The sequence below is a fragment of the Hordeum vulgare genome, chromosome 2H (assembly GCF_904849725.1).
Source record: "Hordeum vulgare subsp. vulgare chromosome 2H, MorexV3_pseudomolecules_assembly, whole genome shotgun sequence".
Classification (NCBI taxonomy): Eukaryota; Viridiplantae; Streptophyta; class Magnoliopsida; order Poales; family Poaceae; genus Hordeum; species Hordeum vulgare.
Window position 1 is genome coordinate 628369695 of NC_058519.1, and position 144179 is coordinate 628513873.

The 144179-nt window shown below is 46.0% G+C and overlaps 4 protein-coding genes and 1 pseudogene across 5 annotated transcripts; 2 read left to right on the forward strand and 3 right to left on the reverse strand.

The window, feature by feature from the left end:
* Nucleotides 1–14338: 14338 nt before the first annotated feature.
* On the forward strand, nucleotides 14339–41096 carry LOC123430974 (annotated as a pseudogene).
* Nucleotides 41097–42459: 1363 nt separating this feature from the next.
* Nucleotides 42460–43747, forward strand: LOC123430975 (probable xyloglucan endotransglucosylase/hydrolase protein 12). The gene is made up of 2 exons (XM_045114798.1): nucleotides 42460–42785; nucleotides 42897–43747. The coding sequence occupies exons 1-2, from the start codon at nucleotides 42516–42518 to the stop codon at nucleotides 43494–43496; spliced, it is 870 nt and encodes a 289-aa protein (XP_044970733.1). The 5' UTR covers nucleotides 42460–42515; the 3' UTR covers nucleotides 43497–43747.
* A 31317-nt stretch (nucleotides 43748–75064) lies between these two features.
* Nucleotides 75065–76352, reverse strand: LOC123430976 (probable xyloglucan endotransglucosylase/hydrolase protein 12). The gene is made up of 2 exons (XM_045114799.1): nucleotides 76027–76352; nucleotides 75065–75915 (listed from the first exon to the last, which is right to left on the reverse strand). Exons 1-2 carry the CDS (start codon nucleotides 76294–76296, stop codon nucleotides 75316–75318), a joined length of 870 nt encoding a protein of 289 aa, XP_044970734.1. The 5' UTR covers nucleotides 76297–76352; the 3' UTR covers nucleotides 75065–75315.
* Nucleotides 76353–95392: 19040 nt separating this feature from the next.
* On the reverse strand, nucleotides 95393–96626 carry LOC123430977 (probable xyloglucan endotransglucosylase/hydrolase protein 12). The gene is made up of 2 exons (XM_045114800.1): nucleotides 96313–96626; nucleotides 95393–96201 (listed from the first exon to the last, which is right to left on the reverse strand). Exons 1-2 carry the CDS (start codon nucleotides 96580–96582, stop codon nucleotides 95602–95604), a joined length of 870 nt encoding a protein of 289 aa, XP_044970735.1. The 5' UTR covers nucleotides 96583–96626; the 3' UTR covers nucleotides 95393–95601.
* A 13112-nt stretch (nucleotides 96627–109738) lies between these two features.
* LOC123428052 (probable inactive UDP-arabinopyranose mutase 2) lies at nucleotides 109739–112417 on the reverse strand. 2 transcript variants are annotated; one of them, XM_045112216.1, is made up of 3 exons: nucleotides 112112–112417; nucleotides 111163–111307; nucleotides 109739–110988 (listed from the first exon to the last, which is right to left on the reverse strand). In XM_045112216.1, exons 1-3 carry the CDS (start codon nucleotides 112223–112225, stop codon nucleotides 109955–109957), a joined length of 1293 nt encoding a protein of 430 aa, XP_044968151.1. In that variant the 5' UTR covers nucleotides 112226–112417; the 3' UTR covers nucleotides 109739–109954. The 2 variants fall into 2 exon arrangements, with proteins under 2 accessions (XP_044968151.1, XP_044968150.1); XM_045112215.1 differs by lacking the exon at nucleotides 112112–112417 and having other exon boundaries at nucleotides 109739–111059; nucleotides 111178–111272.
* Between the last annotated feature and the right edge of the window lie 31762 nt (nucleotides 112418–144179).

A 144179-nucleotide genomic window follows, 5' to 3' on the forward strand; every position in this document is an offset into this window, starting at 1 on the left:
CTACATTTGGCATAAACATGGGGCTTGACAATACACATCAAAGCACAATTTTGAAATCTAGCTCAGATTTGAAATATGACTCAAATTTGAAATATGGCATATAGTTTTTAAAGTACAATACAGATCCAAATACAAATAGCATTACACCACAGAACTTGCGACTAGTAGAGTAATCATGACTAAACGACACTAGTCGACACTAAATTTTTCACTTCTGTTTGTTCTTACAACTCGGTTTCGGCTTCTTACCACTGCTTGTTTTTTATTCTACAACACACAACCACACGATCTAATCCTAGTGGATTCCTATAAACACAAGCAATCCTTGCAACACCATTACAACCAGGTTATGGATCTGCATCAACCCCCTCAGCTAATGATAAATTAGGAATACAATGAGTTTTGTAAAAAAGTTCTCAAAAAAGATTTTAAAGTTTTGAGTTTTTTCTATATTCAATTGATTATATGAATTTATGAACATTTAAACTAAGCAATTCAAAATTGAACTATAAGTGTGTTATAGTTGGGTCCAAACAATTGGCAAAATCATTTTCAGTTACTCAAGTAGGATTGTATATATTATCCACATAGAAATGATTGAAATTTTATTTTTATTTTGAAATATCCAATCTTTTTTTAGCTCACAAGAAAACAAATTAGGGGAGATAAAATGACTTCTTCAATATAAAATTAGTTCAAAATATGTTTCAAAGTTATTTGGAGTTGATAAAAATATTTTAGAAAACTGAATTGAGCCGGCCTTAATGTTCACTAAGATCTACATGAGCATATTTAGTTTTGTGATTTTTTCTAAATTTGTGAATTGGCTTGGACCAATTTTGGAGACAAAATCATTTTATGGAGTTTTTTTTTTTTTAAAGAGACAACTTTCCTAAGTTGCTGGGCTGTTATAGGACTTTGACTCAACAACCAACCACGCAGCTCCCTCCAGCTTTAAGCCCAAGGTATTTTTAGTCAGTGAAGTGGTACGACGCATCAGTACCGGGTGAAAAAAATGGTTAATGGCTTTGACCTGATGCCAAGCCACTGTTTGGCCTCTTGTGAGGCGGGGGTGAGCAGAGAAGCGCAAAAGTGAATAAAGTTAGATGGACGGGACAAAACTGAGTATAATTAAGGAAGAAGGAGCACAAAATATAAATCCCATTGATGAATTAATAAGCTCATTCAGCACCCGTGTAATTATAAGCTCGCAAATATCTACTCCCTTCATTCCTAAATATACAACCTTTTAGATATTTCAATACGAAGCTAAATAAATAAATCTACACTTTAAATATGTCTATATATATTCATATGTAGTCTGTATTAATTTTTTTAAGAAGTTCTATATTTAGAAACAGAGAGAGTAGACAAGTCAAAACTTAAGCTTCCCTGCTAATCCGAGCCCAATCAAATAGGCGAATCCTATTCCGGCATAGGACATGGCAACAAAAACTCTTTTGACGTCAGGCCTTGTGTAAACCTCGGATTCCAAGGCAACTAGTTGAAGATCTGCTGACATGTCAGAATACACGACACACGGATTCGTCGTCCCGTTTCTCATCTAGAGCCGTGCAGAGGAACTTCCTATGAGCAATATTGCAGTCAGACTTCTTGAGGATGCCTTGATTGGTGGCTGGTACGAGGGTACGTCGTTGGTATCGGATCCTAGAGTTGATATGGGCACACGAACCATGGAGAATGTGAGGTTTGTGACATTTGCTATATGAGCTTGGTCCGGATGTTGTTTTCTGTGTGAGAGCGTTATCGATAAATATAAAGAAAGGGTTTTGCTTGTGAGTTGTTTATACTCCCTCTGTTCTTAAATACTACTATAAGTCTTTTTATATATTCCAATACGAACTACACACAAAATAAAATAAATGAATCTATATTTTAAAATAGATGTATATACATTTTTATGTAGTTTACATTAATTTTTTAAAAAAAATTATATTTAAAAATAGAGGGAGTAGATTATACTTCCTCTGTCACAGTTTAGAAGACACGCTTAAATTTACGTGCATTTTCATAATAGACAAGGTTTACAACACATTTTATTTATTCCTAGCAGCTAATTAATACTTTGTTGAACTAATTCTACTCCCACCATAGTCTTCAATTTACATTAATGGCTTGTAGAAACGGCGATCAACTCGTCCGACAGCTGTTACCTCACCCAGCGGTAACCCTTCGGTAAGCCACATCAAGGAGGCGAAGATCTAAAGAGCCGAAATCACTGGATAAGAAAGCACTTTTCGCAAAGGTCACTCCCAACATTCCAGCTTGCGACACGTGTCATACTGCATATGTATTATTTATCGTAACCTAAGGGTTTTCCTTTATTTCGTAGTTTCATTTATTCAAAATGTTTTATCTCTCTAATTGGGGGTCCAAATCTCAAACCATTTTTATCATTGGATTCTTCGCATCAAGATTTTAAAACTAGAGCCTATGTTGATGAGTTCCGACGATTTTTTTTTCACGAAAAAAATCGGACGAAAAACCCTGAACCAGAAGCACATTTTCTCCCTTTCAAGAGGCACGCCGATGCCTCTTGCGGAAGAAATCCGTGCCTCCTGGAGCAAATCTGTGCCTCTCGTGAAAAAAATCGCGTTTTTTCCTTTCCGTTTTGCACGACGGTGCCTCTTGTAGAAGGAAAAAACACCTTTTTCCTTTTTCGAGAGACATGACCGTGCCTCCACGAGAAGAAAATCCATGCCTCTGACAAAAAAAATGTTTTTTTAGAGCCACGACCATGCCTCTCGTGAAAAAGAAGAAAACACGTTTTTGTGTGATTTTTTTTTTTCAATTTTTGTTTGTTCGAAATCCTAGGAAAAACTGGGGGAAAACCAAAAAAACAAAACAAAAACGAAAAAATCATCCAAAAGCTGAAAACACGTACAAAAAAATAAATAAAAAATTCAACGGAAACGTGCAGAACGCGACATGTGACGGAGAGCGCGCTTTCAGCCCACCCTATGTGACCCTTGGGAAGGCTGTCGAACAGGTGTTCCTCCATTAGTTGCTCCTCCAAAGAGCTAAACGAGCTAATCACAAAGACTTACACCGGCTTCGTTGCTCATAGATGGTAAGGCCTATGGGCTCAACTAATCGAAGGGCTCTAATTTTGTTATGAAAGTAGCGGCCAGCTCTTTGTTCGCCCGTAAAGCCCAGAAGGGAATGATAGCACATCCAACGGCCTAAAACGCCCAAAAGTGTAAATCCTACACCCCCCGGGCATGTCTTCATTCATGGCTCATTTTTTCCGAGTGCCAAGACATATGCTTTGGAACTTAAAGTGATGGAACAATGTTGTATATATCCTATCCTACTGTCATTGGATGATCATGCTAACCTACTGATACCTATTGTAGTATAATGAAGTGTGGTTGGTCAAGTGATTGAGAGCTTTTGCAACTGAAAGGTGTCCTACAAATTGGTTGTTTAGTTTATTTGTTAAGGTTACCTGTATGTTAAACGTATTTTTAGTGTTTATAGATAGATCAATTAATTGATAAGCCCATTTTGCACCAAGTATTAAGCTCACAAATATTTAAACATATAGTTAACAAAAGCAATATAAGGACGAGTTGTTGACCATGGGCAAAAAAGGAAGATGAAGCCAGAAACACATGCCCTATAGGAGAACATGGTAAAGACAACATATGGTTACCTTTGTCTTGAAAACATATTTCCCCTTTGTTCTTGCAGGCAGTAGTTGGGAAGACAACAACATTGAGAGGAATGCAGGTGGTAGTTAATTTGTGCGCGAGGAGACACATAACACATGCAGTTTGTTGGGTGACGACTAGGGTTACCGTTCTCTCTATATCCGGTCAGGTAGGAGATGCATTAGTTAATAACTCATAGTTAATTAGCACTGTGTTTTGTATTACACACTTGGTTTCAGAAGCATCTTTTGGTGACAATGTGCACCTTTGATACCTTTGAGAGCTAGATGGTTTCGATGTCCAGCCGGGTTTTCGTGGGCTACTTGCTGGCTACTCGTACGCGCCATAGTATCACGAGAAAAAAAAAGAGGCATCTACCTGAAGTGTTGGATCAGACAAGAGAATCAAAGCGCATCACCCGAATTTTGTTTCTAGCAGGTTCTCGGTGCCTTCTGTTTCCAAACAAGGGAGTTTGTTTTCTCGCGATCATACATAATTCGCCTCCAAACAAACATATGTATGTTTGAGAGCATTAGCTACATGGAAAGGCCAACGTGGACTAACAAACAAGAGGCGCAATGGTGAGGAGAAGGAAACGTGAGAGGGAGTATATCTACCCTAATAATAAAGCAAATAGTGTTTCTGTCGTCCGTCATAATATTTACCCCCGAAGTTGTAAACAATTACCCGCCATGCCACCGGTAAGTGAGGAAAAACGATTCGTTTTTTGTCACGAGAGAGGTTTCCGGTTTATTTAAAATCGATATCCTAATGTAACGCTTCCACTAAGCCGCTGCAGTGGCTCGACCTTCTTTCTTCTATCTTAGAGACCTGGGTTCGAGCGCCGGTACTCACCTTTTTTGCTTTTTCCTATTTTTTCATTTTTTTCCTATTTATATCAATTTTTTTCATAATAATTAAAGAGAAATTGATTCTTCCTTCAGATTTTATAGGTACATAAATTTTCATCCATCCCGCACGCACGGTAAAATTTATACGCTAGCCTATCCTTTGCTAATCGAGTATTTTTTTTCATCTATTTCTTTCCTATTTATACCAAAAAAAAAATTTAAAGAGGGATTGATTCTTCCCCCAGATTTTATAGGTACATAAATTTTCGTCCGTCCCGCACGCACGATAAAATTTGTACGTTAGCCTAACCTTTGCTAATCGAGCCATCTGTTGACATGCATGGGATTCATGGACGTTTGATTTGGCCGATGCCGACAATGTTCGATCTACTTGACATGCTCCGGCAGTCCGACGCTGTCAATGTCATTGACGTTTGACGGCTCGACGCGCTCCAGATTGTCTTCTCCGACCACAACCCACGGGGGCTAGACTTTAGAGGCATGCACCTTTGCAATCTCCAGCCACGAACATGCATGGCTACCTGCCCCGCGCACTCAACAGAGGACGATTGCGTCGGCTGGGCGGCGTCTTTTCGTGCAGCAGACAAGGGCTCTCGTGTGGGCTTAGGATGATATTGGTGCAAATCCGTTATCTTTTCCAGCTTGATTATGAGACATCCAAGTTGCCAAGTCTCAACAAGTATGTGGTTATGATATTCCTTAAAAAATTGGTTGTGTATATAGGCACGACTTGACTCTCTTTCCATTACCTAGAATCGCCACCTTTCTGCACTAAGGACACATAGGTTGATCCAGATCCTGTTGCTGCTGCCTTCGTCCTTGATTATTTTCACTGTGCATCTTACTCAAGAGGCTATCGTCTCCTCTCTTTTTCCCAGCCATCACTATGATTCTTGATACAGACCTCGCATGCATGTTTGTTTGATCCATCGTCAGTTTGCCACATAGTCAGGTTGTGCCACCGTCCTCCAAACTTGGATATTTGCTATGAGAATCTGTCACGAAAAGTACTACCAATGACTACTCGGCTGCTATGGATAGGCACTCCTAGCTTTGGTCATCATGGCGACAATCACTCGACCAAAAATACGGTGGCAATGGTATTGAGTTATTTTCTTAAATCATGACTTACAAACAAAAATATACTATAATATTCTTACTATGTTTACATAAAAAATCTGAAAGACGACTTTACATTTTTCTATTGTTATGTTTTTTATGTTCTCCAAATTGCACAATTATGCTTTGTTATTAATGTCCACCGGTAGTTTCATAAAACATAAGCACTTATCATATTGATATTTTACTATATTTCTATATGTGGTGTATTCCATATGTCTCAAACAATGTTACATTTTTAAGGTATTAACTTTATTGTTGCGTTTTTTTTAAGAAGAAAAATCCGTTCATCCATGTTATTGTTTTTAATATTTTACTATCCGAGGTGGTACTAATTGTTTGCGGCCGTCCAAAATAATTATGAGATCGCATGGGAACGCATGGTAAACGACGTTTTCAACATAGGGAAGCACATGCATTGTGATCGAGACATGGTGCATCTACCTCAAAAGTCAAAACGCACATAGCCTTACCAATAACGAGTCATTTCATTAAGAAAAAAGAGCTTCAATCTTGTGGATACTTTTAATACCGTTGCAACGCACGGGCATTTGTGCTAGTATACATAATATGGGCAGAAGGTGAGCAAAGGTGATAGCCGCACAACGTCAGTTGGTCCGAAACTAACAAAGAAAGCTAAATTAGTGTAGTTAGTGTAACGGGTCAAGGACAACACAAGCACATGTGTGTACTTTAGATATTTTTTGTGACATTTGCTATACCAGCTAAGGTTCACATGTTGTTTTCTAGAGATAGTTATAGCTACCTGTACCCATAAAAAATGTTTTTTTTTTTGGCTTGTGTGTTGTTTCAACCTGTGTGACAACTCCAGGCAGGTGGCTCATTTTTTGTCTAGTGAAATAATGTTGTACACCAAGGTCTGAATGCTCTCGCTTATTGTTCCACCAGATAGTCAATGAGGATTTTTGTCAAAATACGTTCAGGAAATGTTGCATTTCTTTGCTGCGATGAGTGGTGTGGATGGGTGGGAGGTGGCTCCGTTAGGACTCGGAGGGTGATGGCTCCTTCTCTGTGTGTGTATTTTCTTTATTGTACCGATGATACAGAAGGCGTGCCAGGATACAAACATAACTTGTGCTTTATTAGACTGGACCGACAAATTTCGAGTAGTTAGCTATGTTGATTGTAAAACAATGTGCTCTAGTGTAGTGGTGCCGGTCCGAGGAGGAAGAAAGCAAATATGTGAGTTACGAGCATGTGCAAACTGAACCCTCCACACCCACCCCGAACGCCCGAACGAACACCGTCCAAATTGAAAATGGGCACACAATCAGACCTTCAAAGCCAGCCCAAATATTTGGGTTATTCAACACTTCTCAAATCCAGTTCATACGTAGAGCAAATATGGAACGTCCAGATATGTCCGTCACCCCGGATCCGTCAGACTAGACCCATCTCAAGTCTCTCCAAATCGTTCCTAACAGTAGCCCAAACTACCCTCTTCCCCTCTTCTCTTCTGCCTTATCCGCGCCACCCCTTTCTTAGCTCCGCCACCATCTCTCCAACACATAACACATCCACCACTGCCCCCAAACCCCTCCCGGGCGTCCTTACCTGGACATACATCTGGACCTTGTGTTTGACGAATGGTTTTTAGATTCTTTTGCTTTACCGTTCATTTGTAGGCAAATAATGAAGTTGCGGGAACGATGACTCTGAGAGCAAGAAGCTTCATAAATTCATATGTAAACACGTGTTTGCCAAAAATGGATTCACGCAAAGCATTTTGAATACACGGCAGCAACCCTTGCTTAGCCGCTTTAATTGTTTTATTTATTACATCTCTACTCCTAAAGGGACAGTCTCGGCCGTGATGGTAGGTTCGTCTTGTATGCGGGTTTTATTTCGTCCCACCTCCCACCATCCCCTCCCGTTGGTTTTCCTATCCATCGATTTATTTTTCTCTCTACTCTTTTCTTTCAAATCAACACTTTCCTAACATACAAAAAATCACGGATATAACTCTCCTAATTTATCCAAATCAACTGATCTCTCTAACTAATGCAATTTATTTTAGGAAAAAATTATAGTTTTTTAGGAAACAAATAATGGAATTTAAGAAAATTAACCTTTCTAAACAAATCGTAGATTGTCTCATATCCCACCACCACCCCTTCATGTTGGTTTTCACCCTCTCAAAAAAGAAACTTTCCTACTTTCCCAACTTGTCCAAATCAAGTGATCTCTCTAATTAATGCAACTTATTTTAGGAAGAAAATTACAGTTTTTTATGAAACAAATAACAAAATTAAGAAAATTAACCTTTCTAAACAATTGTAAAATGTTTCATATCCCACCATCACCCCTTGATGTTGGTTTTCTCACCCTCTCAAAAAACAAACTTTCCTAACCTTACTAAACTTTCCTAACCAGCCGTGTTACAAATGAAAACGTTATCAAACAATGAAATCCAGTTTCGTAGCAATTAATTTCAAATCATAACTTTTGTATTAATTCTTCACTTAGGTGTTGTCTCATCAGAGATTGATTACCATATAGTAAAAAATAAATCATAATCAATCAAGCATTGATGATATATTACCTTTCTTATTACCATTCACTGCCTTATACAATATCAATCATACATGTTAGCCAACCGCAAATACATCACGCAACGATCATGCGTACATGCCTTATAAATCGTGTGTACATTGTTCACACGCTCGTCATGCGAACTCGGCCCTCGGCCACCATCAGGTCATGCTGGTGGGTAGGTGCGCCTTAGACATGGAGGTCTGATGGTGGAATGGACAATGGATGCCTCGCCACGGGCAGTAGTATGCTCCTCTACACCCTCTCATCTCCCTCCACCCGGATTCTACTTCCTTAATTTCTTATTATCTCCCTCCTTTCTCTCTCTTCATCTCTCTGTGTGTGTTGCAGGAGATCGACAACCGACGCCGCAGGCCCTGGCCGATCGCCACCGATCACCTCACCTCGCCGTTCGGTCCCACCATCAGATCTGCACGACTCTGCCGCCCCGTGTCGTCCTTGCTGGGTACACATCATGACAACACATACACTGAATGCAGTGACTACAATCGATGGTTGATTTGGCAGCGTGGTGGGCACTGGCGACCCGACAGTCGTGTTGGCCGCTGTCCGCTGTGACGTCTACCAGGCGATGAACATCTATCTATGAAGGCGCAACGGCTCGTGCCTGTACCCAGAGCTCGTCGTGGCGCTCCACGTAGCTTCCTACGTGTCAGCTGACTCATGCATGTATCCACATTGTAGCGACTCATGCATGCATCCACAATCTAGCTAGCTAATCCGTCCTTTGACTACCATTTTTTCTCGTTGTACCGTTCCACAACTTAATTAGGGACCCTCTTCACAATTCATCGTCTCATGCATGCACAGTCTAACTAATTTTTCTACTGACTGCATTTTATGAATTGCCCCATAGATCAATTGTGCAGATGATTTTCGGACTTAGAAGTTTTGATGAATAGTTTCGTCCCACCCCCACCATCCCCTTCCGCTGGTTTTCTTATCCATTGATTTATTTGTTGAAAATATGCCCTAGAGGCAATAATAAAATGATTATTATCATATTTCCTTGTTCATGATAATCGTCTATTGTTCATGCTATAATTGTATTAACAGGAAACAGTAATACATGTGTGAATAAATAGATCACAGTGTGTCCCTAGCAAGCCTCTAGTTGGCTAGCTCGTTAGTCAATAGATGATCATGGTTTCCTGATCATGGGCATTAGATGTCATTGATAACGGGATCACATCATTGGAAGAAGGATGTGATGGACAAGACCCAATCCTAAGCATAGCACTAGATCGTATTGTTCGTATGCTAAAGATTTTCTAATGTCAAGTGTCTTTTCCTTCGACCATGAGATTGTGCAACTCCCGGATACCGTAGGAGTGCTTTGCGTGTATCAAACATCATAACGTAACTGGGTGACTATAAAGGTGCACTCCAAAACTCAAAGAAAGGGTTCTTGCCAGTTTTGCAAGGTATGAGATTGAGTAAGACTCAGTCGCCGACCACGGCAACAGATAGAGAGAAGATGAGTTCTGTCCCCTACGCATCAGCCGTGGGCTCTCTAATGTATGCCATGCTGTGTACCAGACCTGATATAAACCTTGCCATAAGTTTGGTAGGGAGGTACCAAAGTGATTCCGGTATGGAACACTGGACAACGGTCAAGAATATCCTTAAGTACCTGAAAAGGACTAAGGAAATGTTTCTCGTTTATGGAGGTGACGAAGAGCTCGTCGTAAAGGGTTACGTCGACGCTAGCTTAGACACAGATCCGGATGACTCTAAGTCACATACCGGATACATATATGTGTTGAATGGTGGGGCAGTGAGCTGGTGCAACAGCAAGCAAGAAGTCGTGGCAGCATCTACATGTGAAGCGGAGTACATAGCTGCTTCAGAAGCGGCTCATGAAGGAATTTGGATGAAGGAGCTCATCACCGATCTTGGAGTGGTTCCAAGCGCGTCGGGTCCAATGACACTCTTCTGTGATAACACTGGGCCATTGCCATAGCCAAGGAGCCCAGGTTTCACCGGAAGACAAAGCACATCGAACGCCGCTACAACTCCATCCAGGACCATGTCCAGAGTGTAGTAATAGATATTTGTAAAGTACACACGGGATCTGAATATTACAGACCCGTTGACTAAACCTCTTCCATGAGCAAAACATGATCACCACCATAATGCTATGGGTGTTCGATACATCACAATGTAACTAGATTATTGACTCTAGTGCAAGTGGGATACTGTTGGAAATATGCCCTAGAGGCAATAAGAAAATGGTTATTATCATATTTCCTTGTTCATGATAATCGTCTATTGTTCATGCTATAATTGTATTAACAGGAAACAATAATACACGTGTGAATAAATAGATCACAATGTGTCCCTAGCAAGCCTCTAGTTGGCTAGCTCGTTAGTCAATAGATGATCATGGTTTCCTGATCATTGGCACTAGATGTCATTGATAACGGGATCACATCATTGGGATAATGATGTGATGGACAAGACCCAATCCTAAGCATAGCACTAGATCGTATTGTTCGTATGCTAAAGCTTTTCTAATGTCAAGTGTCTTTTCCTTCGACCGTGAGATTGTGCAACTCCCGGATACTGTAGGAGTGCTTTGGGTGTATCAAACGTCACAACGTAACTGGGTGACTATAAAGGTGCACTACGGGTACCTCTGAAAGTGTCTGTTGGGTTGGTACAAATCGAGATCGAGATTTGTCACTCCGTGTGACGGAGAGGTATCTCTGGGCCCACTCGGTAGAACATCATCATGAGCTCAATGTGACTAAGGAGTTAGTCACACGATGACGTGCTACGGAACGAGTAAAGAGACTTACCGGTAACGAGATTGAACAAGGTATAGGTATACCGACGATCGAATCTCGGGCAAGTTCTATACCGACAAACAAAGGGAATCGTATACGGGATTGATTGAATCCTTGACATCGTGGTTCATCCGATGAGATCATCGTGGAGCAAGTGGGAGCCACCATGGGTATCCAGACCCCGCTGATGGTTATTGGCCAGAGAGGTGTCTAGGTCATGTCTGCCTGTCTCCCGAACCCGTAGGGTCTACACACTTAAGGTTCGATGACGCTAGGGTTATAGGGAATTGTTATACAAGGTTACCTAAAGTTGTTCGGAGTCCCGGATGAGATCCCAGAAGTTACGAGGAGCTCCGGAATGGTCCGGAGGTAAAGATTGATATATAGGATGGATGGGTTCGGACGCCGGAAGTGTTTCGGGCGTCACCGGTAACGTACCGGGACCACCGGGACCACCGGATCCTAAGTGGGTCAAGTGCGGGAGGGAACCAGCCCCTAGGTGGGATGGTGCGCCTCCCACACACAGCCCAATGCGCAAGTGGTGGGGAGAGGGGGCAACCCTAGGCGTAGGTGGGCCTTAGGCCCACCAGGTGGTGCGCCACCCCCTCCCACCCTAGCCGCCGCCCCCCTCTCCCATCTGGTGGCCGCCGGCCCCTAGGGAGGGAACCCTAGGGGTGGTGCAGCCCTCTCCCCTCCTCCTATAAATAGAGAGGGGTTTTGGCCATTGGGAGACAGACTTTGCCATCTCTCTCGGCGCAGCCCTGCCCTTCTTCCTCCTCTTCTCTGCCGGTGCTTGGCGAAGCCCTGCCGGGAGACCTCGTCTCTCCATCGACACCACGCCGTCGTGCTGCTGGAGTTCTTCCCCGACCTCTCCCTCCTCCTTGCTGGATGAAGGTGCGGGAGACGTCACCGGGCTGCACGTGTGTTGAACGCGGAGGTGCCGTAGTTCGGCACTAGATCGGAATCACACCGCGATCTGAATCGCCGCGAGTACGGCTCCATCAACCGCGTTCTAGTAACGCTTCCGCTTAACGATATTCAAAGGTATGAAGATGCTCTTACCCCTCTCTCGTTGCTGGTCTCTCCATAGGAAGATCTGAATATGCGTAGGAATTTTTTTGAATTTATGCTACGTTACCCAACATTATTTTTATCTCTATTTATTTCTTTCAAATCGACACTTCCCTAATGTACAAAAGATCATATATCAAACTTTCCTAACTTATCTAAATCAACCGATCTCTTTAGTTAATGAAATTTATTTGAGAAAATAAATGGTAGATTTTCAGGAAAAAAATAACGGAATTTAAGAAAATTAACAAGTAAACAATGACAAAGAAATCTTATTGTATATACCTGTATCTCTAGTCCTACAGGGGGACTTGGTAGGCTCCCCTGCTTGGTTTTATTTCATCTCATATCCCACCATCACCCTTTCATGTTGGTTTTTTCACCCACTCAAAAAAACTTCTCTAACCTTTCTAAACTTTCCTAACCAGCCATGTTACAAACGGGAACGTTACCGAACAATGAAATCCAGTTTCGTAGCAATTGATATCAAATCCCAACTTTCCTATTAATTCTTCACTCAGGTAAAAAAATAAATCACAATCAATCAAGCATTGATGAGATATTTTTGTTCTTATTACCATTCAATGCCATATACAATCATCAATCATACAACTGAAAACAACAAACATCATATTTTTTTTGTTTCATGGTAATGCGTGGCATTTTTGTACATTTTCTGGTTAGGATAGAAGGGCAAATTCATTGTTGGTTGTTTCAAGAGTTAATAACGGTGACAATGGCGTCTTAGTTGCACGCCCAACAACGGGCATCACATTTTGTTTCATGGTAATGAGCGACATTCAACAGTATTTTACAACATGTCAATGGCTTAGGAGATATCGGATATGCAATATTTGCTTGAGGGGCACCATGGGTGGCTGACGCCTCCCATCCCTTGGTGGTGGTGGCGGATCGGCACAAACACAGGCGATTGGCATGGGATTCCTCATTGACGGTTCATGGATAAGTATGATGTAAAAAAGATATGATGCCATGGCAAATGTGAGATGGGTGTTATCCAGTTTTAAAAGAAAGAGCTCGAGCGAGAAATGTCTTGCTACGATGGGAAACCGGATGGGAAGGGGAGGGTCCCGTAAAAAAAAGGTAATGTTGCATCGTGGGGTGGCAAGTTTTCTGGGCACCCATTTAATATCCAAGCACGCCCGAACGTATGAGGAAGAAGTAAGTTTCAAAAATTATTTGTTTGATTCATTTATGAGACAGAACTTTTGACACTTGGGTGCCCCTGCATCCTCTATGAAGAGTAAATTCAAATAAATAAAATTTAAAACTTTAAAACATCAAACAAACATGATTAAACATTCGACGTTCTTGTAAATTTTCAGCCTCAAATAACATCCGAAGAAACCTCACCTAAAAATATCAATGATCAAAGTTTATGTGCACAAGTAGTATTGTTTTTTGGCGAAGACTCCTGAATGTTATTTGTGGCTAAAAATTTGCAAGAACATCAAAAGTTTGTCCTTCTTTGATCCCTTAAAGTTTTTAGTTTGATTTATTTTATTTTAAATTTACTGTTTATGAGGATGTAGAAACATGTGAAAGCTGTCACATCTTTTTCTACATTTATTTTTATTTTAGCCCAACTCACGGGTGTTCTACTACTACCCGTTTGATTTGGGTGTTCTTGTAAATTTTATATGTCCCACACCAAAGCATTCCAAAACCAAACCCATGGGTTGGGCCCCACATGTGAAAGCTTTCGCGAGTAGTGCTATTCGTTTTTAGACTACCCACAACGCGAGTACGTAGTAACATAGATGTCAGCTAACCAAGAAATATGATGTGACAACTAACTAATGGAAAGAGAGAGAAATTGAGTAACTTAGCATTGATACCAAGGCGGGATGAGTCTATATGCTAATAAATGAAAAACTCAATATTACTACCTCTATGTTATTCACTGTGAAGATAATAACTTATAGACTAGTACTCCCTCCGTCTTAAAATAAGTGTCTCAATTTTGTACTAGCTCTAATACAAAGTTATACTATGTTTGAGACACTTATTTTGGAACGGATAGAGTAACATATACGTATACGTTACTACTCTATGTTACTCCCCATTGTGACTGGTCCCCACCGCCCGCTATCTCCGGGCAGAGATTCCGAACCCGTCTGCGGGCCACCCATGTCATCCACCGTGCGTACAGATGAACCAGTCCCACCGTCCCAGCGACTCCAACACCCAAGTCCCCCGCTCCATTTCCTCTCCCCAGCGGAAGCTCCCGTGAACCGGGTCCGCGTGCGCCCAGCAGCGCGCGGCCTCCGCCACAGCCGTGCACCGAGCCCAGCGTGCACCAAACCAAACCACTCCAAAACCCCGCTTTGCAGCTGGCAAAGCCTTCTTCCGGAAGCCTCCCTGCCACCGCGAGACGGACCATGGCTCCGCCGGCGCCGTTCCTCTACGCCCGCAGCTCCGGCGACGGCACGAGTGCGGCGAGCCACCCTGCCCCCTCTCCCTCTCCTTCTCTCTCTCTCCCCCTCTCTAAGTACGGGCGATTTTTGTCCCGCGCGCTCTGTGTTTGCAGGCCAGGACGCGGCCCTGCGGGCGGCCTTCGAAGGCGACCTACAGCGTCTCAGAGGTCAGCTTCTCCTCTCCTCTCCTCTCCTTCCGCCCCATGTTCCCGAGCTTTTCCCCGCCTCGCGAGGCCATAATTTGTTGGATTCGGCTAGGGTTTTGCTTCTGGCCGCCGCGGTAATCGAATCGCCGGCGGCTAAGACTATATATGATTTTACAGGATGAGATGACGCGAAATTCAACCATTGTTCCGATTAGCCGCACCAATCTGGGGTCCTATCTAATTTTCACGACACCAGGAACGATCCCTTTCTTAGCATAATTTCCCCCATTCACTAGCGTGGAGTAGTACTATGATGGTGGGTTTCTTCTTCTCCGAAATTTGGTGTACACAGTAATTATTCTCGAAATTATGTAATCTGCTTGTGCGATTGTTGTCTTGTGGGCTGTTCAAAGGGATAGGCGAGTTGTTGAGAATTTGGTTAAAAACAAGTCCTTGCACGGGGTACTATTATTTTAATTTTGTCGGGTCTATGCACCGATTGACCGTGTGTCCAAGACATGAGCAAGTCCCTTTACTTTAGGAGCACCAATGGGTAACCTCCAACCCTCTTTAGTTCAACAACTGGATTAAATTTCTAAAATTACACATTTTGTTCAACAAAGGGGGAGTGGAGGGCACCCTAAAGATCACCACCTTACATCCCCACTTGACTCAGTGAGGTTCTTGTCCATTTAACACATGCGGGGTCCTTTTCTTTTGGTTCTCTAGCTAGTTATAATTTGGCAATTTGCTTCATTAATATATTGATGCTTGGGTGTTTACTTTGGGAGAAAGGTACTGTAAAGAGTCTTGTCGATCCAAGGGTGGTCTTCTCTTTCCAAATGGGTGGCCTTGGTGTGCTGCACCACGCAGCCTGCGGAGGGCATCTTGAAGTTTGCAAGTACTGTGAATGCTCCTGCTCCTGGAGTTGGAGGTCTTTCTATAACTCTTTTCTCTTCTCTCGAAATTGGCATCTGTCATGTCTATGTTTTGGCACTATGAGATGTCTGAGTTGCGTTGTTGTGCTTTTTGGTTGTAGACTTTGGGCAAAATTGATAAAAATGACCCTTGGGACGAAAGAACTCACGGATTGACCCCTCGGGAGAAATAATTCACCGGCCTGACCCTTTTGTGTGGCGCCCGACACCTAGGCGCCACACTGTACTGTGTGACGCCTAGAGGTTAGGCGCCACACCCCCGACCACGTGGCAGGGAGGGCCCCACCCCCAGGCAGTGTGACGCCTAAGCCTCAGGCGTCACACATTGTAATGTGTGGCGCCTGACCCTTAGGCGCCACACACTGACTTACAGAGCCACGGGCCAGCCCCCTCCCCACCCCCTCCCTCATTCAAACAGAAACTTCCATTGCGGCGGCTGGCTCTCATCCCCCCCTAATCCCCTCCCCCATCTCCTTCAGATCTGAGGATTTCTTCCTTGGATTGATCCCCCAAGGTAATGTCCTCCCCCATCCCTTCCCTTTCCCATCCTTCTATCCAATTTTATTATGTTTTGGTTGAGTAGATTGATTTTAGTAGATTGATTTGAGTAGGTTCTTAGGATTTGACTAGTTAGGATTTGGTTGAGTATATGAGTAGTTAGTAGTTAGTAGTAGTAGTAGGTATAGGAATTGCATTAGGTTTTGGTTTTGGTTGAGTATATGAATAGTGAGTAGTAGTAGTATTTAGTAGTAGTAGTAGTTAGTAGTAGAGGTAGGTATAGGAATTGTATTAGGTTTTGACTAGTTAGGATATGAGTTAGGATTTGACTAGTTAGTATATGAGTTAGGATTTGCATTAGGTTTTAACTAGTTAGGATATGAGTTAGGTTTTGACTAGTTAGGATATGAGTTAGGATTTGACTAGTTAGTTGAGTATATGACTAGTTAGTAGTTAGTAGTAGTAGTAGTTAGTAGTAGTAGGTATAGGAATTGCATTAGGTTTTGGTTTGTAGTTAGTGGTAGTAGTTAGTATTAGTAGTAGTTCATATGAGTATATGAGTCTTATTTGAATATTAGTAAATGAGTAATTTTTTGTGATTTGTAGGATGGTGTGGCTTCTGAATGATGTTTATGACGCTGAACACCGGGCCTATTTCATGTCGGAGAAGAAGATGGTAAGTAGAAAATGATTAGTAGCTTAGTAATATTTTGAAAATGTAATAAGCACTTGATATCTTCTTCTCCTATATGTTTGCAGGAGCTTACGCCCCTGAAGATCCGGTCTCATGGGGCATCCTCTGTAATGCATTACGATGAGCGGTACACCCCGTACATCGAGATGACGGGACTCCTTCCATTCGTGCAGCTTGTGAGTCGGTCAACTCCAAATCTGAACGCTGCGGCAGTCATAGCACTCATTGATCGTTGGAGGCCGGAGACACATAGTTTTCACCTCCGGACCGGAGAGATGACGGTTACTCTTCAAGATGTTTCCATGATCACCGCTCTTCCCATCGAGGGGAAGCCACTATGTATGAGCACTGATTCTGAGGGATGGCGGCATCAAATGGAGGCTCTTATTGGTATGTCGCCGCAGGAGCCGGAGGTGGAAGATGGAGGGAAGAAAGATAGAGTCCCTGCCGGCGCCACTTTCACTTGGATTGCCGCCAACTTTGCTCATTGTCCTGAGGACGCAGATGACGAGGTCATCCAGAGGTATGCTCGCGTCTACATGTGGTACGTCATCTCTAGGACTATCTTTGCGGACGGCACAGGCAAGAATGCTCCTTGGATGTGGCTGAAGGCGTTGACTGTTTTGGACAACAAGTTCAGCTGGGGCTCGGCCGCACTGGCTTACTTGTATCGGCAGGTAATAAATTGTTAATATTAAGTACTCTCTGTTATCTTTTTCTGCTAAACTGATGCATGTTTGTTGTTACTTGTAGTTGGACGATGCTTGTCGCAGGACGACAAAGGACGGTGAAGTTGGTGGTTGTATGCTCCTACTTTCAGTATGGAGTTGGGAACGCCTACCTGTTGGACGCCCTAAAAGCTCAAAGTGGAATACCTGGGATGACCACGACAACCCTGTACGGCAACCTACATGGGCTTACAAGTGGGACTTGGTATCGGAGGTGGCAAGCGAAGTGAACCTATTGTACAAGAAATACACCAACGAGATGGATTCGCTTACCCCCGAGCAGGTAAGATGGTTTCAAAGTAGACTTCCAGCTTCTATGTTGTGAGTGAAATGAATTGTGGTATTCATCTTGTGTTGTAGGTTGAATGGGAGCCATATGGTGTCGGGACAAACTTTGGTGATGCACACACGTTCGAGCTGAATCCACTATGCGTGCAGGAAAGACATCTTTGGCTAATGCGTTGTCCCCTAATATGCAATTGGGCGGTTGAGTGGCATCTCCCGCATCATGTGCTGCGTCAATTTGGTTACTTTCAGCCACACCCGCCGGAGTGGGTGGACACGGACACATAGCTTCACAGGTAACAAAAAATAATTAGTGATTAGTTTTGTTCTTAGTGTTGAGCGAGCTACTGATGTGTTTTGTTCAAAGCAGGTTGGATAGGAGGAGGCAGCGAAAAATCAAGGAATGGCAGAAGCATCATAAGAGCTACGTCCTTATGTTCGAGCAAAGTGTGCAGGCAACTTCGAGCATACAGCGAACCCAGTACCGCCAGCATTGTGCTCTTGCGTTCAGCAACTACCTAAGATGGTTTCAAGAGAGTACTCGTGTCGAGATTTGTCCGCCGGCTTACGAGGAGGACATATTGGAAGAACCCACTGAGTACGATGAACTTGCCCAAGGCGGTTACAGCAAGTTGATTCGCGAAGGGTACCAAACTTCCTTCGCCCCTGTCCTGAACTTTGTGGTAAGTGTGCTCCCCTATGTAAATTATGAATTCTAGCAGACCTATTCACTTGCACTTATTTGTTGTCATTGTCTTGTGATCATAGCGCAAAGAGGTCAAGAAACAAGCTGACGAGTCCGAAGATATTCTAGATAACACACCTGGAGGAAAAAAGGGAGAATCTGCACTTCGTCTATTCATAAAGGTGTTGTGTCATTATTATTATTTTGCCCACGAATGCAACATTATAGGTTACCTAATATATGTCATTTATATTTGAATCTAACAGGAACAGGGCAAGAAGTTACGGCGCCTATCCAACATTTTAGGTTGCCGTGACCCTGAATATGTTTCACCTTCGAGATCCGGTTCATCCGAAAGAAATACTCTTGACGATTCAGCTTCTTCGGGCGCTCGTATGGATGATGGTGACATTACCCAAAGAAATACTCAGGAGGATGATGTTGACACTCCTCAGGTATGACATAGCCATACAGTTTGCACTTTCAACCTTCAGCCTTGAACCTTCAAATTTGAACTTTCAACCTTCATATGTATTAGGCTGCGGACGACATGACGTTGAAGGCTTTCCAACGCTCCGCTTACATGTTGAAGCCCAGGAAGGAATTTAAGCGCTACTCACCGGATGATTATGCGAAAGGGAAGAATCCGGTGGCCGGGAGCTCTCGTTTGTCAAGGATGAGAAGCAGGGAGGATGAGGTTGAGGATGACGACGACGATGAGTCCGATGACCCGGATCAATTTGTGGTTGCGAGAAGGAAGAAGCTAGTATCCAAGAGGGGACGAGGCCCCAAGTGATTGGAGTTGGTGTTGCACTTGTCGAGCTGAACTATTTACTGTAGTCTTGAACTATTTCGAGTTGTGAACCATTTAGTTGTTGTTGCAGTTGTTGTGAACCATTTAGTGCTGTCAAAAGATCCTTATTGCTGGAAATATATTGCTTTATTGCTGTCAAAAGATCCTTATTGCTCTCAATATATTGATTTATTGCTGTTATAAGATCTTTATTGCTGTCAAAAATTGCTTTATTGCTGGTCAAATTCAGTTCTAGCAGGTTTTCACATGTGTGGCGCCTAAGCCTTAGGCGCCACACATGGACTTATACTGGGGGAGGGGGGTGGGGAGGAGCTGCGCTGAGGCTGTATAAGTCCATGTGTGGCGCCTAAGCCTTAGGCGCCACACTACACATGTGTGGCGCCTAAGCCTTAGGCGCCACACACTCTGTCATGCCTAAAACTGCATCTTAATGGAGGAGGAGTTCAAAAATAGTGGTGGAGGAGTTCAGATACATACGTTAAAACATACAACACAAAGCACATAGTAGTGGTGGTGGAGTTCAAACATACATACGGTTCTTGAAGTAACTTACGTCCAAAAGTGCATACATAGTGGAGTTTCATTGTCATAAAGCGCGGAACCAAACAAGGTTCAACAACACATAGATTACAAGCATCCGGCTCTATTGGGTCGAGCAAGGCCCCTTACCCTTCTTCTTCTTCCTCTCTTCTTCCTCTTCCTCTTCCCTTTTGCGCAGTTTTGAAGCCTCTTCCTTAACCCTCTCCGTGAAGCGCTGATGCTCCCGCTCTCTCTTTGCTGCGGCCTCTGCCAACATCTTCTTAAAGTTAGCTTCATATTCTTTTTTTATGTTTCTCTAGCGTCTTCCTGTCATTCTCCTTTATCCTAGCCTCATATCGCTTATGCTCAAGGAACATTTGCCAGTCCTCATCCCTCTTTGCCTTATCCTCCTCATCCTTCTTCTTTCGCGCTTCCGCTGCATCCTCCTCTCTCAACTTCTTTGCAGCCCTCTCCATCAACAGCTGCTCCTCACTGGCTGCATCCTTCTCCTCCCCCCACTCCGCTTTTGCCTTGTTCGGCTGAGAAGCGGCCATACCTACAAAACAGGCATCATAGCTCATAGTTAGTAAAATAACACACAAAGGAGCATCAAAAACAACATGATAAAGATAAGTGAAATATGTGACATACGGAAATGGTCCTTGTAGGTATCCACGCATACCAATCCTAGTAAGTCCACCACCTATCCCACCACTGCCTCTAGCACCACCATGACCTATCCCACCCCTGCCTCTAGCACCACCACGACCTATCCCACCACTGCCTCTACCACCACCACTTCCTCTAGTACCACGTCCTCTAGTAAGCCCAAGTCGGCTAGGAACATGTTGAGTAGGAACTTGTTGGCTCGTGCTTCCTTGACCCGTCCCTTGTTGGCTCGTGCTTCCTTGACCCGTCCCTTGTTGGCTTGAACTTGGTTGGCTAGGACTTGGTTGGCTAGGACTTGGTTGGCTTGACCTGGAATCATTGTTTTTGGACTTCTTCTTTCGCGCCGTACACCTTCTTCTGTTGTGCCCTGTTACACCGCAATCTCCACATTGTGATCTCTCAGTAGGCTCTTGGAATTGGTTGTTCCCCATTTCTCTGCCACCACCATGGCCCCATCCATCCATGTCTCCTCTAAAACGCTTTGTCTTTCGTCTTCCCAGTTTCACAACCTTCCACTCTGGGTCGGGCCATAGTTGTACTCCATGATACTCCGGCCATTGTGATTGGTCAAAGTATGGTTCAAATCTAGGAGCCCATGTATGCTTCGTGGTCATGATCGAGAACTCGGACTCCCTCACGGTTAGTGGATGGTTGACGTCCACATTCCTACTACGAGCTGCCGTGTACAAATGCGAGCATGCGAGATGAAGCAACCTTGGTCTCCCACAAGAGCAATCACACAAGGATAAAGAAACTTTGAACGCCCTGTTTCCGTGTTGCTGGCCATCGTTTGTCGTTCCTCCGGGCTCATCCAAGGACAACCTCTATCCTCACATGCAACCGTGTAACGCAGCTTCATGTTTGAATGAACAACTTTGTGTGGCCTGTAATGCGTAACAGTATATTCATCCAACCACATCTTCAGTTCAAAGAATGTTTCGAACTTTGACCCCGGCAAAATAATATTCTTCCTATGTGTGTCCCGATGAGAAGGTGGCCTAAATCCAAACAATATGCCTTCGCCTCCGTCAACCACGGCTTCATCCGCAAGGCTAAGATCCTCGAACAATGGTGTCCGGTGATCACGCTTTAATACCTTCGTGAAAGCTTCAGCCTCCTTTGCCGTGAACCCTTCCTCATCAACTTCTTCATCGGGACCCTCATCGTCAGACTCAGAGGCATACCCACGTGAGTACATAATGGAATGGTCCATTGTCTCTTGCAAATTATATTTGTCCAAATCACCAAGATTGTTGTCATGAAGAACATTACCATCATCATAGTGCTCATAATTAGCCTCTACCAATGGTTCATGTTCAATGTTGACCTCTTCGTTAGCCTCATACACACAAGAAAGAGATTCAATGCTGGCCTCTTCGTTGATGGTTGCAGGAATAGCTTCAACAATCGAAGAGGAAACCCGGTTCAAATCCAACAAGTTAGGAACATTTGTTTTCATGGCAAATAACTCTAGAGCCTTGTCTAGTGATTCGGCCACCGTATCCTTGTATGCAAGCCAACGTTGCTCGGAGTTGACACGCATGGTCTTCCAACGAATGTGCATTCCGAATCCCACATTATGCCTACCAGCAAACTCAACTACATCACTAGGGTCCATCCAATTCAAATCCTTTCGGACTTGTTCCAACAATTCAGCATAGCTAGGACACAAATCGAACACCATGTCAAGCTCATCCGGGTCCGGATCAATATTGCCTTTTAAAAAGGCATCGTTGTCCACGTGATGAACATAAACACATGTCCTTCCCATACCTAAACAACAAAACATAGAACCTTTTTATGAGCAATCATACAATTACAATAACCATAGCCTAACTTCCAAATAACCCTAACCCCCTCATAACCCTAACACAACCAAACATCCCTAACCCTAGCCTAACCATGGCCTAACCCTAAAACAACCATAATGCACACATCCAAACAACCCTAATCCTAACCCCATCATACCCCTTATCCTAACTTACAAACAAATAAAACAATATGATATACATCCCACATTTCATGAAAAACTAGGGTTTCCTCAAATTTGCAAAAAAAAGAACACAAAAGATTTTCCTTTGGATGAGAATGAGGGGAGAGGTGGGGATTACCTTAGGGGAGTGATTGGACAACAAATGCCCGCTCCAAACCCTCAGATTTGGTGATGTAGAGAAGGATTTGAGGGAGGGGACAGTGGCTGGGAGAGGGGCTGGGGGAGGGGAATGAGGGAGGGGGTGGGGAAGGGGGTGGGGAGGGGGCTGGCCCGTGGCTCTGTAAGTCAGTGTGTGGCGCCTAAGGGTCAGGCGCCACACATTACAATGTGTGACGCCTGAGGCTTAGGCGTCACACTGCCTGGGGGTGGGGCCCTCCCTGCCACGTGGTCGGGGGTGTGGCGCCTAACCTCTAGGCGTCACACAGTACAGTGTGGCGCCTAGGTGTCGGGCGCCACACAAAAGGGTCAGGCCGGTGAATTATTTCTCCCGAGGGGTCAATCCGTGAGTTCTTTCGTCTTAGGGGTCATTTTTGTCAATTTTGCCTAGACTTTGCAGGTGTGACACCTTTTATGACAGCTGCTCAGTCTGGCGATGTTTCGACTGTGAAGTATTTACTTGATTGTGGCGGTGATGTGACTAAAGCAGATGGTAAAGGACGCACAGTTCTCCACCATGCGGCATGCAATGGTACCTCCCTGGCGCCTCACCCATGCAATTTGTTTTATATTACCAAGCGTATCGCTTCACTGTGTAGGTCAATCCAATAATATTGTGATTATATGAAAATATAGATTTTTTTTTTCTGAAATATAACCAGTCAAAATTGGATAAATTTGTCCCATCTATGATTTGCACCATTGTGGTCACTATACTAGCTGTTACTAGCTGTCGTATACTCAGATGTGTTGCCGCATGACTTGTGGGATTATTTTATTCATGACAGGAAGCTGTAAGGTTACTGAGTTTCTACTTTCAAAAGGAGTCCCTGTTGACATAGACTGCGGCCGTGGTACACCACTCCATCAAGCTGCTACCAATGAAAAGGATAAAACAGTGAAGATTTTGTTGGAACACCATGCAGATGTATATAACCCTTACCTTTGTGATAAAAAAAACTTATTTTCAGTTTTCACTTTCCAGAGTTGATTTGCATTAGATGTAGACATACACATATGCTTCTGGCTGTTGGGGCTGACAACTTACATATGACATCTCATAATCCATTTCTTGGATTATAATGTGTCATAGATGATCTTAAAGGGTGCTTGGTTTGAGGGCCACCTCAACCTAGGATGTGTTTATGTCCTAATCATCTGATATCATGTGATCATCACATGATTTTTGCTCCCTAATTTTGTAAATAGTTTTATGCTTATGAGGGATGAGGTGTCATAAACCAGCAACTTACATCCCTCGAACCAAATTAGTTACAATTGGAGCTTCCTTTAAAATTTGCCTCTGAGTCTTGATGCGAGAATTTCAGTTCGTGTCATTGTCAAGTTTGAGTAAAGTATGGTGCTCATCTGTCTCTGGAGATAATTATGGTTTCAAGTGTCATTTGTGTTTTCTCTATTGGAGTCACAAACATATATTGCAGCGTTAGCTCTTTAAGTACTAGAAGCTGGCATGCTAACTTGTTCTTTTTAGTACAGCCGCAACTAAACATATTGAAGCATTATATATGTCTATTTGTTCCTTTGAATTTTAAAAGAATTATTACTCTTGGACTAAGGAGAAATGTCATGTTCTTCTTTCAGCCTAACACCACTGTAACCGGTTTGGGTACTGCCCTGATGGGTGCTCTTTTGTACCGTTCATTGAAATGCATGAAGCTGCTGATTAAGGCCAATATTCTATTGTCTATATCTTATCATTGCTATGTACTGATTTTACATGGAGATGGAACCGTGAAACGTTTTATTCCACAATCCTTTTTGTAGGCTGGTGCTGATGTCAATCGAATGAACTCCCTTCTGGTTACTCCGTTGGTGTTCGCTACAGTGCACAAAGGCTATACCAACTTTGTGGAGTTTCTGTTGAAGGCAGGAGCGGATCCAAATATTCTCGATGCGGTATGTTTTCTACATTTTCTAGTTCTATTATACTAAAACGTCTACTGACATAGTGATATTATTATTCAACTCTTAAGGAGGTAGTTTAGTTTTACCGATGAATTCAAGGTGTTTTCAGTCTTTGACTATGCAATGAGAAATTGCACTTGGGCAAAAGGTTGGTGTGTGTGTGAGCTTTCGATTTAACGGTTCATATCAACAAATGCATATTGCTGTTGCTGACTATACACCCTCCACTTGAAAATATTTGATGTTCTTGTTTTGTCCTAAGTATTATTTTTTAAGTTTAATCAAATTGTAGATAAATTTACCAACATCGAAACCAAATTGCACTTAAAGAAGTTTGATTTAGGAGAAAATTATAACATAAAATATTTTGGATTGAAGAAGCAAATTTTGAGTTCTGAAACAACATGCTCTGTTCTGTGCGACCCTGTATATGTGTATATCATTAGTCTGAAATGTTTTTGAATACGGTGGATGTCCTTGTATTGAGCCCACAAGTACCAAATATACCTGTGTTTCTCTATTTAATATGTGGTCGGTGTTTAACTTAACAGTTGATGAGATACTAAGATCTCATAATGCAGCATTCAGGGTAGCCGCATTTGCTGAATGCACTCATCCAGCAATCACTAAAATGACTTGACTTCTCTTAGCTTACTTAATGTGGTTTTCTTCATCCCAATCATATTGGTATTCGTTCAATTACTCTGAAGTGTCAAATTATACTCATCCTATCAATAATTGCAGACCAATTTTAAAATTCATGTATAGCTACTTTTCCTTATTGTTTTTATCTATATATTTCACGGTGACTCATAAAGGGTATGCCACTAAAAATCACTGTTGCTTCTCAATCTCAACTGTTGCTGAAATACCTGTTCTTAATCCCTTGCTGAAGAGCAACTTTTTGGCGTGCTGTCGGAGTATGTTCACTGTTTAAATTGCTACTAGGATTTAGAAATGCTTGCTGGGATAAATCCTGGTTGAAACATTTGGTACCAATATTATGTGGACCCTGGTTCTCTCCCATGGTATTATAGTTTCCTATATGGGTTATATCTTTTCATAATGTTCATATTCTTTTACTGCATTCTAAAGGGTCCTTTAATTATGTAGTACTCCTTCCGTCTTAAAATAAGTGTCTCAACTTTGTACTAACTTTAGTACAAAGTTGTACTCCCTTTGTCCCAAAATAAGTGACTCAAAAATGACTCAACTTTGCACTAACTTTAGTACAAAGTTGAGTCACTTATTTTAGGACGGAGGGAGTACTAAAGTTGAGTCACTTATTTTGGGACGGAGGGAGTATTTCACAAGAGTTGACATCTTTCCTTTTGTTGCGCAGTATGGTACTCCCTCCGTCCCAAAATTCTTGTCTTAGTTTTGTTTTAAAATGGATGTATCCAAATACTAAAACTTGACTAGATACATTCATATCTAAACAAATGTAAGACAAGAATTTTGGGACGAAGGGAGTATGTTACCAGTAGAGCATGCTGCGAGGCGTGACTGCAGGGAGGAAGTTGAAATGCTGTTTCCTTTGACTTCCCCAATTCCAACTATCCCAAACTGGAGTATAGATGGAATCATCTCGCATGCAAAATTTGAAAGTGCAAAGCCACTGGTATACTATTTATTGCTGTTGCATCCTGTAGATGATTTTACTTGAATGCCTGGTTATATTTTTTGTTCACCAGTCCTGAATTTGTCCATCAACTGTTATGACTTGGAGTTACTATATATGCATGAGACCACATTTGAAATGAGTATCATGACTTCTTTATGTTTTTTCTTTTCTTCAGAGCATCACCTCGTCAAAACCATAAAATTTACGTAGTTAAAGCTCTGAGAACAAACTACCAATTCTAATTTGGAAGGACCAGACTTGGACCCCTTATTAGTTCTTGGCTGTTCAATGGTTAAAAAAAACTTCGTTTTTCAGTATCAATTCAATGAACTGCTGTAAGCTGTTCGTGATGCGTAGCCTTCAAGATACATGCTTTACAAGCATAATGCTTGTACCTAGTTCAAAGCATGGCTCCTTTATTTTGGATGTGAAGTTGTCAACTGTGAAATACACCGGTTGATGGGGTTATAGTCTCAGTGTAGGGTCATAGGCCTGCTCTGAAGGTCCTACCCAAGGGCTACCCCTCATAAGGGACAAGGCCCTTAGTCAGTTCCGACTGAACTAAGGAGTTCCCATCATCCAGTCGGTACCGATCCTCGATCATCCAGTCGGAGACTAGCATTCGGAGTATATCAAACTAACCGACTAAATTCCACTCTATGCATCGTAACCCCCCTGGAGGGAAACGGTCATACGTTTCCATGTGCCTTTATTAGCATTTAAGACGTACGTTACCTGTAACATAGGCATTTAATCGCCACTACTCCACCCCTGTACACCGGACCGTTGTGGAGGGCAGCGCACTCTATATAAGCCACCCTCCCCCCATTGGTGCAGGGGTTAGCAATTCACTGTATTCTATATTCCACTCGACAACAAGCTCCCAGAGCACTGAGACGTAGGGCTATTACCTCCACCGCAGAGGGGCTTGAACTCATACAACCTCGCCGTAGCCAAGGCTCTGCCCATCCTTTCGTACCCTACACATCTACTGTCAGACTTATACCCACGACAGTTGGCGCCCACCGTGGGGCAGGCGTCTAAGCGACTTCCGGGGAGTTTGCGACTACATCGTTTCGTCATGTCTTTCGGTGGAGATTCGAGCACGAGTCACGAGATCCTCTTCGGCGCTCTCTCCTTCATCGTTGACGATTCGGCATGGCTTCGGGACGCTCCTCTCGACATCGAGGCGCTTCCCCGCCGCTGGGCTACTCACTTCCATGCCGGCGCCCGCGGCATTCTGCTTCTCCAGCAGTCGGCTCCGGTGCGGACCTACACCGCCGTTACGCGCCGCAACAAGTGGTCCTGCCGTCCGCGGCTCCAGCGTTGGGTGCAACACGCCCAGGCGCGCCAGAACGCATCTTCGCAAGTGGCGGTCCTAGAGTCGGTTGTGGTTGCCCCGCCGTCCCAGCGCTCGGACTCGGTTCCGACTGAGTTTCCTTTCGAGTACGCGGGTCGCGGGCGTGCAGCAGAAGTACACATGGCCAACTCCCATGAAGGTCCCCGTCAAGCTGGCCGGAACGAGCACGAGATCGGCGAAACGTCCGACGCGTGTCGTCCGCCTCGCCGTTCCGCCGGTCGGCACACTCGGCGGAGCAACGTTAAGTTGTTCCGCACACCCATTCTCAACTTAGCTGCGGCTGCCAAGATAGCCGATTTCCTTCAGCCGACTGATTCAGAGGCTGGCAGGGGGATCGAGCAAATCCGCGCCCTGTTGCACACGGCACAACAGCAAAATTCGGCGGTCTCCCAGTCGCACAACAGGATCCACAATAGTTCTGTTCATGTGAATACGCATCGGTCAGTTCATAGCCCTGGTTCTCATCAGCGACACAGGGGAGGCATCCGTTCCATGAATCAAGAAGATCGTCGCCGTTCACGCACCCCTCCGCGGGGTGGGCCCTACGGGCCCCGACATCATGATGATCGGCGTTCAGCCGATGACACTTACGACCCAAGGCCCGACGTGAGAGGGCATATCGCCCAGCGAAGGGTCGACAGGGGCCGAGCCCACCGCGATGGTTACGATATTGACCATCCTAGTGGAAGCAGGACCATCGTCTCCGGTCCCGAGTGTTTCAGTCGAGCCATCCGTTCAGCTGGCATCCCTCCCAACTTCCGATTGGCGACGGGAATCAGCAAATTTACAGGAGAGTCCAAGCCAGAAAAGTGGCTGGATGATTACCGAGTGGCAGTCTAGATCGGAGGAGGAGACGACCATGTCGCCATGAAACACCTCCCTCTGATGCTTGACGGTTCGGCGCGAGCATGGCTGAATCAGTTGGCCCCCTCAAGCATCTACAACTGGGCAGACCTGGCCCGAGTGTTCATCAGGACCTTCGAAGGGACGTGCAAGCGCCCTGCTGGCCTCGTGGAGCTTCAGCATTGCGTCCAGAAGCAGAATGAACCCTGCGTGATTTCATTCAGCGTTGGACAACCCTCTACCACACGGTGGAGAACGTCACAGAGCATCAAGCAGTTTGCGCTTTCAAGGCAGGCGTGCGGTACAGGGATCTGTACCTGAAGTTCGGCCGAACAGGCGACATCTCCATGAGCAAAATGATGGAGATAGCGGCACGCTATGCAAATGGCGAAGAAGAGGACCGCATCCGAAGCGGCAAGCACAAAACAGTCGCCGATGGAGATGGGAGTAACACTCGGAAGCAGAAGCAGAAAGCTCCGACCACTCCGCAGGCAGAAGCTGCATCTGTAACCAATGCCAAGTTCAAGGGCAAAGGAAAGGCTCAGTTCACCCCCAAGAAGAAGCAGTTCAATAACCCCATCCTGGACCAGCCATGTCCGATTCATACGAAGATGTATGAAGAGGGCAACCCCATATATCCGAAGCATACCACTCGACAGTGTCGCCTCCTGATCCAGGGGTTCGGCGAAGGGCAACCGAGTGAAAAGGACAATGAACAGGATGAGGAGGATAAGGAGGATCCGTTCCCCCAAGTCCATGCAACACTGATGATTTTTGCTGACGTTGAGAGCAAGAGTCGACTGAAGCTGGTGAACAGGGAGGTGAACATGGCCACCCCTACCAACTCCAAGTTCCTCAAATGGTCTCAGACTGCGATCACCCTTGACTAGTCGGATCATTCGGCACACGTACCTACCCCAGGGAGACAGGCTCTGGTCGTCGACCCGGTGGTGGAAGGAGTCCGACTGCGCAAAGTCCTCATGGACGGTGGCAGTGGCTTGAACATCATGTACGCCGACACTCTCAAGGGGATGGGCATTCCGATGTCCAAACTCAGCGAGAGCAGCATGCAGTTCCATGGAGTCGTCCATAGACGGAAGGCCAAGTCACTCAGCCAGATCGCGTTGTACGTCGTTTTCGGCTCCGACAAGAACTTCCGCAAGGAAAAGCTGACGTTCGAAGTGGTGGACTTCCAGAGCGCTTACCACGCAATTCTGGGCCGCCCGGCGTATGCGCGTTTCATGGCCCGTCCATGTTACGTATACCTGAAGCTGAAGATGCCAGGGCCGAAAGGTGTGATCACCATCACAGGCTATCGACAGCGGGCCGAAGAGTGTTTGCAGCAGGGATCAAGAATCGCCGACCAGCAGATGGCCGTCCTCGAGCTTGACGAGTACAAGAAAATAGTCGACCCCGCTGATTTGATGCGTGCGAAGAAGCCAGCTTCGGAGTCTGCATTCTAGTCGGCGGGTGAGACGAAGAAGGTCAGCATCCACCCGACGGACGACACTGCTGCCCCGACGAACATCTCCACCACCCTCGATCCTAAATAGGAAGCCGAGCTCACCCAATTCCTCCGTGAGAACTGGGACAACTTCGCATGGAAGCCCTCTGACATGCCAGGTGTACCCAGGGAGTTGGATGAGCACCGACTGCATGTGGATCCCACCGCTCGGCCCGTCCGAGAACGCCTGCGTCGGTCCGCCGCGCACAAAAGGAAGGCAATCGGAGAAGAAGTGGCCAATCTTTTGGCAGCCAACTTCATTCGCGAGGTACACCACTCCGAGTGGCTCGCCAATGTTGTCATGGTGCCCAAGAAAGACAAGTCGCTCCGGATGTGCATCGACTTCAAGCATCTCAATAAGGTCTGCCCGAAAGACCATTTTCTGCTCCCCCGCATCGATCAAATTGTCGATTCGACTGCGGGTTGCGAGCGTTTGTCATTTCTTGATGCCTACTCGGGCTATCATCAGATCCGTCTGTGTGGCCCCGATGAATTAAAAACAGCCTTCATCACCCCATTCGGGTGCTTCTGCTACATCACTATGCCATTCGGTTTGAAGAATGCAGGAGCTACCTTCATGCGCATGATCCAAAAATGCCTCCTCGACCAGATCGGTCGGAATGTGGAGGCGTATATGGATGATATCGTAGTCAAGTCACGCAAAGGTTCCGACCTGCTGACTGACTTGGCAGAAACATTCGCCAACCTTCGTAGGTACGATATCAAGCTCAACCCCGCCAAGTGTTCATTCGGCGTTCCCAGCGGAAAGTTACTCGGTTTCTTCGTTTCCGAACGAGGGATCGACGTCAACCCCGAAAAGATCGGACCATCGTCTGAATGGAGAGGCCGGTCAAAATACACGATGTTCAACGGCTCATAGGTTGCCTAGCGGCTTTGAGCAGGTTTATCAGTCGACTCGGCGAGAAGGCACTTCCTCTGTACCGACTCATGAAGAAATCAGATACTTTCGAGTGGACAGATGAAGCCCAAGTCGCATTCGACGACCTCAAAGCCCTACTTTCCACCCAGCCGGTTCTTACTGCTCCGCTCAGTAAAGAGCCCCTTCTTCTGTATATCGCGGCTACAAATCAAGTCGTTAGCATTGTTCTTACAGTCGAACGAGAAGAAGGCAAAGCATACAAAGTTCAGCGGCCAGTGTATTACGTCTCCGAAGTCCTGACTCCTTCCAAGCAGAGGTATCCCCACTATCGAAAACTTATCTACGGGATTTACATGACTGCGAAGAAGGTGGCCCATTATTTCCAAGACCACTCGGTGTCTGTCGTTTCTAATGCTCCGTTGTCGGAAATCCTCCACAATCGGGATGCATCAGGCCGAGTGGCGAAGTGGGCAATGGAGATGTTGTACTGCGATATCAAGTTCGAGGCCAAGAAAGCTATTAAGTCTCAAGCTCTGGCTGACTTCATAGCAGAATGGGTAAAACAACAGCAACCGACCCACATCTACTCGGCTCATTGGACAATGTTCTTTGATGGGTCCAAGATGTTGAATGGCTCCGGCGCTGGCGTTGTGATCATATCGCCAAAGGGCGGCAAACTCAAGTATGTGCTGCAGATACACTTTGATTCCTCCAACAACGAGGCAGAGTATGAAGCTCTCCTCTACGGATTGCGCATGGCCATCTCACTCGGCGTCCGTCGCCTGATGGTCTACGGCGATTAGGATTTGGTGGTCAATCAAGTGATGAAGGAGTGGGACGTCAGGAACCCCACCATGACTACATACTGCAATGCGGTGAGGAAGCTCGAGAAAAAGTTTGAAGGGTTGGAACTCCATCACGTTCCGCGACTGAAAAACCAAGCAGCTGATGAGTTGGCAAAACTCGGATCCACTAGGAGACCAGTCCCGAGTGACGTCTGCCTCGAGCACCTCCACCTTCCCTCAGTTAAAGAAGATCCCTTCACAGAGGAACCAGTACAACCAAAGAGCTCCACAGATCCGACTGAAGTCGAAGTCCCTGCTGTGATTGATTTGATCATGGAAGTTCTTGCTATCATCCTCGAGTGGACTGTGCCATTCATTGCATACATCCTGAGGCAAGAATTACCAGAAGACGAAGTCCAAGCCAGACAGATCGTCCGCGGGTCAAAGTCCTTCACTGTCATTGATGGCCAGTTGTACAAGGAAAGCATTTCAGGCGTCCTTCAACGATGCATCTCCCCTGAGGAGGGACAGTTGATCCTCGAAGAAATTCACTCGGGAACCTGTGGTCATCACGCCTCTTCAAGAGCAATTGTCGCCAAAGCATTCAGAGCTGGCTTCTTCTGGCTGCAGGCGAACGAAATGGCTAAAGATATGGTCGATCAATGTGAAGGCTGTCAGTTCTACTCCAACAAGTCCCACAAGCCAACATCTGCGTTGAAGACAATCCCTGTTGTGTGGCCGTTTGCAGTATGGGGATTAGATACAGTCGGTCCATTCAGTACAGGCCAAGGAGGATACACACATCTGTTGGTGGCAGTCGACAAGTTCACAAAATAGATTGAAGCCAAGCCCATCAAGAAGCTCGACGCTCTAACGGCTATCAAGTTTGTCAGAGACATCATCTCCAGATTCGGAGTGCCTCACAGTATAATCACTGACAACGGAACAAACTTTGACTCGGACAGATTCAAAGGTTTCTGTACAGGCCAGCGTATCCGAGTGGATTTTGCATCTGTGGCGCGTCCCCAAACAAACGGGCAAGCAGAGCGGGCGAATGGACTTATTCTGCAAGGTTTGAAGCCTCGACTCCTGCGAGAGGTGGGACATGCTGCTGGTGCATGGGTCACCGAGCTACCTTCGGTGCTTTGGGGTCTCCGCACAACCCCAAATAGATCTACAGGGCGATCACCGTTCTTCCTTGTTTACGGAGTAGAAGCAGTCCTTCCGAGTGAGTTGCTCCACAATGCTCCACGAGTCGAACTCTTCTCCGAAGCTGAAGCAGAACAAGCAAGGCAAGACGGAGTGGACCTTCTAGAGGAGGAGCGCGAGATGGCACTGACTCGCTCAACCATTTATCAACAAGATCTGCGGCGTTTTCACGCGCGACACGTCAGGAGTCGTACGTTCCAAGCAGGCGACCTGGTGCTCCGAGTGGATCAGCAAAGACCTCACAAGTTGGCTCCTGCCTGGGAAGGACCCTTCATCATCTCCAAGGTGCTGAACAACGGAGCATACAGACTCTACAACGTCAACAGGGAGACAGACGAGCCGCGAGCATGGAACGGAGATCTCCTGAAGCGCTTCTACACGTGACCGTCGACTGAAGCAATGTAAAGAACAAGTATTGGTGAAATAATATAAAGCAGATTGAGTTTTTGCAGATCCAAAGTTCTTCCGCGGTCGCAGACTTCGGTCTCAAAAAAAAAAACTTAGCTGCGATCCAGAATCGCCTAAGTATTAACTTTCTCCGAGTGTGCACTTAACATCACACTCGGGGACTTAGCTGCGATCCAGAATCGCCTAAGTATTAACTTTCTCCGAGTGTGCACTTAACGTCACACTCGGGGACTTAACTGCGATCCCGAATCGCCTAAGTATTAACTTTCTCCGAGTGTGCACTTAACGTCACACTCGGGGACTTAACTGCGATCCAGAATCACCTAAGCATTAACTTTCTCCGAGTGTGCATTTAACGTCACACTCGGACACTTAGCTACGATCCAGAATCGCCTAAGCATTAACTTTCTCCGAGTGTGCACTTAACGTCACACTCGGGGACTTAGCTGCGATCCAGAATTGCCTAAGCATTAACTTTCTCTGAGTGTGCATTTAACGTCACACTCGGGGACTTAGCTGCGATCCAGAATCGCCTAAGCATTAACTTTCTCTGAGTGTGCACTTAACGTCACACTCGGGGACTTAGCTGCGATCCAGAATCGCCTAAGCATTAACTTTCTCCGAGTGTGCACTTAACGTCACACTCGGGGACTTAGCTGCGATCCAGAATCGCCTAAGCATTAACTTTCTCCGAGTGCGCACTTAACGTCACACTCGGGGACTTAGCTGCGATCTAGAATCGCCTAAGCATTAACTTTCTCCGAGTGCGCACTTAACGTCACACTCGGGGACTTAGCTGCGATCCAGAATCGCCTAAGTATTAACTTTCTCCAAGTGTGCACTTAACGTCACACTCGGGGACTTAGCTGCGATCCAGAATCGCCTAAGTATTAACTTTCTTCGAGTGTGCACTTAACGTCACACTCGGGGACTTAGCTGCGATTCAGAATCGCCTAAGTATTAACTTTCTTCGAGTGTGCACTTAACGTCACACTCGGGGACTTAGCTGCGATGCAGAATCGTCTAAGTATTAACTTTCTCCGAGTGTACACTTAACGTCACACTCGGTGATTTAGCTGCGATCCAGAATCGCCTAAGTATTAACTTTCTCCGAGTGTGCACTTAACGTCACACTCGGAGACTTAGCCGCGATAATGAATCGCCTAAGTACTCAGATGCCTTCGACTGTATCCTACAGATACACTCGGGGACTCAACAGAACCTCATTGAGACTCATGTGGATGTCAAGACCACTGACTATTACATGAGTAGCAGAACTTCATTGAGGCTCATGTGGATGTCAAAACAACTGACAACTACATGATTAACAACTCGCTCCGAGTATGGCTTCACAGTCGCACTCGAAGACTTAGCCGCGATAACAAATCGCCTAAGTACTCAGATGCCTTCGACTGTATCCTACAGATACACTTAGGGACTCATCAGAACCTCATTGAGGCTCATGTGGATGTCAAAACAACTGACAATTACATGAGTAGCAGAACCTCATTGAGGCTCATGTGGATGTCAAAACAACTGACAACTACATGAGTAACAACTCGCCCCGAGTGCGACCTGATAGTCGCACTCGACAACTTAGCTGCGATCCCGTATCGCCCAAGTACTCTATGACCTTCGAGTGTGTCCTACAGATCCACTCGGTGATCCTACAGATCCACTCGGAGATTCTACAGACCCTCAGTGAGGCTCATGCAGATGTCAAGACAACTGACATGCTCCGCATGTTTGCCTTTGGCTTCACCAAGAAACGCCAAACAAAAACACGAGCCAAAATCGTCTCAACAACTCTTTGGCAAAAAAAGAGCAAAAGATTCGATTCAAATTCAAAGTTCACATAAAGATAGTTGGCTCGGTGTGGATCAAGCTTACCCACACCGCACCAAGAATGTGACGGCCAACAGCAGTGGCCAAAGTTTCTTACAAATCAACACTCGGCATATCGAGGATAAAGTTTTCTCAAACAACGTCAGGACTGGCAGGCTCTATGAATGTGTCCAGGTCGATCCCGTCGGCGATGCGAGTGGCGCTCTCAAGGAAGGTTTCCATGAAGTCTTCGAACTGAAGTTTCTTCGTGTTGGCGACCTGCAACGCTTTCAGCTTCTCTTCGCGCACCTCCTTGCAATGCACTCGGACAAGAGACAGAGCAACGTCCGCGCCATAGCGAGCCGCAGACTTCTTCCATGACCGCACTCGGTTTGGGACCTCCTCCAGCCGAGTCATCAAGCCTTCCATCTCATGCCGAGACTCGTCCTCAGGCCAAAGCTCCTTGTCAATCCGGCCGACGACTTCTCTCAGTAGACCGATGAAAGGCCCAACTTTGCCCAGGCGAATGTGCGCTCGGAGCAGATCTCGATTGGTGTCCTCACCGAGTGGAATGTTCTCACGAATCGACCGCTCCACGTCAGCTGCTTCAGCCTCAGCGTCCATGCAAAAATCTGCAAACACAGGATGAGCAAATAATAAGCGTCGAGTGAAAATCTCATACCACATGCACTCGGAAAAACAGGACTTACCACCTAGAAGCGTTATCATCTGTCGGGCCCAGTCACTGACGTATTTTTCCTGCGCTATACACTGCTTGTTCAGCACATTCATTTGTCCCATCAGCTCGGACCTATGCGCCTTCATTCTCTCCACTTCAGCAGTCAACGCCTTGTTCACTTCACGGGCCTGCTCCAAGGACTTCTCTCGCTCCGCCAGAACATCCTTCATGCCAGCCATTGCAACCAGTGCCGCATCCAGCTCACCAGCAAACTGAACCTTTTCAGCCCTGAGAGTCTCGTACGCTGTCCCCATCTCGCAAGTTTTCTGCCAGCCAGCGCCAAGTGACGATCAGACAAATCCAACAATAAAAAGTCTAAGTTCTTCAGACCCCTGCCGACGCAAGCAGTCGACAGCGGTCTCGGGGACTACACCCAGTGGGTTCACTGAGAGTGACCCCACTGGCATGAAACTCAAACAGGTCCGCCCTATTGAGCTACATGACAACACCTAAGCCTATGAGGTTACTACTACCCGACCTGAGTAAAATTACTCTCGGGGACTCATCCAGTAGGTACACTCCGAGTGCCCCAACTGTTAGCATTCGAACAGATTCATTTGTGATCTGATCAAGTCAAAGACAATGTGTATAAAGACAACTGACGGTGCAAGCACTCGATAGAAGTCTCGGGGACTACACCCAATGGGTTCACTTCATTGCAAAAATCATACGATATCCGAGCACACCCAGTGGGTTACAAGAGAAAAGTAAATACTTACTAGCCCACTTACTCGGATATCGTCCCGCAGTTCCAAGCTTCGTCGGTACATGGACGCGATGGAGTCGTACGCCTTCTTGGCTTCTCCCGCCATTAGCTCCGCCTGCACCATGGCCCCCTTGGCCGCTCCCACCTGGTCTTCCGGGAGGCGCTGGAAATTGTACTCGACGTTCGACGGGCCTGGCATCGTTGGAGGCTCCTTAGGCATCCCAAGGCCCGCTCCAGTCGATTCAGCAGCAACCAGCGCCGTTTCAGTTGATGGCATCGCCTCAGTCGGCGGCACGTCCGTGGCAAGAGCAGTAACTGGCGGAACAGCCTCAAGGACAGACACCGTAGCTTGCTCAGACCTTCCCTGGTCACCCTCATCCACATAAATCGCCCCTGAGAGAAACCCGACCGAACGGCGTGAGATCACAGAAAAAAGGCAAGACCGAAGACAGAATTTATGATGCAATAATGTAAACTCTCGGAATCGCTATGACGCACCTGGTTGGGACGAGACAACATTGTCCGTGTCCATGGGATCATCCCCCTGGCGCGCCGGAGAGGTGGCAGAGGTGGCAACTCTGTCGAGTGAAATTCATTCGACCATCAAACAGGAGTTCAATCGAATATCAGAAGAAGTTAGAAGAACAATGCACTTACGTTGAGGTGACGGGAACGATGACCCTCATCCGCGGCAAAGCCTTCCGAGGTTTAGATCCGCTCGGTTTGGCCACCTTGGAAGGCTGACCCACAGGCTCGGCAGCAGCGTTCCTGGTTCTTTTGGTGCTCCGAGCACTCGGGACCACGGGAACAGTCGGCGGGGCGCTCGAGGATGCTGGAGGGGCCGAGGGAGCTGCAGGTTCATGTCGGCGCTTGGTTCGATGCTCTGGCGGCGGGGGTGGCGAGTTCTGCTCTTCGTCTTCCTCCTCCTCTTCACCAGGCTCCTCCGTCTCTGCACTGTCGGAGACGTACTCGACGCTTTCCACACTGCTCTCCTGGCTGCCCTCCTCCTCCTCCTCGACCGGGTCCCCGTTCGAGACGGGAGAGAACCAGTTGGTCCACTTCTGCATAAAATATAGTCGGTGACATCAGACGTCAGACGGTGATTCAAGACAGCGATAAATCTAAGACATTTATGTGCACTCGACAAGTTGTACTCACCTCGTTCGGAGGAGGGTTGTCCGCGCGGAAAGCCTTCACTCGCCGGGACCCTCTGGGGTTCTCGCAGGCGCCTGTGATCTGGAGCACCCACGACGCCACTGTCTCCCCGGTCACGCACTCGACGTTGGTCCGAGTGGAGTCTTCGGGTCCCGTGTAATGCCACATGGCGTGGTCTCGGGCCTGCAGTGGTTGGATGCGCCGGCCGAGGAAAACCTCCAGCAAATCTATGCCGGTGACTCCCTTTCTGACGACATCTACGAGTGCGTCGACCAGGGCTGGATATGGATCTTCTCCGCCTTCGTGAGCGCGAGCTGCTTAGGCGGAGCTGGTCGATCTAAGCTAAAAGGAGGTAGCCCTGTCGTGGCATTCGGGCAAGCGACGTCCTGGCAGTAGAACCATGTCGACTGCCAGTTCCTAACCGATTCACTCAGCTGAAGAGCGGGATAACTACTTTTGCTCTTCTTTTGGAAGCCTAAACCCCCACAGAGCTGGAGAAGGTGAGTCTTATCATCCGACTGATTAAGTCGTTTGATAGTTTGGGACCTAGCAGAGAAGATATGTTTGAAAAGCCCCCAATGCGGAGGACAACCGATGAAGCACTCGCACAAGACTACGAAAGCAGAGAGATGGGCAATGGCTTTCGGGGGTAAGTGGTGGAGCTGCGCCCCAAAGTGGTTCATTATGCCTTTGAAGAAAGGGTGTGGGGGCAGGGAGAAACCTCGATGCACGTGGCTGATCAGCAGGACGCGCTCCCCCTCCCGGGGCGCCGACTCGGTCTCGCCCTCCGCCGGCAACCTCCATGACTTGTGCGCGATCATCCCGTGCTCCACCAGCTCCAGCAGGTCCTCCTCCGTCACCGTGGAGGGGAGGAAGTCCCCCTGGATCCACCCCGCCGGTAGCGTTCGTTGCTTCCGCGCAGGAGCCGCCGCCTTCCCCCTCTTCTTCCGCGTCTCTAGCTTGCTGGTCTGCCCCTTTGTCATGGCGGGAGCTGCGGATTCGCGAGGGAGATGGAGAAAGAAGAAGCTTGGGGTGCGCAGAGGACGGCGAAGGAAGCGGAGCAAAGGCGAGATGTCTGGCGAGCGTAACGAAAAAACCCTCGCCGTTGAGATTTAAGTAAGGTTCCGACCGGGTCACTGGCAAGTGGCCCCGAAATCTTATCCACCGACCGACCACGGCGATATCAGTGGAGAAGATGAAGGCGCGGGAATCGAGGCGTCAGGCGCTACTCGAGCGCGATGTCGTCATCCCCGCTGAGCGCGCGGTAACCGAAATTTGAGGATCCCGGAATATCCGCCGCTGTCAGTTGACTGGTCACATCAGAAGATACCACGGAAGCACTCGGTTTCCGACATTTTGTTTCACGAATACTTCCACCCGGATCGTTGGTCAGAAAAGATAAAATGGATCCGGGCAAGCAACGCCAAAGTCACATCCGTACCAGTCGGATCCGAACTTCAAGCATCGCTTCGTCGTTCCAACCCCAATCCATTCGGGGACTAATGATGGGGTTATAGTCCCAGGGTAGGGTCATAGGCCTGCCCTGAAGGTCCTACCCAAGGGCTACTCCTCATAAGGGACAAGGCCCTTAGTCAGTTCCGACTGAACTAAGGAGTTCCCATCATCCAGTCGGTACCGATCCTCGATCATCCAGTCGGAGACTAGCATTCAGAGTATATCAAACTAACCGACTAGATTCCACTCTGTGCATCGTAACCCCCCTGGAGGGAAACGGTCATACGTTTCCATGTGCCTTTATTAGCATTTAAGACGTACGTTACATGTAACGTAGGCATTTAATCGCCACTACTCCACCCCTGTACACCGGACCGTTGTGGAGGGCAGCGCACTCTATATAAGGCACCCTCCCCCCATAGGTGCAGGGGTTAGCAATTCACTGTATTCTATATTCTACTCGACAACAAGCTCCTAGAGCACTGAGACGTAGGGCTATTACCTCCACCGCAGAGGGGCCTGAACTCATACAACCTCGCCGTAGCTAAGGCTCTGCCCATCCTTTCGTACCCTACACATCTATTGTCAGACTTATACCCACGACACCGGTGTATATGCTGTTTTAGTAATCTATAGTAATAATTTGAGATATTAATTCTAAAATTATGTTGGACCTTTTCCTCTTGTGATTTAAATCTTTTTGTGTTAGTATACTTGAGAATTTACCATAATGTGCATTTGCATTGCAGCATAAGCACTGAATATTGTGTAACAGGGTTGTAGTTTCTATTTTAGTCAGAATATCTTTGAAATGATGCTTCATTCCTACATTTTCTCCGATTGTTATATTATTCAGGACCAAAGCCACCATGAACGAGCAAAAGCTATAATGACGTCACAGGCAGATCATGCATTCAGGTTGAAAGACTATAAGTTGGCATCAATATGTGGTAAACCCCTTAAACCTTGTCTATGGATTATGGTGGTTTAGAAGGCAACTTTTATCTGTTAACAGGGAACCAATTGCAGAACATTATTTGTTTGCTAACCAGATTTCTAATGTTTCTTCTCTAGTTTCCCATTTATTAGCTGTGAATTTGCCATTATTATGTATTTCGATTGGACCAATATTATTTTTCAAGACTAATCTTAACCTGCCATAACGAGATGATAATCGTATAATCTGTTATGTTTGACCATAGGCAATAGAAGCCGCGCCGAGTGCAACATTGTATGCGAACAGGAGTCTATGTAAACTACTTTTGGATGATGGTGAAGGTGCTCTGTCAGATGCTCTCAGATGCAGAATGCTGCGACCTAACTGGGCAAAAGCTTGCTACCGTCAGGCTGCAGCTCACATGCTACTAAAAGTGAGTTACTAAATGTCTAGCTTGCCATTGTGTTTCCCTACTCTGCAGTCTATATAGTTGCTCATGTTCCTTTGATGAGCTCTACGACTAGGAGTACAAACAAGCTTGTGATGCTCTCCTGGACGCTCAAAAATTAGATCCTGGAAACACAGAGGTTGAGAGAGAACTACGGTAATCTATTGTCCTATTTATCTCCTTTGAGTATACGTCTTGCAAGCATGAATCTTCTGAAAAAATTAGATCCGTACTAATGACCAACAGTCGAACGCTGTACTAGTGTGCCGAATGCCATCGTATACCTACAATTCAAGTTCATTCAACCGTAGACTAACATTTCCATTTCAATTTTTGGTTCCATTCTTCCATATAGCTGATGGTGCTGGGATTAAAACTGAATTTTGTTCCATTTTGGTTAACTCTGTACAGGAAGGCCAGGGAATTAATGAGAGCTCATGGTGAAGCTGACAAGTGAAGCATGGCGTTTAGCATTAGAGTAGACCTTGTGCTTTATGCTTTGTTAGGGGAAACTTCTTTTTGGCTTGCGTTAGAGTAGTTGGTCAACTGAATCTGATGGTACTTATGCAAGTAGAACGCTGGGGTGCTGTAAAACTTGCCGAGTTTGTGTAGAAACGAGGTTAATCAGGAAGCTGGGGCGCTGAAATGCGGATGAGGCTTTACCACTTGAGTTAATTACGTTACAAGGTTGGCTGAATCCAGTACAAATGCTCAATCTGAATGACGATTCCTTATGAATGTTGAGTATTTGACAATCTTTCAGTCTGTAGCTGAGAACAGAAAAACTGAAGCAGCACTACCCTGTCATTTGCATCTTCTATCAAGGTCATGTCCTGAGCATACATGTGTTCAATGGGGTTGTTTCTGTGAATAAGAGCATCTCTAACAGACCCGTAAAAATCGACCCTGCATTTCCTAGCTTTATTTTTTCCCTTTTCCTCCTGTCTTGGCGAGCCGTCTCCGGCCACGGTGTGCCTCGCCCCGGTGCCGCCCGCCTCGTCCTGGCGCCGCCCGTTCCCCGTTTGCGTGTACGTTATCTGTCATGGCCGCGCGAGCTCCCCCACCCTGCCTTGCTCTTCTTTGGTGCCGCCCCATTCTGATTCAGGCCGCCGGTGGCCTGCTCCATCTTGTCCGTGGACGGCCTTGTCTTGGCAGTGGAGGTCGAGCTGGCCGCAATTCGGACCGGTGGCGACAAATTCCAGCGTGTGGCGGCTTCTTCCGACATGCGGTGACAGATTCCGACGAGTTTCAGATAGATTCCGGCCAGTTTCGCGGCGGCGCGTTTGCTCCGACGAGGTTTGACCAGTTTATGGGTTGAACTGTATACTGCCTCCAAAACTGCACATATAAGGTTTTCGCGCGCGGATGGATTTATCGTGCCCCCTTAAAAAAATTACGGATCAAACAAGTTTTATGGGGTCTGTTCCGCGCCGTTTTTTCGATTAAAACTATAAACACCTCTTTTTTTACGAATTTGACCAGTTTACGGAGTCTGCTAGAGATGTTCTAAGCATGTACTCCATCTGTATTTTAGTGATCTAAACGATCTTACATGCTGATTTTTTACGTCAGTTATGTGCTGAGTTGTCCTGTTTTTACTCTTCTAATTAACTGACCCCTCCTAATTAACACCCCCTGAATTCGACGGGGTGTCCCTCATCTAATGACTTGGTATCACATCTCATCAGTTTGGTATGCAACCAAATGCAAGTACGGAACATCGTTGTGCTGGCCACTAAGCACGTCAAAGACTATTTCCAGCTGATATAATCAATTAAAAACAGTATGATAAGCCGACAACAGGCACTCGTACATGCAACCTGAAGAGAATATTAAGACATGGCGCTAAGTAAGTAACCCAGCTACGTACTACTACTACGACGTGCGCACCAGAAACTTGCTTTTGACTGAAAAATAATGAGCACAGATCTGCAACACAGAGACGATTATATAAAGATCCGTCCCCCCTCTGCATTTTCATCAAGTCTTCTTCACATACACTTCCTACACCACCACAAATAAGTAGGAGAGAGGGGGAAACCAAGAGAAGATGGTGAGCTCGGGGAGGGCGCTCCTCCTTGTGGCGGTGGCGGCGACGGCCGTCGGCCTGGCCGGTGCGAGCTTCCGGGACAACTGCGACATCAAGTGGAACCCCGAGAACGCGGCCTTCTCCGAGGACGGCCACGGCCTGACCATGTCCCTGAAGAGCAACTCCTCCGGCTGCTTGTTGCAGACGAAGAAGCAGTTCATCTACGGCAGCGTGTCCACCCTCATCAAGCTCGTCCCGGGGAACTCGGCGGGCACCGTCACCACATACTACGTACGTATCTATCCTATCGTGCTTAATTACCTATACTTACGACGAGCTTGTACTGCAATGCTCATTGTGTGTGTGCATCGATATATAATGGATTGATTGCAAATAATTCAGACATCGTCTGTGGGGGCTGACCATGACGAGATCGACTTCGAGTTCCTGGGGAACGAGACGGGGCAGCCCTACACGCTGCACACCAACGTTTTCGCCGACGGCGTGGGCAAGAAGGAGATGCAGTTCGTGCCGTGGTTCGACCCCACGGCCGACTTCCACGCCTACACCATCTCCTGGACGCCGTGCATGATCGTCTGGTACGTGGACGACGTCCCCATCCGGGTGTTCCGCAACTACCGTGACAAGGGCATTGCCTACCCGATCAAGCGGCCCATGTTCGGCTACTCCAGCATCTGGTCGGCGGAGGACTGGGCTACGCAGGGCGGCCGCGTCAAGGCCGACTGGTCCAAGGCGCCCTTCGTCGCCGGCTACCGCGACATGGTCCTCGACGTCTGTCCCTGCGACGGAAGCGACTCCTGCGTCTACGGCTGCGCCGGGGCCTTCGGCCACGGCGGGCGGCAGCAGAACTGCGCCGGCCTCACCGACGAGCAGCGGGGCAAGATGCTGTGGCTGCAGAAATATCACAGGATCTACGACTACTGCGTCGACTACAGGGACAACAAGAAGCCCGGCCCAGAGTGCAGCCTGCCGCAGTACTGACCATCCAGCTGCTGCCTGATCGTGGAACGCACCAAGGAAGCGTTGGTCAGCCGGAGCCGGTCTACCACTACTCCTTACAGGGCCCATTAATTGAATCCATTGGGACTTCATTTATTATTATTTTTGATACATATATTTTTGTTTTCAAAGATTTTTTATTCTTGTTGCTGCCCAGATGTTCCTTCCCAAATTTTGTAACTTTTCAACAGCTCCACCGTATATCTATGTGTACATGTATACTTGTATGTATATTTGCATTAATTATATGCTATGATATATACATAGATGAGTAATTTATAGCCTCTTTTCATTTGTATGACCCCACTTATTAGTTCCTAAGTGCATCTCCAACGTCGACCTTCGAATCATCTGCATACATCTGAACCGCACATATCGAACCCGGTGTGACATCTAATGTTCGTCCGCGACCGGTTCGGACGTGGTTTTTCCTCGTAAATCGGAGACAAACTATGAGGGACTTTGCACGCGTATGGACCGCTGTCCTAATCGCCAGGGCCCATAAAAAATCCCACCCACCTCTTTCATGCTTTCCACCAAACGGCTGTGCCACTTGTCGTGTCGCATTCAAACTGGCCTAGAGTATCTAGCGGCCGACATTGATCCTGCAATTTGACCGGTTGGAAGGGCGAGCAGACGGGCGTGGTATCTTGGGTGTCGCCGCTTCAATGCGGACGCCGTATCCCGAGAAACCAACTCTAGTTGCTACGCCGTACTGAAGCGCGATGATCGGCCCTTCGCTTGGCCTGGCCACGACTATTTAAGTAGTGTGTTAGCACACACACAAAACCCTTTCTCCTCCCAGAGTGGCAATGCCAAATTGCTGGTTCTCCGCGCCGGTAGGTGTCCCTGGTGGAAGTTCGTCTTCAGGCGGATCATGCCATGACCGTCCACGTTCTCTGGGACCATCTGCATCCATGACAACCTACTCTTCTGGCAAGGAGGACATAGAGCCGCAACAACGACTCTTATCCTCTCGGAGGCGGCTGTGACGAACGAAGAATTCGTCCATGAGATGGAGATCATGACAAAGTGTTCACCCCATTAGATGGGCCCGGCACCATCATCGTCGACGTGCGTGAAGGAGGAACCACTGTCCTCGCCACACGTCTGTGTGAAGCAGGTGTTGGAAATATGCCCTAGAGGCAATAATAAAATAGTTATTATTATATTTCCTATTTCAAGATATTCGTTTATTATCCGTGCTATATTTGTATTGAATGGAAACATAAATGCATGTGTGGATATATAGACAAAACTGTGTCCCTAGTGAGCCTCTAGTTGACTAGCATGTTGATCAAGGATGGTTAAGGTTTCCTGACCATAGACAAGTGTTGTCACTTGATGACGGGATCACATCATTGGGAGAATGATGTGATGGAAAAGACCCAAACTATAAACGTAGATCGTGTCATTTTGTTGCTATTGTTTTCTGCATGTCAAGTATTCATTCCTATGACCATGAGATCATGTAACTCAGCGACACCGGAGGATGCCTTGTGTGTATCAAACGTCGCAACGTTACTAGGTGACTATAAAGGTACTCTACAGGCATCTGCGAAGGTGTCTGTTGAGTTAGCATGGATCAAGACTGGGATTTGTCACTCCGTGTGATGGAGAGGTATCTCGGGGCCCACTCGGTAATACAACATCACATACAAGCCTTGCAAGCAATGTGACTAAACAGTTAGTCACGTGATCTTGTATTACGGAACGAGTAAATAGACTTGCCGGTAACGAAGTTGAAATATGTATGGGGATACCGATGATCAAATCTCGGGCAAGTAACATACCGAAGGACAAAGAGAATGATATACGGGATTGCTTGAATCCTTGACATAGAGGTTCAACCGATAAGATCTTCATAGAATATGTAGGATCCAATATGGACGTCCAGGTCTAGCTATTGGATATTGACCATAATGTGTCTCAGGTCATGTCTACACAGTTCTCGAACCCGCATGGTTTGCACACTTAAGGTTCGGTGACGTTTATGTATAGTTGAGTTATAGGTGTTGGTGACCAAAGTTTTGTTCGGAGTCCCAGATGAGATCCCGGACGTCACAAGGGTTTCCGGAATGGTCCAAAAAATGAAGATTGATATATAGGAAGTTGGTATTTGGATTCCGGAAGGTTTTCGGGCATTACCGGCAGTGTATAAGGAGTGACAAATGGGTTCTGAGGTCCCACCTAGTGGGCCATCACGCCCCAAGGGGTCCACATGATTTTATTGGATGCGCAATAAGGCTTAATGGGCTGACAAGTCATCCAAGGAAAGCACATGAGGAAAAAGTTGGAAAATCCAGAAGTGGTGGGCAATTTAGGAAGGAGTCCTAATCCAAGTGGGATTGGAGGAGGACTCCTCCCTCCTCCACTTTGGCCGAGGCAAGGAGGCTCTCCTTGAGCCTCAAGCCTAGCCCCTCCCTCCTCCTATATATACTAGCGGGTTTAGGGTTTTTTGAGATACAACTTTGCTATGTGCAACCCTAAACCTCTACTTCGTAGTTCTTCCTCTAGATCGGATTTCTGTGGTGCTTAGGCGAAGCCCTGGAGGAATAAATCACCACCACCACTGGCGCGCCGTCACGCTGCCGGAGAACTCATCTACTTCCCCGTCTCTCTTGCTAGATCAAGAAGGCGGAGATCGTCATCGAGCTGTACGTGTGCTGAACGCGGAGGTGCCGTCCGTTCGGTACTAGATTGAGACGGATCGTGGGACGGCGGTGATTTGGATCGCGAAGACGTTCCACTACATCAACCGTGTTTATTAACGCTTCCCGCTTAGCGATCTACAAGGGTATGTAGATCCGATCTCCCTCTTGTAGATGATCATCACCACGATAGGTCTTCGTGTGCGTAGGAATTTTTTTGTTTCCCATGCTACTTTCTCCAACAGCACAAGTCGACATCCCCACTCCGGCAGGTGAAGGGCGAGTTGACATCCCTGTTGCCTAACCGCAACTTCCACATAGCAACCGCGTGAATCAGGAGCCGACATCCCCCAGCACCTCCACAACATGAAGGATGAGCCAGCACCGCCCCCTCCACATAGAGACTACGCGTGGATTGACGGGCCCTCATCGCCACCATGATGCCAGCCACCCTATTAAAGAGGAGCTGCGCCTGCGATCAGGAAGGTGTGTGGCCGCATCCTGCACTACCTCGGAGGAGGTGTTTACGATAGTGCCTCCAGATCTCGGGCCATGGTATCTGAGGCGGATCATGCAGCAAGGCAGCAATCTTGGTACAACCGACGTAATGCCAGTCGTCGCTTCGCATTCGCGAAGACGGAAGTGGCGCTGAAATGGGTCCGTAACGACCTTGACTTCGCCGACGCGCGAGTGCTCGACCGCTCCCTCACCACCACGGAGACGGACTCCAGGCATCGACATCGCTTTGATGATGAGCTCGCCAAGATTGCCGAGGGGTGGTCGCTTAGTGACTGCTACGCCAATGCTGGTAGGGGCAAGTTCGTCGCCAAGGTTCCGTCGGTGCTGTCGGCAGTGTAACACCCTGAGTTTTGCCTCATCTTGTGCATTTGAATTTCCATTTGCCTTTATTCCCCTAAGCTTTCTTGAATCATTTTACTTGGAGTTAGCAAGCTAAACTACCTAAAATTTTAGCTAGCAACCAACCACCACTGTTGAGTATCTCTCTAACCTAGCCGACTTTAGTTTACTTTCCCTCTAATGTTAGTTCTCTAGAGGTTTATTGTTTTTCACAAAAGACTAATAGCAAAATGCCTGAGTTCTAAAGCAACCCCCTCTTCCACTCTTCTAAAAATGTCGAAACAATTCTCATAATTTGCCAAGGCCCCAAGACAACCATGAATGCACCCAGGAACCCCTAGCACTTTTGCATTTGAGCCCCTCTTCATCAAAACCAATTCTGACCCTAAACGTAGGTTACACAACAAGTATGATGATGTTGGTTCTTTTATAGCTCAAACATGATGAAGATGATCACGTAAGTAACTAACAACACTCACCCAAGAATCAACTTTAACCCTCACCCACTCCTCTCTCAGGTAAGCAAAAACACCTTCCTGTTAGAAACTTCTAGAAGGTCCAACTGGCAGCTCAGATACCTTGAGACCCAATGGCAGCCACCCATAGCATCTACACCCCCTCTAGCTACTCACTGTCAACCAGAGCCACCCGGGCGCCAACCGTCCCGGTGACCTCGGGGCTTGCATCTAGAGCGTGCTCTCTGCGCAGTGCCCGACCCCTTGCCACCCTATCAGAACGCGTCCTCAGCATCCAGCGCCACACGCGGATCCTCCCTCGCATGCCCCAACCCTCCCTCACGTCTAGCCAATGACGCCATGACGCCCTACTCGGGCCCCTCCCCCGAGCGCGGTCATGCCTCTGGCCACTTTGCAACTATGACCCTAGTGGTGTTGCGACATGCTAGGCCGCCACATAGGCCTTTTGCCGCTTTGTTCTAACCACCCGAGCCCCGGCCATGCTAGCCATAGGTTGACACATGCCGAACTTGCCGTCAGTATTGATTGCGGCGACACCATGGACCCGGAGGCCAAGAACCACCGCCACCACTAGGCCAAGCACCGACACCACCCCCACACCCCACATCTGGCTGGTCCAGCATCGGAGCAATAGTAGAAGTTCCTCGCATATCATCATTTTAGAAGTAGTTACTCCCTCCATCACAGTTTATAAGGCATGCACGTGTACCTAAGTCGTCAATTTGACTTATATAAAATATATTTTTTAACATAAAAATTATATCATTAGAAAATAGAACATCTAAAGTTTCTAATGATATATCTTTTGTAATACATGCCTCTTATTAAGCTGGTCAAATTGACGACCTAGATACACGTGCCGGACTTATAAACTGAAACGGAGGGAGTATTATTCTTGTAGTAGACCATTCTCAACCCGTGTAAGAGCACTTGGCCGTGAGTTTATTTATTGATGTGGTTTGGTTTTACTCTGTGATTGGTGTTATTTGTGATTTGCTTTTAATTTGTGGAACAACTTATTTCCCCTTGGAATCTATCAACTTTTCTGTGGACATCTAAGAGGGTGCTTGGATACGTTTTAGTCCCATGATTAAAAGTAGTGGGACTAAAACTTGCTAGCCTCATCCATGCTTGGATCCAAATACTAAGGCCCTGTTTCCTTAAAAAGTCCTAGGCCATCTTTTAGTCCCAACTAAAAAGTCCCTAGTCCCTACCTGTTTCTTTCGAGGGACTAAACATGGACTAGAGGTCATTAAATGACATGCAAAAAGACCATGTTACCCCTAGTAATGTACTATAAGTTATTAAATGACATGCTAAAAGTAGGGGCACTGTTGGAAAAAGTGTCGAAAAAGTCCCAAAAAGACCCTCACATAGGGACTTCTTCCTTTAGTCCCAAATACCCGCTTTTAATCCCTAAAAGTCCCTACCGTTTCTTTCACATAGGACTAAAAGGGACTTTTTTTAGTCCCTACAGCAAAAAGTCCCTGTAAAGAAACACCCCCTAAAGAGACTAAAATCAAGTTAATGAGCATTTATTATCCTCCAAACCCTCCAATCCAGAACTCGCCTGTATTAAAGGACAAGAGTTAAATGAGGAGAGAGAGAGGACTAATCCACATTTTAGTAAGGGTACCCCTGACTATTTTTTTTTTAGTCTCAAGACTAGTTTTAGCCCCTCTTTAGTCAGGGGTGCTTGGAACTTTAGCCTCTTAAAGAGACTATTTTTAGTCACACTAAAATAAGTCTCTTGGGTCCAAGCATCCTCTAAGGCTCTCTTGACTGAACGACAACTAACCGTTGAAAGGAAGTCTACTCGTCCCAACTTCTCTCTTTAGAGAGACACGAAAGAGACATAACTAAGAAGGAAATAGTGCCTTTCCCACGAAGGCAAATGTGGCTATACCGAGGAGGTCCGGCTCTTTGGCAGTTGGATTGACCAACTATTAAGGTTGGATTCATAAGACACTATTTCCACATATAATCCTACTTTAATGAACCTAGCTCAATCCATGTTTTCTACGAATGAAAATAATTGGAGAAGACCACTATCATTAGTTAGAGTCTTTCCCTTATGGTCTCCTTGTTCTCATTGTTTCACTCCTTATGGTTCATGTTACCGAAAGTAATTACCGGTTTCATGGAAACTCTAATGTAACCAAGGTGAACAAGTTTTAATCTTAGGAAGACCCTACCGGTGTTATACCACTTCTCACCACTTAGCTCTACTTGAGTAAACAATAAGAGTATAAATACATATGTAAAATAAAAGACAAAATAACTGAGAATATGCAAATTTGAACCCATGGCCCTGGAATCGACATCAACCAAGTAGATGAAGTGGGTGCCTTGATCAAGTGGACGGTCACAAAACACCTAGTCTTCACCTCCTGATTTATTTCTCCCTAGAAATATTTTTCAAAGCATTTTCAATAAAGAGAAAAAAACTAAAACTTTGTCCATAAATTCTAGACATGTGAAATAAACCTCAAACTTTGCCAACTGAAAGAAAATTAAATAAAAAATAATCATGCAAAAGATTAATTTGATTTGGACTTATGGTTTGGAGGTATTCATGGTGAAAGTTCGATCAACAGAATAAAATTCAATCGATTTAAACTAAAAACAGAAAATCCAAGGGTGAGCCGCGTTGAAGACATATTTCCAAATGTGCTTTGGCTAGTGTATGGATTCAGGAGGCAAGTGAGTCACTGATGGGTGGGGTCCACCCGTCAAGTGTTTCTTTAGAAAGCTAACCGAGGCAGAGTGGATCTCTAGCGATGAGAGGGGGGATGGAGCTCGAGTGTGTTGGCCCAATAGGACATCGGGTCTCCTACAAGTATTCTCATACCCGTGGAGTCTTTGAAGGTGGTCGGATGGCGCCACTTTCTTCCTGGGGTGGCTATGGTCTTAGAGGTAGCACGAACTCTGGCGAGGGGCCTCTAATTGGGAAGGATAGAGGGTTGAGCAAGGTCAATGGAGTAGGGGGAGGCTAATGTTGGTGGTGGTTGGGCTCGAGGAACCATGGGTGGAGGTACCCGCACTATGGGAAACAACTAATTTGCCATCACGGAGCGTCTTTGCCGTCAGCTTTTGGTCGGGCAGACGACAAATAAAGGGTTTGCCGTCACGAGCACACACCAAAGAAAAAGAGACGGTAAAATAAACTTTGTCGTCTGCCAAAATGAAAACAGACGGCAAAGAGATCACTTTGCCGCAAAGAATCTTTGCCGTCATTGTTTGTTTTGGCAGACGACAAAGAATCTTTGCCGGCAAAAAGAAAAAAGACAATGATGGAAAGGAGGTAACAACGTCGGTCTAGCCGTAGAAACGACGAATACGAGATGCATTCCATGGGTTCGGCTTGAGGTGGTTATCCTCTGAGTTGCGCAGGCGATAAGCTCCTCCTATTAAGACTTCATCAATAATAAAAGGGCCCTCCCACTTTGGGTGAAGTTTATGCTTCTGCTTCTCTAGGAGGCGTAGGACGGGCTCGCCCATGTTGTATGCCTTTGCAAGAACTTCCCTAGTCTGATAGCACCGAGCTTGCTGTTGATAGAAACCACATCGGGTCTGAGCTATGTCACACTCGCCTTCCAATGCGTCTAAGTCGTCTTGCCGATCCAACTCAGCTTATTTTTCCTCGTACATACGCACTCGAGGTGCATCGTGGATAATGTCGCAGGGGAGGACCGCTTCAGCCCCGTACACCATGAAAAATGGTGTGTACCGTGTGGAATGCTTCAGGTGGTACGCAAGCCCCATAGTACGGAGTCGAGCTCCTCCACCCATTGGCAGTCGGATTCTTGAATAGAGCGGACCAACCGAGGTTTAATACCGCTCATAATGAGCCCATTGGCTCTTTTGACTTGTCCATTGGTCTTCGGGTGGTATACGGAGGCATAGTTGACCTTGATGCCCAAATTTGCACACCAATCTTTTACATCATGGGCAGTGAAATTGGATCCATTCTGTGTTACTATGCTATGCGGGACAACATAACGGTGTATGACACCGGATATGAAGTCGATTACTGGCCCGACTTTGGCGGAGCTAATAGGCCTTGCTTCGATCCATTTGGTAAACTTGTCGACCATGACCATGAAGTCGGCCAATATTTGAGATTTGATAGCTCATCATGGCTTGTAGGTGATCTCAAACGACAGGAGCTTGATGGTACATTTGGCAATTCGATCGATGATGTCCCTGTTGTTAATGATGTCGCTCAGTGGTACGTCCAAAGTCACAGTGACCGCGCATTCCTGGAAATAGTGTCTAAGTTTGCGTGATGCCATAAACACTGTGTAAGCAATCTTTTGGTCGTGTGGTTATCTGGTTTTGCATGGGGTGAGCACCTCAGATACGTAATAGAATGGCCTTTGTATCCATAGTTGTTGAACCTCAGCTTCTCGTCCCACGACGAGGACCGTGCTGACCACCTAATTGGTGGCAAAGATGTATAGCAACATCGGCTCCCCTGTGTAGGGTGTTGCTGGGATGGGGTTGTTGGCCAGTATCACCTTGATTTCCTCCAGAGCCGTCGTGGCCTCATCAGTCCATTTGAAGTTCTTAGTTTTCTTCAGCAACCTATAGGGCGGGAGGGCTTCCTCGCCAAGGCGAGAGATAAATCGGCTTAAGGCTACCATGCAGCCTGCCAACTTTTGGACGTGTTGTGGCTCTGTTGGGACGGCGAGTTGTGATAATGCTTGTATTTTGGCTGGATTGGAATCCGAGGAGTTTGCCATCTGGGACTCTCAAGACACACTTATTCGAATTAAGTCGTATATCGTATGCCTGTAGGTTGACAAAGGCTTCCCTGAGGTTATCTACTAGCTGGATGATGTGTCTGGTCATAACGACCACATCGTCCACGTATGCCTCCATAGTTTTGTCGATATGAATCCCCAAGCATGTGTTGATCATGCGCTCGTAAGTGGCGCCCATGATTTTTAACCCGAACGACATTGTGTTGAAGCAGAATGGCCCATACGGTGTTATGAAAGCGGTTGCGGCGTGATTGGATTCCTTCATTTTGATTTGATGGTATCCAGATTAAGCGTCGAGGAAACACATGGAGTCATGTCCGGCTGTTGCATCGATAATTTGGTCTATTCGAGGTAACGGGAAAGGATCCTTAGGGCAGGCTTTGTTTAGGTCCTTGAAATCGGCACACAGCTGCCAAGATTTGTCCTTCTTTGGTACCATGACCAGGTTTGCGAGCCGGTCGGGATGTTTAATGTCTCTAATGAACCCGACTTCCAATAGCTTGGCAAGTTCTTCACCCATGGCTTGACACTTTGGTTCAGAAAATCGATGCAGGGCCTGTTTGACAGGCTTAAAGCCTGCAATTATGTTCAGGCTATGTTCCGCCAGCCCCCGAGGGATTCATGGCATGTCTTTGGGGTGCGAGGCAAATATGTCCCAATTTTCGTGCAAGAAGGCGGGTAGTGCTTCATAGATTGCGGGCTCTAGTTGGGATTCGATGGACGTGGTCTTATTAGGGTCCGTTGGGTGTACGTGGAACTTGACGATCTTGTGCATAGGTTTAAAGGATGTGGACTTGGGCCGCTTGCCAAGGAACACATTGTCTTTGTCCACCACGTCACGTAGTGCCGTGAGTTCCTCTAGGGCGAGTGTCTCGGCTAGTATCTCAAGGGCTAGGGATGCTATTTTGTTTTCAGCTCGGAGGACTCTATTGGGGTCACTCATCACTGTGATCACGCCGTTTGGCCCCGGCATTTTGAGCTTCATGTACCCGTAGTGCGGTATGGCCTGGAATCTTGTGAAGGCTTCGCGTCCCAATAGGGCGTGGTAACCACTGCAAAACGGTACGATACGAAAGAGGAGCTCTTCGGACCAGTAGTTCTCGGGTATACCGAATACTACGTCAAGTCTTACTCGTCCGGTGCAGCGGGCCTCTCTCCTGGAGACAAATACTTCGGAAGGTGGTTGTGCTTAGCTTGATTCGAGATCGGTCAAACTACATTTTTTCAATTGTGTCCTCGTATATGAAGTTGAGGCTACTGCCCCTGTCCATTGACACCTTGTTGAGTCTGAAGCCGTGGACTATGGGGTTCATGACTAGGGCGGCAGATGTCCGGCATGTGCTAGTCATCAGCTCGTCGCCATGGTCGAAGGTAATGTGTGTGTTCGACCATGGGTTTGCCGCCACTACATGGTGGATTTTATGGAGCTCCTGAAAGGCTCTCTTTCTCTGATTCTTTGAGGTAAATGTTTTGTAGATCATTAAGATCTCAGTGTTGTTATCCGGCGGCGTTCCTAACCGTTCCTCTACGGGTGTTGCCTTGAGGATGCCTTCCCTGCTTTTTGAGACCTTCCTGACAACCAACATGCTCGAAGGCTATGGGTGGAACTTGATTCAGGCGGGGCAGAGTGTATGGCACATGGATTGTCCAGTAGTACGCCGAGGACGGACCTAGCCCTTATCCGTGTTCTCTTTGTTGAGTGCCCAGAGGTAATCGGCTCCGTGAGTGGGGGTGTGCGTCCTTTCCAGATTTGTCTGGTTTGCTTAGTGACTAGCACTCTCTGGCAATAGCTAGATGAATGCTGATTTTGTGACAACAAACCTTCCCTTGCAACGGCACCAGAAGAATGCTACTAGCACTTCCCAGCAATGAAACTAGAAGAATGTTGTTGACGGCCCACCACCGCGTGGGTTCGCAGCAGTTTTCGAGGGTAGAGTATTCGACCCAAACTTGTTGGTACGCCAGACAGGTGGTGAGAGAATACTCTCGAGTATTAGCAGCTGAATGCGTCAGATTCAACCACACCTGAAAGATTAGTATCTGCAAGCAAAGTAGTAACATCAAAGTAGTTTGATAACAACGGTGTCAGAAACGATCTGTTGACGGCAGACTATTCCTAACGATTGTATCAATGGCGCCAAGTTGCCTCATTGACGGAAATTGTCAGTTCCCGTCAACGACCAGCGAACCAAAATTGTAGAAGGTAGCAGTAGTAGCAAGGGACAGTAGTAGCAACAGTAGCAGCAGAGCAAGACAAGTAACAACAACAGCAACAGTAGTAATAGCAGAGCAAGAAAAGTAACAACAGTAGTAGGACAAACTCGTAGGCAATGGGTCGGTGATTTGTTTGGATGATATTCATCATGCAACAACTATAACACGGAGAGATATGTGGCTAGCTCGCGTTCATCAATGTGATGTAGGCATGCATTCCGTGTGTCGTCATACGTGCTTAGGAAAAAGAACTTGCATGACATCTATTGTCCATTCCTCCCGTGGCAGCGGGGTCCAAAAAGAAACTACGGGATATTAAGGTTCTCCTTTTAATAAAGAACCGGACCAACGCATTAGCACTTGGTGAACACATGAACTCCTCAAACTATGGTCATCACCGGGAGTGGTTCCGGTTATTGTCACTCCGGGGTTGCCGGATCATAACACATAGTAGGTAACTACAACTTGCAAGATCGGATCTAAAACACACATATATTGGTGACAACATAATAATTTCAGATCTGAAATCATGGCACTCGGGCCCTAGTGACAAGCATTAAGCATGGCAAAGTAGTAGCAACATCAATCTCAGAACATAGTGGATACTAGGGATCAATCCCCATCAAAACTAACTCGATTACATGATAGATCTCATGCTACTCATCACCGCCCAGCGAGCCTACGAATAGATTACTCACGAACGACGAAGAGCTTCATGGAATTGGAGAGGGAAGAAGGTTGATGATGACGATGGCGACGATTACCCCTCTCCGGAGCCCAAAACGGACTCCAGATCTGCCCTCCAGATGAAGAACAGGTTGTGGCGGCGCCTCCGTATCACAAACACGACGAAATCTTTTTTTTCTGGGACGAAAGTGAACTTATAGAGGTGAGGTTTGTTGGAATTATGCCCTAGAGGTAATAATAAATGTATAGTTATTATTATAATTCCTGTATCAAGATAATAGTTTATTATCCATGCTATAATTGTATTGAATGAAGACTCATTTACATGTGTGGATGCATAGACAAAACACCATCCCTAGCATGCCTCTAGTTGGCTAGCCAGTTGATCGATGATAATCAGTGTCTTCTGATTATGAACAAGGGGTTGTTGCTTGGTAACTGGATCACGTCATTAGGAGAATCACGTGATGGACTAGACCCAAACTAATAGACGTAGCATGTTGATCGTGTCATTTTGTTGCTACTGTTTTCTGCGTGTCAAGTATTTATTCCTATGACCATGAGATCATATAACTCACTGACACCGGAGGAATGCTTTGTGTGTATCAAACGTCGCAACGTAACTGGGTGACTATAAAGATGCTCTACAGGTATCTCCGAAGGTGTTAGTTGAGTTAGTATGGATCAAGACTGGGATTTGTCACTCCGTGTGACGGAGAGGTATCTCGGGGCCCACTCGGTAATACAACATCACACACAAGCCTTGCAAGCAATGTAACTTAGTGTAAGTTGCGGGATCTTGTATTACGGAACGAGTAAAGAGACTTGCCGGTAAACGAGATTGAAATAGGTATGCGGATACCGACGATCGAATCTCGGGCAAGTAACATACCGAAGGACAAAGGGAATGACATACGGGATTATACGAATCCTTGGCACTGAGGTTCAAACGATAAGATCTTCGTAGAATATGTAGGATCCAATATGGGCATCCAGGTCCCGCTGTTGGATATTGACCGAGGAGTCTCTCGGGTCATGTCTACATAGTTCTCGAACCCACAGGGTCTGCACACTTAAGGTTCGACGTTGTTTTATGCGTATTTGAGTTATATGGTTGGTTACCGAATGTTGTTCGGAGTCCCGGATGAGATCACGGACGTCACGAGGGTTTCCGGAATGGTCCGGAAACGAAGATTGATATATAGGATGACCTCATTTGATTACCGGAAGGTTTTCGGAGTTACCAGGAATGTACCGGGAATGACGAATGGGTTCCGGGAGTTCACCGGAGGGGGGCAACCCACTCCGGGGAAGCCCATAGGTATTTGTGGGGGTCACACCAGCCCTTAGTGGGCTGGTGGGACAGCCCACCAAATCCTATGCGCCAAGGAAGAAAAAATCAAAGGAAGAAAAAAAAAGGGAAGAAGTGGGAAGGGGGAAGGACTCCCTCCCACCAAACCAAGTAGGACTCGGTTTGGGGGGGGAGAGTCCTCCCCCCTGGCTCGGCCGACCCCTTGGGGTTCCCTTGGACCCCAAGGCAAGGTCCCCCTCCCTCCTCCTATATATATGGGGCTTTTAGGGCAGATTTGAGACGACTTTCTCACGGCTGCCCGACCACATACCTCCATAGTTTTTCCTCTAGATCGTGTTTCTGCGAAGCTCGGGCGGAGCCCTGCTGAGACAAGATCATCACCAACCTCCGGAGCGCCGTCACGCTGCCGGAGAACTCTTCTACCTCTCTGTCTCTCTTGCTGGATCAAGAAGGCCGAGATCATCGTCGAGCTGTACGTGTGCTGAACGCGGAGGTGCCGTCCGTTCGGTACTAGATCGTGGGACTGATCGCGGGATTGTTCGCGGGGCGGATCGAGGGACGTGAGGACGTTCCACTACATCAACCGCGTTCTCTAACGCTTCTGCTGTACGATCTACAAGGGTACGTAGATCACTCATCCCCTCTCGTAGATGGACATCACCATGATAGGTCTTCGTGCGCGTAGGAAAATTTTTGTTTCCCATGCGACGTTCCCCAACAGTGGCATCATGAGCTAGGTTCATGCGTAGATGTCTTCTCGAGTAGACAACAAAAGGTTTTGTGGGCGGTGATGTGCGTTTTGCTGCCCTCCTTAGTCTTTTCTTGATTCCGCGGTATTGTTGGATTGAAGCGGCTTGGACCGACATTACTCGTACGCTTACGAGAGACTGGTTTCATCGTTACGAGTAACCCCCTTTGCTCAAATATGACTGGCAAGTGACGGTTTCTCCAACTTTAGTTGAATCGGACTTGACCGAGGAGGTCCTTGGATGAGGTTAAATAGCAACTCATATATCTCCGTTGTGGTGTTTGCGTAAGTAAGATGCGATCCTACTAGATACCCTTGGTCACCACGTAAAACATGCAACAACAAAATTAGAGGACGTCTAACTTGTTTTTGCAGGGTATGATTGTGATGTGATATGGCCAACGATGTGATGTGATATATTGGATGTATGAGATGATCATGTTGTAATAGAAATATCGACTTGCATGTCGATGGTACGGCAACCGGCAGGAGCCATAGGGTTGTCTTTATACTAACATATGTGCTTGCAGATGCGTTTACTATTTTGCTAGGATGTAGCTTTAGTAGTGATAGCATAAGTAGCACGACAGCCCCGATGGCGACACGTTGATGGAGATCATGATGATGGAGATCATGGTGTGGCGCCGGTGACAAGAAGATCGTGCCGGTGCTTTGGTGATGGAGATCAAGAAGCACGTGATGATGGCCATATCATGTCACTTATGAATTGCATGTGATGTTAATCCTTTTATGCACCTTATTTTTCTTAGAACGACGGTAGCATTATGAGGTGATCTCTCATTAAAATTTCAAGACGAAATTGTGTTCTCCCCGACTGTGCACCGTTGCTACAGTTCGTCGTTTCGAGACACCACGTGATGATCGGGTGTGATAGACTCAACGTTCACATACAACGCGTGCAAAACAGTTGCGCACGCGGAACACTCGGGTTAAGCTTGACGAGCCTAGCATGTGCAGACATGGCCTCGGAACACATGAGACCGAAAGGTCGATCATGAATCATATAGATGATATGATTAGCATAGGGATGCTTACCACTGAAACTACTCCCGACTCACGTGATGATCGGACTTGGGATAGTGTAGGTGGATCATGAACCACTCAAATGACTAGAGAGATGTACTTTTTGAGTGGGAGTTTAGCATGTAATTTGATTAAGTTGAACTCTAATTATCTTGAACATAGTCTAAGTCCACTTTGAATATATTTGTGTTGTAGATCATGGCTCACGCAAGTGTCATCCTCAATTTTAATACGTTCCTAGAGAAAGCTAAGTTGAAAGATGATGGAAGCAACTTTGTAGACTAGGCTCGTAATCTTAAGCTAATCTTACAAGCTGGAAAGAAGGATTATGTCCTTAATGCTGCGCTAGGAGATGAACCACCCGCTACGGCTGATCAGGATGTTAAGAACGCTTGGTTGGCGCGTAAGGAGGACTACTCAATAGTTCAATGTGCAGTCTTGTATGGCTTAGAACCGGGACTTCAACGTCGCTTTGAGCGTCATGGAGCATTTGAGATGTTCCAGGAGTTGAAGTTCATCTTTCAGAAGAACGCCCGGATCGAGAGGTATGAGACCTCCGATAAATTCTATGCTTGCAAGATGGAGGAAAACTCGTCTGTCAGTGAACATGTGCTCAAAATGTCTGGGTACTCAAACCGTCTAGCTGAACTGGGGATTGAACTCCCGCAAGAAGCTATCACTGACAGAATCCTTCAATCACTGCCGCCAAGCTATAAAGGCTTTGTGTTGAACTACAACATGCAAGGGATGAACAAGTCTCCCGGCGAGTTGTTTGCGATGCTGAAAGTCGCAGAGTCTGAACTCCGTAAAGAGCATCAAGTGTTGATGGTGAGCAAGACCACTAGTTTCAAGAGAAACGGCAAAGGAAAGAAGGGCAATTCGAAGAAGAGCGGCAAGCCTGTTGCCAATCCGCCGAAGAGAAACCCAAGGCTGGACCTAAGCCTGAAACAGAGTGCTTCTATTGCAAGGGTATGGGTCACTGGAAGCGCAATTGCCCCAAGTATCTGGCAGATAAGAAGGCGGGCAAAGAAAAATCAGGTATATTTGATATACATGTTATTGATGTGTACTTAACCGGCTCTCGTAGTAGTGACTGGGTATTCGATACCGGTTCTGTTGCTCACATTTGCAACTCGAAGCAGGAACTGCGGAATAGACGAAGGCTGGCGAAAGACGAAGTGACGATGCGTGTAGGAAACGGTTCCAAGGTTGATGCAATCGCCGTCGGCACAGTGTCACTTCAACTACCATCGGGATTAGTGATGAACTTAAATCATTGTTATTTAGTGCCTGTGTTGAGCATGAACATTATATCTGGATCTTGTTTATTGCGAGACGGTTACTCTTTTAAGTCTGAGAATAATGGTTGTTCTATTTCTATGAGTAACATCTTTTATGGTCATGCACCGAATGTGAGAGGATTGTTCATATTGAATCTTGATAGAGATACGCATATACATAACATTGAGACCAAAAGAGTTAGAGTAAACAATGATAGCGCCATATTTTTGTGGCACTGCCGCTTGGGTCATATTGGTGTAAAGCGCATGAAGAAACTCCATGCTGATGGACTTTTGGAGTCACTTGACTTTGATTCACTTGACACGTGCGAACCATGCCTCATGGGCAAGATGACTAAAACTCCGTTCTCCGGAACAATGGAGCGTGCAAGTGACTTGTTGGAAATCATACATACCGATGTGTGTGGTCCAATGAGCGTGGAGGCACGCGGCGGATATCGTTATTTTCTCACCTTCACTGACGATTTAAGTAGATATGGTTATGTCTACTTGATGAAGCACAAGTCTGAAACATTTGAAAAGTTCAAGCAATTTCAGAGTGAAGTGGAAAATCATCGTAACAAGAAGATCAAGTTCCTACGGTCTGATCGTGGGGGTGAATATCTGAGTTTCGAGTTTGGTACTCACTTAAGACAATATGGAATTGTTTCGCAGTTAACACCGCCTGGAACACCACAGCGTAATGGTGTGTCCGAACGTCGTAATCGTACTTTGTTGGAAATGGTGCGATCTATGATGTCTCTTACTGATTTGCCGTTATCGTTTTGGGGTTATGCATTAGAAACAGTTGCATTCACTTTAAATAGGGCACCATCAAAATCCGTTGAGACGACGCCATACGAACTGTGGTATGGCAAAAGGCCAAAATTGTCGTTTCTTAAAGTTTGGGGATGTGATGCTTATGTCAAAAAGCTTCAGCCTGAAAAGCTGGAACCCAAAGCGGAAAAGTGTGTCTTCATAGGTTACCCAAAAGAGACAGTTGGGTACACCTTCTATCTCAAATCCGAGGGCAAAGTATTTGTTGCTAAGAACGGAACTTTTCTCGAGAAGGAGTTTCTCTCGAGAGAATTGAGTGGGAGGAAGATAGAACTTGACGAGGTTGTCGAACCTCTCATCCCTCTGGATGGTGGCGCAGGGCAAGGGGAAACCTCTGTCATTGCGACGCCGGTTGAGGAGGAAGTTAATGATGATGATCATGAAACTCCAGTTCAAGTTTCTGTTGAACCACGCAGGTCGACGAGATCACGTGCTGCTCCAGAGTGGTACGGTAATCCCGTCTTATCAATCATGTTGTTGGACAACAATGAACCTGCAAATTATGAAGAAGCAATGGTGGGCCCAGATTCCAACAAATGGCTAGAAGCCATGAAATCCGAGATAGGATCCATGTATGAGAACAAAGTGTGGACTTTGGAGATACTGCCTGAAGGCCGCAAGGCTATTCAGAACAAATGGATCTTTAAGAAGAAGACGGACGCTGACGGTAATGTGACCGTTTATAAAGCTCAACTTGTGGCAAAGGGTTTTTCACAAGTTCCAGGAATTGACTACGATGAGACTTTCTCTCCCGTAGCGATGCTTAAGTCCGTCAGAATCATGTTAGCAATAGCTGCATTTTTCGATTATGAAATCTGGCAGATAGATGTCAAAACGGCGTTCCTTAACGGTTTCCTTAAGGAAGAGTTGTATATGATGCAACCCGAAGGTTTTGTCGATCCTAAAAATGCTGACAAGGTGTGCAAGCTCCAGCGATCCATTTATGGACTGGTGCAAGCATCTCGGAGTTGGAACAAACGCTTTGATAAGGTGATCAAAGCATTTGGGTTTATACAAGTGGTTGGAGAATCTTGTATTTACAAGAAAGTGAGTGGGAGCTCTGTGGCGTTTCTAATATTATATGTGGATGACATATTACTGATTGGGAACAACGTAGAGCTTTTGGAGAGCATAAAAGGTTACTTGAATAAAAGTTTCTCTATGAAGGACCGAGGAGAAGCTGCTTACATTCTAGGCATTAAGATCTATAGGGATAGATCAAAACGCCTGATAGGACTTTCACAAAGTACATACCTTGATAAAGTTTTGAAGAGGTTCAAAATGGAACAGTCCAAGAAAGGGTTCTTGCCAGTGTTACAAGGTACGAGATTGAGTAAGACTCAGTGCCCAGCAACTGATGAAGATAGAGAGCATATGCGCTCCGTCCCCTATGCTTCAGCCATAGGCTCTATCATGTATGCAATGCTGTGCACTAGACCGGATGTTAGCCTGGCCATAAGTATGGCAGGTAGGTTCCAGAGTAATCCAGGAGTGGATCACTGGACGGCGGTCAAGAATATCCTGAAGTACCTGAAAAGGACTAAGGAGATGTTTCTCGTGTATGGAGGTGACGAAGAGCTCGCCGTAAAAGGTTACGTCGATGCAAGCTTTGACACAGATCCGGACGACTCTAAGTCACAAACCGGATACGTATTTATTCTTAATGGGGGTGCAGTAAGCTGGTGCAGTTCCAAGCAAAGCGTCGTAGCAGATTCTACATGTGAAGCGGAGTACATGGCTGCCTCGGAGGCGGCTAAGGAGGGTGTCTGGATGAAGCAGTTCATGACGGATCTTGGAGTGGTGCCAAGTGCACTGGATCCAATAACCTTGTTCTGTGACAACACTGGTGCCATTGCCTTAGCAAAGGAACCAAGGTTTCACAAGAAGACCAGACACATCAAACGACGCTTCAACCTCATCCGCGACTACGTCGAGGAGGAGGACGTAAATATATGCAAAGTGCACACGGATCTGAATGTAGCAGACCCGCTGACTAAACCTCTTCCACGGCCAAAACATGATCGACACCAGAACTGTATGGGTGTTAGATTTATTACAATGTAATTCACATAGTGATGTGAGGGCTAGATTATTGACTCTAGTGCAAGTGGGAGACTGTTGGAATTATGCCCTAGAGGCAATAATAAATGTATAGTTATTATTATAATTCCTGTATCAAGATAATAGTTTATTATCCATGCTATAATTGTATTGAATGAAGACTCATTTACATGTGTGGATGCATAGACAAAACACCATCCCTAGCATGCCTCTAGTTGGCTAGCCAGTTGATCGATGATAATCAGTGTCTTCTGATTATGAACAAGGGGTTGTTGCTTGGTAACTGGATCACGTCATTAGGAGAATCACGTGATGGACTAGACCCAAACTAATAGACGTAGCATGTTGATCGTGTCATTTTGTTGCTACTGTTTTCTGCGTGTCAAGTATTTATTCCTATGACCATGAGATCATATAACTCACTGACACCGGAGGAATGCTTTGTGTGTATCAAACGTCGCAACGTAACTGGGTGACTATAAAGATGCTCTACAGGTATCTCCGAAGGTGTTAGTTGAGTTAGTATGGATCAAGACTGGGATTTGTCACTCCGTGTGACAGAGAGGTATCTCGGGGCCCACTCGGTAATACAACATCACACACAAGCCTTGCAAGCAATGTAACTTAGTGTAAGTTGCGGGATCTTGTATTACGGAACGAGTAAAGAGACTTGCCGGTAAACGAGATTGAAATAGGTATGCGGATACCGACGATCGAATCTCGGGCAAGTAACATACCGAAGGACAAAGGGAATGACATACGGGATTATACGAATCCTTGGCACTGAGGTTCAAACGATAAGATCTTCGTAGAATATGTAGGATCCAATATGGGCATCCAGGTCCCGCTGTTGGATATTGACCGAGGAGTCTCTCGGGTCATGTCTACATAGTTCTCGAACCCGCAGGGTCTGCACACTTAAGGTTCGACGTTGTTTTATGCGTATTTGAGTTATATGGTTGGTTACCGAATGTTGTTCGGAGTCCCGGATGAGATCACGGACGTCACGAGGGTTTCCGGAATGGTCCAGAAACGAAGATTGATATATAGGATGACCTCATTTGATTACCGGAAGGTTTTCGGAGTTACCAGGAATGTACCGCGAATGACGAATGGGTTCCGGGAGTTCACCGGAGGGGGGCAACCCACTCCGGGGAAGCCCATAGGTATTTGTGGGGGTCACACCAGCCCTTAGTGGGCTGGTGGGACAGCCCACCAAATCCTATGCGCCAAGGAAGAAAAAATCAAAGGAAGAAAAAAAAAGGGAAGAAGTGGGAAGGGGGAAGGACTCCCTCCCACCAAACCAAGTAGGACTCGGTTTGGGGGGGGAGAGTCCTCCCCCCTGGCTCGGCCGACCCCTTGGGGTTCCCTTGGACCCCAAGGCAAGGTCCCTCTCCCTCCTCCTATATATATGGGGCTTTTAGGGCAGATTTGAGACGACTTTCTCACGGCTGCCCGACCACATACCTCCATAGTTTTTCCTCTAGATCGTGTTTCTGCGAAGCTCGGGCGGAGCCCTGCTGAGACAAGATCATCACCAACCTCCGGAGCGCCGTCACGCTGCCGGAGAACTCTTCTACCTCTCCGTCTCTCTTGCTGGATCAAGAAGGCCGAGATCATCGTCGAGCTGTACGTGTGCTGAACGCGGAGGTGCCGTCCGTTCGGTACTAGATCGTGGGACTGATCGCGGGATTGTTCGCGGGGCGGATCGAGGGACGTGAGGACGTTCCACTACATCAACCGCGTTCTCTAACGCTTCTGCTGTACGATCTACAAGGGTACGTAGATCACTCATCCCCTCTCGTAGATGGACATCACCATGATAGGTCTTCGTGCGCGTAGGAAAATTTTTGTTTCCCATGCGACGTTCCCCAACAAGGTTGGGGGCGGCAGAGCCGTGTGGGCCCCACAAGCTTGCCCACCGCCACCAGGGGGGTGGTGGAGGCAGGGCTTGTGGCCCACTGGCCCACCCCCTTAGGTGGATCTTGGCACAGGTATTTTTCATATTTTCCAAAAATGCTCCTCGTAAATTTTCAGGATGTTTGGAGAACTTTGATTTCTGCACGAAAATAACACCAAGGCAATTCTGCTGAAAAACAGCGTCAGTCCAGGTTAGTTCCATTCAAATCATGCAAATTAGAGTCTAAAACAAGGGCAAAAGAGTTTGGAAAAGTAGATACGATGGAGACGTATCACTTAGTAAGGCTCGGATCATTGCACATTTACTGTATTTGCCAAGTGCTTTCCATGGCGCAGTATTTGAGCACCGGGATTGTTAACTCGGTGAGGGTTTGAATCCGGCGACGGGAGAGGGCATTGAGGATGCCCTCATCATAGCAATGATACCGGAAGGCGCTAGCAAGCTCCTGTTTGTCGCGGCCCTCAGTCGTGTTGTTGAGGAGGAATCTAGCCCAGAAGTGGTGTACTGATTCCCATGTCCGTTGCATGACTTTACGTGGGACTGATAAACCGAACTCTTTTGCTTTATGCTCGAGTTGGGTGGTGGGTGGGACAACATTTTGTGTTCCCGTGAGTGGTGGGTCTGAGACCTCGGTGGCCGCGTCCCCCTCTGGGTCGCGTACCGGATCAGCCACCGGCCCCAACATATTGCCGGGGCGAGATAGATACTCCGGTTTATTGGGTAAGTCCGAATGATCAGTGATTGGGACGTATACCGTCCTTAACTCCGGTAGTTGGTGTGAGGGCCTTTAACCGGGCACACGACAATGTTGACCAAATGCGTGATGGGCAGGACGTGAATTTCCCTATCGTCGGGTTTGACCCCGATCCGATTGTAGATTGTAACTTGATTGTTCATCGTGCCCATGGCTTGGATCTGGTCGAGTAGTTTGTGTAGTACTCAGGTTTCAGTGGAATTCGTACCACTTGTGAGTTCGGGGTTATCCCATGTCACTGATGCTCCGGCGACGCTCAAGGTCGCCTCCAGGGTGTATTCGGCTGAGACGAGTTCGGGCGTGTTGAACACGTCAGCCACTAAGGACGGATTAGGGCTGAAGGTCGTCCTAGTCGCAAGATCCGCGGTTTTCAAAGCCGAAGCATCGGGACCCGCAGCTTCCTCGAAAGGAGATAAAAGTCTTTTTAACATAAGGTCTCCCCGGGGGTCAGTGGTGAACTCTAGGCTCCCGAACCTGACTTCCTAACCGGGGGTAAAATTCCCGACCTGGCCAAGGTGGTCGGCGGGATATGAGGAAGCGTATCTCCACCCGTAGTTGGCCGCGAGGTTTTATAGAAGGGGCGACATCCTACCTTGGCGTACAAGTTGAGGAAGATTGCTAGGATACATACGGTACAGGAGATCAAGAGAGACACAAGATATGGAGGAGATACTAACCGAATAATAGAAATAAATCTCTAGGATTCTATTCTATCTTATGTTTAACACTCACCCTCAATCTGAACTCTATGGTGCTCTACCAAGATTCAGATTGTATGTGAAATCATTCAATCTCCTTGCAGTGAGTGGTTTAGTGAACCCATCGGCTAGCTGATTACCCGTTGGAACAAACTAAATATCAAGCAACTTATGTGCTACTCTTTCTCGGACAAAATGGTAATCAACCTCAATATGTTTAGTCAGTGCATGAAAAACAGGATTGGCCGAGAGATAGGTTGCACCAATATTATCACACCAGAGTCTTGCAGCTCGTGGAGCCTTAACCCCAAGTTCATAAAGAAGAGTTTGGATCCACATTATTTCAGCTGTAGCATTTGTTAGAGCCTTATACTCAGCCTCAGTACTAGACCTTGAGACGGTAGCCTGTTTCCTTTCACTCCATGACACAAGATTTGTCCCTAGAAAAATAGCAAAACCACCTGTGGACCTTCTATCATCAGCACATCCTGCCCAGTTTGCATCAGAATATCAAGTAACAAGCATGGAAGGGGATTTGACAATCTGTAGTCCAAGTCCTTCTGTAAACTTTAGATACCTTAATATTCTTTTGACGGCAGTCCAGTGAGGTCTACTGGGTGCATGCAAGTATTGACAGACTTTGTTCACCGAATAAGAAATGTCAGGACGAGTAAGAGTCAAATATTGCAAAGCACCTACAACACTTCTATAGTTTGTTGCCTCATCAAGACCAAGAGCTTCTCCACTGTCAACAGTAAGTTTCTCTGAGACCGAGAGAGGAGTACTCACAACTTTGCATTTTTCCAAACCCACTCTTCTGAGTATATCAATGGTATACTTTTCTTGAGTAAGAAGTATACTATTGGCTACCTGTTTGACTTCAATACCAAGGAAATAGTGAAGATATCCTAAATCCTTTAGAGCAAATTCTAGCCTCAAATCTGTAAGCAAACAGGTAGTGTCATCTGAACTGGAACTAGCAATAATTATAGCATCAACATATACTAACATGAACATAGTGACATTACTTTTATGACAAATGAACAAAGAAATATCTGCCTTGGATGGTATGAACCCAAGTTGTTGCAACTTTATGCTCAGTCTTGAGTACCATGCACTTGGTGCCTCTTTCAAACCATATAAAGCTTTATATAACTTACAGACATACCCTGGTTTGTTTGGATTCTCATATCCTGGTGGTTGCCGCATGAACACTTCTCACCATGAAGAAATGCGTTCTGAACATCTAGCTGACAAAGATTCCATCCTCTGGAAACATCAATTCACGGCACAAGTCTGATAGTAGCTGATTTTACAACATGGCTAAAGGTATCCTCATAATCAATACCAAATCTTTGTTTAAACCCTTTTGAAACTAATCTAGCTTTGTATCTGTCTATACTGTCATCTGATTTTCTTTTGATCTTATAAATCCATTTACAATCAATCACATTTTTGGTTTAGAAACTCTTGTTTTTTGACCGTGTGATGCGTGTTGGAACTGCTGCTTCTGTTGGTTCCAACGACGGAGTTGCTAGTGTTGCTGTAGCAGTTTTAGATATATCTGAGCCTGCCTGAAGTTCGTCTACAACTCGGATGCTTGCAGATGGTTGCGTCTGAGTGAACAGAGGGAGCGCGCCTTCACTGTCGCCCCTACGTGTAGTACTGTCAGGCGTCCCTTGCAAGAAGGCGTCGATAGGACTAGAAGGATCAGGCTTGGATCTGCTGCCAGGTGCTTCAGAAGCAGCTGCCAAAGCTGTCACCTAATGACCCATGTCTGCAAGAAAATCAGTAGGAGCAACAGGAGCTACAGTATGTAGATGTTCTTGTTGCTGCAAATTAGTCACATGATCAGTTTCAAGTAATTCACCCCCGTGATCGGAAGTGGACATATATTCTAGAAGGAGTGCTATTTCAGCACGAAGAAGGGAGCCTGCATTGGGAAGAAGCTTAGCAAAGGGAAAGTTGGTTTCATAAAAAACAACGTCACGGGAGATATAGATACGCCCAGTTGCAACTTCAAGACATTTGTAGCCTTTGTGAAGATTGTTGTAACCAATGAATACACACTGAGTCGAACAAAACTCAAGTTTGTGGCGATTATAGGGTCGTAGGTTTGGATAACATGCACACCCAAAGATTTTCAGGGAGTTATAGTCAGATTTTTGATGAAACAGTTTCTCTAGAGGAGTGGTATTTCCAATGACTCTACTAGGCAATCGATTGATGAGATAGGTGGCAGTGATGAACGCATCATCCCAATATTTCAATGGCATGGAGGCATGAGCAAGTAAGGAGAGACCAACTTTGACAATGTGATGATGCTTTCTTTCAGCTGAACCATTTTGTTGGTGAGCATGTGGACGAGAGACATGATGTGTTATGCCCATGTCTCGGAAGAAGGAGTTGAGTTTCTTATACTCCCCTCCCAAGTCACTTTGGACCGTGAGAATTTTTGTATCAAATTGTCTTTCGACAAGTTTCTGAAATTCTTGGAAGACAGAGTAAACTTCAGACTTAAACCTGAGCAAGTATATCCAAGTGAATTTAGTGTAATCATCAATGAAACTGACATAATATTTCTTTCTACCAAAAGAATCTCTTGCATGACCCCATACATCACTGAAGATAAGTTCTAAAGGAGCTTGAGACACACTAGTGGACTTAGGATAAGGAAGTTGGTGACTCTTGGCACATTGACAAGCATCACAAACAGACTCTTCATGTTGACTATGGGACAATAACAGATTTCCTTTATTCACTACTTGCTTAACTATGATTGATGAGGGATGTCCTAATATTTGATGCCATCTTGCCAAGGAGGGCGTGAAAGCGGAGTAGACTTGACGACGATGACGACTGAGAGCTCCGGATGTGATGGGGTAGAGGCCTCCAATGCATCTACCATGGTAGATGAGTTCCCTCATTGCCCGATCCTTAATAAAAAAATTGGATCAGTTTCAAAGAAAACATTATTATCATTGGTAAGACGAGACATAGAGGCAAGATTTTTATCGGCTTGTGGGACATGTAAGACATATTTCAGAAGAAGATCACGTTTGCAAGTGGGGGAATTAATCAAAGTCTGACCAATGTGATGGATTTGCATACCTCCGCCGCTTACAGTGTGGACCTGATCACCTCCTAGGTATTTTTCCCGGAGAGCTAGCTTTTCAAGCTCACTGGTGACATGATCTGTGGCTCCAGAGTCGGCATACCAGACGGTGCCGTCGTCTCCTCCTTGCTCCCGAACAGCGACAGCAACAAGGCGTGTATCAGGTATGTAGCTCTCATCATACCTGTGCCAGCACTCGAACACCTCATGGCCCGATTTCTTGCATAGTTGGCAGCGAGGCCACCTGTTCGAGGAGGACAGCTGCATCTGGTTGTAGCCGCCATTGCCACCACCAGAACGGTTGTTCTGGTATCCATCGGTGCCGTGCCCGCGTCTAGTGTTGCCGTTGGCACGACCGTAGCCCTGCTGACCGCGCCCATGACCGCCTCGCCCGCGAGAGATAGCATTGACAAAGGATTGGCGAGTGTGGAGGCCGTGAAGGAGGTTGATGCGGGCATCAAAGGAAAGGAGTTGGCTGTACAACTCATGTACCGTGATAGGTTCCACTGGAGCAGCAAGGGTGGAGACAACCGGGTTGTAGTTGAGGTCAAGTCCCGCGAGGATGTGAGAGGTGATTTCTGCAGCAGAAAGAGGAGGGCATGCACATGCGATCTCGTCGGTGAGTGCTTTTACCTTGGCGAGATAGTCTGTCATGCTCGAGTTGCCCTTGTCGAGGTTGCGAAGCTCGATCCTGGTGTCGATGGACTGAGCCTGCGTCTACACCGCAAAGGTGGCATGGATCGATGCCCACACCTTGGCCGGTGTCTGAAGCGTGACGACTTGGGCAAGGATCTCGCGGGAGAGAGATCCCATCAAGTATCCTTGAAGTTGCTGCTGTTGCGCATACCAGAGGGTGCGCGCCATGTTGACGAACTGCTCCTCCTTGCCGTCAGTGGTGACGGTGATGGTGGCCGGCGGCACAGGGCTCGTCGGGTCGAGGTAATGTTGCATCTGTGCGCCTTTGATCTGAGGCAGCACGATGGCTTTCCACAGGAGAAAATTGCTCCTGGTAAGCTTCTCTTGGGGAGGAGGGCCGAGGGTACTCATGGTGTCGGTTTGGGTAGATGGGTTCGACATTGGGGCTAGATGCGATCTATGTGCGATCTAGGAGGAATAGGCTCTGATGATCATATGAGGAAGCGTATCTCCACCCATAGGTGGCCGCGAGATTTTATAGAAGGGGCGACAGCCTGCCTTGGCGTACAAGTTGAGGAAGATCGCTAGGATACATCGGGTACAAGAGATCAAGAGAGACACACGATATGGAGGATATACTAACCGAATAATAGAAAGAAATCTCTAGGACTCTATTTTATCTTATGTTTAACATGGGATTGGAGTACAGAACGATGCTTCCAAATATGAAGATCTGTCCGGGGACGAAAACATCCTTGTTGAGGATCTCCTCGATGATGACTAAGTGTGCCATCGATCCTTCCGGCGATCCAATCAGCAGAACTCTCAATGAAAGCACTAATGTCGGTGTTAAAACCGGCAGATCTTGGGTAGGGGGTGCCGAACTGTGGACCTTGGACCGATGGATTGCAGGAGAAAAAGGTGAGACTGTATTTACCCAGGTTCAGGCCCTCTTGAGGAGGTAAAACCCTACATCATGCTTGATTACATTGATGTGGATGATGATTACAGAGTTGATCTACCTCGAGATCGTATGAGTGAAACCCTAGACAAGTCAACCTGCCCACATGGATGAGGGCCTATATATGGTTTATATAGCCACAAGGGGATCTAAGGTTACATACAACCGGCCTCGAGCTGAGGGCGGATGGACCGACATAGTATACCTTACTTGGACGTCACGTCGGTGTTCGGTGCTTTCCTCCTTGTATACGAGATGACCACACAGTCCGACGTCCAATTACTACGACCCATTAGGCCGGCCTAGTTGGAAATATGTCCTAGAGGCAATAATAAAATAGTTATTATTAAATTTCCTTGTTCAAGATAATCGTTTATTATCCACGCTAGAATCATATTGATTGGAAACTCAAATACATGTGTGGGTACATAGACAACACATTGTCCCTAGTAAGCCTCTAATGGACTAGATCATTGATAAAATATGGTCAAGGTTTTCTGACCATAGACATGAGTTATTATTTGATAACGGGATCACATCATTCTCTCAATTTAGTGCTACTATTTTCTGATCTAGTCAATTTAGTGCTACTGTTTTCTGCATGTCAAGTATATGCTCCTATGACTATGAGATCATGCAACTCCCGGACACCGGAGGGATGCCTTGTGTGTATCAAACGTCACAATGTAACTGGGTGACTATAAAGGTGCTCTACAGGTATCTTCGAGGGTGTCTCTTGGGTTGGCGTGAATCTGACTAGGTTTTGTCACTCCGTCTGACAAAGAAGTATCTCTGGGACCACTCGGTAATACAACATCACAATGAGCTTGCAAGCAATGTGACTAAGAAGTTGGTCACGAGATCATGTATTATGGAACGAGTAAAGAGACTTGTCGGTAACGAGATTGAGCAAGGTATGGAGATACCGACGATCGAATCTCGGGCAAGTAACATACCGATGGACAAAGGGATTAGCATATGGGATTGATTGAATCCTTGACATTGAGGTTCAACTGATGAAAGATCTTCGTAGAATGTGTAGGAACCAATATGGGCATCCTGGTCCCGCTATTGGTTATTGACCGGAGAGTGTCTCGGTCGTGTCTACATAGTTCTCGAACCCGCAGGGTCTATACACTTAAGGTTCGGTGACGATATAAGCATAATTGAGTCATAGTTTTGGTGACCGAAGGTTGTTCGGAGTCCCAGAAGAGATCCTGGACGTGACGTGGAACTACGGAATAGTCCGGAGGTGAAGATTGATATATAGGATGAAGGTCATCGGAGTCCGGAAGTGTTCTAAGGTGTACCGAGGGATTCACGGAGTACCGAAGGGGGTTTCAGGAGGCCCCGAAAATTGTTGGGGGGCCTCATGGGCCAAGGAGAGGGGGCACCGGAGCCCATCAGGGGGCTGGGCGCAGCCCCTCTCCCCAACCCACTTCAGCCGAAGGGGGGTGGGCTTCTCCTTGGGGCGCCACCAGTCCAACTTGGGTGGCAAGGCACCCAAGTGGGAGGGGCCATCCAACCCTAGCCGCCGCCTCTCCCCTCCCTTGGCCACCGGACCCTAAGGGGAAACCCTAGGGCGCCCTCCCCTCTCCCTTCCCCAAATATATAGAGAGGTAGAGAGAGGGCAGCCACACGACAATCTGGCCGCGGTGCTGCACCACCTCTCCCTGGTAGTTTCTCTCCTCCAAAACCCCACGACAAAGCCATGCTCAGCTGTCACCACCAACACCTCACCACGCTGTTGTGCTGCCGAAGGACTCGAGCTACTACTTCACCATCGCTCGCTGGATCGAGGAGGTGAAGACGTCACCAAGCTGTACGTGTGTTGAACACGGAGGTGCCGTCCGTTCCGCACTTGATCGGGAGATCAAGGGACGGTTCCTGATTGGATCGCGAAGACGTACCACTACATCAACCGCGTTCTCGAACGCTTCCTCTTAGCGATCTACAAGGGTATGTAGATTGAAACTCTTCTCTCGTAGATGGTCATCATCATGGATAGATCGTATTTGCACGTAGGAATTTTTTTGTTTCCCATGCTGATGACCCACAAGTGTAGGCGATCTATCATAGTCCTTTCGATAAGAGTGTCGAACCCAACGAGGAGCAGAAGGATCTGACAAGTGGTTTTCAGCAAGGTATTCTCTGCAAGCACTGAAATTATCGGTAACAGAAAGTTGTGTGATAAGATGATTCGTAGCAGGTAACAAGTAACAATAGTAACAACGATGCAGCAAGGTGGCCCAATCCCTTTTGTAGCAAGGGACAAGCCTGGACAAACTCTTATAGGAGGTAAAGCGCTCCCGAGGATACATGGGAATTTCCATCAAGCTAGTTTTCATCATGTTCATATGATTCGCGTTCGCTACTTTGATAGTTTGATATGTGGGTGGGCCGGCACTTGGGTACTGCCCTTACTTGGACAAGCATCCCACTTATGATTAACCCCTCTCGCAAGCATCCGCAACTACGAAATAAGAATTAATACAAAGTCTAACCATAGCATTAAACTAGTGGATCCAAATCAGCCCCTTACGAAGCAACGCATAAACTAGGGTTTAAGCATCTGTCACTCTAGCAACCCATCATGTACTTACTACTTCCCAATGCCTTCCTCTAGACCCAAATAATGGTGAAGTGTTATGTAGTCGACGTTCACATAACACCACTAGAGGAAAAACAACATACAACACATCAAAATATCGAAGGAATACCAAATTCACATGACTACTTATAGCATGACTTATCCCATGTCCTCAGGAACAAAAGTGACTACTCAGAAAGCATAATCATATTCATGACCAGAGAGGTAATGAGTAGCATCAAGGATCTGAACATATAATCTTCCACCAAGTAATCCAACTAGCATCAACTACAAAGAGTAATTAACACTACTAGCAACCTTACAAGTACCAATCGGAGTCGCGAGGTGGAGATTGGTTACAAGAGATGAACTAGGGTTTGGAAAAGAGATGGTGCTGATGAAGATGTTGATGGTGATGAGTCCCCTCTGATGAGAGGAGTGTTGGTGATTACGATGGCGATGATTTCCCCCTCTGGAAGGGAAGTTTCCCAGGCAGGACGACCCTGCCGGAGCTCTAGATTGGTTTTGCTCAAGTTCCACCTCGTGGCGGCGGCGATTCCTCCCGAAAGTCTCTTCTCGATTTTTTCTGGAACGAAACCCTTCTTGTAGCAAAATAGGGGGCCAGAGGGCCACCAGGGAGCCCACAAGCCCCCTAAGCCCGGCCAGGGGGAGGCCGTGCCTAGCAGGCTTGTGGCCTCCTAATGGCTCCCCTCTGGTACTTCTCCGGCCCAGTATTTTTTTATAAATTCCAAAATAAATTCTCGTTGATTTTCACGGCTTTTGGAGTTGCGCAGAATAGGTATCTCAAACTTGCTCCTTTTTCAGGCCAGAATTCCAACCGTCGGCATTCTCCCTCTTCATGTAAACCTTGCAAAATAAGAGAGAAAAGGCATAAGTATTGTACCGTGAAGTGTAATAACAGCCCAAAAAGCGATAAATATCAACATGAAAGCATGATGCAAAATGGACGTATCACATGCAATGTTCCCCAACAGGCCTCTACGAAGCGAGCTGACTACCTGAGGACCCCTTAATCCCGGACACCCTCACCGTGCGCTCTACCTCGGATATCATGACCCGAGAGCCAAATGCACAACCATAACCCCCTCCTCTAAGGTAGTGTAGGATGTGACGACACTGATCGCGATCGCAAGCGACAACTCCTATTTAATTGGGCGAAGATGGCATCGTGGTGATGATGAGGGGCCGCCAATCCGCACGTAGCGGTTGTGTGGCGGGGGCGACGCTTGCTCGTCCTTCATGCCACTGAGGTGCTGGGGAGGACGTCGGCTCCCGATTCACGCGGCCGCTAATGTGGAAGGTGCGATTGCGCGATGGGAACGCCGACTCATCCTTCACCTATCGAGCGGGGATGTCGGCTCCCTTTTCATGCATACTTGCGGTGAAGACGGTGGCTCCTCCGACGACAATGATGGCGTTGGGCCCATCTGATGGATCGAACACTTTGTAATGATCTCCATTTGATGGACGAATTCTTCGCCCGTCAGAGCCATCTCCGAGAGGATATGGGTCGCTGTTGCGGTTGGTCCTCCCCGTCGTCGGAAGAGAAGACTATCTTCTCCTTGCCGGAGGAGCGGGCCAAATGGGTGCAGATGGTCCCGGAGAGCGAGGGCAGCGATGGCATGATCGGAATGAACATGGAATTCCACCAGTGCCGCCTACCGGCGCAGGGAACCATGACTTCGACATTGCCGCTCCGGGAGGAGAAAGGGCTCCGTGAGGTGACGGGGAAGGGGAGGGGAGGGGGGGGGGGGGGTAAGAGGACCGTGTTCGGGGAGGGGAATCCGGCTCTGTGCGTGCCGACACACTGCTTAAATAGTCGCGGCGAGGCCACGCGAAGGGGTGGTCAGCCCGCTTCAATGGGGCGCAAAGGCTATAAATTACTCATCCATGTATATCATAGCATATAATTAATGCAAATATACATACAAGTATACATGTACACATAGATATACGGTGGAGCTGTTGAAAAGTTACAAAATTTGGGAAGGAACATCTGGGCAGCAACAAGAATAAAAAATCTTTGAAAACAAAAATATATGTATCAAAAATAATAATAAATGAAGTCCCAATGGATTCAATTAATGGGCCCTGTAAGGAGTAGTGGTAGACCGGCTCCGGCTGACCAACGCTTCCTTGGTGCGTTCCACGATCAGGCAGCAGCTGGATGGTCAGTACTGCGGCAGGCTGCACTCTGGGCCGGGCTTCTTGTTGTCCCTGTAGTCGACGCAGTAGTCGTAGATCCTGTGATATTTCTGCAGCCACAGCATCTTGCCCCGCTGCTCGTCGGTGAGGCCGGCGCAGTTCTGCTGCCGCCCGCCGTGGCCGAAGGCCCCGGCGCAGCCGTAGACGCAGGAGTCGCTTCCGTCGCAGGGACAGACGTCGAGGACCATGTCGCGGTAGCCGGCGACGAAGGGCGCCTTGGACCAGTCGGCCTTGACGCGGCCGCCCTGCGTAGCCCAGTCCTCCGCCGACCAGATGCTGGAGTAGCCGAACATGGGCCGCTTGATCGGGTAGGCAATGCCCTTGTCACGGTAGTTGCGGAACACCCGGATGGGGACGTCGTCCACGTACCAGACGATCATGCACGGCGTCCAGGAGATGGTGTAGGCGTGGAAGTCGGCCGTGGGGTCGAACCACGGCACGAACTGCATCTCCTTCTTGCCCACGCCGTCGGCGAAAACGTTGGTGTGCAGCGTGTAGGGCTGCCCCGTCTCGTTCCCCAGGAACTCGAAGTCGATCTCGTCATGGTCAGCCCCCACAGACGATGTCTGAATTATTTGCAATCAATCCATTATATATCGATGCACACACACAATGAGCATTGCAGTACAAGCTCGTCGTAAGTATAGGTAATTAAGCACGATAGGATAGATACGTACGTAGTATGTGGTGACGGTGCCCGCCGAGTTCCCCGGGACGAGCTTGATGAGGGTGGACACGCTGCCGTAGATGAACTGCTTCTTCGTCTGCAACAAGCAGCCGGAGGAGTTGCTCTTCAGGGACATGGTCAGGCCGTGGCCGTCCTCGGAGAAGGCCGCGTTCTCGGGGTTCCACTTGATGTCGCAGTTGTCCCGGAAGCTCGCACCGGCCAGGCCGACGGCCGTCGCCGCCACCGCCACAAGGAGGAGCGCCCTCCCCGAGCTCACCATCTTCTCTTGGTTTCCCCCTCTCTCCTACTTATTTGTGGTGGTGTAGGAAGTGTATGTGAAGAAGACTTGATGAAAATGCAGAGGGGGGACGGATCTTTATATAATCGTCTCTGTGTTGCAGATCTGTGCTCATTATTTTTCAGTCAAAAGCAAGTTTCTGGTGCGCACGTCGTAGTAGTAGTACGTAGCTGGGTTACTTACTTAGCGCCATGTCTTAATATTCTCTTCAGGTTGCATGTACGAGTGCCTGTTGTCGGCTTATCATACTGTTTTTAATTGATTATATCAGCTGGAAATAGTCTTTGACGTGCTTAGTGGCCAGCACAACGATGTTCCGTACTTCCATTTGGTTGCATACCAAACTGATGAGATGTGATACCAAGTCATTAGATGAGGGACACCCCGTCGAATTCAGGGGGTGTTAATTAGGAGGGGTCAGTTAATTAGAAGAGTAAAAACAGGACAACTCAGCACATAACTGACGTAAAAAATCAGCATGTAAGATCGTTTAGATCACTAAAATACAGATGGAGTACATGCTTAGAACATCTCTAGCAGACTCCGTAAACTGGTCAAATTCGTAAAAAAAAGAGGTGTTTATAGTTTCAATCGAAAAAACGGCGCGGAACAGACCCCATAAAACTTGTTTGATCCGTAATTTTTTTAAGGGGGCACGATAAATCCATCCGCGCGCGAAAACCTTATATGTGCAGTTTTGGAGGCAGTATACAGTTCAACCCATAAACTGGTCAAACCTCGTCGGAGCAAACGCGCCGCCGCGAAACTGGCCGGAATCTACCTGGAACTCATCGGAATCCGTCGCCGCATGTCAGAAGAAGCCGCCGCACGCCAGAATTTGTCGCCACCGGTCCAAATTGCGGTCAGCTCGACCTCCACTGCCGAGACAAGGTCGTCCACGGGCAGGATGGAGCAGGCTACCGGCGGCCCGAATCAGGTGGGGCGGCACCGAAGAAGAGCGGGGCAAGGTGGGGGAGCTTGCGCGGCCACGACGAAAAAGGTTCGCGCGGCGACGGATTGCGTCGAGCTCAATCGGGGACGGGCAGTGCCGAGCTCAATCAGGGACGGGCGACGCAGGACTCTTCCACCGCATGCATGGCCGGAAACGGACGGACTCTTCCACCGCATGCATGGCCGGAAACGGACGGCGCTAGGACGAGGCGGGGGCGAGGCGGGCGGCACCGGGGCTAGGCATGACGTGCCTGGAGACGGCTCGCCGAGACGGAAGGAAAAGAGAGAAAAAAAACTATAGTAAAATGCAATTCTATTTACGGGGTCTCTTCTGTTCGGGACAATTTTCATAGAAACAACCTCATTGAACACATGTATGCTCAGGACATAACCTTGATAGAAGATGAAAATGACAGGGTAGTGCTTCTTCAGTTTTTCTGTTCTCAACTACAAACTGAAAGATTGTCAAATATTCAACATTCATAAGGAATCGTCATTCAGATTGAGCATTTGTACGGGATTCGTCCAATCTTGTAACGTAATTAACTCAAGTGGTAAAGCCCCAACCTTGTAACGTAATTAACATAATAGAGGATAAAGGATCCGTTTCCGACCGGACCCTATTAATCAAAACAAAGAAACTGAGACTACTGCTCACTTCACCAGTCGACAGTAGCCTCGGGGACTATACCCAGCGGGTGTGCTCAACGCGCCCCCACTCGAAAGATGGAAGAAAGAAAATGGCTCCGCACCCTATTAGACTGTCAAACATACAAAGAAAAAAATACTACCGTCGACTGACACAGTCGATGATAGCCTCGGGGACTACACTCAGTGGATGCGTTCAGCACGCCCCCACTAACATCCAGTGGGTGTGCCCCTGGGCATGCCCACTCAGGATTCCTACTAAGGATCAGATTCAAAAATAAAGACGTGTGTAAAGGACTTACCCGAATGTTCTTTGTCACGGCTTCACTCGCGTCGTACGCCTCCTTCAATCGCCCAACCATCACTTCCAGCTGAGCCAAGGCCTCCTTGCGCGCCCCCTCCTGGTCCTCCGGGGTATGGTGGAGCTGGAAGATGTTGTGATCCTTAGGGTCAAATGATGAAGTGGTAAGCTGATATTGTCCTACTAACGGCCCATCCGAAGCGACCTCCTGCACCACATGACTCTTGGCCTTGATGCTCACTCGGCTAGGAGTCGGAGCCTGCTTCAGCACTTCTCTAGTTGCATAAGGGACATCAGCGTCGAGTTCAGTCACGTCCTGCGACTCTGCACACGTCCACAAGACAGTCCAAAGACCACTTGAATATCCAAAGCCCAAATTTCAATGAATTGGTGGAAAAGCTCAAGCGTTACCTTTCAATAAAGCGACATCAACATCAGCTCTACCTTTGTCAGAGGTCTTGGGATCCAGTGAAGCAATCGAAGTATCAGGCCTACAACAGAAACAACAAAGCCCGATCACCACTCGCAAGACAATATTCAAACCAGGACAAACCACCCAGTAAAGATACTTCATCGAAGCCACATGCACGTCGAACTTGATGCGCGACAGAACGGCCTTACGAGACTTGGAGCTCGAGATCTTGGGTTGCTTGGTGGCCTGCTCCGGCAGCGCCTCGGGTTTGCTCCAACCCCGCTTGGAGCTGCGAGTCGGCATGGCCGATGCACTCGGCTTCACCATCAATGGAGTCTTAGGGCCGCATGTGCGGACTTAAGGGTCCTGGCACGCCTTGGAACGGGTCTTGACCTAGACTTCGTCAGACGGAGAAGATTACGCCTCGTCTCCACACTCCTCCTCGCTCTCCTCCTCCTCCTCATCGTCGCCTTCATCGTCTTCATGGTACTCCAAGCCCTCCGGGAGCTCGGCATCCTGGTTTTCTGTGTCACTCTCCACGTCAATGGGCGAGTGGTCAATTGCCGGTATGGAACTGACCAGCCCTGTGAAAGCCTGCCGAATGAAGGAAGCAAAATCACAAATGGGAGTTGAAACAACGAAGAGATCCACTTGGTACATATGCTCGACAACTTATCTCATTCGGTTGATTGTCCGCCGCAAAGGAAGCACATGCGTGGAGCCCCTGGGGTTATCACTCAGTGGGTTAATGGCCTTGAGTTTGTTCTCCACTGCCTCTTCCCCTAGCTCCTCAGGATGGACTCGAGTCGGATCATCCAGCCCTTCATATTTCCACATTGGGTGCACTCTGGCCTGAAGAGGCTGGATCCTACGCTAGAGGTCTCCATCATGTTCACGCCCTTCCGGATCAAGGAAACAACCGTTATCATCAAGATATCTTCGTCGGTAGGTAGGGGCCGGGTGGATCCTATCAACAGTATAGGCCGGTAGGCCCGAGTGACCCTCGCCGACTGGGACGTCTCGGCAATAAAACCAAGAGTCATGTCACTTCTTCACCGAGTCCGGGAAACTCATCTAGGGGAAGCTACTCTTGCCCCTGAGTGGAATGCCTAAGCCACCACAAAGCTACGCTACATTGGTTCTTCTCCCCGAGGAGGGAGACTTCTTCATGGTCATCACTCGACACGTGAACAGGCGCTTGAATAAACCCCAATGCGGGTGGAACCCGAGGAAGTTCTCACACAAAGACACGAATGCGGCTAGATACGAGACAGCATTGGGGGCAGGTGATGGAGCTGAGCTCTGAAGAAAGCAAGAAACGCTCTGAAAAAGGTTACAGAGGTAGAGAAAAACCTCTCTTGATGTGGGTCACCAAGAGCACTCGCTCATTGTTCTGGGACGCCGGATGTATCTCTTCGTCCCCGGGCAGTCGCCAGCTTCCCTGGCCGATCAAGCCTTCACCCTCCAGCTCCAGCAACCACCCCTCCGAGACTTGGGTCGGCATCCAGTAGCCATGGATCCATCCTCGCGGGAGCACTCCGGCGCTCGAGGAAGATCCACACGACCCTTTCTTGGGCCGCTCGGCCTTCGACGTTGCTCCCTTCCCCATGCTAGGCGACGGAGAGGTCGGGGTCGGGAATCGATGGGGGCAGCCGGCGGCTCTTGTTCTTGGTGGCAACAGGAGGAAGCGGAAATGGAAAGAACCTGATTCTGAGGCGCGGTCTCCTCTACCTTCCACCTCGCGTCTTAAATACCCAACGGGGAATTCCCCATCAAGAATATCTGAATTATCCCGAGGATGACGTGCAGTGTAGCATGACAGCGACATCATAGGCGTGGAAATCGAGGCGTCAACCCACTACTTCCACTACCTGCGTCTCCACCAAAACCGCCGCCCACGCGCGCGCTCCCTCAATTCAAAAGTTGCAGAAAAAACCGTCCCGCCTCATATCCCGAATGGATTACGTATCCAGGGCGTGTGACGAGGTGAGCCGAATGCTCTTTTCGCTCGTCCCCCGCGGGACCCCGATCATTTAGGAAATCAGTGAGGACGACCTGATCGTCCTTGCCTCAATGCGAGAGGGATCCATCCCAACTCGCTGATTGAGCACGTAGAGTTCAGAGCTCTCGTTCGCCCAACTCGTGGAATCTATCTTTCTGAAAGATAGTAGATCACTACCGACTGCGGGCATACCTGTATGACCGAGCAGTAGGAATACGTCACTCTTGAATCTGTGGAGGTATGCCGAGAGTCCGAATGACGCAACCTCGAGCTACAGCCCAAGAATCTCCAAAACACCGAAGACAGCGAAGGGAGTCATTCACTCGGTCTGCAAAACCTCAACCGATTCGGGGGCTTCTAATGGGGTTCTACATTAGGGGTAGGCCTACGGACCTGCTTCCCTAGGCCCACCGAGGACCCCTTTCGCACATCAGTGTCCTTAAAGTCACCGGTGTAGCCTCGACCTCACTCGGTTCAGCAACCGTCACTCGGCCTGCCTAGAGTCAATCGGATCACCTTGTGTCAGTCGGATGCATCCTGGCACTCAGACCACCGCAAGGAGAAGGCACCGAAGAGGCTGCAACGGCTAAGGACTTAATCCATCACATGAAGTGCAGTGAAGGCTCGCGTTACCAGTAACGTCGAGAGTTATAGGTGTTGTTTCTACTAACTTCCCTATTTATTAGCATTAATTACCTCGTAATGAAGCTCGGCCGGTCGTGGCATGTACTATATAAGCCACTCCCGGGCTCCAGCTCAAGGGTTCAGCACCTTGTATTCTTTCATACTCCATAAGCAAACATCAGCCTCGAGACGTAGGGTTGTTACCACTTCCGAGTGGGGCCTAAACTCGTACATCCGAGTGTATCCAGTGCGCCTAGTTAGAATTCGCCCCCTTGTTCGTATCCCTAGGTACTATTGTCAGGGTCATTCCCATGACAGAGAGTGCCACCAAAGGAGCAAGACAAGGGCAAGGACGTGGTCCCACCCTCATAGGTGTTGCTCGTCCAGGTGACGCGTGTCCAGAGCCTTGGCACGGGCATTGCCCAACCAAAGGATCCCCTGGCGGCAAGCGCCGGCTATGGCCGCTGCCATGAGGTGGGAGGGCCAACCAACGTCTGCAAGGTGATTATGCCCCCCCCCTCTGGAGACCATACCTATGCCGCTGGACTTCATAAAGCACTTCTCATTGGTGCCACAGCGGTTCGAGATAAAGACGAACACTGGTTGCTCCTGGAGGGTGAATGTCCGGCTATTGAATGGTAGGGTCACCCTCGATTAGGGCTGGGCCAGCTTCGCCATTGCCCATCAGATCAAGATAGGCTTCATGGTGACCTTCAATTTGCTCACTTCTGGCATGCTGAAGTTCATCATGTTCAATGATGATGAAATTAAAGTGGTGACCAGGTGCGGGAAGCACGATGATGTCTTCGTCGTGAACCCCTAAGACAACCTCGACTTGCTCGAGGTGCTTTACTATAGTATTGAACTGCTATTTTTGAACTGATCTGTTATGTGTGGCATAATATTTATATCTGCTCTACGTTTTGTTATATGTGTTTTTCCTGAGGCAGTTATGTGCTCGTAACCTCAGCTCCGTGTTGAAGAGGTTACCAGACAACTGACGGTGCATACCACCAAACAACAGGTTGTGTGTTTGCGCATTCACAAGAGGGCAACCAAACAACATGCCTAGAGGGAAACCCAAGCAACCAAGAGTATTTGCATGCAACCAAACTAAATGCATATGTTAGTTTTGTGTATGTTTTACCTCAGCCAAGCCTTGTTTACCCAGACTTCATGGAACAGTCCCAGCAACTACGCCTACCAAACACGTACATAGATTATTGTTGTTGTGGTGTCATGTAGCCCTAAAAAGAGAGTTGTGTTGTCGTGTAGTTGTGTTTAACCTTACCTGATTCTTTATTGGGTTTCGCTCTTTAGTTCATGCAAGCACCCAATCCCGCCCTATCACTAGTGGAAAACGGGCCTTTGGCCTGGACCCTTTAGTCCCGGCCTCCATCTGGGCCGGGACTAAAGGCCCGGCCACGTCGCCCAAAATCGCAATGCCGCCCACGAGGCTTTTGTCCCGGCCGGTAAGGAGCCTTTAGTCCCGGTTTGTGTCTCAAACCGGGACTAAAGGGCTATGCGGTGTGCAGCCCGCATGTGCGCCACCTTTAGTCCCGGTTTGTGTCTCAAACCGGGACTAAAGTCCTCTGCCTATATATATTGGCCACAGCCCCCCTCTCCCCTCTTCCTTGCATTTTTCTTGGATGGAAGAGTGTGGGTGTGTGCTAGCTCTCCATTTTTCTTGGATGCACTAGAGGTGTTTGTTGAAATGTGTGTTAGAGCGATGCCGCTTCAGTTCACCGAACACAACTACGATATGAGATGCCCGAGCCACGCTTAAACCTCTTCCTCTTTATTTCTACTTATTCTAAAAGGTTAGCAACTATATTTCCTCGTATAGACCGTGCGGTACTAATTTTTAGGATCGTGATTGTATTTGATATACTGTCGTATAACGCAGATGAGCCATCCATGGATGTACGGTGATCGATGCACAGCCGCTTACAGTGAAGGCGTGCATTCTTTTCGAGATGCAGCCGATGCGAACAAGCATGGTGGTGGCTATTTGTTTTGTCCATGTGTTGAATGTCGGAATGAGAAGGATTACACTTCCTCAAGAGTCATTCAGAGCCACCAGCTTCGGTCCGGTTTTATGTCGGGCTATAATGTTTGGACCAAGCACGGAGAAAGAGGGGTTATGATGGAAGACGACGATGAAGAAGAAGAGAACGATGATGACAACTACCGATCTATGTTCCCTGAGTATGCTGATACCGCAATGGAAGACAATGAAGAAGAAGATCAGGATGAAGAACGGGAACCACATGAGCCCGCTGATGATCTTGGCCGGGTCATTTCTGATGCACGACGAGGTTGCGACACAGAAAAGGAGAGGTTGCAGTTCGAGCAGATGTTACAGGACCACAACAAATTGTTGTACCCAACTTATGAAGATGGCCAGAAGAAGCTGGGTAGCACACTGGAATTGCTGAAGTGGAAGGCAGAGACCGGTGTGACTAACTCGTCATTCGAAAAGTTGCTGGTACTAATGAAGAAGATGCTTCCAAGAAAGAACGAATTTCCCGCCAGCACGTACGAAGCAAAGAAGCTTGTCTGCCCTCTAGGATTAGACGTGCAGAAGATACATGCATGCCCTAATGACTGCATCCTCTACCGCAGTGAGAAGTACGAGAATATGGATAAATGCCCGGTATGCACTGCATTGCGGTATAAGATCAAAAAAGATGACCCTGGTGATATTGAGGCCGAGCCACCCAGGAAGAGGGTTCCTGCCAAGGTGATGTGGTATGCTCCTATAATACCACGGTTGAAACGTCTGTTCAGAAATAAAGATCATGCGAAGTTGTTGCGATGGCACATGGAAGATCGTATGAAAGACGATAAGTTGAGGCACACCGCTGATGATCGGCAGTGGAGAAAAATCAAGAGAGAGTTCCCGAGATTTGCAGGTGACGCAAGGAAATTATGGTTTGGTCTGAGTACAGATGGCATGAATCCTTTTGGGGAGCAGAGTTGCAGTCACAGCACCTGGCCCGTTACTCTATGTATCTACAACCTTCCTCCTTGGTTGTGCATGAAGCGGAAGTTCATTATGATGCCAGTGCTTATCCAAGGTCCAAAGCAACCCGGCAACGATATTGATGTGTACCTAAGGCCATTAGTTGATGAACTTTTACAGCTGTGGGCCGAACCAGGTGTATGTGTGTGGGACAAGCACAAACAAGAGGAATTTGACCTTCGGGCGTTGCTTTTCGTAACCATCAATGATTAGCCTGCTCTTAGTAACATTTTAGGACACTCAAACAAGGGATACAATGCATGCACGCACTGTTTGGATCAGACAGAAAGTATATATCTGGACAAATGTAGGAAGAATGTGTACCCGTACAATCGTCGTTTTCTTCCGCCCAAGCATCCTTAAAGAAAAAAGGCAAGCATTTCAATGGCAAGGTAGAACCCCGGGGGAAGCCTGTCATCCGTACTGGTGCTGAAGTATTTGATATGGTCAAAGATTTAAAAATAATCTTTGGAAAGGGTCCTGGCAGCCAACCTGTTCCTAACGTCCCTGATAAGCGCGTACCCATGTGGAAGAAGAAATCTATATTTTGGGAGCTACCCTACTGGGAAGTCCCTGAGGTCCGCTCGGCAATCGACGTGATGCACCTGACGAAGAATCTCTGTGTGAATATTCTAGGCTTCCTGGGCTTGTATGGGAAGTCAAAAGATACACCGGAAGCACGGGAGGACCAGGAACGTCATAAAGGAAGAGATGGCATGCGTCCAGGGCAGTTTCAAGGGCGTGCCAGCTACGCTCTTACTAAGGAAGAGAAGGAAATCTTCTTTGAAGTCCTTTTCAGTATTAAGGTCCCGACTGGCTTCTCGTCGAATATAAAGGGAATCGTAAATATGAAAGACAAAAAATTCCAAAACCTAAAGTCTCATGACTGCCATGTGCTTATGACGCAATTGCTTCCAATTGCATTGAGGGGAATTCTACCGGAAAATGTTCGCCTGGCAATTGTGAAGGTATGTGCATTCCTCAATGCAATTTCTCAGAAGGTAATCAATCGAGAAAGTCTATCAGGGTTGCAGATTGATGTGGTCCAATGTCTGGTCAGCTTTGAGTTGTTGTTCCCGCCATCCTTCTTCAATATAATGACACACCTCCTAGTTCACCTAGTCGAAGAGATTAGAATTCTCGGTCCTGTGTTTCTACACAATATGTTCCCCTTCGAGAGGTTCATGAGAGTCTTAAAGAAATATGTTCGTAACCGTGCTAGGCCAGAAGGAAGCATCTCCAAGGGCTATGGAACAGAGGAGGTCATTGAGTTTTGTGTGGACTTTCTTCCTGACCTTAAGCCGATTGGTGTTCCTAAATCTTGGTATGAGGGTAGGCTGACAGGAAAAGGCACACTAGGAAGGAAAGCAAAAGTATGTATGGACGAGGATTCTTTCTCTCAAGCACACTACACAGTTCTACACAATTCCATCGTGGTGGCTCCGTATATCGTGAGACACAAGAATATTCTACGCTCCGAAAACCCGGGGAAGGCTGACTCTTGGATTAAAGGGGAACACGAGAAGACTTTCGATAGTTGGTTGCAGACACATCTCATGAATGACGACACCGTTGGAGATCAGCTGTACTGTTTGTCCAGGCCACCATCTTCGACTATATGTACTTTCCAAGGGTATGAGATAAATGGGAATACATTTTACACGGTTGCCCGAGATAAAAAGAGCACCAACCAAAATAGTGGTGTCCGCTTTGATGCAACAGACGAGAATGGGCACTGTTTGGAAACATATTACGGGTACATAGAGGAGATATGGGAACTTGACTATGGACCTACTTTTCAGATCCCTTTGTTTCGGTGCAAATGGGTGAAGCTGACAGGAGGCGGGGTAGTTGTAGACCAAAAGTACGGCATGACAACAGTGGATCTCAACAATCTTGCGTACATGGACGAACCATTTGTCCTAGCCAATGATGTCGCTCAGGTTTTTTATGTGAAGGACATGTCTACAAAAACGAGAAAAAGAAATCAGCAAAAGAAGATATCGTCCGATGAGCCAAAACGCCACATAGTTCTTTCAGGGAAAAGAAACATCGTGGGAGTAGATGACAAGACAGACATGTGAGTAGATTATAATAAGTTTCATGAAATTCCGCCCTTCAAAGTGAAAACTGACCCAAGCATCCTACTGAAGGATGAAGATTCTTCATGGCTACGACCCAGAAGAAAACAGAAATAATAGATAGGAATATTGGTGCAATAATGTAATAATGTATTAAACCTTTTATGTAATGCATGTATGGAATGTACTAAACCTTTTAGTTTTGAATTATTTATTCAATTTCAAACACTTTTCATTTTCATAGTTTTGTCAAATTCTCAAATATGCAAAAAGAATTTTAATAAACCTTTGTAAGAGATGAGTTCTCATTCGAAACCCTGATACGTCGAGAGAGATTGTCCGTTTTGTACATGAAGTGCATCCAGTTTTTGTCGTAGCCCTCTCAACTTTGTAACACATGCTATGTGCGTGAAATGATGATAGCATGCCAACTTTCCACATTTTCAGAGTTCATTTGTAGTGCTTTTCAATTTTAGGGTCAACTAGCCCAAAAAACAAAAGTAAATGCACGAAAAATACCAAATTAAGTCAGAAATTGTTGAAATTTTGTGATGTGCCTTTGAATGGTGCATTTTGAACACACAAATAGTATGGAGTTCAAATAAGTTCAAAAAATTGATATCCCTTTGTAAGAGATAAGTTCTCGTTCGAAACCCTAATACTTCGAGAGAGATTGTCCGTTTTGTACACGAAGTGCATCCAGTTTTTGTCGTAGCCCTCTCAACTTTTTAACACATGCTATGTGGGTGAAATGATGATAGCATGCCAATTTTCAACATTTTTAGAGTTCATTTGTAGTGCTTTTCAATTTTAGGGTCAACTAGCTCAAAAAAATAAGTAAATGCACGAAAAATACCAAATTAAGTCAGAAATTGTTGAAAATTTGTGATGTGCCTTTGAATGGTGCATTTTAAACACACAAAAAGTATGGAGTTCAAATAAGTTCAAAAAATGAAATCCCTTTGTAACAGATGAGTTCTCGTTCGAAACCCTGATACTTCGAGAGAGATTGTCTGTTTTGTACACGAAGTGCATCCAGTTTTTGTTGTAACCCTCTCCACTTTTTGGCACATGCTATGTGGGTGAAATGATAATACCATGCCAACTTTCAACATTTTCAGAGTTCATTTGTAGTGCTTTTCAGTTTTAGGGTCAACTAGCTCAAAAAAAAGTAAATGCACGAAAAATACCAAATGAAGTCAGAAATTGTTTAAATTTTGTGATGTGCCTTTGAATGGTGCATTTTGAACACACAAAAAGTATGGAGTTCAAATAAGTTCAAAAAAATGAAATCCCTTTGTAAAAGATGAGTTCTCGTTCGAAACCCTGATACTTCGAGAGAGATTGTCCGTTTTGTACACGAAGTGCATCCAGTTTTTGTCGTAGCCCTCTCTACTTTTTAACACATGCTATGTGGGTGAAATGATGATAGCATGCCAACTTTCAACATTTTCAGAGTTCATTTGTAGTGCTTTTCAATTTTAGGGTCAACTAGCTCAAAAAAATAGTAAATGCACGAAAAATACCAAATAATAGTTTGGATAGTCAAAATAATTAATTTTGAAAATAGAAAATAGTTTTGAATTATTTATTCAATTTCAAACACTTTCATTATCATAGTTTTGTCAAATTCTCAAATATGCAAAAAGAATTTTAATAAACATAGTTTTTAATTAAAAATAAAAAAATAGTTAATAGTTTGGATAGTCAAAATAATTAATTTTGAAAATAGAAAATAGTTTTGAATTATTTATTCAATTTCAAACACTTTTCATTATCATAGTTTTGTCAAATTCTCAAATATGCAAAAAGAGTTTTAATAAACATAGTTTTTAATTGAAAATAACAAAATAGTTAATAGTTTGGATAGTCAAAATAATTAATTTTGAAAATAGAAAATAGTTTTGAATTATTTATTCAATTTCAAACACTTTTCATTATCATAGTTTTGTCAAATTCTCAAATATGCAAAAGGAATTTTAATAAACATAGTTTTTAATTGAAAATAACAAAATAGTTAATAGTATGGATAGTCAAAATAATTAATTTTGAAAATAGAAAATAGTTTTGAATTATTTATTCAATTTCAAACACTTTTCATTATCATAGTTTTGTCAAAGTCTCAAATATGCAAAAAGAATTTTAATAAACATAGTTTTTAATTGAAAATAACAAAATAGTTAATAGTTTGGATAGTCAAAATAATTAATTTTGAAAATAGAAAATAGTTTTGAATTATTTATTCAATTTCAAACACTTTTCATTATCATAGTTTTGTCAAATTCTCAAATATGCAAAACGAATTTTAATGAACATAGTTTTTAATTGAAAATAACAAAATAGTTAATAGTTTGAATAGTCAAAATAATTAATTTTGAAAATAGAAAATAGTTTTGAATTATTTATTCAATTTCAAACACTTTTCATTTTCATAGTTTTGTCAAATTCTCAAATATGCAAAAAGAATTTTAATAAACATAGTTTTTAATTGAAAATAACAAAATAGTTAATAGTTTGGATAGTCAAAATAACTAATTTTGAAAATAGAAAATAGTTTTGAATTATTTATTCAATTTCAAACACTTTTCATTTCCATAGTTTTGTCAAATTCTCAAATATGCAAAAAGAATTTTAATAAACATAGTTTTTAATTGAAAATAACAAAATAGTTAATAGTTTTGATAGTCAAAATAACTAATTTTGAAAATAGAAAAAAATTGAAACTATATGAGAATTTATAGAGAAAATTCAACCTAAATTCAAAGTGACCTCACTTTGAATTCAGGTTGAATTTTCTCCATAATTTCAAATATAGTTTCAATTTTTAAATTTAGAGTCTGTTTAGGCCCGTAAGCCTGCTTTAGAGAGGTGCTCGATGGAGATGTTGTGACGGAGCTTATAAACTAGTGTCAGTGCCCCTCGCTGGGCGAGGTGGGAGTAAACTTATCGTGCAGCCAGCGGAGGGGCTTTAGTCCCGGGCGGAGGGGCTTTAGTCCCGGGTGTTAGTTTTGTGTTATTTAAATTTTTGGTATTAGGGTTAGGTAGTTAGTGTTAATTAATAGGTTATTGTCAATATATAGTTGAACTAGTTGATTTAATAAAACTTTTGTCAATATATTGTTGAACTAGTTGATTTAATAAAACTACTTTATTTTACTATATATATAATTAGTTTATTTTTAGCAAGAAAATTAATAGAACTAGTTTATTTTTTAGTTCATTTTATGATGCCTATCCCGCATCCTCATCGTCGACTCGGCGAAGGACACCTGCTTGATCAGAGGGGCCATGTCCGGGACTGGGCTCCGTCCGGCTGGTATTGGGAGGTGCTACCTTCCGGGGGGCATAGGTTGGTGAAGAGCGAGCCCGTTGTTGACCCGATCCTTGTTTGGTGGCGGTCGCGTGGGCCAGTGATGGTGCCGAGGCTTCCGAACACCGCGGAGGTGGTACGTCACCGTGTCAGCGAGGAGGATGAGCACGTCCGTCGCTACATGGTTGCGTTGGAGGGCAGGTTCGACCATACCTGGCAGGTTCTTCAGGGATCTCACTGGAGCTATGATCCTGTGATGGTTCCTTCTCTTTGGGAGTCCACCGCCCGCGACGATACCCGTCGGGCGCTACGGTTCTAGCTGTATTAGTGATGCTATATGTATGATAGTATTCGAGGAGTATTAGTGATAATATTCGACGATGTACGGACACAAGAGATGATGTAGTTTTGCTTATAATTGAATGCATGCTAATTTGAATACTACTTTATTTTACGATTTGGTTTTGCTCATTGAATGCTCAAATTGGAAAAGTACTTCTACTTTGAATACTATGCAGAAATCTAGGAGTCCCGGGTGGAGCCACGACCCGGGACTAAAGTTGTTTTGGAACGGAGTTCCTGATAGAATAATTCTTTTTTGGTACAAAGTTCAACAAAGTCCTTTGACACTAGACAATGTGACATATAGAAGGGTAGATGAGATCAGGAAAAATAGGATCATTTTCTACACATCTAGAATGTCGCCATTTTGTTAAATCCTTAAAGGTTAAGATAATCCGTTAGACATATTTTAGAGTTTAGGTTCTAGCCAAGACCCAGGACTAAAGGTCCTCCTATATGAAACGACACTTCAAAGTTTCCAACCCTCTTATATAGTTTGTTAGTTTATTATTTAATCAAATGTCCGTTTTTGCAGAACTATGGATCCACATATCAGGAACCTCGAAGAGGAAGAACTTCTCGAAGATATAATCAAAGACGGCCCCGACGTTGAACCAGCTGAATCTCCGTCGTCATATCTAAACCCCTCCGGATATGGAATGGAGGTCGACCGACACGAAGATGAAGCCGATGGGGCAGGAGATAGGTCCAATGACGGAGTAGGTAATAGCTCCACTGATGGAGAAGCCGGTGGAGAAGCCGGTGGAGAAATAATAAAGTCCGGCGAGGTATACATATGAAGTTCGACAATCACTTGTAATATGTGAAAAATATTGGAGATAGCTCTATATTGTATACATATACATTCATTTGACGAATGTTTCTCCCTCTTAGGCCTCCACATCGAGCAAAGCTACAAAACGAGGCCCGACTAAATAGTTGGATGCACGGACGCATTACACCTTTGAGGTGATATTGCCTACGGGCGAACCCAAGCTTCCTAATAATATTGCTGACACATTCAAGAAGCAATGTGGAGTTCTCGTTAGGGATCACGTCCCGATCAGCGTTCGGGAGTGGAACAAGCGCAAAGGGGCAGCCGATAGTGACTATGTCGCCGAAAGGTACAAAGATAATCTTTGGAATGATCTCATGTCACATTTCAACCTGCCAGAATGTGAGAATGAAGACGCCGCAAAAAAACTGAGGTCCAAAGTCAAGCAGTGGACTCTAAAGAAGATGGCTGAACTGTTCCGTAGCTGGAAGAAGAAGCTATGGAAAAACTATCGGAAGACAAAGAAAGTGCCAGTATTCGAGGGGTACCTAGCCAAGTAGGTGAATCACTGGAAGGCATTTGAAGAGTACAAGGAGTCAGAAGATGCCAAGGCATTATCAGAAAAGAAAAAGAAAAATGCCGACAAGAAGAAATATCACCACAAGCTGGGGCCAGGGGTCTATGAGACTGCCATCCCAAAGTGGGATAAGAAAGAGCAAGATCTGCTAGCTAAAGGCATCATACCTAAACCACTCCGTGATGAGTGGGAATTGAGAGCAAGAAATTAGTTCCTTGCGCATGGTGGTTCGTACGACGAAGAAACAGGGGACCTCATCTGTAGTGACGGTCTTAGGATACCCAGGGAGAATTGGAAAAAGATAGTGAAAGAAATTAAGGAGGGAAAAAGACAGTTCACTGCAGATAGAGAGAAAGATTTGCTCACACTGGTCCTCGGCAATGACGGACATGGAGGACGAACGCGAGGCTTCGGTCCTTCTTACCCGTGGTGGCTTGGGTTTGCCACAGACCAAGACACTTACAAAAGCCGAGCGAGAGCAAAGAAGAGACAGCAGGATGAGGAGAATGACAAGTTCAACCAGTTGCTTGCGAGGATTAACGAGCAACAGAAGCAGATTGATGAGCTTAGAGGAGTAGCGCGCCAGGAAGATCCTGCACTCGATATTACCGGCGCCCCATCTAAGCGGAAAAGTTGTGTGGCTGAATCTGAGGCCCCGCCCGACGATGCACGAAGAATGATAGAGGGCGGTCTCGGCTACCCCGTGGATGGAATCAAGGAGTCAACATCATGTGAACTCCATCAGAAATTCAAGAAAATATCCATGAAGGTGGCCGTCGGACAAGCTTTACCTTTTGGCCCTGATGCACGCTGGCATGGTCGTGAGATTCCAGCTGGCTTTGCTAAAGTCGGGGTGGATGAAATCATGGCGGGGTTTCATGATATGGAGCTCGACATAGCTGGACCCGAAGATGAGAGGACACTCAGAGAAGTACTGGGTGGAGTCATCCTATGGGACAAGAACTACATCAAGCTTCCAGGCTCGGCCCCAAGGACAACACCGCCTCCTAGTCGTGGCAGGTCACCTACACCTCCATCACCTCCAAGCCCTCCACATGACGACGGCCAGCACAACACGAGTCCATCTCGATCACCGCCGCCAGACTTGGGTCGTCCGTCTCCGCCGCCGCCCGCTCCGGATACTAAGCGGAAGCATGCCAGCAAGAACGCTCCGTCGATGATTTCTAAGCGACGGAGCTCCCCAAAGCGCAAACTGTCGCCCCTCCCAAAGGTACCTCATGCTAATCTTCCTATCAGACCTTATGATCATACCGCCGAGGAAAACGCCAGGATAGCAAAGGAACATTATGATGCGCAGATGAAAAAGAAGGAACCCGAGCCCCGCCCGGAATACACCGAGAAGCAAATAGCATTTGCAAAATACTTCACGACCCTTCCATCACAGTATGACTTATACCATAAGCCTGATGACTATACACGCACATTGCAGAAGGAAGGGAAAAAGAGCAGATCACGTGCAAGTGCAAGTGGGAGCAAATCAAGTTCAACTACAAGCAAAAAAAGATTAGACGTTCCTCAGCTTGGACAACAGGCCAAACAGTCGATCCCACCCCTCACGGTGTTACCCGAGAATGTTCCCCTCTGGTGCAAGGGAAAGATTTGGAATTAGCAAAGAAGTGGGCGGATGAATGGGGTATCCCGGTTGAAGACGTTCTGGCTTCCCAAGACGACAGGTTACCCAAGGCTGTGGTAGCCCCTAAGCCACAGTTTGTCATGGGAGCGCCTTTGGTCAGCAAAGATGATCTCCCAACAAATATGTGTTACTTGCATACATGGTACTTAAGTGAATCAAAGAATGGGAGAACGATGATCGTGGCGCGTGTCCCACAGGAGTACTACGGCCGTCCCGAAGAAATCCATATCGACTTTGATGAACTCTTCCAGATGTACAATACCGACGCCCTCGACAAATCGCTTATGAGTTGCTATTGTCTGTAAGTTTTTCAATTCGTTGTCTACATATAACTTGTTTAGTAATTTCAATTCATTGTCTACATATAACTTGTACTCTATTATGCAGAATGAAGATTCTGGAATGTAAAAGTAGGAACATCCTAAATATTGGGTTTATTGACCCAGATAAAATACATATAGCGACGCTAACTGATAAACCCAAGGAGACGGAGGAAAACCTTCTAAGGTTTCTAACAGATCAAAATTTCTGTGACCACATACTGTTTCCATAGAACTTCAGGTGAGGTTCTTTACTCTGTGTCCATTCACTTATAAGTGTAATTGATAAGTTACTGACACATATATATACATGTGCAGCTTTCATTGGATTCTGTTGGACATTCAAATTGATAAGGGAAGAGTTGATGCCTTCGATCCATTATCGAGACCCTTGGAACAGTTCCAAAGTCTGCAGGACCTGCTCCAAGGGTAATTTCAATCATTCTTGCGCTCTATCGGTCTCTTTCGATGATTTTCTGATATATCAATTAATGAAAAACTTAGCAAATCATTTTCCTTGTCGGGCAGGGTTTGGAAGCGGTTCAAGTGCGTGACTCCCGGTATCGAGCATGAGAAGCTGACCTTTAGAGCGGCTCAGGTAAGTAGTAGTATGATATACTTCTATTTTCAATACATTTATGATGCTAGATTATTATTTTGATTATATATATTCTATTCTCGTAAAGTGCGACCAGCAGCCACGGGGGACGCATCTATGCGGATACTATGTTTGCGAGACCATTCGCACGTTTACCTCTGAGCACAAGGATCACAGATACGACGTAAGCACTGAACATTCACACCTCTATTTTTACCCGTCATTCTTTGTTATCATGATTGATATTCATATTCATCTCCTCTTCTTATATAGTACACGGCCATGAGGGAGAAGGTCCTACCAGAGCAATGCGCGATTGCTGTTGCAGAGGAGCTTGCGACCTTTCTGAGGACGGAAGCTATAGATGACAAAGGACGATTTAGTGTAGCTAGGGGCCATTACTGATGTTGGTCCATGTAATCGAATAGACGGGCTCTAGTCCCGATAATTCAGATCTCCATATAATTGTATATATATGCTCGCTTGTAAGATAAGTTAATCTTATATATATATATATATATGCATAAACATGTATATTTAGAATTATATGAGAACTAATTCCCGAACACCAAACGAGGCATCACGTTAATCTCCCGAACACCTAAACCCTAAAACCCTAAAACCCTAAAATAAACAAAGTCTGCAGAAACTCTTTAGTCCCGGTCCGTGTTAAGACCCGAGACTAAAGGGTCTGCCCCTGAGGACGCTCCAAGGCGCCCACGTGGAGCACCGTTGGTCCCGGCTTGGAACAGGGCCGGGACTAAATGTTAGGCCTTTAGTCCCGCCCCTTTGGTCCCGGTTGGTGAACCGGGACTAAAGCCCCTTACTGGCCGGGACTATAGGCCCCGTCCCCATAGGCCCCGTCCCCACTAGTGTATGTGCTCCATTCAAGAAAATATAAATCATGATAACTTAATCGATTAAGGATTGTACAAAATTTGAAAAAATAACATTTGGGAGCAACAAGAATGAAAATCATGAGAAAACAAATATATAGATATTTAAAAAATGAAGGATATTGCCGGCTTCTTTCAACACTCCACGATTATCTTCTTCTAGTAGCCGTCCGGTAGCTTGTGAATTTACAACCATATTGGCATGAACACAATCTCCACATCTGTTGTCGTGCTGAATCCATTGCGGGCCCATCAAAAGCACCTAGTTCCTAACAGCCAAGGGCATTGATCCATCATCCAATCCCAGTCACCCAAACAAAAAAGCTTGGACAACAAATAAGTTTGACCACGTAAAAGAGGGTACACATTACACATGTATATGTTACCATATATTCTCTCCGTCTCGAAATAAGTGTCTAAACTTTGTATTAGTTCTAGTATAAAGCTATATCAAGCTTGAGATAACTATTTTAGAAGGATGGAGTAGTATATCGCAGCATAATACAAATATACAAGTATATATGTCACTTGCAAAAAAAATACAAGTATACACACACAGAGGTATATGGTCGAGTTGTTCACAAAATAACAAAGATTACAAAACAAACGGGGAGCAACTAGAATCAATGAAAAGTCTCGAGAAAACAAATAACATATATGTTTATATTAAATAAATAAATGAAGTCCCAGTCAAATCAATTGATTTTGTATGCAGTGGTTGACAACCATTGCTTCTTTGGTGCGTTCCACGATCAGGCAGCAGCTGGATGGTCAGTACTGCGGCAGGCTGCACTCTGGGCCGGGCTTCTTGTTGTCCCTGTAGTCGACGCAGTAGTCGTAGATCCTGTGATATTTCTGCAGCCACAGCATCTTGCCCCGCTGCTCGTCGGTGAGGCCGGCGCAGTTCTGCTGCCGCCCGCCGTGGCCGAAGGCCCCGGCGCAGCCGTAGACGCAGGAGTCGCTTCCGTCGCAGGGACAGACGTCGAGGACCATGTCGCGGTAGCCGGCGACGAAGGGCGCCTTGGACCAGTCGGCCTTGACGCGGCCGCCCTGCGTGGCCCAGTCCTCCGCCGACCAGATGCTGGAGTAGCCGAACATGGGCCGCTTGATCGGGTAGGCAATGCCCTTGTCACGGTAGTTGCGGAACACCCGGATGGGGACGTCGTCCACGTACCAGACGATCATGCACGGCGTCCAGGAGATGGTGTAGGCGTGGAAGTCGGCCGTGGGGTCGAACCACGGCACGAACTGCATCTCCTTCTTGCCCACGCCGTCGGCGAAAACGTTGGTGTGCAGCGTGTAGGGCTGCCCCGTCTCGTTCCCCAGGAACTCGAAGTCGATCTCGTCATGGTCAGCCCCCACAGACGATGTCTGAATTATTTGCAATCAATCCATTATATATCGATGCACACACACAATGAGCATTGCAGTACAAGCTCGTCGTAAGTATAGGTAATTAAGCACGATAGGATAGATACGTACGTAGTATGTGGTGACGGTGCCCGCCGAGTTCCCCGGGACGAGCTTGATGAGGGTGGACACGCTGCCGTAGATGAACTGCTTCTTCGTCTGCAACAAGCAGCCGGAGGAGTTGCTCTTCAGGGACATGGTCAGGCCGTGGCCGTCCTCGGAGAAGGCCGCGTTCTCGGGGTTCCACTTGATGTCGCAGTTGTCCCGGAAGCTCGCACCGGCCAGGCCGACGGCCGTCGCCGCCACCGCCACAAGGAGGAGCGCCCTCCCCGAGCTCACCATCTTCTCTTGGTTTCCCCCTCTCTCCTACTTATTTGTGGTGGTGTAGGATGGATGTGTTCATGTGTATGTGTATCAAGACCTGATGAAAATGCAGAGGGGGGACAGGGGCTTATATAACCAGCTAGCTGAACCTAGCTAGCTCCTCTCTCTGCATTGCATTGCGGATCTGTGCTCATTGTTTCCGATCAAAAGCAAGTTTCTGGTGCGCACGTCGCACTAGTACGTGGCTGTGCTGGGCTGCTTTGCGCCATGTCTTATTATTCTCTCTTCAGGTTGCCGGCTTGTTCAATTATGATACTGTATTTGATTGCATGTATCTGTAACGCGCCTTTGACATGGTTAGTGCCCCGCACGGTGTTCCGTACATCCGCTTGGCACCCGTCGGTGAGACGTAGACGACGGAATTTGCCACCGGTCAGCTAAGGTGAGGAGGAACAAGGTGGTGCCGCGTGGCGTGTTTCCTTCTTCAGCCCCAAGCTGTATCATATGGTCGGAAAAAGTCCTACACTGAATTCTGAAGAATTGCTGAACTGAACTCTGCTTTCTTTTTCTCTTTAGTCTTCTCTTCTACGGCCTTGTATGACCTTGTATCAACAACACACGTCTCAACCACAAGGTACTACGCTCGGTGTCGTAATTGGGTTTCATCCGCAGGGCTGGGGGCTTCCATCGATTCCACGTACTCGCATTTCCGAAGATTAATGCTCCAAGTTGGTAAACAATAGGGAATCGTTTCTGGCCGATGCGCCGGCCGAACGGAATCGTTTCTGGCCGATGCGCCGGCCGAACCGTTCGGCCGGCCGCATGCAACCGCCCCCGCCCGCTGACTGGGCATGCAACATTTTTCTTCGTTTAAATTGTTGCAACCAGCGTTATATTTGCTGCAACCGTTATTTTTTTCCTACATCTGTCCAGTAAAAAAGATGTATTCACGGTTGGTTGCAACTCCAGTTCGTTGGATTTTCATTACAATCGCTGTTTTTTACTTTTGCTACAACCGGCATCATTTTTTGGTGCAACCGTTCACTAAAAAAGTTGCATCCACGTCACGTAGATATTTGCTACAACCGGCGTTTGACTTTTGCTACGATCTCGGGCAAGTAACATACCGATGGACAAAGGGAATTGTATACGGGATTGATTGAATCCTTGACATTGAGGTTCGGCCAATATAGATCTTCGTAGAATATGTGGGAACAAATATGGGCATCCCGGTCCCGCTATTGGTTATTGATCGGAGAGTGTCTCGGTCATGTTTGCATAGTTCTCGAACCCGCGGGGTCTACACGCTTAAGGTTCGGTATTGATATCAGAATAATTTAGTCATTGTGTTGGTGATCGAAAAAATTTCGGAGTCCCGGATGAGATCTCGGACGTGACGAGGAACTCTGGAATGGTTCGGAGGTGAAGATTGATATATAGGATGAAGTTCATCGGAGTCCGGAAGGATTCCGAGGCACATCGCGAAAGTGATGGAATACCGAAAGGAGTTTCAGGAGGCCCATGCAATTGTTGGGGGCCTCATGGACCAAGGAGAGGGGGCAACACAACCCACCAGAGGGCTGTGCGCAGTCCCACACCCATGCCCACTTATGTCGAAGGGAGGTAGGCCTCCTCCTAGGGCACCGACCAGCCCAACTTGGGTGGCAAGGCACCCAAGTGGGAGGGGCCACCCCAACCCTAGCCGCAACCCACCTTGGCTGCCCACCCCTAGGGGAAACCCTAGGGAGACCTCTCCTTCTCCCTTCCCCCTATATATAGAGAGACAAAGAGAGGGAAGCACCACGACATCTTGCCACGACGCTGCTCCTCCTCTCCCTCGTAGTTCTTCTCCTCTAAACATCGCGCGGTGAAGCCCTCCCGAGCTGTCACCACCATCACCTCACCATGTTGTCATGTTGTCGGAGGACTCGGGCTGCTACTTCACCATTGCTCGCTGGAGTGAGGAGGTGAAGGCGTCACCAAGTTGTACGTGTGTTGAATGTGGAGGTGCCATCCGTTCGGCACTTGATCGGGAGTTCTTGAGACGGATCGTTGAAAGGACATGGATGTCGCCTAGAGGGGGGGTGAATAGGCGCTTTAAAATAATTAAGGTTTAGGCTTGAACAAATGCGGAATAAAACTAACGTTTAATATGTCAAGCACAAAACCTACAAACAACTAGGCTCACCTATGTGCACCAACAACTTATGCTAAGCAAGATAAACAACTAAGTGATAGCAAGATATATTACAATAAACAATATGTCTATCACAAAGTAAAGTGCATAAGTAAAGGGTTCGGGTAAGAGATAACCGAGGCACGGGGAGACGATGATGTATCCCGAAGTTCACACCCTTGCGGATGCTAATCTCCGTTAGAGCGGTGTGGAGGCACAATGCTCCCCAAGATGCCACTAAGGCCACCGTAATCTCCTCACGCCCTCGCACAATGCAAGATGTCGTGATTCCACTAAGGGACCCTTGAGGGCGGTCACCGAACCCATACAAATGGCAAACCTTGGGGGCGGTCACTGAACCCGTACACGTGGCAACCCTTGGGGGCGGTTACCGGTACCCGTACAAATTGCTCGGGGCAATCACCACAACCTAATTGGAGACCCCGACGCTTGCCCGGAGCTTCACACCACAATGATTGAGCTCCGAGACACCACCAAGCTTCTAGGACGCCAAAGCATCCACGAAGAACAATATCTAGGGTACTAAGTACCAAAGGTAATAAGCTTCTCAAACTTCACTTCCACGTATCACCGTGGAGAACTCAAACCGATGCAACTAATGCAATGGCAAGAACACACGAAGTGGTCAAGTCCCTCACACTCAAATCCCTCCACAACAACGAAAGCTATGGAGAAATATGAGAGGAAGAAAAGGGAGCTCACAAAGAACTCCAAGATCAAGATCCAAGGGGTTCCCCTCACATAGAGGAGAAAGTGATTGGTGGAGATGTGGATCTAGATCTCCTCTCTCTTTTCCCTCAAGAACAAGCAAGAATCATTGGAGGGATTGAGAGTAAGCAAGCTCTAAGAATGTCAACAATGGAGGTAGAACAAGAGCTCAACGGATGGATAAAGCCAAGGGGGAAGAAGACCCCCTTTATATAGTGGGGGAAGGAATCAGACCGTTACCCCCACTCTCTGCCCGAGCTCCAGCGGTACTACCGCTCGCTGCAGCGGTACTACCGCTGGCACTCCAGCGGTACTACCGCTGACCAGGGGCGGTATTACCGCCAGCTAGCGGTACTACCGCTGGTACTCCAGCGGTACTACCGTTGGGCCCCTGGTGGCACTACCACCGCCAAGAAAGTCTTCGCAAAAAGGTCCGTCCACGAACAACCGCTAGGCAGGCGGTACTAAGCTCCTGCAGCGGTACTACCGCTGACCAGGGGCGGTACTACCGCCAGCCAGCGGTACTACCGCTAGGGCCAGCGGTACTACTGCCAACTCTAGCGGTACTACCGCTAGGTCCAGCGGTACAACCGCTAGGTCCAGCGGTACTACCGCTCGCCACTGAAACAGCCATAACTTTCGCATACGAGCTCCGAATCGAGCAAACCCAAGCTTGTTGGAAATCTTAAGACCATGCAGATATGAAAATGCCAATGATATAGAGATGTGAGATCTCTATGAATGAAGAACCGGCAAAAACTCCAACATCGAAAACATCATAGTAGATGCATATGGACTCCGTTTTCGATGAACTCGAGCTTGTCGCGAAGATGACCATAAGCTCTAAAACTCACAAAGAGAAACACCAAACAAGAACCAAGAAGTATGATGCAAGGATGCAAATGGTTTGAGCTCTCAACGAACGATACGATCAAGCTACTCACTTGAGAGCCCCCCTTGATAGTACAGCAATCTATCCTAACCAGAAAACCTATCAAGGGCAAACCTATACCTTGCACCTCGTCCTCTTGAGCTAGATGATGATGATCTTGGCTTCCTCAAGATGGACCACCTTTCTTGATTGCGTTGGCTTGATGAAGACTAGTTGATTGCTCCCCCATACTCACTATGGGTGAGCCACTCTTCAGCATATCTTCACAAGTCCATTGCCACCACAATGGACAGCAAGCTTCAAGTATGATATCTTCGTGCTGATCCACTTGAACTTGCACATCGCAATCTTGATGACGATCACAACTTGACGTCATACTTCATGGATTGTATGAGATCTTCTCTTTGACGCAAGCCCATGGAAACACACCTAACCCCCACATAGAACTCTCACGAAGACCATGGGTTAGTACACAAACACGTAATGGACAATGCTTACCATACCATGGGATCACTTGATCCCTCTCGGTACATCTTGTACGCTTTGTGTGTCGATCGTCTTGATTTACTCTTTGTCTGAGATCTTGATCAACCTTGTGTCTCTATGACCATTTTTTGGATAATACCTTGAATACCACCTTGGTCATCATATAAACTCCTTGAACCCAACAGATGGACTTCAAGAAGTGCCTATGGACAAATCCTATAAATATAACTTAAGGCAACCATTAGTCCATAGGAATTGTCATCAATTACCAAAACCACATATGGAGATATATGCTCTAACAATCGTGATCGGATCACGAAGACATACCACTATATCAACCACGTTTGTTAACGCTTCCGCTTAGCGATCTACAAGGGTATGTAGATTCAATCTCTCCTCTCATAGATGTGCATCTCCTAGATCGATCTTTGTGAGCATAGGAAAAAAATTGTTTCCTCTGCAACGTTCCCCAACACGCATATCTCTTTCTTCCTTTGGCCATGTCTTGTGGAAGCTTCAATACCATGCCTTGCAGAATTGAAAAGAGCAACAGGTGAAGATCTTGCAGCAGAAGCTGGAGTAATAACAACCATTTTACCACATGTGGGTATTGGAGCATAAGATGAAGTAGAGCTTGCACCAGCAATGGGATTTGCTGCAACTTTTGCAACTAGAACTTGCACCATAGAATAGGGTTTGCTGCAATAGCTGAACTAAAGCTTTCTAGTAGTACCTCCTTCACAAGCTGACGATGTACCCATGCAATCCTTCATTTATTTTCCTGCATTTGTCAAGAGCATAGAGCATTATATTTACTCATATAAAGAGCGGCAGATTTACTCAGAGAAACAAAGAAATTGAGTTCTTCCCCAATTGCAAATCAGACCTCAAAGGCTTCGCAGAGCTAGTATATTTGTGACCTTTTTCGCATGGTAATATGTGTCGCATTCATATCATAAAGAACAAATTACAAGTCACATAAAGACCGACATGGCAAAACTGAAAAAGATAGCAGAACATCGGTGAGCTTGATGTCAACGTTCATCACCTGCCTTCAGCACCACCAATGCAGCAACCAAAGAAAAACATGACGGATCACCTCTTCACCTGAGCTCGACATGGCTCCATTGCTGATATGCAGCTTTGCAGACCTCCAATGTGGCTCACCAAAGATGAAGTTGTTGTCCTTGATAGAAATCTGACCGGGGCAACACCCCGAACACGCCATCGGATCATACATGCCATCCGTCAACCACGAACCTAACACATGTTCCGTCTTCCAGTTGTCGTTGATGCAAACGACAATCTGCATCCGCTCCTGCACACCTCCCAACCTCCGCGTCGATACTAGAGCAGACGAGTCACAACGGTGGAGCCCGAGGACACAAGTCCACCACAAGGATGTTGTCGCCGCCACAATATCCCCACCTGAACAGACTGGTTCCCAAATCCATCACCAGCCATAGAGACGATCGCCTCGCCGAAGAAGAATCCGGAGCTTCTTTATCCAACATCGATGTCATCGCTGCCGAAGCCAAGACGTTGGACAATCAAAAAACCTAAGCTACTAGGGCCCTAAAACCTAAAGTAAAAATGAGCAGTAAGCACGGGATATCGTGACCCCCCTCATGACCAACGACCAAGATGCCACCGATGAAGGAGAGTTACCGGAAAATGGCGCTCGAAAGTTCGCTCTTTTGGCGACAACAAGGTTTTTGGTCGCTAGCCAAACATGCCCCGTTAGTGGCTCTATATTTGTGATCTTCCGGCTTGCAATTTCCACAAGTTATTGCCGCCATCCTGGAAGTTTGCTTAGAATAGGGTGGTTCAAACTTGTCTGTATTTCTTTTATCCTCTAGTGCCACCTTCTTCCCATCTTGAAACAGGGGTGGCTCAACCAGGTGTGTTAGTTTTTCTCATGCATCTCGCCTAGTTACAAGGGATGGGGCATGTAGGACTCCAGGTACATTAGTTTTCTGAAAAATACACTAACATAGTCATCTTGTTGTTATTTACCCTCTAATTGCATAAACGTGATTCCAAGGAACCAATGTCAAGTCCTGTTTGCACATAGACATGTAACGGGTTAGTGTTAACGACATATGTCTTGGATCTAGTGCTGACTTAAAAGATACATGGTCAAACAATGAGTGCTTTGCAATCCCTTGGCACATCCGCATATATTGGAGCTATCTCCCATGTGGAAGATTGTCCACCCTCTTTGCATTAAACCTCGTCACAAACTTATCTTTATCTCATTGATCATAGTGACAATTGGCTTGTTCTTCACATCAAGAATCTACTTGTTGAAAACTTCACTCATATTATTAACCACTAGATCAATCTTGCAATTTGTGTCCCTTGCATGTCTTGCCCATGCTTCGATACACTAGTGTAGAAATGACATGCCACAACTCTTATTGGTGGCGCTTCATTTCCTTCCAACGCCAACACTAATATTTTCAAATAGTGCTAACGTTGTCTAAATTTGATTATTATTACTGTATACATAGTGATGGCGTTACAATATTGTCTAATGACATAGATAATTTGACGGTTTTTTGTTAGTGCTTAATTTCCTTCCAACGCCAATACTAATATTTTTAAATAGTGTTGGCATTGGCTAAATTTGCACGTCATTTCTGTATACATAGTGGTGGCATTGCAATATTGTCTAATGACATGGGTAATTTCACATTTTTTTTGTTTGATACAGACTCTGGTGACGTAGCACACTAGGCCCATGTGAGCACTAGCCTGTTTTATTTGAACCCCAGTGTAGTCTTATCCAATCAATTCACACTCGCTCCCCTCCCCACACTCACCTCCCCCCCCCATCTCAGCGTCGCCTGACACCGCCCAACATCGCCCCGCCCAGTCCTCTAGGTCCCCAATGCCACCCCCGTCCAATGTCGTCACCGTCCTCCGCGTTGTCGGCCTTGATAGGTACCTTACCGCCGCCATACCCCTCCCCCACCCCCCTAGAGGCGGATCTACATAGAGACAACATTGTGGGGGAACTAATATAGTTCAATCTAGATAGAGACACCATTTGTTTGTACTACAATTGAGCCCGTAAAACAATCACTTTTCAATGCTTTTTATTAGATGGATTTGAGAACATACATCTAGGCCATATTGTAGTTAGGAGTCGTAGTATATTAGTTACAGTTTGGGTGTGCGGAAAATTCAAGATTTGGTGATGCGCCATGGGTGCGTAGGTGGTGTTGGTTTTATGTTTTATGGGATCTTAATACTAGATAATTGCATACAAGTAGTTATCCTTGTACACGTGTATCCAATTATAGAATGCACAGGACGATTTATACAGAAGTTTTATATGTGTCAATCATGCAATGTTTAGGTAATAGTTGATTTATAATTGCTACTACAAGTTTTAATTTGCTTGTGTCTATAATTTGAAACGGGGCATATGGAAAATTATATAAGCAACAACGAATTGGTGTACGGCGTGGACAAGTGGAACAAGGAGCGCTTACAACATTCATAGTGACCCATCAAAAAAATGATGTATCTATGAAGAATGGAATGGATAGGCTGCTCACAGAGGATGTTGATGCCGTTAATAAGTCAAATAAACTGAGGGAGGAGAGGGATGACTTGATGGAGAAGAGGGATAAACTAAAGGAGGAGAGAAAACTACTCAATGCAGAGAGGAATGAGCTAAAGATGGCAGTTGCTCATTTCAAAAATGATGGAGAGAGCAATCGGAAGAAGGTTCGTAGGCTGAGCCTAATCCTTGATGAAGAGTAGTTTACTTATTTGAGTACTTTTTGTGAAGTTTTAAACTCTTAAGTTTATGAGTATTTTTACTTGATCAGTACCTTTTTTGAAGTTTAAACTCTTAGCTTCTGAAGTAGTATCGTTGGGCAACGATACACGATATAGGTAAATGTATAGCTGGCGTTGGTCACGTGGACATGAGCAACATATCATATACTGCTGGCGTCGGATGCCATGCCACCAGTATTTTTAACATTAACGTCGGGTTTCCACACCAATAAGGTCATAATTGGCACGCCATATCTAAGTTTTTCTGCACTAGTCATATGACTTTTTTTACAGCCATTCCCTAGTAAACGTGGTGTTAGAGCATATATCTCCATATGTGGTTTTGGTAATTGATGACACTTCCTATGGACTAATGGTTGCCTTAAGTTATATTTATAGGATTTGTCCATAGGCACTTCTTGAAGTCCATCTGTTGGGTTCAAGGAGTTTATATGATGACCAAGGTGGTATTCAAGGTATTATCCAAAGAATGGTCATAGAGACACAAGGTTGATCAAGATCGTCAGACAAAGAGTAAACCAAGATGATCAACACACAAAGCATATAAGATGTACCGAGAGGGATCAAGTGATCCCATGGTATGGTAAGCATTGTCCAGTACATATTTATGTACTAACCCATGGTCTTTTTGAGAGTTCTATGTGGGGTTAGGTGTGTTTCCATGGGCTTGCGTCAAGAGGAATATCTCATACAACCCATGGAGGATGACGTCAAGTGATGGAGGATGGTGGCAATGGACTTGTGAAGATATGCTGAAGAGCGGCTCACCCATAGTGTGTATGGGGGAGCAATCAACTAGTCTTCATCAAGCCAACGCAAGCAAGAGGAATATCTCATACAACCCATGGAGGATGACGTCAAGTGATGGAGGATGGTGGCAATGGACTTGTGAAGATATGGTGAAGAGCGGCTCGCCCATAGTGTGTATGGGGGAGCAATCAACTAGTCTTCATCAAGCCAACGCAAGCAAGAAAGGTGGTCCATCTTGAGGAAGCCAAGATCATCGTCATCTAGCTCAAGAGGACGAGGTGCAAGGTATAGGTTTTCCCTTGATAGGTTTTCTCTTTTAGGATAGATTGTCGTACTGTCAAGGGGGGCTCTCAAGTGAGTAGCTTGATCGTATCATTCGTTGAGAGCTCAAACCATTTGCATCCTTGAATCATACTTATTGGTTATTGTTTGGTGTTTCTCTTTGTGAGTTTTAGATCTTATGTTCATCTTCATGACAAGCTCGAGTTCATCGAAAACAGAGTCCATATGCATCTTCTATGATGTTTTCGATGTTGGGAGTTTTTACCGGTCTTATTCCAAGAAGGGTTCTCACCATTTTCTTATGGAACTTTTATCACTTGCTTCTTATTGATATTTCTATCAAGATTGTGTTAGCCCATGTCGTCATCTTTCCAACAAACTTGGTTTCGTAGAATTCAGAGTCCGTATGCGAAAGTTACAGCAGTTTCAGTATCCAGCGGTAGTACCGCTCCTCGTGCCAGCGGTAGTACCGCTCCTGTAGTGGTAGTACCGCCCCTGGAGAGGTAGTACCGCCCCCGGAGTGGTAGTAAATTTTTACTACCGCTCCGTCGGACCGTTTTTTGCATACTTTTTGGCCTCAGCATGGTTGGTGAACCTACCGAGCGGTAGTACCGCTCTGTGCGGGCTCTGAGGCTTAACGGTTGGATTTTTCCCCACCTATAAAAGGGGGTCTTCTTCCCCATTGAACCTTATCTCTTTAGCTCGTGTTCTTCCCCCATTGTTGACCTTCTTCGAGCTTGCTAACTCTCAATCCCTCCAATGATTCTTGCTAGTTCTTGAGGGAAAAGAAAGAGGAGATCTAGATCCATATTTCCACCAATCACTTTCTCCTCTAAGTGAGGTGAACCCCTTGGGTCTAGTTCTTGGAGTTCTTCGTGTTCTTCTTCGTTCTTCCTCTCATTTTCCTCCCTAGCATTAGTTGCTTTGGTGGGATTTGGGAGAGAAGGACTTGGGCACTGCGTGTGCCCTTGCCATTGCATTAGTTGCATCGTTTGAGTTCTCCACGGTGATACGTGGAAGTGAAGTTTGAAAAGCTTATTACCTTTGGTACTTAGTACCCTAGATATTGTTCTTCGTGGATGCTTTGGCGTCCTAGAAGCTTGGTGGTGTCTCGGAGCTCAATCATTGTGGTGTAAAGCTCCGGGCAAGCGTCGGGGTCTCCAATTAGGTTGTGGAGATTGCCCCGAGCAATTTGTACGGGTATCGGTGACCGCCCCCAAGGTTTGCCATTTGTACGGGTTCGGTGACCGCCCTCAAGGGTCCCTTAGTGAAATCACGACATCTTGCATTGTGCGAGAGCGTGAGGAGATTACAGTGGCCTTAGTGGCATCTTGGGGAGCATTGTGCCTCCACACCGCTCCAACGGAGATTAGCATCCGCAAGGGTGTGAACTTCGGGATACATCATCGTCTCCGCGTGCCTCGGTTATCTCTTACCCGAACCCTTTACTTATGCACTTTACTTTGTGATAGTCATATTGTTTATTGTCATATATCTTGCTATCACTTAGTTGTTTATCTTGCTTAGCATAAGTTGTTGGTGCACATAGGTGAGCCTAGTTGTTGTAGGTTTTGTGCTTGACAAATTAAACGTTAGTTTTATTCCGCATTTGTTCAAGCCTAAACCGTAATTATTTTAAAGCGCCTATTCACCCCCCCCCCCTCTAGGCGACATCCACGTCCTTTCACGTGGGCATACCCCGGGCAGAGCCGAGTTTCGGGCCAGGCTTTACAAAGCCCGAACTGAAAACCCTAAGCCCGAGCCCGGCCCAGCCCGATCAAAAAAAGAACTATTCAGGCCCAAGTCCGGCCCAAATAGACTAAAAGGATGAATTTCGGGCCGGATCGCGTCGGGCCTCCATGTAAAATGACTATTTTCCCAAGCCCGAGCCCGGCCCAAACTACAGACCGCGCCTAGTTTTCAAGCCCGAACCCGGCCCAAACTTAACGCCCGGCCCGGTCTGGCCCTGGTTTTTTGGGCCGGGCTCAGGTCGGGTAATCGGGTCTAGCTGCCCATGCCCAGGTTTACTCCCAAACATGCTTGCACTCGGTCTTCATGCTCTCCCTGGCTACATCAAAGCCATGCTTGGTGTAAGCATACCTAACATTATCCAGGCATTTTTTTAAGATCCTATCCTCTGAATCCAGCTCTCTGAAAGTTGGCATATATGTGCCTCATACAGTACCTATGTGGACAGTTTGGAAATGCTGCAGTGACTGTATTAAGCACATCCTGTGTGTGGACTAGTAGCAATGCTTAATCAGTATTTATCTGAATCGGTGTTTCAACTAAATTAGTATATAATTATTTGATTAAATCTGTATGAAGTTATTGAAATTCAACCGGTATTTAAATATATAAGTTAAATCAATATGTAATGGTCTTAATAAATAAGTATTTAATTATTGAACCATATCAGCATTTAATTTTTTTTGAACTGAATCGGTATGTAATTATTTAAGTTACACTAGTTTCTAAATTAAATCAGTAGAGCTAATTCTAATATGGATCACTAGCATTTGATAGATCCTGGGCATAATAGACTTCAGAGTGATCTATCTGACGTCTTTCAGGGACATATTTGTATGTATGAATTTCTCCCCATCAAATTGCATGTAGAAGTCCCAAATTTCATCTAGAGGTCTACAGTTCAAGCACAGAGTAAACCTAGTCAGCAGTAGTATGAATACTAGGCCCAAGTAGGCTGCTAGACCTAATCATAGCCCCCAAATTTGGAAATTTGCAGAGAGCAGAGACAGTTGCCCGCCTTGGACGATGGATTTGAGGTGGTTCTCGACGCCGGAGTCAGCAGCTGCTGCACAAGCCATATGCGCTCTGGATGGCGACGTCGACTCATTCTCGGTGTCAGACTCGGAGTCCAGGCCACAGTCGTCGTCGAGGTCGAAGCCAAATAGCCCAATCTTCCTCATGTACGGTCTCCTTGAGACGTCACCGGCGCCGCTTTGCTGTCGTCGCCATGGTGAGCACGGGAAAGAAGAGGAGCGAGGAAAGAGATGGGATGACCTGAATGGAACGTCATGCGACATCCGTCTGTGCGCGCCACATCAACCCGATATGTGGGCCCAACCTGTCGGAATCATTGTTTTCAGGACCTTATTCGAAGATCAATGCAATTGTGTTGCTCGTTGGGCGCAAAATTGGTGCTTTTGTGTGAGATGCTTGAGATGCCTCGTATGTTACTAAGTTGCTATTCTAGTCACAAATGTGGTGGCTATATGTAATCTACTCGCTTTGAGCAGAATCACCACGGCCGTGCCTGAAGTTACAAAGAACATATTACGAATATGTCTGGCTATATGTAGTTTACTCGCTTTGAGCAGATTCACCACGGCCGTGCCTGAAATTACAAAGAACATATTACTCTCTCCCTCCCTAAATATAAGTCTTTTTAAAGATTTCATTAGAGGACTACATGCGAAGCAAAAATGAATGAATCAATAATTTAAAACATGTTTATATACATCCGTATGTAGTATTCTAATAAAACCTTTAAAAGACTTATATTTAGGAATGGATGGAGTACAAATCTGTCGAAAAGAAAGAGACTCCGAGGAGCATGTGTCATCATGTAATGTCTCAGGAGAAGGAAAAGAAAAGACACGGACGAAATGCTCTGTTTTGCTTTCCCCCGCCCAAAAAAATGCTCCGTTTTGCTTTCCCTTGTAAATAAGCATCTACGAGTTCCACTGCTCGTTAGCATGTCATGGAGAGAAGTCTTTGTCTTGCAACCTGTGGTTGACAAGATTATCAAGCGTGTGCCAGGGTGCAGTTACTAACGAACATGGTGCATCCCAATGTATTATTTCAGGAAGAAACGAACATGGAGGAAATGCTCTGTTTCGACACGATGACAAGAGAGGTGAAATGAAACAGAGCAACAATCCTTTCAGAGAACACGCTCCGGAACGGCAGGTCAAGGTAGTGAACTACATCTTGCATGGGAAACTTGGTTTCAGAAACATTTTTTTTCAGAGTGAAAGAAACATGGATGAAACACCACTGGAGAAGAAAACAGAGGAGGACACTTCCTGGCAAATCATGCAAGTCTTTTTGATCTGGTATACACGGTTCTTGAGCATACACAAACCGAACGCCTGGTTCACTAAATGTCTACATCACAAATTCCCCTCACACGGAAATACTGTTTATTCAGCTGCATCATAACAGTGCATATGGAAATTTTAAAGTCCAAGAAGAAGAAAAATAAGTATCTTGATGGATAAAATGGACACAGTCCAGTATTAGGCGTTCTGAGCTCCATGAGATTTCCAGAGCTTGGTCCATTCCTCCATGGCATCGGCGGCTTTGGAGAAGATTGCATTCTTCGGCGCCAGCTTCTGCCTCACAATGCCGGCTAGCTCCTTAATGCAATCATCGACAGTAACTGCGGTCCTCGAAAGCTTGAGCGACTCGAAGAAGGGAAGGACGTCGTCCATCACTTTCACCCCTTCCCACTCTTTCAGGCTCTCCAAGGCCTTGCCTGCCTCTGCATCACTTCTCATCACATAAGGCAGCCCGGTCTTCACGCCGTAGCCCAAGCTGTCGCAGATCACCTTAGCACACAGGCCGTTCCATATGTCTTCAAGGGTGTCCCACCTGTGCTTCCCTTCCTTGCGAATCCGGAGGCCAGGGAACATCACGGGCCCCAGAACCTCGCGGTTGAATGCAACATTTATCCCGCTCACAGGGAACATCGCACCGAGTGGAACTGTCATCACAGCATCCACATAGTTTGTGTTGCGTTGGTTCCGCTTCACGACATGCGTCATTGGGTCATAGTCTGCATTGTGCAGCCACAGACCACACGAGAGCATGCATTCGACCCCCTCACGCAGGCTGAATGGGTATCCACGGACAAAGTCAGCACCCTTGCGGTATGGGTCGTACAGTGTGTTGAAGAAGAAAGGTGTAGCGGGTGTCTTCAGATTGACCATGTGCTGCGTGACAGCATCAACAGTCATGCCAGCAGGGTCCTTTGCTGGGAGGCAATTGTCGTCAATTGAGATGACATACTTCTTGCGTGAGACAAGGTACCCAAAGTAACGGCATGAATGGCCAGAGAAGTTGATGGATGTTGCACCAAGCAGTCCATCAATGTCAGACTTTGTGTAAACCTTGACATTAAAGCCTGAAGGGATCTGAAGATCTGCTGCCAACTCTGGATCTTTGACAACAATGATGTCGAACCGGGAGAAAAATGGCTGCCACGCCTGAAAGAAAGAGGTCAGGTTGGGCTGGAGTGCTGCAATCACAATGTCAACCTCGCTGTCCTGAACTTCCAAAGACATCTTCACAGCTAATCAGCCTGATCTAAGCAGCAGCAGTACTAGAACTTCTCAGAGCACCCTACAAACAAACAAACAAACAAACAAACAAGAGGATACTGAGTCAAATAAGCGGCCATCCTTATGACATATGACATCAACATTCGAACAGCCAGAGGGTAAACAGATAAGTGGCATACTCGTGGGAAGGACCGGTATAAGTGGCTGCTTAATGTTGAGGAGCTGAACAAGCAAGATGATCTCCTCACAGTCGGTTGCCAGAAATAGCTTGAGGACTTTCTCTGTCAGCTTACCAGCACTAAGGGTTCTCTGCCATCAAACAATCTTCACCCGTCAGTCATCAGAGATCTAACAACACGATAAGTAAGAAAGACTACCAGAGTGCAGGTGCAGGTGATGAATGTTTCAGTTCATTCTCAACCTGAGCATCAGAACAGACTTTAAATAAGAAAATGATCGGTATCCCTAATAGCCAAGTAGTACCAAATTAAACTGTGATATGCCGGTTCGCAACATAAAAAGCAAACAGATTCAGAATACTAGGATAAATGGGACATCATTCCACTATCCCCTAGGGACAGCAAACATTGATAGATATCGTCCGATAACCCTAAAAATCCTCTGGCGTAACATGTGATTCGAACAACTGCGATGACCGTGGAATATTTCAAGAGGGCACACACGCACACAATACACACTGACAGCTCTCTTCTCGCATCACAGTTGGCAACACCCGACTCCCTATCGACCAACGGAGCGAATCCTCCACAAGAAAACATGTTTCCAGACAAATCGCGCAGTCTAATCTAATTCCCTGTGTTTGGGTCGAGAAGACACATTGTGTCTGGTCCGCAGCAGACGAGACGATTGAACACCGGCACATGTGGGATCACAGTACTACGGGATCCCAGGTCGGCCGCTCACCCACATACAGGCAACGCCACCGCGGGCCAAACAAGGCAGCGCCCGAATCCAGCACGGGCTCGGGCCGGAAGGAGCTAATAACCGGCCCCCACAGCCACAGGGGGAAGAAGGCACACAACACACTGGACAGTGATCGGCGGTGAGGGTTAACGGCCGGATTAGGAGGGAGGAGGGGAGGGGGTCACGTACGCGGAAGAGGTCGACGAGGATGTGGTCGGGGAGGCGGGAGAGGTCGCGGAGGGTGGCGATGCGGAGGAGCGCGGCGTCGAGGGTGAGGGCGAGCAGGGTGGGGGCGGTGCGCATCGGCTCCAGATCTGGATCTCGCCCTCGTTTTATACCGCGCCAGCGCTATACTACCAGACTTCGCTGGGAAGCCAAGCAAAGGCGCGCCCCGCGGCCACGTTGCGGGCCTCGATCCTCGCCCCCCCCGCTCTCTCGCTCCTGCTGTTGCGCCTGCCGGCAGAGTCAGACGAGGGAGGAGGAGCCTGCCTGCGCCTGCGCCCGCCACCGACGAATCCGCGACTTCTATTTTCTCTTTTCCTTTTTTTATTTTTGCGTTGGGCGCTTGCTCGTCCAGTTGTTGTAGTATGTGAAAATAAAATCAAATCATCACAGTCGATGACGACTTTGCGTGGGCGGTGAGACTGCCGGCTGCCTCTCGATGACGACTTCGCAAAGGGGCAAAGGGGGATATGCCCCCCTGTGCCGGTGTCCAAGTCGATAAAGACAACAGTCGAGTAAGAGAGAAAGAAATACAGTACACAAAATAGCGTGTCTGTCTAGGACGAGACATCCTGCGCGGCCTCTGTGTTGTTGCTGTCCAGCTGGAAATTTGTATTCTCTGATGATTACAATGCCACTGCGATAACAATGTTGCATTTTTTTAAGGAACAAACTATGCTGCTTCTTATTTATTTTTTTATCACAGAAGATGCATGTCACCGCGGTCTTCCGTCTCTTTGGCACAAAGAATTTTTTGTGGATGTTCTCAATATTAAACCATTGAGTAACTTTTTTATGGCTTTTTCTTGTGTCGGCTCATCTCGTTTGTACTCCCTCCATTTTTAAATATAAGTCTTTCGAAATGTTTCAATATTAACTACATACGAATCATATAGATTTTTGAGTGTAGATTCACTTATCCCCTAGACGGCGGCTAGGGTTTCTTTTCTGATCCTGGTCGCCTTGAGTTCTACCGACCAGAGATCGATCAAGGCCTTCAGCTAGGTGGAAGCGGGGATGGCGACGCCCTTTAACTCGCAATCGGCAACGACCGGCGGATCACGAGGCGCTCGAACGGGTGACCTAGATGACTTCTTCGGACAGCTTGACCTAGAAGATGAGGTGTTCGATGATCTTGTTATCGATGAAGTAGTTCCAGAGATCAACAACCGAGTCCGCTAGATGGCTCTTACCCGGGTCCATACCGACAAGACTTTCAGCCAACCGACGTTTTTCCGAGACATGAGGGCAGCGTAGAATACGACGCGGACGGTAAGGTTTGGGTCGGTCGGGGCCAATCTATTTGTCATGCAAGCATCATGTTTAGGTGATTGGGAACAAATCATGCATCAGGGCCTTGGTTATTCAGACATTGGGTGGTACTGTTGCATACCTACGATGGCTTTAGTCGGGCCGAAGATACACAGATTACGTAAGAATTATGGAATTCAGGCTTTCGGGCAACTCCAGAGGGGATTACATAAGAATCAAAGTTAAGCATGATTGAGGGAGCCCCCTACAAAGCATGTGAGTATTATGAGAGGCATGGAATGGCAAGTATTTGCGATGAGATATGAGAACCTGGCACACTTCTGTAAAATTCGTGGAAAAATAGGACATGAATTCAAGGAGTGTGGTGTTGGTGTTTACTCTACAAAGGACCTTAAGTTTGGGGATTGGCTGCATGCAGATCCACCAAACATGAGAAGGGCTGAATTTCAAGGGAGTCACTAGTGGAAAATGGGCCTTTGGTCGGGACCCTTTAGTCCCGGCCTGCCTCTGGGCCGGGACTAAAGGCCCGGCCACGTCGCCCCAATTCTCAATGCCTCCCTCGAGGCTTTAGTCCCGGCCCGTAAGGAGCCTTTAGTCCCGGTTCGTGTCCCAAACCGGGACTGAAGGGCTACGCGGTGGGCAGTGGTGGTGGCAACCGTTCGTATCCCCCTTTAGTCCCGGTTGGTGGCTCAACTCGGGACTAAAGGCCTAACACGTGGCCTGCCGTAGTGGTGGCAACCGTTGGTATACCTCTTTAGTCCCGGTTGGTGGCTCAACCCGGGACTAAAGGCCCAAATGGTTTGCATCCCGCATCGTTTCGGGCGATGAAAAGCACGAACCGAAGCACAATCGCCATTTCTCTGTTTCTTCTCTCTCGCTCTCCCTCTCTGTTCTTCTCCTCTCTTCTTCCCTTCTCTTCTTCCACCATGCCAACTCGCTTTGAAAAGGTGCTCGCACATGGCACGACCATGCTCGCTGTCGTGTACACGAACGAGAGCAGGGAGGTGCCGTTTTTTCTTGAACAGTTGAAGGAACGATGGCTTGACGCCGCAATGGATCGTGAGAAGTTCTTGGGGCTTGATCTGGAGTACACGGCCGATCAACGCGGTGTTGCCGTCATCCAACTATGCTTCGCACGCCATGTCTTGATCTTCCAATGGGCGAGGTAAGTTTTGAGGCTTTCTTTGATCCAAGATAATGACATTGTAAGTTTATTTGTTTCAATCATAGTTGGTTCCCTTCAAATAGTTGTAGTGAAACAATTTTGATTAGTTGAAGGGGAACACAATCTAATTGGAATAGTGTTCCATAATCTGAAAAATCGTATTAGAATCAACTAGTGTTTAATATGTTCCATTGGAATCATAGTTGGTTCCCTTCAAATAGTTGTAGTGAAACAATTTTGATTAGTTGAAGGGGAACACAATCTGATTCGAATAGTGTTCCATAATCTGAAAAATCTGATTAGAATCAACTAGTGTTTAATATGTTCCATTGGAATCATAGTTGGTTCGCTTCAAATAGTTGTAGTGAAACAATTTTGACTAGTTGAAGGGAACGCAATCTGATTGGAATAGTGTTCCACAATCTGAAAAATCTGATTGGTTCAATATGTTCCATTGAAATCATAGTTGTAGTGATATAATTTTATGCGGTGTTCTTTGATCCAAGGTTATGAAAATTGCATATAGCTAGTGATCTCTCTAGGTTCCATTGGATAGCTATAGTGATCTCTATAGGTTCCATTGCATATGTTCTATTTGAATCCTAAAGATAATTTTCTCTTTAGTTGTAGTGAAACATGTTTCCTTATTGAAGCAGTATGTAACAGTTGTTCCATTTTAATTTGTTTCTGTTGCAGTAGTGACAAGCATTGTCCAGAACTCATGGACTTCCTTCGCAGCGGCATCACTTTTGCTACCGTTGACATAAGGAACGACAAGCTGAAGATGAGGTACAGCTTCGGTATTGAGATACCAACTGGTTGCCTCATTGATCTCCAAACGGTATTCAGGCTTCGACATGTGAGGACTTCGATGGCTCATATGGCAGCTGCCTTGATCGACGAGGAATATGGTGATATGAAGACCAGTTTCCCAAAGTCTCAGCACAAACTTTGGGAGAAGGCCCCACTTGATCCTATCAACATTGAGTATGCAGCAAAAGATGCATACGTTTCATACGAGTTGTACCGCAAGATTCGAGTCGTCAACTATGGCCAGCGTCACCTCGAGGAAGGTGGACATTCTGATTCAGACGATTCAGACGAGTAGTGTTCTCAACGTCGAACACTTGTATATATATCTATGGTAGCTATTATTATGTACTGTTTGGACTAGTATCATGTACTGCTTGGACCAATTTATATATGTCTAGTTTCTGTTTGTGCCATTATAGTTTCCAAATTTGAATGGTTTAGCCCTTTCTAACTTCATTTGCTACTTTTGAATGGTTTAGCCCTCTCTAACTTCTTGGTATCATGCATTTCGACCACATATATATACAAAAAGTCTTCAGTTCAAATAAGTTCAAAAAATGAAATCCCTTTTGTAACAGATCTGTTTTTGATTAAAACAGTCATTTAAAAATGAAAGACCATTAGTCCCACGTGGCGTGCAGCGGAACCACGTGGCGTGCACCGGAACCACGTGGCGTGCCGCGGAACCACTTTTGTTGTGGGGGTCGCTTTTCCTTCTTCTCCTTGTGCTAGATATTTGTTATGCATTAGGGAAAGAAGGAATAGCGACCATCATCGACGGTCAAAAAATCACGTGAGGGAGTGTCCACCATACATGAGAGAAGAAGAATGTCGACTGTTGTTGTGGGGGTTGCTTCTCCTTCTTCTCTCTGTGCTAGATATTTGTTATGCACTAGGGGAAGAAGGAGTAGCGACCATCATCGACGATCGAAAAATCAGGTGAGGGAGTGTCCACCATACATGAGAGAAGAAGAATGTCGACTGTTGCTGTGGGGGGTCGTTTCTCCTTCTTCTCCTTGTGCTAGATATTGGTTATGCACTAGGGGAAGTAGGAGTAGCGACCATCATCGACGGTTGAAAAATCAGGTGAGCTAGTGTCCACCATATATGAGAGAAGAAGAATGTCGTCTCTTATTGTGGGGGTCGCTTCTACTTCCAAAGAGATTGTCCATTTTGTACACGAAGTGCATCCAGTTTTTAACGTAACCCTCTCAACTTTCTCGCACATGCTATGTGGGTGAGATGATGATAGCATGCCAACTTTCAACATTTTTAGAGTTCATTTGTAGTGCTTTTCAATTTCAGGGTCAACTAGCTAAAAAAAAAAAGTAAATGCACGAAGAATACCAAATGAAGTCAGAAATTGTTGAAATTTTTTGATGTGCCTTTGAATGATGCATTTTGAACACACAAAAAGTATGGAGTTCAAATAAGTTTAAAAAAATGAAATCCCTTTGTAAGAGATGAGTTCTCGTTCGAAACGCTCATACTTCGAGAGAGATTGTCCGTTTTGTACACGAAGTGCATCCAGTTTTTGTCGTAGCCCTCTCAACTTTCTAACACATGCTATGTGGGTGAAATGATGATAGCATGCCAACTTTCAACATTTTCAGAGTTCATTTGTAGTGCTTTTCAATATCAGGGTCAACTAGCTCAAAAAAAATAAGTAAATGCACGAAGAATACCAAATGAAGTCAGAAATTGTTGAAATTTTGTGATGTGCCTTTGAATGGTGCATTTTGAACACACAAAAAGTATGGAGTTCAAATAAGTTCAAAAAAATGAAATCCCTTTGTAAGAGATGAGTTCTCGTTTGAAACGCTGATACTTCGAGAGAGATTGTCCGTTTTGTACACGAAGTGCATCCGGTTTTTGTCGTAGCCCTCTCAACTTCTTAACACATGCTATGTGGGTGAAATGATGATAGCATGCCAACTTTCAACATTTTCAGAGTTCATTTGTAGTGCTTTTCAATTTCCGGGTCAACTAGCTCAAAAAAAACAAGTAAATGCACGAAGAATACCAAATGAAGTCAGAAATTGTTGAAATTTTGTGATGTGCCTTTGAATGGTGCATTTTGAACACACAAAAAATATGGAGTTCAAATAAGTTTAAAAAAATGAAATCCCTTTGTAAGAGATGAGTTCTCGTTCGAAACGCTGATACTTCGAGAGAGATTGTCCGTTTTGTACACGAAGTGCATCCAGTTTTTGTCGTAGCCCTCTCAACTTTTTAACACATGCTATGTGGGTGAAATGATGATAGCATGCCAACTTTCAACATTTTCAGAGTTCATTTGTAGTGCTTTTCAATTTCTGGGTCAACTAGCTCAAAAAAAACAAGTAAATGCACGAAGAATACCAAATGAAGTCAGAAATTGTTGAAATTTTGTGATGTGCCTTTTAATGGTGCATTTTGAACACACAAAAAATATGGAGTTCAAATAAGTTCAGAAAAATGAAATCCCTTTGTAAGAGATGAGTTCTCGTTCGAAACGCTGATACTTCGAGAGAGATTGTCCGTTTTGTACACGAAGTGCATCCAGTTTTTGTCGTAGCCCTCTCAACTTTTTAACACATGCTATGTGGGTGAAATGATGATAGCATGCCAACTTTCAACATTTTCAGAGTTCATTTGTAGTGCTTTTCAATTTCAGGGTCAACTAGCTCAAAAAAAATAAGTAAATGCACGAAGAATAACAAATGAAGTCAGAAATTGTTGAAATTTTGTGATGTGCCTTTGAATGGTGCATTTTGAACACACAAAAAGTATGGAGTTCAAATAAGTTCAAAAAATGAAATCCCTTTGTAAGAGATGAGTTCTCGTTCGAAACGCTCATACTTCGAGAGAGATTGTCCGTTTTATACACGAAGTGCATCGAGTTTTTGTTGTAGCCCTCTCAACTTTTTAACACATGCTATGTGGGTGAAATGATGATAGCATGCCAACTTTCAACATTTTCATAGTTCATTTGTAGTTTTGAATTATTTATTCAATTTCAAACACTTTTCATTATCATAGTTTTGTCAAATTCTCAAATATGCAAAAAAAATATAATAACCATAGTTTTTAATTGAAAATAACAAAATAGTTAATAGTTTGGATAGTCAAAATAATTACTTTTGAAAATAGAAAATAGTTTTGAATTATTTATTCAATTTCAAACACTTTTCATTATCATAGTTTTGTCAAATTCTCAAATATGCAAAAAGAATTTTAATAAACATAGTTTTTAATTGAAAATAACAAAATAGTTAATAGTTTGGATAGTCAAAATAATTACTTTTGAAAATAGAAAATAGTTTTGAATTATTTATTCAATTTCAAACACTTTTCATTATCATAGTTTTGTCAAATTCTCAAATATGCAAAAAGAATTTTTAATTAACATAGTTTTTAATTGAAAATAACAAAATAGATAATAGTTTGGATAGTCAAAATAATTAATTTTGAAAATTGAAAAAAATTGAAACTATATGAGAATTCATAGAGAAAATTCAATCTAAATTCAAAGTGAACTCACTTTGAATTCAGATTGAATTTTCTCGATAATTTCGAATATAGTTTCAATTTTCAGTGAGTTTAGGCCCGTAAGCCTGCTTTAGAGAGGAGCTCGATGGACAAGCTGCGACGGGGCTTATAAACAAGTGTTAGTCCCCCTCGCTGGGCGAGGTGGGACTAAACTTATCGTGCAGCCGAGGAGGGGCTTTAGTCCCGGGTGGAGCCACGCCCCGGGACTAAAGACCCCCTTTAGTCCCGGCTGGAGCCACGCACCGGGACTAAAGACTCCCTGCTTCCCGCCTCCTGGTCTGCCCAAAAAAGGGCCTTTAGTCCCGGGTCGTGGCTCCACCCGGGACTAAAGGGGGTCTTTAGTCCCGGTTCGAGCCACGCGCCGGGACTAAAGATCAACCTATATAAGCGGGATTTCGAAAAATTCCAACCCAAATCGTCCATTTCTCATCTTCTTCCTCTCGTTCTCCTGCCCGGCGCGGCACAACGACGAACTCGACGATGCCGTCAGGCTGCCCGCCGTCCTGCTCGCCGCCGCCTGTCGTCCTCCTCGCCGTCGCGCCGTCCTCCTCGCCGCGCGTCGTCGACACCTCCGGCCGGTAAGCCCCCCGCCCCCTCCTCCCCAACACTCCGGCCAGTAGAAGAAAAGAAGAAAAAGGAGAAGAAAAGAAGAAAAAGGAGAAGAAAGGAAGAAAAAGGGAAGAAAGGAATAAAAAGATTTTTTTTTGTCATTTAATTCCTATTGTTATTAGGTTTGTGCTAGATTATTAGGGTTAGTAATATTTAGAATTAGGAAAAAGGAAAATAAGAAGAGGAGGAGAAGAAAAGAAGAAAAAGGAGAATAAGAAGAGGAGGAGAGGAGAAGAAGAGGAAAAATAGAAGAAGAGGAGAAGTAGAAGAAGAGAAAAAATTAGAAGAGGAGGAGAGGAGAAGTAGAAGAAGAGAAGAGGAGAAGTAGTAGAAGAAGAGGAGACGTAGAAGTAGAAGAAGAAGTAGAAGAAGAGGAGAAATAGAAGAAGAGGAAAAATTAGTTTAGGGTTACAAGAAGAAGAAATATTGTATAGTGTATATGCTTAAGTGTTAATAGTGTTTCTTAGATTATTGCTTAATTTTGCTATTGTATATGCTTAAGTGTTAATAGTTTAATTTTGCTATTGTATATGCTTAAGTGTTAATAGTTTATTTTTAGTAAGAAAATTAATAGAACTAGTTTATTTTTTTTAGTTCATTTTACGATGCCTATCCCGCATCCTCGTCGTTGACTCGGCGGAGGACACCTGCTTGATCAGAGGGGCCCTGTCTGGGACTGGGCTCCGCCCGGCTGGTATTGGGAGGTGCTACCTTCCGGGGGGCGTAGGTTGGTGAGGAGCCAGCCCGTCGTTGACCCGATCCTTGTTTGGTGGCGGTCACGTGGGCCAGTGAGGGTGCCGAGGCTTCCGGACACCGCGGAGGTGGTACGCCACCGTGTCAGCGAGGAGGATGAGCACGTCCGTCGCTACATGGTTGCGTTGGAGGGCAGGTTTGAGCATACCTGGCAGGTTCTTCGGGGATCTCACTGGAGCTATGATCCTGTGATGGTTCCTTCTCTTTGGGTGTCCACCGCCCGCGCCGATACCCGTCGGGCGCTACGGTTCTAGATGTATCAGTGATGCTATATGGATGATAGTATTCGAGGAGTATTAGTGATAATATTCGACGATGTACGGACAAAAGAGATGATGCATTTTCTTATAATTGAATGCATGCTAATTTGAATACTACTTTATTTTACGATTTGGTTTTGCTTATTGAATGCTCAAATTGGAAAAGTACTCCTACTTTGAATACTATGCAGAAATCTAGGAGTCCCGGGTGGAGCCACGACCCGGGACTAAAGTTGTTTTGGAACGGAGTTCCTGATAGAATAATTCTTTTTTGGTACAAAGGTTAAGAGAATCCGTTTTTTTGCAGAACTATGGATCCACATATCAGGAACCTCGAAGAGGAAGAACTTCTCGAAGATATAATCAAAGACGGCCCCGATGTTGAACCAGCTGAATCTCCATCGTCATATCTAAACCCCGACGTTGGAATGGAGGTCGAGCAACACGAAGATGAAGCTGATGGGGCAGGAGATAGGTCCAATGACGGAGAAGGTGATAGCTCCACTGATGGAGAAGCCGGTGAAGAAATAATAAAGTCCGACGAGGTATACATATGAAGTTCGACAATCACTTGTAATATGTGAAAAATATTGGAGATAGCTCTATATTGTATACATATACATTCATTTGACGAATGTTTCTCCCTCTTAGGCCTCCACATCGAGCAAAGCTACGAAATGAGGCCCGACTAGAAAGTTGGATGCACGGACACATTACACCTTTGAGGTGATATTGCCTACGGGCGAACCCAAGCTTCCTAAGAATGTTGCTGACACATTCAAGAAGCAATGCGGAGTTCTCTTTAGGGATCACGTCCTGATCAGCGTTCGGGAGTGGAACAAGCGCAAAGGGGCAGCCGATAGTGACTATGTTGCCGAAAGGTACAAAGATAATCTTTGGAATGATCTCATGTCACATTTCAACCTGCCAGAATGTGAGAATGAAGACGCCGCAGACAAACTGAGGGCCAAGGTCAAGCAGTGGACTCTAAAGAAGATGCCGAACTGTTCCGTAGCTAGAAGAAGAAGCTATGGAAAAACTATCTGAAGACAAAGAAAGTGCTAGTATTCGAGGGGTATCTAGCCAAGCAGGCGAATCACTGGAAGGCATTTCAAGAGTACAAGGAGTGAGAAGATGCCCAGGCATTATCAGAAAAGAACAAGATAAATGCCGACAAGAATAAATATCACCACAAGCTGGGGCCAGGGGGCTATGAGACTGCCATCCCAAAGTGGGATAAGAAAGAGCAAGATCTGCTAGATAAAGGCATCGTACCTGAACCACTCCGTGATGAGTGGGAATTGAGAGCAAGAAATTGGTTCCTTTCGCATGGTGGGTCGTACGACGAAAAAACAGGGGACCTCATCTGCAGTGACGGTCTTAGGATACCCAGGGAGAATTGGAAAAGGATAGTGAAAGAAATTAAGGAAGGAAAAAGAAAGTTCACTGCAGATAGAGAGAAAGATTTGCTCACACTGGTCCTCGGCAATGACGAACATGGAGGACGAATGCGAGGCTTCGGTCCTTCTTACCCGTGGTGGCTTGGGTTTGCCAGAGACCAAGACACTTACAGAAGCCGAGAGAGAGCAAAGAAGCGGCAGCAGGATGAGGAGAATGACAAGTTCAACCAGTTGCTTGCCACGATTAACGAGCAACAGAAGCAGATTGATGAGCTTAGAGGAGTAGCGCGCCAGGAAGATCTTGCACTTGATATTACCGGCGCCCCATCTAAGCGGAAAAGCAGCGTGGCTGAATCTGAGGCCCCGCCCGACGATGCACGAAGAATGATAGAGGGCGGTCCCGGCTACCCCGTGGATGGAATCAAGGAGTCAACATCATGTGAACTCCATCAGAAATTCAAGAACATATCCATGAAGGTGGCCGTCGGACAAGCTTTACCTTATGGCCCTGATGCACGCTGGCATGGCCATGAGATTCCAGCTTGCTTTGCTAAAGTCGGGGTGGATGAAATCATGACGGGGTTTCATGATATGGAGCTCGACATAGCTGGACCCGAAGATGAGAGGACACTCGGAGAAGTACTGGGTGGAGTCATCCTATGGGACAAGAACTACATCAAGCTTCCAGGCTCGGCCCCAAGGACAACACCGCCTCCGAGTCGTCGCAGGTCACCTACACCTCCATTACCTCCAAGCCCTCCAAATGACGTCGGCCAGCACAACACGAGTCCATCTCGATCACCGCCACCGGACTTGGGTCGTCCGTCTCCGCCGCCGCCCGCACAGGATACTAAGCGGAAGCGTGCCACCAAGAACGCTCCGCTGACGATTCCTAAGCGACGGAGCCCCCCAAAGCGCAAACGGTCGCCCCTCCCAAAGGTACCTCATGCTAATCTTCCTATCAGACCTTATGATCGTACCCCCGAGGAAAACGCCAGGATAGCAAAGGAACATCATGATGCGCAGATGAAAAAGAAGGAACCCGAGCCCCGCCCGGAATACACCGAGAAGCAAATAGCATGGGCAAAAGACTTCATGACCCTTCCATCACAGTATGACTTACACCATAAGCCTGATGATTATACACGCACATTGCAGAAGGAAGTGAAAAAGAGCAGATCACGTGCAAGTGCAAGTGGGAGCAAATCAAGTTCAACTACAAGCAAGAAAAAATCAGACGTTCCTCAGCTTGGACAACAGGCCAAACAGTCGATCCCACCCCTCAAGATGTTAACCGAGAATGTTCCCCCTCCGGTGCAGGGGCAAGCTTTTGAAATAGCAAAGGAGTGGGCGGCTGAATGTGGTGTCTCAGTTGAAGATTTGCTCGCTTCCCAAGACGACAGGATACCCAAGGCTGTGGTAGCCCCTAAGCCACAGTTTGTCATGGGTGAGCCTTTGGTCAGCAAAGATGATCTCCCAACAAATATGCGTTACTTGCATCAATGGTACTTAAGTGAATCAAAGAATGGGAGAACGATGATCGTGCTGAGTATCCCACGGGAGTACTACGACCGCCCCGAAGAAATCCATATCGACTTTGATGAACTCTTCCAGATGTACAATGACGACGCCCTCGACAAATCGCTTATGAGTTGCTATTGTCTGTAAGTTTTTCAATTCGTTATCTACATATAACTTGTTTAGTTATTTCAATTCATTATCTATATATAACTTGTACTCTATTATGCAGAATGAAGATTCTGGATTATAAAAGTAAGAACATCCTAAATATTGGGTTTATTGACCCAGATAAAATACATATAGCGACGCTAACTGATAAACCCAAGGAGACGGAGGAAAACCCTCTAAGGTTTATAACCGATCAAAATTTCTGTGACCACATACTGTTTCCATACAACTTCAGGTGAGGGTCTTTACTCTGTTGTGTCCATTCACTTATAAGTGTAATTGATAAGTTACTGACACACACACACATATATATATACATGTGCAGCTTCCATTAGATTCTGTTGGACATTCAAATTGATAAGGGAAGAGTTGATGCCTTCGACCCATTATCGAGACCCTTGAAACAGTTCCAAAGCCTGCAGTACATGCTCCAAGGGTAATTTCAATCATTCTTGCGCTCTATCGGCCTCTTTCGATGATTTTCTGATATATCAATTAATGAAAAACTTAGCAAATCATTATCCTTGTCGGGCAGGGTTTGGAAGCGGTTCAAGTGCGTGACTCCCGGTAACTTTCCTGAGAAGCTGACCTTTAGAGCGGCTCAGGTAAGTAGTAGTATGATATATACTTCTATTTTCAATACATTTATGATGCTAGATTATTATTTTGATTATATATATTCTATTCTTGTAAAGTGCGACCAGCAGCCATGGGGAACGCATCTATGCGGATACTATGTTTGCGAGACCATTCGCACGTTTACCTCTGAGCACAAGGATCACAGATTCGACGTAAGCAATGAACATTCACACCTCTATTTTTACCCGTCATTCTTTATTATCATGATTGATATTCATATTCATCTCCTCTTCTTATATAGCACACGGCCATGAGGACGAAGGTCCTACCAGAGCAACGCGCGATTGCTATTGGAGAGGAGCTTGCGGGATTTGTGAGGACGGAAGCTATAGATGACAAAGGACGATTTAGTGTAGCTAGGGGTCATTACTGATGTTCGCCCATGTAATCGAATAGACGGGCTCTAGTCCCGATAATTCAGATCTCCATATAATTGTATATATACGCTCGCTTGTAAGATAAGTTAATCTTATATATATATGCATAATTATTTCTATTTAAATTATATGAAAACTAATTCCCGAACACCAAACGAGGCATCACGTTAATCTCCCGAACACCTAAACCCTAAAACCCTAAAACCCAAAAATAATTTCATTCAAAAAAAACCCAAAAATAAGCAAAATCTGAAACTCTTTAGTCCCGGTCCGTGTAACGAACCGGGACTAAAGGGCCTGCCCCTAGGGCGCTACGAGGCACCCACGTGGAGCACCTTTAGCCCCGGCTTATAACAGGGCCGGGACTAAAGGTTAGGCCTTTAGTCCCGGTTGTTGAACCGGGACTAAAGCCCCTTACGGGTCGGGGCTAAAGGCCCCGTCCCCACTAGTGAGTGGTCACACTCATGCGGCTTCATTCGGAGCTCCTAAAAAGATAATCTGAAGGATACGGCAGCTAGCCCTATTAAGAACCGATCGTTTTTACGGTACCCTATACTGCAGACGAGAGAGGGAGCAGCACATTAAAATATGGCCATTGGTTTTCCAAGGGTAGGATGGATATTTTGTGTTTTAAATATTAAGGACGAGAGATTTTATTTCCTATATACACTACGCTTGATTCAAGTGGTTGATCTGTTTGCCCCTTCTCCCTGCCCTCGTCCATCGTCACTTGTCGTCACTCTCCCACGCTCCCGCACAGACCTGCTCCTGCGGTTGCACCATCCTAATCGATGTAGTAGCATAGCTATGAACCAGGACTCAACCAGAATGTAGGAGTGCTCAGCCATGGTAGAGCCGCATACTCACGCCTCACGTGCCGGTAGAGGCCGGAATCATCGAGAGCGGGACGGGGCGGCCAACCGCTATGAAGTCATCTACACGGCATGGTTGGCCGCTGTCGCAGATATGCAGTGTGCGCCTGGAGCCATCGGATGTCCTAGGCGTCCGTTCGGAGGTCATGTACCTTGCCAGCCCATCCATCCTCGCCGGGGGAGGCGACAACGATTCAAACCCCGGAGGGTGAGACGACGAAGCTGAAATCGCCGACACGGCCAAGTCAGGGTTGTGCAAGCGCGCGCTGCCAGAGGGGAGGTTGACGGAGTAAACGGGCGCACAACTTAGGCGCGGGGCGTCTGCAAGGATCTTCGTGGAGACGAAAACGAGAAGAGAGTAGTCGCGACTCGCGAGTTAGTGCCAACACGACGGGTCCCAGGGAAGCAGCAGCGTCGGGGCCGCGAGTCCTCGGGCGCATCACGACAAGAGAAAGAGGAGGAGGGTGGGACGGCGGAGAGCAGCAGGCAGTTCATGGAGTGGAAGAGGGTGTAGCTGAGCTTTTTTACTTCCCAAAATGACCTCGGAACTTGTATACCGGAGACAAAAGCGAAGCCGTGCAAAGATATACCGCTTGCAATTCCATCGGCAAATTGGACCAGTACAAATCAGTTCTCACCGTTAGATCTCACGAATCGACTGCCCATATGTCTCGCAAGGTGCCGTAAAAGAGCTCTTAAGAACGTCTTGAAACATGAGGTGTTGGAGCAGCAAAATGTAAACATGGAAGAGGACAAAGGAGCAAGGAAACGCCTCCTTCTAGAGGGTGCTGTTGAGGTTGATCTGCGGCTCAAAATGTTACCGGTTTTGGCGATTACTTCATGAAACAGGTAGGATTATCTGCCATCATCTCTTACATCTAGCAAGGGCAGCAAAAGAGCACGTACTGGTGCAAATTCAGTTGATGACTTGAGTAATTCGGAGGGCTCCCGAGAGGAGTCGCGCCAGGCTAAATGAATTCCTTAATCTAGAACTCACAGGGTGGGGGACCACCGGACAGTTCGTGAGGTGTTGGCTCTCTCTAAGACAATATCCTCAAGCTTGTTTTTCTGTGTGAAACAAGACAAGCAGCGGAGAAGATGGAGAAATTAAGATGGAAAATAGGACTGAAGGGTTTTTGTGGTGTAAGTAGTTCGGGTTTAAGTGGTGGACTTGCATTATATTGGGGTGAGTCTTTGATTGTTAAAGTGTTGGATTCTTGTCAGCGAAATATTGATGTTTCCACGGAAGATAGAGGTGCAGACAAAAATGGTGGATGACCATTGTGTATGGTGAGCCACGGGTCGAGAGCACATACAAGATGTGGGATCATCTTACTCGATTGAAAGGGATTTGGCAAGAACCTTGCATAGTTTGTAGAGATTACAACGAAGCCTTGGGGCAACATGAGCATATGTCCAGAACGATGATGTGTGAATCTCATATGCAGGCATTCGGAGATTGTTTGATGGTATGTGAATTGGAGGATATAGGCTTCTCGACTACTTGATACTAGTGATATGTGTTGGGTTTTCCTTAAAGAGGAGCAGGTGATGTAGCATAGTATAGATGGGAAGTGCTATTCTGAGCTCGAGCTCATATGCTCTCGGATGAACAGTAAAATCCAAAAAAATAATAAAACATTTCAAAAAATTCTAAAATTTTGTGGTGAGAAACATTGATGTTTTTCCTACATGCATGCAAAAAATCATAACGGAATCACATTCCTAGAGGTGTAGACAAAAAAAAACAAAATTGATGCTCCAAAATGCTTCAAAAAACACTAATTTTGAGCATTGATTTTGTTTTTTTGCCCACCCCTCTACAAATGTGATTTCACCATGAAATTTTGCACGCATCTAGAAAAAACATCAATGTTTCATGTCTCAAAAAATCAGATTTTTTCGACCTTTTTAACTATTTTTTTTAATTTTACTGTTCATCCGGGAGTATATGAGCTCGAGCTCATATACTCCATGTCCAGTACAGATAAGTATTTCTCTCAATGAGAACCAAGGTTATCAAGCCAATAAAAGTAGCACGTAACCCCCCCCCCCCCCCCCCCCCCGTCTTCAGCGACTGCACACGAAGAAGCAAACACTTGCACCCAACACGGGTAAGAGGGTTGGCAATCCCCTTGGACTCCGTACTTGCAAGTAAATGAAGTGTGTGTATGATAGTTGATAAATAAAAAGTAAATAAAGACAGGGAGGAAATAGAGGTTTCATAAATATTTAAGTGGATAGACCTGATGACCATAGTTTTCTCTAGTGGCATCTCTTTCGAAGTAGGCATAAGGTGGGCAAACAAATTAGTGTTGGGCAATTGACAGAAAAGTGCATAGTTATGCAATTTTTATTCACGGCAATGATTATGTGTATATAGGCATTGATACTTGTGATCTGCATTGGGCTTTCCGTGAAGAGGAACGAGTGACGCATCACAATATAGGTAAGTATTTCCCTAAGTAGAGAATCAAGGTTTATCGAACCAATAGGAGTAATAATCAGCCCATGTCTTTAGCGACTGCACACAAAAGAAACAAACACTTGCACCTAACACAAGAAAGAGGGTTGTCAGGAGAGAGATGAGGACTAAATATGGGGAAGAAAGAGATGACCAGAGTTGTACCTCCCGACAACGAGGAAATGTGCCACCATAGTGGGAAGAGGCAACGGGACGACGACGAAAGCAATCACACGAGAGACAAGGGCGGCGAAAAAATTGTGTGTGATAGTGAGCAGGAGAGGAACACTTGTACGTGCGGGTGCAAGTGTAAGTATGGCTCGGGGAAACGCGTGATTCATGTGTTTTCGATCAACTTGAACTGAACACAAAACCAAAGCCGAAAACCCCAAAACATGCTTTTTGTTGTTGATACAAGTAAATTTGTTTTTTTTACTTCACCAAACTAAATTCGGATAGTTTGTTTTTTATCTCGATTAGACAAAATAAATTGAACTAGCCTATCTAAAAGGCATTTCCTATATTAAGTGGTTTGGTAATGATGACAATACAATTGGCAGACTAATCATGTGCCTAAGCTACTCGGGTATACTTGTATGTCATAAAACAGTTGGGCACCCCTCCGGGTGGAAAAGAGCAAAGACGGCATTTCCCATGCATTTTATTTCTTTGGTCATTAGACATCCATACTATTAAGAGGGGGTTAGCATTGGAAGGTAGGATAGAATCAAACACGTACACAAACTCATACTGCACCCACCATATAGCCTCCCGTTTCGAAGATAGAGCGTACCATATAATCAATGCAGAAAACACCCCCTAGAGTGGTTTTACTACACGTGTCTGCGATCGTACCGCTCCATTTAATTGGAGTAGCCATCACAATCACTGTCGGTGCTAAAACCGGCGGATCTCGGTTAGGGGGTCACCAGAGCTGGTGATCTAGGAACATTGGTAATAGGAGATAAAGGGGGCAATGTTTTACCCAGATTCAGGCTCTCTCGAAGAGATAAACCCTATGTCTTGCTTTGATTGTATTGATTGAATGGAGTACAAAGTATAAGATGATCTAACTCGAGATCAGATTATCGTGTTCTAAACCCTAAGATTGGTATTCATACCCCTAAAGACCCCTTCAGCTTATATATACACCGAGGGTGCTTAGGTTACACATATGGTCGGTTGTCGTCTAGGGATAAACATGCCGACTACTAAAACATTCCTTGAGGTGCACACCAAGTCTTCAAAATCTCCATATTTCTTATGCGAGGGCCATAACTTTGGTAGGCCTTCCTTCTAGTGGTCATCAGATCATCGACCCATGGACGACGGGCCATCAGGGTTTAACACCCATAGTCCAGGACACTATCAATAGCCCCTGGACCGGTCTTCAATGCTGAGGCCTCAGACTCCGTCCTCATAAGGGTTCATTCTACTTCAATGTCGTCGGCTTGGCACGCGAGGTCCTTCCTCGTCAGCTTGTATTCGGATTCAAGATCTTTTGTATCAAAATTCTTCAGATTACAAAGTATGATTTTCTAGAAATCCATGTTAGGGAATCACGGCTCACGCCCACCAACAACATATCTTTAAGGTTTTTCTCAATCTGGGTTCCTATTGAGTTTGGGAAACAAGCGGATTGATGGTTGGATGCCCAAGCGTCCCTCGGTAACCCGTTTTACAAGGGTATTAAACTGGCTATGGTTGAAGTAATTTGCTAACCCACGCCTTCCTTCATCCCATTTTTACATCGAGTCTCTTCTCTTGCCAAGTCAAGGGTTCTAAGCAACGGCGACTAAACGTGAGAATGGTTATTAAAAAACCGGGTGTAATGGTTCGGTTCTTATTTTGGGTTTGATTGGTTTAGGTTTTATTGGGCTGAGATTTTTTTAGTTTGGTTTTGGTTTGGGTATGTGAAGAAACCAGTTTGGGTATAGTTGGTTATGGGTTTAAACGGTTTGGTTATTAACGGCTATAAACTGTCACATCCCTAACCCTTAAGCAAGATAGCATTGTGCTCATGTCTTCTTTGCATTTGCATCTAAGAAGTTTCAACAAAAACAACAAAGTGGCAAAGGAAAAACTCAAAACCCTAGCCACCATTTCAATTAAAGGAAATTTCAAACTAGTTCAAAATCAATGAACCCAAAATGGCCTCAAGAAATGTTCAAACTTTCTGATAAATCATGAAAGTAAATGAGCATTGGAGAAAACTATTTTCTTGACACTTTAAGCATTTTAAATAAATGCAAAAGCCACTGGTTTCAAATTTAAAAATTGAAATCAGAAACTATAATTTTCCAAAAATGTTGAAAACCTTGGAAATGAGTGGGGATATTATAACAAATATTTCAGGAGGTCTAAAATAGTTTTTACTTTTTGTTTTGGAGCTGAATTAATTATCAATACAATAATTAGCAAAACAGAAAAACAAAAACAGAGAAAATGGGAAAAAACTTACCTGTCGCCCAAGCCTGGCCCGGCCCATCTCCCCGCTCGCCCCCTCCCTCGCGCCAGTAGGCAGCAGGAGGTGGCCGCCGCCTCCTCCGGCACGGCCACGCACCTGCGTGCCTGCCTGGCCGCCGGTTCGCGCTGGCGACGATGGGGATAAGCTCCCCAGAGCCTCCCCTATCCATTCCCCGCCTCGGTTCTCCTCCTCCGCCCGGATCTCCTCCCCCTCCTTGCTGCCGCCATTAGAGCCGAGCTCGAGCTCGAGCTGCCCGTGCCCCTGGCCATAGGATCCCCTCCCAGAGCACGCCATTAGCTCCGCCTCGTCGCCTTGGTCATCTCTGCAGAAGCCGAAGCTTCCTCGAGCCCTGCAACACCCGCAACGTCGTCGTCTTCCACCTCCGGCCGCCGGACCTCTCCCGTCGATTCGTCGCCCCCAGGCCTTCCCCGAGCCGTCTAAGCTCTGCTCTGCACTCCCCGTGAGCATGCGGTCGTTTCCCCTAAGTTTTCCCCCTCGATCCCCTCCTCTAGCCCTAGTTTCACCGGAGCCCGACGAGGACCGCCGCTGCCGCTCGTCGCCGGTAGCCCTCCGTTGATCAGCTCGTCCTTCCGAGGGCACCAGCAGCTCCAGGACGACGCGTAGATGCCGTAGCAGCTAAGAACCGAGCGTAGATCCCTCTGATTCAAAGCCCCCGATGACGCCCGAGCTTCGGCCGCCGCTCCGGCTCATCGCCGACGCCTCTTCCGACGACCCTAGCCTCCCCAGATGGTCCTGCCAGATCGGCCACTTCGCGAGCTTGCTGTAGCTGCCAACCGCGTGCGTTTTGGTGCTGTGCAGCGCCGTCTAGGTCGCCTACGGCGAGCCCTCCGCCGCGGGTCTGGTCGCCGGCGACCACCCTCCGGTGGGCGTCGACGTGGCCGACCATTAGGGCGTAATCGCCCTCCCCTCAGTCGCTGCCAGAGGGCCCCACGCCTGGTCAAACCCCAATTAGGGGCTGGTCAGCGCAGGATTAGTCCCACAGAGGCTGACCAGTGAGCCCCCCCTGTCAGGTTTGACCTGCACAGGTCGGCTGACCTGCTGACGTCAGCCTGATGCAATAAATAGAATTTACAGTTTAAAACTAATTCAGGAAATTGCTAAAATTTGTAAAAATCATAGAAATTAATCTGTAACTCCAATGAAAATAATTTATATATGAAAAAGTATCAGAAAAATTCAAGGATTCTGATTATGCTATTTTCAACTATGTTTGGAAAAGTTACAGAACCCTAAATTGTGAAATAAGGAATAATTCAATTCTTTAATCACCTTATAAATGGAATTTGCAAAAATATTCAAATTTCATTATATATGCAATGATCACACACTGCCCTAAGTACAAATCAGTATCATAACATGACAATTCTTGCATGTTAACATCAAGATGAACCGAGCATCAGGTCGAATCAATTAAACCGATATCCGAAAATACCCGTTTGAATTGCTATTCGAATGTGATTCAAATCAACTCTAAACCTATTACATGTTGGAAATAATAACTTATCACCTTGCATTCTCATGCCATGCTCATGCATCATTTTGAGTGCATATGATTGTTATTGAATGTTGCCATTCATTTCGGTAGGCTCCGCACCCCCGGATTCCACCGAATATCCGTCTGACGGATATCGTTCCTCCTCTGAGCAACAAGGCAAGCAACCCTTTTGATCATCCCGATAACTCCTATGTTCTTGCTCCTGCACCTATTTATTGCCTTAGGATCAAATGCTTCAACTGCTTTTGCCACGATAGTTGGACCCACTTCCTTTGCATGACTTAACCTTGTCACAGTAAATAGCCAAAACTTGCAACCTAGCATACCTGGTAGTTTCTTGAGCTATGATGTGCCTTATCCTGCTATGCATGCTATGCTTAGAGTTGTGTATGGTCTGTCATCTGGGAGATGAACAGAAATGTGGAATGTGTTTGGTGAGCAAAGGTTGTGTGTTGAACTTGTTTTGGTAAAGGTACCGGTGAAAGGCTGTGTAGGAGTACATGGCGGGTTGTTTCATTGGAACCGTCCTTAGGAACTGAGTTCCGTGTATGTAATCCAAGACTAGATACTACCACATGTTGGGCCCTGAAATATGACCCCGCTCGGCCTATTAATCGCGTAGTACTCAGTCCAGGAGTTGCAAGTAGTTTCTGGTGTTTATAGTAATGCTGGAGGCCGTGCATGGTGCTGACCTGAGAGGTGGACCGTGATGCGGTAGGCAGTGGCACGCTGTACCAAGTGGCACCCGGATAGTGGGCTTGGGAACCCTGCGCACATCGTTTGAGGCCGTGGCGGAAACCTCGGCCGGACTTCCGTACGGGTTACTCTCAGATAGGCGATAAACCTGGACTAGGTACTAGTGTGGTTAACGGTCGTGGCCGACTCCCTCGCTGGGCTTCCGCTTGAAGGTTGCCGAGGTGCATGACGTGCACATGGCGATAAGTGGCGAGAGCGTGTGTGACGAAGTACACCCCTGCAGGGTTATGATCTATTCGAATAGCCGCGTCCGCGGATATGGACTACTTGGAAACATATGTTGTTCATAGATAACTTCAATGGCTACTCATAAAATTGTCAAGATAAGCGTGAGTGTCGTGGACGGCATTTCCGTATGTAGACGGAATGATTCCACGATAGTGTATTGTTGTGGTGTTAGTGGACTCGTGTGCGAGAAATCAAGTTGTCAAAACTAAATTTCAAAGTGCAAGTTGTCTAGCCACGAGTCAAATGTTGGCTTCCCGCATGAAACACCACAATACCTTTTGATACCTTGCATAAGTAGTTAGTTCTCCTAAAGTCTTGCTGAGTACCTTCGTACTCATGTTTGCTTGATAAATGTTGCAGAGGTTGCTAATGACCCTAACGGAGGGTTCTTCGTAGACATCGACGACGACGAGTAGCTGGTGTCCCAGCTACGATCTGGCCCTACGTCGGCTCTGTAGTATAGTCAGGCCACGTGCCTACTAGTTGCCCTGTCTGTACTCAGACAGTTTATAACTCTTCCGCTGGCTTGTATTGTATGACTGCTATCATGGGTCATGAGACCCTTAATGTGTAATATTATGTGTGTGGATCTTCCGAGCCTCTTAAATAAAGCTTGTATGTTTATGGTTATGTTGTGATGCCATCGATGTATCTATACATATCGGTATGCCATGCGTACGTGTGTCGTACTTGATATGTATGGGGTTCGATTACCTAGTCGTGAACTTTAGTAGCACTCCTTACAAGGAAATGCCCCTTTGTGGTCCAACGAGCCTTGGTAGTTCGCTACTGCTCCGGACACATTGGTTGACCGGCATGTGTCCTTCTTAGCTGCTGTGTCTGTCCCCTTTGGGGAAATGTCACGCGATGTAATGGAGTCCTTGTAGCTTGCTACGACTCGTCTACATTCGCCGATGACCGACACCTGCTTTGTTGGGTCATGTATGCCTGTCCTTGTGCGGTACTGCCACTTTGGTTTATGACTAGACATGTCGATCCGGGTTCTTTGACATTGGATTGCTAGCGATACTATCGCATACGTGAGTCAAAAGACGCAAACGGTCCCGGCTAAGGTAAGGCTGCAGCCGTGGAGTTAACCGTGCGTGAGATCACGAAGGGATGCGATGGGTTACAGGCTAGATTCCTATGGCTTAGGATCGGGGTCCCGACATAAACTATGGGTCCAAACCGGTTTCTAGGCATTGGTTATATGCAATAATCAACTACGACCGAGAACGAGTATCTTTGATCCGCGTGCATGCTGTAATGCACTATGTAATTATGTATTATGGGGAAACAACAGATGAAAATCGGAAGTGTTTTCTTGTGCTTTCGCTAAGCAATTTGGTTTTAATACACTTGTTAGTGAGCTTATCAGCCACGGGCATGTTCTTTTTGCCTCTTACTGTGTGTTGACCACTGTTCAAGAAATCGTCCGATTAACAAGTTAACTTACCAGTTAATCGCTACTCTTAGGGTGACCGAATCGAATAACACCTATTCATCGTGTTAACTTGTCATGCCGATTAATTGGCCATTTAGACCGATTAATGAGTTGTCATACCAATTAATTAGTTGCCAGACTGATTAATCACTACTAGCCTATTTACTGGTGGACAAACAAATCCCAAAATTTTGGCACATAATGCCTCCCACCCCCTCTTTCTACTAAATACATAGGGTTTGGCCCTCCTCGCGCTTCCTCATGCTCCTTTCCTCCCCTCCTAACCTGGCTGGAGGCTAGTCGTGTTCTCAGCGGTGCCAGTCTCCACACTACGCGTGCAAGATCTAGTTGCTCCGCCATTCTGGTCGCTTGTCTCGACCCCACCCCCCTTGGACACTCCCCATCCTCTCCCATGGGATGCTCCCCAATCTCTTCCTCAATGGCGTCACCAGCAGGCAAGGTACTACCATCTTCCCCCACACCTTAGTGGAGAATCCAACATTCATATATTAGTAGATTATGAATTGCAATGTTGTAGATGGATGAAACTGTTGGTTTTGGCCGTTATCTGTAGTATATTATGTGATATATGTTAGCAAGTATATGGATAAGTTTAAACGTTTAATTGCTCATTTTGAATTTTGAGATTTTATATATTTAGATGTATAACGATTATTAATTTTACTTCTTATCTATTTTTATATGCCTACAATAGAATATTTTGGTATATAACATAGCTAGGTGCATGGAATTATGGCATGATACATAAATTTTTTAGATATAAGTTGGCAAGTTTCTATTTAATCTACCGATTAATGGTTGACCGATTAATCCAGTTAATAGGCCGATTCACCGATTAATCGCCACTCCCAAACCGACCGAGCAGCTACCTGTTACCGATTTCTTGAACAATGGTGTTGACTGTATCTCAAGGATTACTTTGTTTCTAAACTGTTGTAGATGCATTTATGCCTTTTCAATCTTATTTGTTTCTTAACGTGTCAATTTATGCAATCATATGTACATTAAAGCAAACCCATGATTATGTACTAGGTTTAAACCCATAGTTATGTTTTGGGTTTAAATTGGTTTGGATGGAAAAAATAATGGATTTGATTTTGGTTGGGCTAAAAATGACATTAAATGGGTATGGTTCAAGTATGGTTTTAAGAGATAAATAAATGGGTATGGTTCAAGTATGATTTAAGTATGAAACCATTCTCAGGTTTAACGGTGACCGATCCAAGTTACTCAGAGCGTCCCCGTGGGTCTCTACAAAGGTGACTCAAAGAGCTGCTCCATCACCCACGCATTGTTGAATCGGCTTGCAACTCAAGGCTATCTGCCAGATCCAGATCTTGTGCCAACGCGTACAGGTTTAATGTCTATAGACGGTCAAGTGATTATGGATAATTACCCGACACCGCATGAAATACATTCAAGAACTTGATGACTGCAAGCCAAAGGAGGTGCAACGAGCTGCCACTACTCAGAATAATACTCCCCATTCCTTCATATAAAATGTATTTGTTTTTTGATAAAATTCCAGAATGTAAGGTGTATTTCTTCTAATTCTTCATAATTTCCTTGTTAGCACTCCTAAAAGAAGAAAGTGTCTCTCTTCTAATTGTTTGTATTTCTTCTTATAACAAAAGAAGGAAACTATATATCTCTTTGTTGATTGCATGTATCACATACTTTTCTGGACACTAGTGGGGACATGGCCTATAGCCCCGGTCCGTAAGGGGCTTTAGTCTCGGTTCACCAACCGGGACTAAAGGGGCGGGACTAAAGGCCTAACCTTTAGACCCGGCCCTGTTACAAGCCGGGACTAAAGGTGCTCCACGTGGGCGCCTCGTAGCGCCCCACGGGCAGGACCTTTAGTCCCGGTTCGTTACATGGACCGGGACTAAAGATTTTTAGATTTTGCTGGTTTTGGGGTTTTTTTTTGAATGAAATTATTTTTGGGTTTTAGGGTTTTAGGATTTAGGTGTTCGGGAGATTAATGTGATGCCTCGTTTGGTTTTCGGGAATTAGTTTTCATATAATTGAAATAGAAATAATTATACGTATATATATAAGATTAACTTATCTTACAAGCGAGCTATATATACAATTATATGCAGATCTGAATTATCGGGACTAGAGCCCGTCTATTCGATTACATGGACGGACATCAGTAATGGCCCCTAGCTACAGTAAATCGTCATTTGTCATCTATAGCTTCCGTCCTCAGAAATCCCGCAACCTCCTCTGCAACAGCAATCGTGCGTTGCTCTGGTAGGACCTTTGTCCTCATGGTCGTGTGCTATATAAGAAGAGGAGATGAATATGAATATCAATCATGATAACAAAGAATGAGGGGTAAAAATAGAGGTGTGAATGTTCATTGCTTACGTCGAATCTGTGATCCTTGAGCTCAGAGGTAAACGTGCGAATGGTCTCGCAAACATAGTATCCGCATAGATGCGTTCCCCGTGGCTGCTGGTCGCACTTTACGAGAATAGAATATATATAATCAAAATAATAATCTAGCATCATAAATGTATTGAAAATTAATAGAAGTATATCATACTACTACTTACCTGGGCCGCTCTAAAGGTCAGCTTCTCAGGAAAGTTACCGGGAGTCACGCACTTGAACCGCTTCCAAACCCTGCCCGACAAGGATAATGATTTGCTAAGTTTTTCATTAATTGATATATCAGAAAATCATCGAAAGAGACCAATAGAGCGCTAGAATGATTAAAATTACCCTTGGAGCATGTCCTGCAGGCTTTGGAACTGTTCCAAGGGTCTCGATAATGGGTCGAAGGCATCAATTCTTCCCTTATCAATTTGAATGTCCAACAGAATCCAATGGAAGCTGCACATGTATATATATGTATATATATATATGTGTGTGTGTGTGTGTGTGTGTGTGTGTGTGTGAGTAACTTATCAATTACACTTATAAGTGAATGGACACAACAGAGTAAAGACCCTCACTTGAAGTTGTATGGAAACAGTATGTGGTCACAGAAATTTTGATATGTTAGAAAAACCTTAGAAGGTTTTCCTCCGTCTCCTTGGGATAATTAGTTAGGGTCGCTATATGTATTTTATCTGGGTCAATAAATCCAATATTTATTATGCTCTTACTTTTACAATCCAGAATCTTCATTCTGCATAATAGAGTACAAGTTATATATAGACAATGAATTGAAATAACTAAACAAGTTATATGTAGACAACGAATTGAAAAACTTACAGACAATAGCAACTCATAAGCGATTTGTCGAGGGCGTCGCCATTGTACATCTGGAAGAGTTCATCAAAGTCGATATGGATTTCTTCGGGGCGGCCGTAGTACTCCTGTGGAACACTCAGCACGATCATCGTTCTCCCCTTCTTTGATTCACTGAAGTACCATGTATGCAAGTAACGCATATTTTTTGGGAGACCATCTTTGCTGACCAAAGGCTCACCCATGACAAACTTTGGCTTAGGGGCTACCACAGCCTTGGGTATCTTGTCGTCTTGGGAAGACAACAATTCTTCAACCGAGATACCACATTGAGCCGCCAACTCCTTTGCTCTTTCTAAAGCTAGCCCCTGCACCGGAGGGGGAATATTCTCGGTTAACACCTTGAGGGGTGGGATCGACTGTTTGGCCTGTTGTCCAAGCTGAGGAACGTCTGATTTTTTCTTGCTTGTAGTTGAACTGCTCTTTTTCACTTCCTTCTGCAATGTGCGTGTATAGTCATCAGGCTTATGGTGTAAGTCATAAGGTCTGATAGGAAGATTAGCAGCCGTACCTTTGGGAGGGGCGACCGTTTGCGCTTTGGGGTGCTCTGTGGCTTAGGAATCGTCGGTGGAGCGTTCTTGGTGGCACGCTCCCGCTTAATATCCGGAGCGGGCGGCGGCAGAGACGGACGACCCAAGTCCGGCGGCGGTGATCGAGATCTTCTCTTTTTCACTTCCTTCTGCAATGTGCGTGTATAGTCATCAGGCTTATGGTATAAGTCATACCGTGATGGAAGGGTCGTGAAGTATTTTGCAAATGCTATTTGCTTCTAGGTGTATTCCGGGCGGGGCTCGGGTTTCTTCTTTTTCATCTGCGCATCATGATGTTCCTTTGATATCCTGGCGTTTTCCTCGGGGGTACGATCATAAGGTCCGATAGGAAGATTAGCATGACGTACCTTTGGGAGGGGCGACCGTTTGCGCTTTGGGGTGCTCTGTGGCTTAGGAATCGTCGGCGGAGCGTTCTTGGTGGCACGATCCCGCTTTGTATCCGTGGCAGGCTCAGGCTTTGTATCCGGAGCGGGCAGCGGCGTTGCGTTCTTGGTGGCACGCTCCCGCTTTGTATCCGTGGCAGGCTCAGGCTTTGTATCCGGAGCGGGCGGTGGCGGAGCGTTCTTGGTGGCACGCTCCCGCTTCGTATCCGTGGCAGGCTCAGGCTTTGTATCTGGAGCGGGCGGCGGCGTTGCGTTCTTCGTGGCACGCTCCCGCTTTGTATCCGTGGCAGGCTCAGGCTTTGTATCCGGAGCGGGCGTCGCAGCGTTCTTGGTGGCACGCTCCCGCTTTGTATCCGTGGCAGGCTCAGGGTTTGTATCCGGAGCGGGCGGCGGCGGAGTGTTCTTGGTGGCACGCTCCCACTTTGTATCCGTGGCAGGCTCAGGGTTTGTATCCGGAGCGGGCGGCGGCGGAGTGTTCTTGGTGGCACGCTCCCGCTTTGTATCCGTGGCAGGCTTAGGGTTTGTATCCGGAGCGGGCAGCGGCGGAGCGTTCTTGGTGGCACGCTCCCGCTTTGTATCCGTGGCAGGCTCAGGGTTAGTATCCGGAGCGGGCAGCGGCGGAGACGGACGACCCAAGTCCGGCGGCGGTGATCGAGATGGACTCGTGTTGTGCTGGCCGACGTCATGTGGAGGGCTTGGAGGTAATGGAGGTGTAGGTGACCTGCGACGACTCGGAGGCGGTGTTGTCCTTGGGGCCGGGCCTCGAAGCTTGATGTAGTTCTTGTCCCATAGGATGACTCCACCCAGTACTTCTCCGAGTGTCCTCTCATCTTCGGGTCCAGCTATGTCGAGTTCCATATCATTAAACCCCGTCATGATTTCATTCACCCCGACTTTAGCAAAGCCAGCTGGAATCTCACGGCCATGCCAGCGTGCATTAGGGCCAGAAGGTAAAGCTTGTCCGACGGCCACCTTCATGGATATGTTCTTGAATTTCTGATGAAGTTCACATGATGTTGAATCCTTGATTCCATCCACGGGGTAGCCGGGACCGCCCTCTATCATTCTTCGTTCATCGGCGGGCGGGGCCTCAGATTCAGCCACGCTGCTTTTCCGCTTAGATGGGGCGCCGGTAATATCAAGTGCAGGATCTTCCTGGCGCGGTACTCCTCTAAGCTCATCAATCTGCTTCTGTTGCTCGTTAATCCTGGCAAGCAACTGGTTGAACTTGTCATTCTCCTCATCCTGCTGTCGCTTCTTTTCTCTCTCTCGGCTTCTGTAAATGTCTTGGTCTCTGGCAAACCCAAGCCACCACGGGTAAGATGGACCGAAGCCTCGCGTTCGTCCTCCATGTTCGTCATTGCCGAGGACCAGTGTGAGCAAATCTTTATCTCTATCTGCAGTGAACTTTCTTTGTCCCTCCTTAATTTCTTTCACTATCCTTTTCCAATTCTCCCTGGGTATCCTAAGATTGTCATTGCAGATGAGGTCCCCTGTTTTTTCGTCGTACGACCCACCATGCGCAAGGAACCAATTTCTTGCTCTCAATTCCCACTCATCACGGAGTGGTTCAGGTACGATGCCTTTATCTATCAGATCTTGCTCTTTCTTTTCCCACTTTGGGATGGCAGTCTCATAGCCCCCTGGCCCCAGCTTGTGGTGATATTTCTTCTTGTCGGCATTTATCTTGTTCTTTTCTGATAATGCCTGGGCATTTTCTGACTCCTTGTACTCTTGAAATTCCTTCCAGTGATTCTCCTGCTTGGCTAGATACCCCTCGAATACTGGCACTTTCTTTGTCTTCAGATAGTTTTTCCATAGCTTCTTCTTCCAGCTACGGAACAGTTCGGCCATCTTCTTTAGAGTCCACTGCTTGACTTTGGCCCTCAGTTTGTCTGCGGCGTCTTCATTCTCACATTCCGGCAGGTTGAAATGTGACATGAGATCATTCCAAAGATTATCTTTGTACCTTTCGGCGACATAGTCACTATCGGCTGCCCCTTTGCGCTTGTTCCACTCCCGAACGCTGATCGAGACGTGATCCCTAACGAGAACTCCGCATTGCTTCTTGAATGTGTCAGCAGCATTCTTAGGAAGCTTGGGTTCACCCGTAGGCATTATCACCTCAAAGGTGTAATGCGTCCGTGCATCCAACTTTCTAGTCGGGCCTCGTTCGTAGATTTGCTCGATGTGGAGGCCTAAGAGGGAGAAACATTCGTCAAATGAATGTATATGTATACAATATAGAGCTATCTCCAATATTTTTCACATATTACAAGTGATTGTCGAACTTCATATGTATACCTCGCCGGACTTTATTATTTCTTCACCGGCTTCTCCACCGGCTTCTCCATCAGTGGAGCTATCACCTTCTCCGTCATTGGACCTATCTCCTGCCCCATCGGCTTCATCTTCGTGTCGCTCGACCTCCATTCCATATCCGGAGTCGTTTAGATATGACGTCGGAGATTCAGCTGGTTCAACGTTGGGGCCGTCTTTGATTATATCTTCGAGAAGTTCTTCCTCTTCGAGGTTCCTGATATGTGGATCCATAATTCTGCAAAAAACGGACATTTGATTAACTAATAAACTAACAAACTACATAAGAGGGGTTGGAAACTTCGAAGGCTCGTTTTATATAGGAGGACCTTTAGACCCGGGTCTTGGCTAGAAGCTAAACTCTAAAATACCAGCCGGGCGGAGCCCAGTCCCGGACACTTAAGCATATACAATAGCAAAATTAAACTAGTTCTATTAATTTTCTTGCTAAAAATAAACTATTAACACTTAAGCATATACAATAGAAAAATTAAACTATTAACACTTAAGCATATACAATAGCAAAATTAAGCAATAATCTAAGAAACACTATTAACACTTAAGCATATACACTATACAATAGCAAAATTAAATGACAAAAAAAATAGTTCTTCTTCTTGTACCCCTAAACTAATTTTTCCTCTTCTTCTATTTGTCCTCTTCTTCTACTTCTACTTCTCCTCTTCTTCTACTACTTCTCCTCTCCTCTTCTTCTATTTTTCCTCTTCTTCTCCTCTCCTCCTCTTCTTATTCTCCTTTTTCTTCTTTTCTTCTCCTCCTCTTCTTATTCTCCTTTTTCTTCCTTTCTTCTCCTTTTTCTTCCTTTCTTCTCCTTTTTTTTCATTTCTTCTCCTTTTTCTTCCTTTCTTCTCCTTTTTCTTCCTTTCTTCTCCTTTTTCTTCTTTTCTTCTCCTTTTTCTTCCTTTCTTCTCCTTTTTCTTCCTTCTTCTCTTTTTTCTTCCTTTCTTCTCCTTTTTCTTCCTTTCTTCTCCTTTTTCTTCTTTGCTTGTGCTGGCCGGAGTGTTGGGGAGGAGGGGGCGTGGGGCTTACCGGCCGGAGGTGTCGACGGCGCGCGGCGAGGAGGGCGGCGGCGAGCGGCGAGGAGGACGGGGCGACGCGCGGCGAGGAGGGCGGCGCGCGGCGAGCAGGACAGCGGCGGCGAGCAGGACAACGGCGACGGCGAGGAGGACGGCAGGCGGCGGCGAGCAGGACGACGGGCAGCCTGACGGCGTCGTCGAGTTCGTCGCTTGCCGCGCCGGGCAGGAGAACGAGAGGAAGAAGAGAAATTGACGATTTGGGTTCGAAATTTTCTAACTCCCGCTTATACAGGTGGATCTTTAGTCCTGGTTCGTGGCTCGATCTGGGACTAAAGACACTTTAGTCCCGGGTGGAGCCACGAACCGGGACTAAAGGCCCTTTTTTGGCTGACCAGAAGGCGGGAAGCAGGGGCCTTTAGTCCCGGGGCGTGGCTCGAACCGGGACTAAAGACACCCCTTTAGTCCCGGGTGGAGCCACGACCCGGGACTAAAGGCCCTTTTTCGGCTGACCAGAAGGCGGGAAGCAGGGGCCTTTAGTCCCGAGGCGTGGAAAGAACCGGGACTAAAGTTTTGCCTATATAAACCCTCGCCCCTGCCCACCATATCCCCTGTTTTTGGGTTGTTGAAGTGTGACCATGCCATGCTCTTGCCACTCTAGTTCATGCACATGACGTGTTCGATGAAATGTCCGAGCCATTCTACTTAAGCTTTCTCCTCTCCAAGCTCGACCTCCAAGCTTCATTTTCCTTAATATTTGTCTAGGTTTGGCGTGCACCAACTGCGAGCACCACCGTGGTGAGCCTCTTGTTCTTATCTTCTTTTTAAAATTAAAAAAATCTTACTTGTATGATTTACATACATACTTGTATAAATTACTCACTTTCATTATTTTTTGTTATTATATAGTGCGATGGTTTTGGTATCCGCCTCCGTCGGCCCTCGTCCTGTCTATGATTCGGATGTGGTATATATTATCTTTTATAACTATTTGTTTTATTTAGTGTTTATGACAATTATGACATATATTTTTTTAATCTAGGAGGTATGTGAACCGGAAATTCCAACCCACATAAAAATTCTTGTCGAGAAGTTAAATTTGGTTGAAAAAGAAAACAAATACTTGAAGAAAAAATTGAAAATAATTGAGGATAAGAATATGGAACTGGAGTTGCATGTCGCCGATGTCATCGATGATCGCAAGATGAAGATCGATGCGATGCGGTTGAAGATGGATGCAATGCGCTTGAAGATGGATGAAATGCGCTTGAAGATTAGGAATATTAGAAAATATGCCATTGATAAAGAGATTGGTATCATTATGCTGTTGGGTCAATTGTTACCTTAGTTGCGATTTTGATCGCGTTTGTTGTTTCATTTAAATGTTTTACATAGTTGTATGTTGTTTTATGAGAGAACTTATGTATTTATTTTTTGCAATAATAACATTTGATCACTATTGTTCTTTGGCTTTAATGTGATGATGAACTTGTATTAATTTGGTCATATGTTCTGCAATGGTTTTTTGATATATTTAATTTCATAATAGAGATGAATCGCCAATGATAATATTTAATTTCATAATATGTTTTTTGGAACTCCATACTTTTTGACTTCATTTGGTATATTTCGTGGATTTACTTATTTTTTTGAGCTAGTTGACCCTGATATTGAAAAGCACTACAAATAAACTCTAAAAATGTTGAAAGTTGGCATGCTATCATCATTTCACCCACATAGCATGTATTAAAAAGTTGAGAGGGCTACGACAAAAACTGGATGCACTTCGTGTACAAAACGGACAATCTCTCTCGAAGTATCAGGGTTTCGAACGAGAACTCGTCTCTTACAAAGGGATTTCATTTTTGTGAACTTATTTGAACTCCATACTTTTTGTGTGTTCAAAATGCACCATTCAAAGGCACAACACAAAATTTCAACAATTTCTGACTTCATTTGGTATTTTCGTGGATTTACTTTTTTTTTGAGCTAGTTGACCCTGATATTGAAAAGCACTACAAATGAACTCTGAAAATGTTGAAAGTTGGCATGCTATCATCATTTCACCCACATAGCATGTGCTAAAAAGTTGAGAGGGCTACGACAAAAACTGGATGCACTTCGTGTTCAAAACGGACAATCTCTCTCGAAGTATCAGGGTTTCGAACGAGAACTCATCTCTTACAAAGGGATTTCATTTTTGTGAAC

Coding starts and splice junctions, on each gene's coding strand:
- LOC123430975 (XM_045114798.1), top strand. CDS start 42,516: ATGGTGAGCTCGGGGAGGGCGCTCCTCCTTGTGGCGGTGGCGGCGACG. Junction 42,786..42,896: donor GCACCGTCACCACATACTAC/GTACGTATCTAT, acceptor CAAATAATTCAG/ACATCGTCTGTGGGGGCTGA.
- LOC123430976 (XM_045114799.1), bottom strand. CDS start 76,296: ATGGTGAGCTCGGGGAGGGCGCTCCTCCTTGTGGCGGTGGCGGCGACG. Junction 75,916..76,026: donor GCACCGTCACCACATACTAC/GTACGTATCTAT, acceptor CAAATAATTCAG/ACATCGTCTGTGGGGGCTGA.
- LOC123430977 (XM_045114800.1), bottom strand. CDS start 96,582: ATGGTGAGCTCGGGGAGGGCGCTCCTCCTTGTGGCGGTGGCGGCGACG. Junction 96,202..96,312: donor GCACCGTCACCACATACTAC/GTACGTATCTAT, acceptor CAAATAATTCAG/ACATCGTCTGTGGGGGCTGA.
- LOC123428052 (XM_045112216.1), bottom strand. CDS start 112,225: ATGCGCACCGCCCCCACCCTGCTCGCCCTCACCCTCGACGCCGCGCTC. Junction 111,308..112,111: donor TCCTCGTCGACCTCTTCCGC/GTACGTGACCCC, acceptor GTTTGATGGCAG/AGAACCCTTAGTGCTGGTAA. Junction 110,989..111,162: donor CACGAGTATGCCACTTATCT/GTTTACCCTCTG, acceptor TGTCTTTGGAAG/TTCAGGACAGCGAGGTTGAC.